At 47.8% G+C, this 144179-nt stretch overlaps 4 protein-coding genes and 1 non-coding gene across 22 annotated transcripts in view; 2 read left to right on the top strand and 3 right to left on the bottom strand.

Moving 5' to 3' along the window:
- LOC135912852 (nuclear receptor coactivator 3-like) overlaps positions 1-17659 on the top strand; it is a 676617-nt gene extending 658958 nt beyond the window's left edge. For all 17 annotated transcript variants that reach the window (XM_070536047.1, XM_070536045.1, XM_070536043.1 and 14 more), the window contains 3 exons: positions 1810-1891; positions 3992-4213; positions 11281-17659. In XM_070536047.1, the coding sequence (XP_070392148.1) occupies positions 1810-1891; positions 3992-4213; positions 11281-11349 (373 nt within the window). In that variant the 3' untranslated portion in view covers positions 11350-17659. The remainder of the gene's footprint in view (positions 1-1809; positions 1892-3991; positions 4214-11280) is intronic.
- Positions 4687-8004, bottom strand: LOC139057915 (uncharacterized). The gene has a single exon (XM_070536716.1). The coding sequence runs from the start codon at positions 7374-7376 to the stop codon at positions 5379-5381; it is 1998 nt and encodes a 665-aa protein (XP_070392817.1). The 5' UTR covers positions 7377-8004; the 3' UTR covers positions 4687-5378.
- Positions 17660-27939: 10280 nt separating the features above from the next.
- LOC139057914 (uncharacterized) lies at positions 27940-48374 on the top strand. 2 transcript variants are annotated; one of them, XM_070536714.1, is made up of 4 exons: positions 27940-28026; positions 30913-31016; positions 40695-40805; positions 47817-48374. In XM_070536714.1, the coding sequence occupies exons 3-4, from the start codon at positions 40771-40773 to the stop codon at positions 48187-48189; spliced, it is 408 nt and encodes a 135-aa protein (XP_070392815.1). In that variant the 5' UTR covers positions 27940-28026; positions 30913-31016; positions 40695-40770; the 3' UTR covers positions 48190-48374. The 2 variants fall into 2 exon arrangements, with proteins under 2 accessions (XP_070392815.1, XP_070392816.1); XM_070536715.1 differs by lacking the exon at positions 27940-28026 and having other exon boundaries at positions 30879-31016.
- A 20388-nt stretch (positions 48375-68762) lies between these two features.
- On the bottom strand, positions 68763-135078 carry LOC135912855 (protein couch potato-like). The gene is made up of 6 exons (XM_065445429.2): positions 134986-135078; positions 98580-98856; positions 80900-81186; positions 77750-78179; positions 74131-74453; positions 68763-70077 (listed from the first exon to the last, which is right to left on the bottom strand). The coding sequence occupies exons 2-6, from the start codon at positions 98847-98849 to the stop codon at positions 70029-70031; spliced, it is 1359 nt and encodes a 452-aa protein (XP_065301501.2). The 5' UTR covers positions 98850-98856; positions 134986-135078; the 3' UTR covers positions 68763-70028.
- Positions 83415-83486, bottom strand: TRNAT-CGU (transfer RNA threonine (anticodon CGU)). The gene has a single exon. It is a non-coding gene; the product is annotated as a tRNA-Thr (tRNA).
- Positions 135079-144179: the final 9101 nt, after the last annotated feature.

Genomic DNA, 144179 nt, shown 5'->3' with positions numbered 1-144179 from the left:
TTCCAAGCCTACTGCCAAGCCCAAATAAGTGCGTGGAAATAAAGGATTTCATTTTTTTTTCTTAATCTGCTTTTTCGGACACCTGTTTATTCGGACATTTTCGCAGTCCCCGTGAGGTCCGAATAAATGGTCGGCGACTGTATAGAAATTTTCGAGTATGAAATGAACTTGAATAATTGGCATTTAATGTTGAATAGAATTTCGAATAATGATATGCACGCGCATCTATTAGCAAGCTGTTTTATTTTAGCATGTTTGAACATTGCAATTGCATTTTCATTTGCAAAAAAAATTGAATAGTAAGGCGTGATACTAAATGATTCAGGATTTGGTTCATGTTAGCATTGGAAAATCAAGTAATTTCCGCTAGTTGTCTGTTCTCTCCAACCTGTGTCTTATTTTACTGCATCAGTTTCCCGATGCATGATGGCACCAGTCTTCACTCATTGCATTTGTTGTCAAGCAAATAAGCTCAAGATTCGAGGTCGAACCTGCAAAAGAGTGCACCCTCACTGTTTGCAAACCTTTGCCTCTTGTTACTGAGATGCTGGCTTTCCTGCAAAGCTTAGACGGCCAGTGGCTAAGCACATTTTACGGGCAAAATTTCACCAGCAGCATGAAATTATTGGAAAATTCAGCACAAAATCGGGCTCGCTTTCTTAAAATGGATAGAAATAAATGCTAGGAAACATGTTTGCTCCAACACAGCCAGCAATATATTCGATTTGTTTCGAGTATTCGTATCCAATCGAATATTTGAATACCTAGTTTCCGAACTGAATACGAATATTAAAAATATAATATTCGATAATATTCGAAATTTTTTGAATATTCGCACACCCATAGTTTATTTGAACACTGATTTGCATGTGTAATGTTGATTAGAGTTGAGCAAATTATGTGAAACTTTTGAATAATGAATTGAATCTTGTTCCATTCAAGTTGTCTTCGAATCTAATAGCCACTACCACGTTCACTCGCATAATGAAACCACCTTTCTTTCGAATAAGTTGACGGTAAATTTGGAGGCAGGATTTATTATGCAGGTGGAAGAAACTTTTGACATGCATTTTTTTTTTAAAGAGCCCAAATTTCATATCAGTGTGGAGATAATGAAAAAAATTGCAACCACAGCCTTACTACTTTTATAGTAAATGGATGTATCCGTGACAATCTTTCTTTGTAGCTCTAAATTCGTTGTTTCCTCCAGCAGTACCGTGAATTCATACACTGGGTTCATGGTGAAATGCCGTCCAGCGGTGTGGTACAGATGCCGTGCAGCATGCCCAAGAGCACGGGAACCATGCTGTAGGCCATGCTGTACAACTCAGTAGAGAATGCATTTTGTGCAAAAATCGTTCACGGCATCGTTCGTTTTTTTTTTTTTGTGGCAGTTTTTTGGTTTGTGGGAACTCCTTTTGCCACCTTGCCACCTAGTACTTGCCGCCTAGGGCAGCACATATCTTCTGCAGAAATCTGGCCCATTGAACAGGAAGTGAGGCGCTCGTGCCCTCGTTTACAAGCACATCTCATTGGCAGTTCACTGTCTTTGAGAGAAAAAAAACAAACAAACTGTACTTTACTTGCGGTTTTTCTGAGCACATTTGTGCCTGTAATCGGGCTCCCTTCAGCTGTGGCACAGTCCTGCACCATGGTGTTGCTTGCACCTTCGGCACACCTCGTGTAGGCCGAATGCCCCATCACTTTCCTTTCGCAGACCAGTTTCCTTGCCCAACTTGCTCGTGCTTAGCAGATACAGTGATCTCGGTCGCTGTGCTGTCCTGTGATAACATTTGCTGCCTTCTGCAGGAGCCGAATCGGGGGCAGCATGCCGTCCGAGTATGTACGCCAGGAACTCAGGGCTATAGTCGGAGCCCGCACACAGGGACAGGTGAGTGCTGTGGTGCCTGAGCCTGCTTGATTGCCTGAGCAAGAAAAATGAAAGGGGAACTGAAGGGCTCGATGCCTTCTCTTGTAGGGATGGGGGTTGCCGAGGTGCTGCATACGCTCATTCAGTGTGTTGTGTTTGTTTGAAATTACCATTTGAATATCCAAACAACATTCGTGCTCATCTCTGCCTCACAACACTATTTACATATACATAGTAGTTGTCAAGATAATAATTACTTTCCATTGTTTATTGAAACAAATAAAATTTACCTGTTAAAGGGAAAGTTGGAAACTGCACACAGTAATACCTTGCCAACTCAAACTCGCATATCTAGAAAAATCTGCTGTCAAAATTTTTCATAGCATCGAACCATTTGCCATATGTGCCATGTATTTATTGCCCTTTATCTCAAAGTATTTTTGGGCCAAACTTGAGGTATCTCAAAATCTTGAGAGTGGAAAAATAACTCGGACATTTAAGAAGCCTCATGCTAGGCTGCCGCGCCGGCCACAAAGCAAATGCTCTCCCCGAATGTGATGTCCGGACCTCACGGTATAACAACTTTGTCAAGCAACCATGTGGTACTACGTCATGTGAGGGGAGAGGCGTGCACAGTATCCCTACCGATAAGCGGATGGTTAAAAAAAACATACGACCCTCCCTCCCCTCCCTCTCATTTTTCATTTACTGTTCAATTATATGATTATTGTTGTTGCTATTCATTGTTAGTTTTATGTAGTCTATCTTTTACGAATGCAAAAGTTCTCACATTTTATTCCTGTTTTGTTACATGGCGAGAGATCGTAAATACGACGAAGACTTGAGAAAGTGCTGCAAGCGATCGCAAAACCAATAAAAAAAATAGAGAGGAGCACGTAATAAAAGGCAACTGCGAAGCAAGCAAACCGCCGCGGCCAGCAGCACTTAGGGCGGCCGTCGGAGAAGACCACCATGTTCTTGTGCTCTACAACCAATAGAAGCCATGCATTCCCTCACTTGCTCGTGGAGCGTGTGCTTTATCCAATCGCAGCTTCTTATTTCACATGCAGGAAACGTGAGCTCTTGAGCTCCCCAATCGTAAGGAAATCAAGTGTGAACCATGCCTGCAGCACCAGAATTCACAAACAAAACAAACCTTAGATGGCGTCGGTCGGTTAGACTGCTCAGGAACGGAGCTCATACAAGGTTCAGGTTGTTCGAGCACCTGCTTGCCGATGCTGCCGCTAGTTACATATTTCATTTGAGTTAGTTTCATGATGAATTGGGTACTCATAATTACGGGAAAGGTATTGGGTGGCAGTACGGCTCAAATATCCAGTTTTCTAAAAATAGTTCTTCGCAATTTCTTCACTTTCAAAGGTTGCACCCCCTCTTAAATTACATAAAGTCCCGTCACAGTATGCTTGCGAGTCCGCCACCATCTTTGTTTACACAAACAGCAATGTACTGGAACCGCATCATGGCTTTCATCTTGATTTTTGATCGCTCGTTCCAAGTGGCATGGCCGGATCTCCATCAACCTCTACTGACAAGGGACGACGGTTTTTGCGTACCATGTGCAGTGCATAATCTGCAGCTCGGTAGGGAAATAAAGTGGAACGAAAGTAAAGAAATCCACATCCCACCGATGTAGATGTGTTTATGGTGCCTGAGATAGTGCCTGCAGCACGGGATGCCACACCTTCAGGTGTGATTGAAAACAGGTGTTCATCGCGATTCCAAAAGGGACTGTCTGCCAATATGCTTCCTCTGCTTCACACTCACTTCTATGCGAAGGAAGCATGATCCCTCTGATGGGTCTTCAAAGGGGTCTGTGGTAGATATTGAGTGGTGGCTTTCCGCGCCAGTCTGGAGCTGGAGAACATATATATATATTGCGTATGTGTGTTTTGAACCTTCGCTAAGTACACAGCTGTGTGATCACTGTGATCACACAGGATTGTCGCCTTTGCTTGATTGGCTGCGGGTGACCAAGCGAACCAGTGTCCGATATGTGCACTCCCATCCTGAATGTGTGCTGTTCTGCTACATGTTTCTCGGTGTTGATTGGCAGTGATGTGGTGCTTGACGTTTTCTTTTGCTTTCGTTTTGTGGTTGCAGCAGCAGCAACAGCAGCAGCAGCAACAACAGCCTCAGCAGCAGCAGGCTCTGCAGCAACAGGGGGGCGGTGTGCGGGGCAGCGGCGGGGGCTCCCTCTCTCACGCAGACCTCGAAGCCCTGGGCCTTCAGCTGGAGCTGGGGGGCGGACCTTCGGAGCCTGGCTCCCCCCTCTTCCCTATGCTGGCACCCTCAGACACTCCACCAGCGCAGCCTACACCTAGGGTGAGTGAGGACGCCGCAGCTTTGCAGTGAAAAAAAAAAAAGCTTGGCTTTGCCAAAACCCCCACAGTTTAACCCTTTCAGGGTCGATTTTCTTCACCGTATGCGACTGCCCAGGGTCAACTTTTTTTTTTATTGCAGATTCCAATTCGTCTTAGGGACCTATTTCGAAAAAAATTTACCGTAATTTTTCTAGGGTGACCATAAAGTGAGAAAAGAATATTTCGCGTTGGTGTATATGTACGCTTCATTCATGAATAACAACAATAAAAAAGGAAATAAACTTACACAAATTAAAAATTTTATGTTTGTTATACACATAGTTCAAGGCTTTGAAAATGCACACACGAGAATATTATTGCAAGTCCCAAATGTTCCTGCACTTACACTAATATTTACATACATAGTGTAATCGAACTGCGCAGTGTGCTCGCTCAAGAAAACTGTGTGGTTGTGTGTCCGTCAAAAAAGCAAAACGTTGAACAAACTTCCGTTACTCTTCATCTTATCGCCAACCAGAGGCACTTAGTTTTCGCCATACTCCAAATAAAAAAAGAAAAGAAACAGAAACGCATGCACGGCGGCACTCTTCTTTTGCGCACCTCTGTGAGTATTAAGGGAGGAGGCTACCTTCGAACACCAACATTTTTGTTTCTTGAGATAACTGAATGAAATTTTCAGGGTACACTCATGGCATAGACATATGAATAACTACAAAGTTTCATGGAGCTACGTACACTGGTACTCAAGTTACAGGAGTATATCAGAATGGTTCACATAGGTTCCTTATGACATGCCTGGAGAACTTGCAAAATGTGTTAGCACTGTCAAATTCAATATGAAGATTCCTGAATAGGTACCACAGGGCAAGACAGAGCCCTTTTTTTTAATTTCCTTGCTGAAAAGTTTTAGCACAACATTGAATTTAGTGTTACTAATTAGACTTGCATTAGCCTAATTTTGATTGCTTATAATAAATTCCAGACTCAATAACTTGAAAAAGTGGGCCTGTCTTGCCCTCATAAATTTATTCAGGCACACAATAAAAAAAACCTGGTGGGAATCTGATTAGCGGTTCCAGAGATACTGCTTGCATAAGCAGCCACACCAGGAAAAAAATTCATTTCGAGAAAACGGCCCTTGAAGTTTTGACACAACATTTCTGGGTCTAAAATGACCCCGCAGAATAGTTTGCGGTGTCTTTGCAGGCTTTCTTTCTCTGCCGCCTCTCAGTCTTCGCTTGACCTCGCTTCTCAGCCTTTCCCATGCGCAGGGCATCTTTTTCCACGGCTCGATGGATGGCTAGGTGGCCAGGTGTGAGCCCCGCAGACAGAGAAATTTCTTTGGTGGCCCTTTGGTTTCCAGCATTATACCGCATCACTGCATCATTCAGTGCTGACTCCACTGCAATCAGGGATGCATGCTGCTCCTTGGGCATCAGTGACCACAGAACAGAATGAAATGATTCCGATGCATTTTGAGTCTTCGCTCCAAGGCACTGCTGAAGAAGGGAAGGCTCGGAGAGGCGCTGATAAACAGGCAGCATAGCCTCAGCGACATAGCCTGGCAGATTGTACCTGTGCCTTGGTTGTGGTAAGCCATTTGCCTCAGCAGCCTTGTGGCGGCACCATGAGCCAGCGCCCTCTGGGCATAGGTCATGGTGAGGCTCCGCATCGGTGGATGTGATGTGATGGTAGGACGCCATCACTGCACGCTGCATTGCTGCCGCGTCATTCGAGTTGTTTCTCAAAGCCCAGCCATAGTAATCCGTCAGCTTGTCGATCAGAGCCTTTGTCAGCCTTCCTTTCCCTCCCAATGCCTTATCACTCTTTTGCACTAGGTTGCGCAGTGCAGCCCCCATCCTTTTCTGCACGTGATTGAGGCATTCTTCTTTGACAACTGGGACTAGCCCATAAACATTCTCCTTCACAAGGGCAGAGTAGGTGGCACTGTCTCCATCGGACACAATCGTTGTGTAACGGAGGTTGTGCTTTGTCAGTGAACGGGCGAAAAGGATCAAGGCTGCCTCGACCTCCATCCTTCCAGACTTCGCATCAGTGTTTCTTTGGCAGATGTGCTGCTCACGCCAGCTTGAGTACTCAGAGTCTTCTGGTTTGGGTCCTGTTTGACACCCGAGGCACTGGTTTGAGAGGACAACTGCATCCAAGATGAGGCCAGTGTGATACTCTATCACTGCCCCAACTCCAATGTGGGATGTGTGTCCACGCTTGTGCCAGGTGCCATCATAGACCACAGTAATGTCTCTGGTAAATCCTGGGTCCATTCCCTGGTAAACCTTTTTCACAGCAGCTGCTGATTCTGAATAGAAACTCTCCATGCGTTGAGTCTCTGGGCCCCTGAATGTCTTCTTCAGATGTTCCTGGTACGTCTTGTGATGAAGTCCTCTGTGAGATACATTCATAGCAGCCCAAAAGTCATTTACAGCTGTCTGCCCCTTACCAATTTGCTTCATAGCCATAATGGCTCGGATGTTCACCTCAAAAGCATTTCCTGTGTTCTGGCGTGGTGAACTCCAAGAATTAGCAATAATCCCACAATGTGGGCATACCAACTCAAGCTTTGTAGCCAGTCCGAACTGGGTACCTTGTTGAATTGTCAGTCCAGTTGAAAGGCAGCGCTGGCACAAGGTTTTGGAGAGCAGGTGGCCGAACACAAACATTTGCACAAGGCAAAATACCTCATCTACGGTAGTAGCAGTGGCAGGTGCGGGATCGGGCGACATCGCTTGAAATTTTCGTAGCGTCGCGGGCGTGGCACCAAGTTTGTTTTTCACAGCATTACGTTGTGCCTCCGCCGCCTCTATCTCCTCCGGCGTCAGAAAGTGCGTTTTCACGCGCACGGTCGACGATGCGTCTTTGCTCACGGCGACAGACGCGAGAGAGGGTGCCGCGATCGCCGAGGTTGATGCGGTCAGGACAGCAGGCACACTTGAAACGCCGTCTCCTTGCATTGCTGACTCGGAAGGTACGGCGCTGGAAGTGGCAACGCAGACTTCTTCTAGCGGTGTAGCAGAGGCAGCACTGCAGGAAGCGTCTCCGCAATCGCCGGCAACGCGCTTTGCCAACTTCGCCATGCGGACGGCATTCATAGAACGACGCCGCGCACCGAACGCATGTTGCGTTTTGAATTTCCGCTTAGGGGCCATCGTGAACGGACGCGCGACGATCCGTAGGGTGCACAAAACCGTTCAAAACACGCCACAAGAATCCCGACGGTAGCGAAGACAGCGATCTCGAAAATGGTGAAGAGTAAAGCGAGCGCACAGAGAACGCCGTCAACGGAGCGAGCAGCGGCAGACGACGCGCCGGGGGAGAGACCACGTGTCAGCGTGCCCAGCAGCCAATAGCAGCCACGCTCTCCCCCGCGTTCTCCAGGAGCGCGCGCTTCGTCCAATCACAGCTCGAATTCGAGACGCGGGAACCTCAAACACTGCTTCGAGGCCTCCAATCTCGTGCAAGCCATGCTTCTACCATGCCGCGGCTGCCGCCGGCGAAGGCAACACGGGAAAGGGCAAGCATTCACAAGCAAAACAAGACCAAGATGGCGGCGCTCGGTTCAGCGGCATGGAAATGGCGCGCGCGCGATGTTTGGTTATTTTCGCCGTTCGCTCGCGGCTCGGGGGCTGCCGTGGCCTGTTGTATATCGAATTAGAAGCATTTCCACGGTGAATTAGGCGTTAATAATTACAGGAAAGGTAGTTTACAACACGTATAGCCGAAATATATACTTTTTGAAAAATCGTTTTTTTCGCGATTTTTCGACTTTTGAAACCCGCGTCCCCCCTTAAACGAATGAGAAACAAGTGGTCGCCCTTTGAGCGATTAGTAACTGCTTACTTAAACAAAACTACTTAATAAAACTGCTTACTTTAATGTTCCCATGCCGCATTATATGTTAGAACAATTAAATCTGCCTCCTGAGTGTCTGTGCCAAAACAAAAAGGACTGCAAAATCCAGAAAAAGAAGAAAAAATACCAGTTGCATCGCCACACCTGCATTTGGGCTACGCACCCCTTTGTGGCCCCTCTCACAATCGCCTTTCACCCGTGGACATCGGCGAGAAGGTGGAAGGGAGATTGGAGAGGAGTGTGTAAGGCTGGTGATGCGAAGCATCAAAGTTATGCCGAGCCAGGTCCGTAGCAAAGCGGCTCGTGGTTCTCTTTCTTCTTTTTCTTTCGTTTCATTTGTTCTTTTCCCCAAACAATGCTGCAAAGGCAGGCTTTGCTGGGTGCATGGCACAAGGGTGTGTGTAACATGTTTGAATCGCATCTCGTATGCACACTGTAGCAAAATAGGGCATTCTTGCAGTTAACGACTTCAATGCATGGGCACCATGGGGAGCTTTTCCTCTAGAGTTCGTTATATGGGTAAACACCGATGTAATGAAGTCGGTGAAATCGGCAGTTTGCTTCGTTGTATTGAAGTTCAACTTTTTGTGCAGATAAGTACAGTCGCCGACCTACCGTAAAAACCGGAATATAGGTCGAACTTTTTTTCAACATACCAGTGCGAAAAGTCGACCCTCGTCTTATATACCGGACATTGGCGGAAAAGCTACGGAAGTCTTGCAACAATGGGCGGACAAAGTAAACAGCCGCCATCAGCAGCAGCGCGGCGTGGCGACATTGTGGCACCGCTATTTTGTGTTTCCATTGTTACAAAGTTATGTTAGTTAAAGGCTGCTTTCCCACATTTTGTTTCAAAATGAGCGGAAGCCGACGGCAATTCACCGTCACCTTCAAGAAAAAGGCGATCGAGTACGCGGAAGCCCACGGCAACCTGGTGGAACACCGCGAATTTAGAGTATCCGAAAAGAGCATTCGGTACTGGCGGAGGCAGAAGCAGCGTATTGCAACTTGCAGTAACCAAAAGAAAACGTCATTTCGTGGGCGTATTGCGGCGGACCGCAGATCTGGAAGACAAGGTTTCAGAGTTCGTCCGGGAGCTGCGTGTGAGATCGCTGCCTGTGACTGCCGAATGCATCCATGTGAAAGCGGTAGAGATCGCGCGCGCCTCTGGACTGTGCAGCGAGAAGCACTCATAATCCGACTCTGTTTGGACGACTCTGATCAGAGGCGTTGCTCTGATTCGAAGAAGCGCTTGCGCACTTCGTGCCCTTCTGTGTACTGAACACCCGGCCAATTTTTAACAGTACTGCACGACCATCCACCCACGTGTTTGTCAGCACCTTATCATCACGGCACGAAGTGGTGAAATAGCGAAAGTAAGCGCATGTGTACACGTGTGCGTAGCTCGTTTGTTTCGCCGCTCAGCGCCGTTAATAAGGTGCTGACAAGCATGCGGGTCAATGATCGCGCGATACTGTTAAAAACTTGGCCAGGTGCACTTGCAAGCAGCATTTAAATAAATACTTTCACCATTGCGCAACCGACTGAGTCGCATTTGTTTTAAGGTAAGGGTGTCTTTCGGTACTTTTGCCATTGAAAAAGATTTTTTCATTCTTAGAATTCGTTAGTTGGGGGATCAACCTATATTGCGGTCCGACCTATAGTCCGGTTTTTACGGTATGCTTACTACACGGAAAAGGGCCGCAGAATTTTCGGAATTGTCGGACAATCGGAAAAGGCAAATTTGAATTAGAAAGCAATTCATTTTGATAAGTTTAGGAGTCCGCGATGAATAATATGGCTTCATGCCATGTATTTAGACGATATCTTCACAGTGGCAGTATGAATTAAGAGAAGCCAGCCACGCCTTCACGTGCACTCCTCCTCTGCGGCTGATAGCTTCGCCCGCACTGGGACGACACTATCTGGAAAACCACCAGCAGCAGTGAGCGAATGCTTCATCTGGCCTCTAGCTCCAGCGGTTAATCGAAGCCCAAGATTACACAATCTTCAATACTTAAACGCTCGGGAAGACGGCTTATAAAGTACCATGCCCTCTCAGCATGCCCACTCTTGGCAAACAGGCCAGATAACCTCTTAAGCAGGGTGTGCGGCTGTGTATGCGCTCAGCCGTGCTTGCAGCCATGATCAGCCACGTCCAAGATGCCCCAAAAATCGAGACGCATGCCAACTTACCCTCCCACTTCCTCGGACGGGCTTGATAGCGCTACCACGAGCTTGCTCCCTTCCCCCTCTTTTCCTTTGCTTGCGTGAGAAGGTGGCACCCATGAAGCTACCATCTTTCCTGTCTCACGGTCGCACACTTTCACGCACTGTCGCACGGTCGCTCTGCCGGCGATTTGAAAGGCGCATTTGCAAGCAGCTGTATGTAATTCAATCATTTGGCCATCTGCATCTTCGGCAGAAGTTTCCATTTATTGTCTCTGCATTCCTTTGCGGCAGCAGTGAAATTTCGTTATACTGAAACCGCATACAAACACACTTCATTATATTGAGGCTCTACATAAATGGTGTTCTATTGACAAGAAGTTATGAAAAGTTAAATACTTCGTTTTATCCAGGTTCAACTATATTAACTCCTTGGGCCACAACTGGCAAGCACAACAAACTACATGTTAGCGCTGCGCATCTACTTGCGCTCAAGTGGCTTGACGTGTGCACAAGTTCTGTACACAGTGTCTGCATGGGAGGCTGATGCTCCCTGCGGTAGCATCAGCAAAACTTCATCAACGCCACAATCTTGTGCTGCAGAGGAGAAGGCACAACTTGAGCCAATGATGGCCGCCGAATAACAGAAGTGCAAAACTAAATTTTTAATAATTCAGTGGCATTTCATAAAATGAAGAAAGTATCGTGAACATTCTTACTCTTGCAAGTGCTTTTGTGACTGTTCATAAAGTTATTAATAATCATGACGTTTTCATGCCTTCAGCCAACAGTTTGTATGAGGGTGCCATTGCGTCATCTTGCGCAGTTTCAATGGTGGGGTTTTGACCAAGTCACAGGAAAGCATGACTGTCCTTTTACAGTGACATTATATGTTCCCGCTAGAAGTGAGTGATATTTGGCCCAAGTGTTCACGTAACCGTTGTCTCGCGTCTGGTATGATTTAGATTTATCTAACTCAAACAGTGCTGCCGGGGCCCTTTCAATATGTGTCCCCTGCCTGCCCCTGCCTAGGTTGACGACAAGCCCAGTAGTGACCAGCGCAAGAGTTTGCTGCAGCAACTGCTCTCGGAGCCCACCTAGGGTCAGCTGCCCGGAGAAGACCCCGTACACCGCCGGCTGCCGACAACTGCTCGGCATGGCCCAGCCGGCGGATGAGGGCGTCTCTCCCTCTTGTGTGTGCGCGTGTGTCGTGTGGATGTGTGCTGTACTGCGAGCACCGGCAAGCTCTCACTCTGCAGTGACGGTGGTGTAGTGGCCAGTGGTGGTGTGGGGAGGAGAATGTGTCAGCAGGACAGCGACTTTTGTTTGTTGTGGTTGCCGCTGCGAACTGCTCTTCGTCCCCCACTGCAACAACGGCGCCTGCCAGTGGGACACCAGTGTGTGCCGTGGAGCAGTGCCGGAACGCCCCTGGGTGGGAGTGCGGTGTCGTTCTTGTTCTTGTTGTTCCTCCTCCTCCTGTTCCGCCGCCAGTGTGTGTATGCGTGCGTGTGTGTGTGTATGTGATAAAGAAACTGACCATGACGGCGGTGGTGTTATGCGACGTGACTCTCTCTTTCGGAGACCGGAACTGCTGTGGCGAGGAGGATTGTTCTCGAGCCCACCGCTCCTCCTATATTTTTTTTTCTGTACATAGGTGTAAAGCAACGCCGTGCGTGTGCCCATCCTCAGCAGTGTGATGACACAAGACTGCTTTTCTTTATTTTTGCTGCTGCTGCAAGTGTAGTTTAGGGAACAGTGTTTTTTTATTGTTTTCCTCTGTTGCTCTCACCACTACACACAGTGACTGTTATGGACGACGGTGACTATGTGGTTTACTCTTTTTTTTTCCTTTCCCCTCCTCTTCATAACTGCACTCAGCCTCACCTTTCTTGCTCCTGCAGTGGCGCTTGTTTACTACTAAGAGTTGTTTTTGTTTGCTCAGCCCTGCTTTTTCAGAGCCGATTTATTTGTTTTCTTTAACATTCTGTTGCCCCTCCCCGCTAAACGTGTACAGTCTTCTTTGTGTGGGGTTGTTCTCTCACCTTTTTCTTCCCCTCCCCTTTAATAAGAAAACGTCCCTGTTTTTTGTTATTGTTGAATCGCACATCCTGTGTGCGTTTGGCTGCTCTCTCTCTCTCTCTCAGTGGATTCCTCTGCACTTGTGATTTTCCCGTGCATGGTGCTTTCCTTAACTCTTGGCAGGTCATCGGGACATGTGGCAGAGCTCATCTGCTTTCTCGGCTGTCCTGCCTTCAACCAGATTGTGGTGGCAGCAGTCGTGACATAAAAACAAGCCTTTCTTCCTGCTAATCTTCGTTGTGTGAGCAAAACAAGCGCAGTCCATCATATTTTCTTAATGGGCTTGTCATTTCTACAGCACTTTCCCCATTTCACAGCAACCTTCGTTGTTTCTTTAAACTTTTTTTAAAGGTGGGGTGAAGAGAAGAAAAAAGGACTTGGTGAACGGATGGATGTTGTTTTTGGCTGGCAGTGAGTTGACATTGAGTAGTAGTGCTGTTGGCAAAGGATTCTGTGATGGCAAAGGAAAAAAAATGCACCTGAGGGAGGAGGTTCTGTGAAGCGCAGCGTTTCGTTTGGCGGAGGCAGGTGTTTCAAGCGAGTCTTTTTTTGTTTCCTTTATGAATGAAAGGGTGGGCTGGGATTTGTTGCATGGTAGTCGTTCTGTTGTTGTTGCATTGTTCTTGCATTGTTCTCACCCGTTTCTCCTTTCCCCGCCTTTTTTTCCCCCCTTCCGTCGCAGCGTCTGCTTTCTTAGTTTAGGACGTGTTTTGCATTGCCACTTGCTAATACAATCTGGCCCATACACACAGTGTTACTATCACCGCCCACAGTCTAAACGTAATTGCACCCCCTGAGGAAGTGGGGCCGTCTACCTCACTGGCTGCACGTTGAGTGTGGCCTCATCTCGTGCAGACTTTTTCTTCCCCTGATCCTCATAATCCTATTTGTTGTGCCCCACTTCCTCTGGCCTCACATTTCTTTTCTTTCCTCCTCTATCATGCCTCGTGTACAAATTGCCACAAGAAGGGGGGGCACACCTCATCTGTTGTCCTCCACTTTCGGCAGAAGAGATTGATAGCCGTTTAATGACTGCAGCGGGTGGTGCAGGGTGCGCGGATGGGATTCTTGACGTTTGTAGTTGGTCATGAGGGTTTGTTTTTTGGTGTATCCCTTGCCATTTGCACTGGCTTTGTAGTTCTTAAAAAAAAAAGTGTGTGTTGACGGAAGCTGCATGATGTCTTGCGTAGCTTCCCGTTGTGTAAATGGTTTTACTGTGCGGGTTCCCAGCTCGGGGGGGAAGAGTGCTTGCTCATCCAATGGAGGCGGAGAAAAAGCTGTTCCTTCTGCGGTGCCGAGTGCAAATTTGAGTGCCAGGACGGTCGCAGTTTTGACAACCCCACATGTGCACGGAGAATTGCTGCTGTGTTTCAGATTACGGTGCGAGGTTTTAGTTTGCAGTGTTTGACAGATGAAAGGAAGCTTGGCTTCCTGCGCAGCACATGATGTTGAATGCGACTATAGGCGCACCGCTCGACTTGGAGGTACCTACGGGCATTTTCACTTAAGGGTGCGCATTGCCGGGAACGGTCGCGGGATGACAGAGGGCGCTGGCAGAATTGTTTCGCCTTTTTCTTCTCCTCTGCCTGTCTCTAAGTGATGCTCACTCGCGAGAGGCCCTGCGCTGATACTCGGCTGCAAACGGGAAGTAGATATGCATGTGGCTACCCCGGCACCCTGCGTACCTTTATTGCGAACTGGGCGCTTGGATGTTTTTCAGGCTGCTTGGCATAACGCTGTGATGGTTTTCTCAGGCAGGAGTCGCAACTTAAGGGAAAAAAAAAAAAATACCGGGCAGATAGCTAGAGTGTAAAAAAAAAATGAAAAAAGGAAATGGCGTTGGATAATTTTGTCGTGTGCCTTTTTCTCTTAACCAGAAGCACTATGGTCTGGGTGGGGGAGCCAAGTGAGCCCACCCTCTGTGTTGAAAAAGAGAGATATATATATATATACATAAAGAGAGAGAAAAAAGGGGGGGCCAGCAAATGAGTGCTGTGCACGAGGGGTAGTGTTCTGCCGTGCTGTTGTCAGTGGTTGTTTTTCTTTTTCCACTTGCTCTCTCTCTTCCTTCCCTTTCTTTTTCTAGTAAATATTATATGAATCAATATACATAAAAAGTATATATATATATATATTAGATACATAGTCATTTATATATGTTTACGAAGGGGCAGAGGAGAGGCACTTTTTTGAGGGAAAGGCTTATATGAGCGAAACGACGAGAGAAGAGAAAAAAAAAAGAAAGACTTACCAAGCTTATATAATAGTCATGCTGTGACAAGAGTACAAGTGGTGTCTTTCCTTCACAAGGTTCAGCCCTGACCAAGGTGCTTGTTTTTGTTTTTTTCCGGGTGGCTTTTATTGTAAATCTCTTCCAGTTGGGCTGTCATTTAGACGCAGTTGGTTACTTGGGCTTAGTAGCGTTTTTTGTTACCCTGGGGATGTGGTAGCGTCTTTGTTGCGGCATTCTTTCAGAGTGCACAGACAGGAGAGAGAGAGAAAAAAAATTATGGGAAAGAGAGAACGAGAAAACTGTCCACATGCCTGCCTAAACATTTTTGAGAAGCAGCTCAAAACAAAGATGTCCGCTGCTGCTGGAGCTATTTCCTTTTTCTCTACATCTAGGGCCTTAAAAACGACTGTTACTATTCTGCTACTGCGTTAAAGATACTATATAGATATATATATATATATACAAGCACAAGACAGAGGACAAGACAGAGGAAATATATATCTATATACATATATGTGTGGCCATTTTGTGTTGCCCACTTGGGACCGAGGGGGAAAAAAGATGCTATTTCTCTGCTGGTGTTCTTTGAGACTAAACAGATTTAAGAGAAAAAAAATAACTTAGCGTGCAGAGTGTTTTATTGATATTTTTGTAATTTGTGATGGGCCTGCATGACGAGTCTCTCTCTCTCTCCCCTTGGAATGTCCCTCCTTTTAAAAAGAGTTCTTAGGCTTTGCATGGCAAGCACTATTTCTTTTTTTCTACTCCCTTCATGCTGCAGCTAGGGTTCGTCTCGGCTTCCATTTTAGCGGCCTTGTTTTGGTATCTTACGACGTCTTGGTCTCAATTGGCCTGCTTTTTTGGCTTTAGAGTGTATAACTGGTACGTGGGCAGGATTGGCCCATATGGCCAGCCCGCCACTGGTGAGCTTTAAGGGCGTTCAGTAAAATAAAACTTGGAAAAAAAACTGTATGCGAGAGCGATAGTGGTCTTGCAGTTCCCGGTTATGTTTTAGGTGTGTTGTCTCGTTCACCTGTACTGCCCACTCTTAAAACTGCCACCGTTTGCCGTGACAGCTGTGCCGACCCCTTTTTTAATGTGCGAATAGTGTGCAGACACTGAAAACGATGCGCTTGCCAGACTACTTAGTCTCTGAAGCCAGTGTTGTGCTTAAGAAATTTTTTTTTTTAAGCTGTGTTTAAGGGAGTTGGCGCTGCGCATTGTGGCAGCCGTACGGTGTGGCACACTGCGAAATTGTCCGCAATGTGAGCGTGCCGAGAAAGCTGCGCGCGCTCGGCTGGTGGTTGTGGATTTTGGTTAAAACAATCTCAGGACCTTGTTTGAATGTCAACAAAATGAAAAGGATCACTCCCCCGCCCCCCCACTTTTCTTTTGTACAGCGCTGTCTGAAGATTGCCTGCGTAGGTCTCCGCTGTTACCACTGATCTCGATTGTCATTGTCTTTGTTTGCCGAGCGTTCCTTGGCTTGAAGCTGCTGTGATGTCGCTGATTATTGCGAACAGAGTTTCGGAGAAAGTGCAGTCGTTGGGGCCGTATGTTTATGCCAGGCTTGATGCAGCTGTCACCGCTGCGTTTGGCTCTGCAGTTGTTGCAATGAATTGCAGCTTTGTTGATGTGGCAGTTCATAGTTTCTCTTCTGTCATCGTTGTCCGTTAACCTCAATTCAATTTGTGTCCACCTTCTTCAAATGCATTACGTTATGCAGTGATGGTTCAACCATCATTATTGTAATGGTTGGCTTGGACTATGAGTTGGAGTGCTAGAAGCATGTTCAAGGTTAGGTTGAGCCACATCAGGTTTGAATATAAAGTGACATGTCTGCTGAGATTGTTTTCAAATCTCCCACCAAGTCTGAAGTAGTCATGGCTGCAGCGTGGCATAAACAATTCTGCCCTCGTGCATGGACTGGTGTAGTACTGGCAGAAGGCAGCGGCAACACGTCTCCCGGGCAGGGCTCTCGATCTCGTGCATCGATGTGTTCGGGCTTACGTGTGCACACAAACGAGTGATGACAGCTGACACATGCACAGTGGCATTAACTGTTCCACGTCTCTGTTGTGGTTTTGCACCTAATGCAACAGGTGGGCCTTACTTGTCTGTTGCAGATAAACCAGCTCGTTGGTCGATTAACGTTTTAAGAGCGAGGCGGTTTGTTCAGAACTTGACATGTCGCATTGCGGCAACCTTGGGTGCAAACGGTGCTGCTCTACTTAAGGTATGCACTTTTCGTCTGGCTGTTCCTTGGCACTGTGCCCTGGCTGTGTTCTCCTGCAATGCTTTGCGTAGTTTTCATTTGCGCACATTTCTCTGGGCACGTAGTAGGAAGGTTTAGCTCAATCACTGTTATCCGTCATTCATGAGAATTGCACTGGTTAGTCAATGCGCGGATTCACGCAGGCCGTGTTTCCAGGGGCTAGTGGATGGAGGCAAGTGGAGCAGACGTTGCATGTGGTCGTGGTGCCCGAGAGGTGCGGTGGAATTGTCAGATGAGTGTGGCCGCTGTCTACTGCCGTTACGTGAAGGACGTGTTGAACGCATCTACTTTAATTTCATTTTGCCAGGATGCTATATACATAGTGGTCATGCCTGCTTTTGTTGCTGCGATTGTTTGCAAGGCCATTGTGTCCATTTTTAAATAACTCCCGCCGCGTGCACACGTGTTTTAGCGCTGTACGAGAAGGTTGTTCTGTTTTTCCTCCATGCGTGCATGTATTTTTCTGCCCCTCGTGTACAGTGATGATGGCGATGTTCGCCGCCTTCCCCTTTCCCCGCTCCCCACCTGCCAAGGCTGTGTTTATCTCCTCCCCGTGTGTGCATGTGCGCGTTGAACTTTTTGGCCAGCACGATGTGAGGGGCGTCTATTAGTCTCTTAACCTTAAAAGAAATAATGTTGTATTATACTTGTCTTTATCGTTGAAGAGGCAAAAAAAAAGCAGAAGCATTGTGTAGTATACGGAAAGAAAAAAAAAGATAGTGTTCTTGATTTGTGGCAATGCACTGTGAGTTTTTTGTTGTATACAAAATAATATACTATTAAACAGCATGTAACAAATTACATGTGAAAGCAAGAAAGTGATCCTCTAGTCTTGTTCTTTCAGTCGGATGGACACCCCTTCAATTTTTTCTAAGTACGGTGAGTGATGTTCAATGCGATGCAAGCAAAGCTTGCCATTATACACTCAGCTGCCTGGTGTTTCCCACCGAGTCGACGACCGTGGACTGGATGGATCGACAATGTGAACCATGCTTCGTTGTAATCGCTGATCGGTGTTGTTTTACATAGCAGAACTTGCAAGAAGTTGCATGACCAATATCTACGTGCACGGAATTAGCGGTGTGCTAAGGTGTCTGGCAGTTACATAGCAGGCTTTCATCACTAATCATGCCAAAGATGGTACAAGATGTTCTGTGACTGAACAGCAACTACTAGCGAATGCCAGTGAGGTTATGCAATTGTAGCATTCTGTTGCACCTGCAATTTGGAAGAGGTTTGTAGAACAGGCTATAAGGGGAAGCAGAAGCATTGTAGTTTCATGGTTCTTTCTGGTAGATGCCAAGGTTTTATTCATGTCCCTTTGTGTAGCGGGTTTCTGCAGAATAGATTTGGTTGATAATAGGACGGAGCAAAGGCTTAGGAAATTTCACTTTTCAAATGATTTAGCAGTTGCAGTGATTTGTTTCGAGAGCCTGTTGTTATTAACATTTCTGTTGTTTTGAGTCGCAAATGTATTTGACAGAGAAATTGGTGCGTAAGGTCGAATTTAGTCAAGGGAAAGGCCGTGTACGAGTTTTTGAACCACCGCGCATAGGCTCTCCCTTTAAAGAAACATTGGTTGGCAACACTGATGCAGTCGGAGATCACGAACAGTGTGATAATTTATTGCAGGAAATGCATTGCTCGTAAACAACGAAGCCACGAAAATGGTTCTGGCGCCTAGCGGTGCGTGCAGGGGACTTTTTTGCGCTGCGAGTAATGTGCTATAGTGCTGCGTGAGCCAGCAAGCAAGAGCAGCCACCGACGCTGTGATGTCCTTCCTCCTCGTGCAGCACCTGGCGCGCTACAGTGGCAGCAGGAGTTTCCTTTCGCCCGCTCTGCTCCGTCAAGGCGTGTTCGTGCCATGGCGTCGCAGCCAATGCGAATTTCGGTGCCGTTTCGCTGCTACAGATGCCGGTATTTACAGCGAAGCTGTATACTTTTACTCCCAATGCATCTGTCGTGAACGTGGGTAAAAATGTGGGCCGATCCGCAGCGGAGGTGACGCAGGCTTCAAGCACTCCGCCCCAAATCGTAATCATAAATAACAATAAATGAAATAAATCAAGGCTTCCATGTATTTTTTGTGTTTACGCGTCAATAATAAAAAGTGCGTGGGCCAATCTTGGAGATGGTGAAATACCATGCCGACCTGCGGCGGAGGCTTCAAGCGTTCCGCCCCAAATACCAAAAATAAAAAATAAATAAAGATGCATTGTTTCAAGCCGATGGGTATACTGGAATGTTTGCAAACAGCATATGGATTCGAGCAGCAGGCATTACCTATACGCAAAGGACAAAATTTATGTACAACAATACACACTTGATTCTCAAGAGGACAATGTCACCGACTGTGGGGATGTATATGCTATACAAATGAAAGATGAAATTATGATATCCACTGTGTCTATATTTCCAGGCACACACAAATGGGATATTGAGAAGGTCATGACCACGCACTTTGCATGGGTTAGCCCTGACGACACTACCCCTGTGATCATTGTTGGAGACTTCAATGTGGACTTTTCTAAATCGGGCAAAAAATGGTTTACTCAGTTCATGCTGGAGGAGTTTGAATTGCCACACCAATCCAAGTCGCTCAACTGCTTGATAATGGTTGTGTATAGACTTAAGGTTGTAACCGAACCAATCTGTATATTCACAGTAATTGCAAAGCTGTCATCACTACCATCATCAAATGATAAAAATGAATACATGTAGCCTTTTTTAACCCTGTCTGATGCTACAGCTTCGCTGGTTATCCACCTTCACTTGAGTGGCATGGCTCAATTTTTTTCGCTCAATGGCTGAAACCTAGGCGGGGTCCAGGCCCACCCCACCAAATCGCAGGGCACTGAATAAAGTTATTTGAATGAATGAATGAGCCATTTGACTCTTTCGCAGCAGAATTGCTCGGATATTGACGTATTGTAGGAATCGGTGTTGTGCGAAGCATTTTGTAGGCAGCTGGCTATTCAACATTGTTTGGGGGTCTGCAAAAAAGTTACGAGGTGGACCCAACATTCTGTCTGACTATACGGGCAGTGGTGCAGCCAGAAATTTCGTTTTGGTTGGGGGGGGGATGCTCACGATGTACTCGTATGTACCAGAAATTGCGCCCGAAATTAATGCTTCCATGTTTTTTTGTCTAATGAGTAAAGAAACTATCACATGAACTTATGAAATATATCGGTTCGAAATCAGCAAAGCAGTGCATGCTGCTGATGTAGAAAATGTAAAGGCCATGAAGTGAAGTTGAGCACAAATATTTTAATGAAACTTTGTCCTATAAGAACTTCGTTTAGAATTTTGTACATACGCAGTGGCCAGGGCAAAATCTCAATGACGCTGTCCTTTGTTCCAATGTACAACGCAGGAGCAGCTGTCACCGGTCGTGTATTGTAATTGCACCGAAATTATAGTCGAAACAGAGCACATATAAAAAGCAGTCCTGCAAAATATACGAGGGTGAGTCAAATGAAAGTGAGCCAATGCGAATATATGACAAATGGGGCACTTCATTTAAAAGTAGTCTTAAAGCATTGATACATTTGTCGCACTTACTAACGAGTCGCGCGATTCCCGTCTTGTATAACTCCTTGGGTTACTGCTTCAAAAAGACACTCCTTCACGTCATTGCCCGACACGACCTTGGTTGCCTTGAATGCGACAGGTCTGGGCTTATGGCGGATGTTGCAGCGTTTCCCACTTGAACTTTGCCAGTTTTGTGTTAACCACATCAACGACGTGGGGACGGCATGGTCGTGGAGCAAGATGACTCCATTCGTAAATTTTCCACATCTTGATTGCGGCACGCAGCCGATCCGGCGTTTCACAATATGGAAAAGTATTGATGGTGTTGGATAAGGACCCTTTTCCTGGCATCACTCAAGTTCCCCGACCACATCCAATCGCCGTCGCATTCCAATTATGGTGTGCCGGGGCGCGTCAGACAGGTTGGCGACCCCCACCTCATGTGCCGCACGTGGAGCTGTTGTCTCCCCCCTGCTTGACTCTTCCCGAAAGTGCAACGGGAGGCTGGCACGGTTCCAGGTAGCTGATCTTGGTCCCGAGCAAAGCTGTTTTGCGGCTCTGGAAGGTCGTTCGAGAACAACCTGTCTCCTCCAGCTGAGCGCTTCCAGGCGAGGAGGCGACGCTGGAGGCAAGTCAACCCTCCGATAATGGAGCCCTTGAAGCGTCCCCATTGGCCGAATATGACGACACTTGCATGGGCGCCTACCATTGGAGGAAAATGACACCTGAGCTGGCTCGACAATTGGATGAAAATAACGTGACCCAGAGAGACCGAAGGGGTTAAAAGCGAGAGATAGGGAGAAGTGGGTTTTTTTTCGTTCTTGCCGTGGGTCGCAGCGTCTGATTTGCTGCCGGCCGTCGATGACTTTATGACTGTTCATTACTTTGTGTTATTACTCTAAATAATGTAAATAAACCTTAAGTTCTCCAAATCCTTCTCAACGTCGGCCAACCCCCGCACTCAACGGCAAGATCTAATAATAGTCTCTCCAGGTTTAGCAAATTCGGTCATAATGGCCTCTGACGATAGAAAAAAAAGTTAACACCTTTCCGGCGAAAATGACGGCCTTTGCTTTCTTTGCGGAATGTTTCCACTGTAAGCATTGCCGTCATGTTTCGGGCTCGTAATAGTGGCACCATGATTCGTCGGCGGTAACAATTGCAGATAAGCCGTCACCCTCATTGTGATACCGGTTCATACGAGTCAAGGCAGCGCCGAACCTCTCGTCTTCTGGCGGTGGTTCAAACTTCTTGGGCATTCATTGCGCACACGAGCCGTTAACCGAGATGTTCATGAATTATGATGTGAACCGTGACTAATGCTCACACGCTCTGCCAGTTCATCGCGATGCCGCGTGGTGGTCGGGGCAACACGAGAAAGACGCATGCGTTTTGGCTGGCTCTGGTAGCCCACGGGTAGCGAGAACAAGAAAATCGAGGAGGCTCAAGGTGTCCTCGCGAATAAAAGTAAAAGCAGAAAAATAAGTAAGAACGTAGTTACCTTTGCTGGCCTTACTGTCTTGACATGGATGCTCTGGCGCAGGTGAAAAAATGTTGATATTTTCTGTGGCATGACGGCAGAAACAAACCTCTACAACGCTTCGTCTCATCGGACCTCGCTGCATGCTTTGTCAACTTGTCTGATAGTGTGTTGATTTGGCTTGTCTCGTATGGTCCGATGTAAGACTTTAGAAAAGTTAATGCACCTTTGGCGTCAAATGTTTATAACAACATTAAACCCACAAAGTTCCGGAATCGAAAATCTAAAGCCCGAGTTTGGAAATGCCACTGCACCTTTCACATCAAAAGTTGATGAACTTTATACCCATAAAGTTTCGGAATTGAAGTTCATGCGCTCCGTAGATTACGCGGCCTCCGCGAGATGCCGCGACGAGCCCGCTCGTCATCAAAACGCCCTTGAACCTTTGTGCGTGGATGGGGTTACTTGCGTTATGCCACTATGTGCATGGGCGTTGCCCCGATATCCAGCCCGAGTTTGCAATGTTCGCATTGAAGTGACTTTTCAAGCGTGAAAAAGACATTCTAGACAAAATCCAGAATGATTTCGGGCGCCGGGGGTTTTCTCGACGGTGCATGACAGCGCGCAAAAATTTAGGGCGAATGGCTGAAGCCCCATTCAGGAGCTGAGTATATATCACAGTAACCATTTGGTCAGTGGGCCTATTCGACTTGTTCGGGGCAGTACAGGATTGCCCGACATGCTTCATATGGAACACTCGTTGGCTGAAATAAACGTTTGGGACAGTCCGGGACTGTAATGGACGGATAATTCAACAGGCCAAAGCAGCTGTCTTTGAGTAACAGGAATTAACCAATCTTAAAGAAACTTGCGTCCTTCGTACGACGGAAGCAATAGATGGTGTCCTAACATCACCCCCAGTGACGATTAATTACCTCTATAGAGACTCTCGAAGACCATGGTTCTTGGTGCCAGAAACGACTGCAACAACCGAGAACGTGTCATGGAAGCCATGACATTACATTTGTAAATGTCTATGTGACTATGTGACTCTAAAAACAGTTGCACCCTTTGGGGGTGTATATTTGCCACAGAACAATAATCGTCATCTCTCTTACCCGCATTTCCTATCCTTAACGCTGCGAGCCCGGTACTTCCAAGTTAGGAACGGCATGCGCGTTATCAGCATGACAGAGCATTCCCGACAGAAAAGTAACGAGCGCAGCGTTTTCAAGAAAGGAAATGCAAGCAAGACAAATGACGATTATTGTTCCGTGGCAAGTATACACCCCAAAGGGTGCAAATGTTTTTAGAGTGTACACTTGTGGGATTCTCATCCGTGTCCTTGGGACAAAGGAACGACAACACAGTAGTGCGAACAATCACAAGGGCATTTATTGCACCTTTCATACACTCTAAAAACTGTTTGCGCCCTTTCGGGTGTATACTTGTCCCACAACGATAATCGTCATCTGCGTTGCTTGCGTTTCCTTTCTTGAAAACTCGGCGCTCGCTACTTTCCTGTCGAGAATGCTGCGTCACACTGATAACGCGCATGCCGTTCGTGACTGGGAAGTACCGGGCTCGCAGCGTTAAAGAAAGGAAACGTGGGCAAGACAGATGACGATTATTGTTGTGGGACAAAAAGACACCCCAAAGGGTGCAACTGTTTTTAGAGTGTACACTCTTAGAAAAATTTACACCCTTTGGGGCGTATGTTGTCCCACAACAATAATCGTCATCTGTCTTGCCCGCGTTTCCTTTCTTTAACGCTGCGAGCCCGGTACTTCCCAGTCACGAACGGCACGCGCGTTATCAGTGTGACGCAGCATGCTCGACAGGAAAGTAGCCGGAGCCGAGTTTTCAAGAAAGGAAACGCCAGCAAGGCAGATGACGATTATTGTTGTGGGACAAATACACACCCCAAAGGGTGCAACCGTTTTAAGAGTGTAGATCAATGCCTGCTAGCCGAGTTGCTATCACCAAAACATGCCGATGGGCGCGCGACAAATCTAGGAGGTCCGACTCACTGCGACCGGAAGCGAGCGAATATCATCGCCCCCATGCTGGATCCCAAGTCCAAAGGGTGTACCTTTGTCTTACACTCTTAAAACGGTTGCACCCTTTGGGGTGTATATTTGTCCCACAGCAATAATCGTCATCTGTCTTGCCCGCGTTTCCTTTCTTTAACGCTGCGAGCCCGGCACTTCCCAGTCACGAACGGCATGCTCGTTATCAGTGTGACGCAGCATTCTCGACAGGAAAGTAGCGAGCGCCGAGTTTTCAAAAAAAGAAACGCAAGCAAGGCCGATGACGATTATTGTTGTGGGACAAATATACACCCCGAAGGGTGCAAACTGTTTTTAGAGTGTACACTCTTAGAAAAATTTACACCCTTTGGGGCTTATCTTGTCCCACAACAATAATCGTCATCCGTCTTGCCCGCGTTTCCTTTCTCTAACGCGGCTAGCCCGGTACTTCCCAGTCACGAACGGCATGCGCGTTATCAGTGCGACGCAGCATTCTCGACAGGAAAGTAGCGAGCGCCGAGTTTTCAGGAAAGGAAACGCAAGCAAGGCAGATGACGATTATTGTTGTGGGACAAATTTACACCCCAAAGGGTGCAACAGTTTTAAGAGTGTACCAGGGAGGCAAGAATTGTGTGACGTCATACTGTTCGCACCGGAACGTTTGAAGTCATAATGGTGCAAGGATGGCATGCAGCGTGTTTATTGTACTGAAACTGGCGACACCGCTTTCCGAAAAAATGTCAGCTGGTTATTACGGTAAATTATGACAGAATAATATGTGATAACATTTGTTTTGTTCTGCTATTTTTGTTTGCCATCAGTGAATCAGGAAACAACAGTTCTTTATTGCTTTTTTCTTCACTATTTTCGCGTCAGAAATGGGCAACGTAAAATGTTGTTGGTTTGTCGCAACGCTTCTACTTTTCTAGCTACCAATTATGGTTTTTGCCGCAGTTGGCGACATTTCTGGCTACTATTTGGAATTTTTCGGCTACTTTTTCTGCCGGAGACCTGGAAATTCTGTTGTCCATGATGATCAACGTTTATAGATATATATCTATAAACGTTGATCATCATGGACCACAGGTTATATCAGGTTATCAACGTTTATAGATATATATCTATAAACGTTGATGATGATGGTGGCGATTGTAGTAGCGATTAAGCGCTGAGCAGACGATACGGCCTAGGTGGACATGTGTAGAGGCGCGTTAGACTATACTTTTGGCTGAGGTGGCTGCAAGGAACAGCTGAGGAGGAGTATAGATGAGGCGAAGCCCCATAGTCAGGTTATTGTAAACGCGACCTAAGATTACAACGCCAAAACATTTTTTCCATCAACGCACCAGTGGAGTATGTATCTACAGGATGGCGAGCAGGCACTCAGCAGACGACGCAGCCTGGATGGACACATCTTGAGGGGCTTTCGCCCTTCCTGATGGCCAACGGGTCCTGCAGCTTCACAGTGCTTCCAAGAGCTGCTGAGATGGACGGCTTCGGCACGAGAGCGGTATGAGTGCTATCGTGGCCTGATGCATGGTCAAAGCATTAAGCTGCTGTGCTCGATGGCACAGGTTGGATTTCACTGTCGGTCATGTATATCACTGAGGTCCGAAAATGAGGCGACACAGGAAATTGTCTGCCTGCCCCAAAGTGCCTGGAATAAGGCAAACAATAGATCCCATTAAAGAATGACTTCACTGCTCACTTGTCCGTCAGGATTTCAGCGCATACAATCGCGTTTCGAATGAACGAAGTCTGCATTCCAATCAGAAAAGAACGAAAGCTTCTTTCACATCAACGTGTGTCAATGAGTATGTGCTGCTCATCAAAAAAATTGCCCTGTGGAACGCGATAATATTAAAAAAATCCCTGAGTGCTTCTCACGCTTCCCGGCAGCTGCAGCTTATGTAACTGTAATGTTTACCGGGAAACGCTGGCGCTTAACGCTATGCACGAAGGCGAGCTTTCTTGTAGAAACGCAGCCTCTTGTGTGGGCTGCGATGCGCGGAGGCGAGCGGTATCTGGAGGTGTTGCAAGGAACCGGGCATGCTGCTCAATGAATGGTAGAAACGCGGGAAAAGGGGTTTGTATTTGAGTTTCCGCATAACAGAATTACGTTTCCTCGTTTATTCAAATTACAATCCGATGCCATCATATCTGTATGTGTTGCGTAAGTCGTACTTCACAATTTTTCTGACGAATTTCATTTTGAGAAATTCGATTAGTTCAGTAAATTCTCTGCGCTACACGGAGGGCCTGCTTGGTTGGGTGTGCGTAATTCGTAATGATTTTTTTGCGAAAGGATGGTCGGCGCTGGACGGGCTCCGAACAAAAGTCCGTTGCTCACACCATTGTAGATTACCGACGTCCCTGCGTGTTTCACGTCAGGGACGATCGCCTCTAATGACATGGCGCCTACAGCGTCGTGGACTCCGTCGAAGGCCCAAGTCTTCGATGGTGTCCCTACGTGGAATGGTCCCGAGACCGTCGTCTACGCGACGGCCTGAATAGTTGGCCTCTCTGAGGTCTACTGCTTTCAGCACATGGGAGGCCTCAACTTCCAAGTCACCGTCAAGTGCACGGCTTTTACGACTCTAATCATCGATGCTGGCTGCCTTGTCATCGGTGGCGAGCGTTGTCCTTTCGTTCCCGTCGGCCCGCAGGTCACCAACATAACCCACCTCTTCTTGCCGTCCTTCGTCCCGAACGAAGTCCTCGTCCAGGCACTATTACGATACGGCAAGATTGCGTCTGCCAACGCCGACCTAATGAGCGGACGACGTGGCGTGCTCATTGTTGTGTCGGCAGTGGCAGGCAAACGGGGGGCCCCGACCAGCGAACGCGCGGCTACGCCGGCGCAGTGAAGGAGACTGATGCGAACTGCTCCCGATGAAAACCGGAACGAAGACTCGGCCACCCTCGGCCGTTTATTGCTAATAAAGGCTTCACACGCCAGATGACACTTCCCGATTGGTCCAGTGCTCATCACATGGCAGAAAGGGGGTGCGCCATCTAGCTAAACAACTACAAAACATACATGTGCGATGACACATAGATCTGACAGGGGGCGACACTATACTACACTCATGGGCGCCCGCTTCGTTCAGATGGAAATGAGCACCAGAACCCCTGCCTCCAATTACCTGCGAGTCTCTAGAGGGTCGTCGTGTGACGTATGACTACCGCGGCTTGCAACGCGTTGTTGCAAGCCATGGCCACGAAAGCGACGGACTTCACCGTCCTTGGCGGCGATGCGGGGATGGTCGCCCTACAGTCGCGTGCCTTGCGTGGCGTTCATACTCAGACGCTGCTGCTGGAGCCTTTCCCTCCTTACCGCCCGCGTCAGCTTCGGTCGCGACTGCGATTGACGCCGTAACCACAGAAATTTCCTTGGCACCGCATCAACCAGCGTCGGCAAATGACAAAGAAGAAGCATGCAGCTCGGGCAACCACAACACCGTGGGTCATTTGATTTTATTGTTATTTTTTCTTGAGCTCTTCAGTATAATTTTATTTTTATTTATTTAGTTGATGTTGATGTACTCTCAAAATCGGTGTTATCAGTTAACTGCCAAATGATTCGTTCTAAATGTTCAGCTTTAACCCTTTGCGTATGTCGTTGGGTGTTCGTTTTAGTCTATCCAGTGTGACCAATCCCCCTCGTGGGTACGAGCCATGTTTTGAAACAACAACAACAACAACGACGACGACGACGACGACGACGATGACGATGACAACAACAAAGCAGATCTTGGCCAATCCCCGCGAGTGGGTAAGCGCCAAACTCATCCAGGACATCATCATCATCATCATCATCATCTAGTAGACCACAAGGATCTACATCTATATTTACGTAATACATCCACAACCCGCCATGTTCGCCAGCCTCCTCGATCGAAAAGGAATACTGTGCTATTGATGACTTGGCCGAGCGCAACACGCTATGTTCGCTGGCCTCCCAAGGAGGGGGAGGAATAAACATATTGTTTAAACAGCGGACTTGCGGGTGGAGCCCCTATTCCAGGGGCCCACTGACTCTAGCGGCTCGTTCGGCCTGGTCCAAGGTTGCCTGCTGGCTTCCCAGGTCCTGCCGGGCCGAGTCGCGCCTCCTGCGACCTTTCAAATTCGTTGCCTGTGACGAGGGGTGAGTTAATCTCTGCTGGTCTTTGTTTCCAATGCCAAGTGACAGGGTTGGTGTGCCGCCGCTCCAAGGACAACATGCAGTCATCGTATTGGGACGGGTGTATTTTGCTCAGTGTGCGTATGTTGGAATTTGTGTTTGTTTGTAGCTGTCTCTAGTTCCTGGATTGCTAGCCTGTGAGTTTAGGATGGGGCGGCGCCACGGTCTGTCTGGCGCGTCTTTGGCTTTCGAGGATATCTCGTGGTTACGCCGTCTTTTCTTTTCTTTTTTTTTTCTTTTCCGTCTTCAAAAGAGCGATGCTGTTCGTGCTTTTGGCCTTGATTACACCTATGATGGCATATCAAACTCTGTGGCTCTCAATTCTTGAAGATCTAAGGCCAAATGTTCAGAATGTTCAAAGGTATGATTTACCCCTATTTGAAAGAAGGTACTTAGCACAGTCTGTATTTTGCGGCGGAGTGTTGTGGTACGTTTGTCACGTTGTACAGCCACCATTACGGGTTACTAGGTCCTTGCAGTCCCTTCTTGGTTCCTTCTTCTGGTCGGGCAGTGCAGAACTGGTCTGTCGCGCTGCGCTTGGTCAACTACGCTCTCGGGGTGGGTTCGCGTTCCCATCCGTGTCTATCCGCTGCCGGCTGCTTGTGCTCTGCGGTTCCTGCTCCGCCTGTTAAAGCTTGATCAGTGCCTTGCGCGTGAACTCGCCTGCTGTTTCCTTGGCACAAAAACTGGTTACATGCTACCGGGCGTACACTTAAATCCTGGACCACAAGTGTTAAGCGCAACTGCGTTTTACTCTTCGGCCGTGGTATTTTATAGCCACGTACAACAGGCACATCCTCATGTAGATGTTCTCGAAAGCCGTGTTGTAGATACAATGTCAGCCTTACTGCTTCCTCCAGTTTCCCCAGCGTGCCGCGCACTTTCCAATAATGTGTCGTGAGGTGCGATAACGGCGCCATTTCTGCCTGGCCACGTACGCGTCTTCATGTGGCGTCTAGGGTGGCAAGTGCTCCCAATGCGTGACAGGCTAGAGCAGTGGGGCATAGTCCCATCTTCGCTGTGCCCCAAGTGCCCCTTCAAGGATCCAATATGTGCAGTTGGAATGCGTCGTTGCTAGGATATTTTGGAGGGCCGTGCATGCTGGTTTCCGTGGCCTTGGGGTTAACCGCTTCATCACAACTGGTCGCTGTTCACGTGGCCGCTTTCCGCGATATATAATTGCTGCAGGGCCTTTTGTCTATGCCGTAACCGGTGCGAGGCAGTTGCCGCGGGACATCGTCGCCACGCTCTGTTTCCACTTCTGGAGTGGCTCTACTCTGAGCTGCTGTCGTTTCTGTCAGGGGAGTTGTTCTTCCTTTGGGAAGAACAGTTCCTTCGACAGTGGTCATGCCATTTCCTGTCGGTGGCTGATGGACGCGTATGGCTTAATTTTTGACCAGCATGGTTCTTGTAGCCGGGTCATCTAAAGTATTCATTGGATGGGCATAGAATGTGCCTGTGATTTATGTGTGTGCGTGCTTTCGTATACATGATCATTTTGGTATATACACATCTCATAGCATCACTACAAAATTAGGTAAAGTGTATCTGTCACATCATCATGGTACATAACCATTGTGTACACTCATCAACCGATCATCAATCCACTGGAATGGCCTGCCCCGCCACATGGCCGAAATCACCTCTTCATCGACATTTGCTGATAAGCTTAATACTAATGTTGTTCATTGAACTCATGTGGCCCCTAATTAGAATAAACAACATTTGTAAACCCCCTTATGCAATAGCCCCAGTGAGGGGTCCTTAAGGAAATAAAAGTGAAGTGAAAATCGCCCGACGGTGGGACTCAAACCGAGAGCCTTCGTAGCTCATAATCCCCATATTTATTCTATCACGCCCCGAACGCATGCGTCGGCAAGCGACGTAGAATATCCTTACGAATTTCCCACGGACACTTCAGCGCGTTGAAAGACACTTGTCGCATTTTGATTTGGTCACCTCGACAGCCGGAACCGCTGCAATTAGTCGCGACCATGCGTATTCACGGAGTCTTATTCCCTTCTGAATTTAGAAAAGTATCGATTGCTTCAAAATTTAGGCGAGTAATGACAGCCAAAACGTGGTAATTAACCAATTCTACAAGAACGTCTGAAGCCACAAGCACAAAGAGCAAACAAATGCTTGCGCTAACTATAATTCTTATGGTTGCTTTTAAGGTCTCTAGATAAAAAAAAAATCTTCCAAAAAGAATTTTTTAAAAATCTAGTGGCTGAATGGCTAATGGCTGAACGAACCTGAGTTCCCTCTAGTAATTATTGTGGAGCACTGCATGCATCCAATGTCGAGGCGTAAACGCTGACGTCGCTCACGATTCGCTAAACGCTAGGAAAGATGTCCCAACAAAGCCGAAACTCAAAGCTTGCGTAAAATTAACGCCAGTTCTCTTCGGTGCCTCAATGCGTGAACTCGGAGAGAAGCGGACCGAGGGAGACGATAGACTATTGTGAATCCGAGAACCGTGCCGCTGTTTCTGCATCATTGCCCGGCCGATAACACCCCGTTCTCTGGGCCCGTTCAACCTCCTTTGTTCGAAATTTCGGCCCAGTGCGTTTTCGAGGGCGCCGCTTCAGGCGCACGTGCTCGCAGCGGCGACCGTTTAATGTCGCCAAAGGGGCTCTCGAATGAGGAAAAGTCGTTCTCCCGTTGGACGGCCGCCGTTGCTGCTGTTGTTCGAGTTTGTTGCATCGTGCGATAGCCGCACTGCGAGTGGAGGGGATGGGTTGGGTAGGGGGAGGGGTGTTAGGTGTGGAGAAAAATGCGCCAAAAGTGGGTTAGGGCCGAGAGATGAAAGGCACTGGTGCGTTGGCCGCGCATTGCGAACGGCGACAGCGAGAGTTGCTGGCTGCACCGGGACGATCCGCCGGCGGAGGGGATCTGGAACCTCCTGCGGGACCCCTTCGTGGACCATCCGCGACACCCATCGTCGTATAGAGGTAAGTGGCGATGTCAACCCAGAAGACGCAAGCCTGTAGTGCGCAGGCGTAATGCTGGAGACAAATGTCGCGCGCGCGCGTGTAAAGGTAAGCGACTTATGACTGATCCTATTTGGCCAGAACTGTGTATATATGCTCGCGAAAGAATGTTCACAAACTTTGGTGCCTATCGCTTCTCCCCGAACAATAATCGTCGTCTGTCTTGCGTGCATTTACTTTAGCTCTCTCCATTCGCTACTGTCGCTCTCAGGAATGATATGTAACCCTGATACGCGCGTAACGTTCGTTATATGATACTGCCGAATGCACGGCGTTGAAGGCAAAAACATATGCACGCAAGAAAGACGACAATTATTATTTGGTGACAGCGCCAGCCTCCAAGGTTGGAAAATGTTTAGAGTGTAGAGGTATTATTATCGTCGATCAGTCATCGGTGCACACAAATTTCAGTAAGCAACGTGTCGCGGCTAGGAATTAAAAATTTCCGGAAATTTTCAAAAGTTTCAGAAAAGTTGAATCTCCAGTAAAAGGCTTATATTTTTAATTCCAGGAATAAGGAGTAGTCATCCTTGCATGCGATAATTACGCAGACAGCGCGAAGACGATCGAATGAACAACTTCTTCTCTTTTACGAAAGATTGCTAATCTGAACTCAGAAAAAGGTCACTCAGTGTCCAAGTCTTGCTGGTTGATCTCCCTGCCATTCCTTTCTTTGTTTCCTTTCTCTCTCTCTCCTTCGACGATGAAAGGCTTGTCCACACTGCGCTAAGCTGGGGACGAAGCTAAGTTGCGCTAAAATTTGACAAAAAAAAAAAACCCTTCTCGTGGAGAAGTATATTTTGTACCCACGACACGTCGCGTTGTTGATGCACAAAAAACCCCATTCGGAATCGGAGAAAATTTTATTGTGGGGAAATTAATGCCGGGAAGTCGATGGGAGAACCTCTGGCTTTAGTGTGCAACTGCTCAGTCCTCGGCAGGAAGGAGGAGGAAAAGAAGGAAAAGGAACGAGAGAGAGAAAATGGTCGATGACGACGATAGATTAGCGTGTACTACATATATACACAAACGCGGTGTGAGCATCTTGTCCAGCACCTAACGTCCTTGTTCCAATTCATCCTTCCCAGCGGCACGAAATTTTCACTTACCCCGGGGCGTATGCTCTCCAACGAGATTGTCTGTCGCCGTAAAAGGCACGTCTAGATATTAATGCCGAAACATTACTATAGCACCCCCATTGTTTTTTTAAGATACCGACTCCTACATTAGCGAAGTACCAGACCGAAGTACCTCTGTACACAGATACAAACTGGCATGTTTCTAGCTTCACCTGGAGTCGAGCCCAGCATATATTTCGTACCCGGGAGAGAGAGAGAGAGAGAAAAAAAGAAACTTTTATTTCGCACTGCGTCCGTTGTGCTGCATTCTCGCTTGAGGTGGTTCACCGCTTAAATTTGTTACGTGCCACTTCGGTTGATGCGCAGTCTGTAGTCAGCCAAGGCTGTGGGATTTCAACCTTCCCAGCCTAAGGAATACCCGCTGTCACGAACACTTTGTAATTTGCAACTCGCTTCCTTGTGACTTCGAAAAAAAAAGAATAAAAATGATAATGCGCCGTCACCTGGACGTGCATCTGATATCTGGTTGGCGATAAAGCTAATAAATATGGAGGTGACAATGGGAATGTGAAGACCAAAATTGATTCTTGGGTAGATCGCGGATTTAAAAGTAAGAAGTAGCGATGTGAATATAAAGAGCGCAGCTATTTCTTTTTCGGGGGGGGGGGGGGGGGTGACGTAAGCCTTTGTTAAGTGCTAGTTCACAAAACCACCCGGGGCAAATAACTTGATTCAATATGTTCAGCTGACAGGCCATGTTCAGCCGTACTGGGAGGCGTGATTTTCGCTGGTGCCAACTAGACATGTAGTATTGCAAGACAACAACAACAGCAACAACAACAACAACAACAACAACAACAACAACAACAACAACAAAGACAACAGCAACGACAACAACACATAAGGGGAAAGTAACAAGGAAACGAAGAGAGTCATTATCGTTCCCGCACCCCATCCTGCAAGATAAAGAATAAAGGGTGAGTCTCTTTGATAATGGAGAATCGATTACTTCTCCACCATCGATGATGTCAGTTTTATTCCATATTTCGAGAGGAATATTTTGGCCGCCATCCATAAAACGTTCGTGCTTTTAAGAACTTAACTGCTACTATCAGAAGTGCGAATCCGAACGAATAGTAGGCGCACAAAACAAGGAGCGCTGTTGCCTGTAGACAGCCGCTACTTTTGGAGAATTCTGCCGCATAAGATTTCCGAGAACCAAATCCAGGCGAAGATGTACCAGACTGGTGCTTGATGCGTGGAAGGCACTCCACGCGTGGCTGATCTATCCCGGTCCCTTTCTGTGAGTACGCCAAGTTCAGGTATGTCTGGGAGTATGCCGCACACAGAATCGCGTGCATGAGACCGCACGCGATCGCGGACAGTAAACGTGCGAGTGCCGTCTGACCGTGTCCGCATCGGGAGCCCAAGGCACCACCACCACCGCACGATGGCCAAAAGTGGGGCGCGTCTATTCGCAAGCGTCCATCTTATTGGGCAACCCGGGCACTCACCACAGCGTGTTCTGCGCGTATAAGTAGATGCAGAAGCCACACTCGCCTTCACGCTACCAGCATGATATATCGTCGCTCCGCTTGGATTCGGTGGCACACGCAGAATCAACGATGCGCGATGAAGTTTGCATCACAGAGCCGGATTGACGCAGACGTGGAAGAAGTGCGCTCCCTCGGCACTCCTAAGTGAGGGCAGGAACCGCATCGCCGATCTGCTTTCTCGCAATAAATTCCCTGCGAAGGTGCCACAAGGCGCGATGCGTCCCTCGCCACTTGAAGCAGAACTACACGTGTATGCACCTTTCAGGGCTGGGCTCTCACCTCGCGGAAGTGACCTGCCTCTGGGGTCTTCCGCCTGCGAAGCCATTCCAGGTTGTGACGCATACTAAATCAAGTCGCCGAAGAAAGTGTTGCGTAAGAAGCTCTCAAAAACTTGAACATGGAGAAAAAAGAAAGACATAGGAGAACGACGATGCTTCGAGCTCAGTTTCGCTTCTCTGTACGGATGAACACGACGAAGTTGCCAAGATCCTGCCGCAGTGGTTGCGCGCCGGACAGAGGCGAGTGGCATTGTTACACGTGTTTCTCTAGGCTTTATTAGGCAACACTCGTTGTGGTGGATTAGTGGCTGTGGAGTTGCGCTGATAAGCACGAGCTTGAGGGATCGTATCCCGGCCCCGGCGGCTGCATTTTTATGAGGGCAAAATGCAAAAAAAAAAAAAAATCGCCCGTGTACGGTGCATAGGGTGCACGGCAAGGAATCCCAGATGGGTCCTAATTATTTTGGAGACCGCCATTACGGCGTAACTCATAATCAAATCGTGGTTTTGACACGTGAAACCACAGAATAGGCAAAAGGTGAGCTAGACCCGAGAACATCAAATTCTTGCAGAAATATTTTGCTGAACATGTTCGGATATATAAAATCATTGGACGTTCCTCCATTTATTTAATGTCCGCAAGTTGCCGGCACCACATTTTCTAGGGATAAGACGATTGACAATATTCTAAGATTAAATGGTGGCGGCGCTGATGGATTGTAGTTATAGGCGGGCTTAGCTTGACGATTGAGGCCTGCAATTGCTCCGCCTGAGCGTCTCTTGCAGTGTCTTTGGGGTGTGTCACCTGACGTCCAACAGACAAGCGTATCTAAGGAATGCAAGAAGAAGGTATGCCATTCATGACTGTAAACAGTACGAGCGAAGCGACCTGCTTAGTCAGTCGTTGTTGTTGTTGTTCAGTGGTTGTGGCGCATGCCTACAGTTGGTGATTAGCCATGAACCGGGTGGCTAACTTAATTGGCTAAATACAAGAGAATTAAAAAATTAAATGTTGGAACTTAATTTTTCAAGCAATACTTTTGTGAGAGGAAGAAAGCAATCGGAAAAAAACCGCGAATAAAAAGAAAACAAACAAACAAACATCACACACACACATTAAAAAAAATAAATAAGATAAAATAAAATAAAAAGTATGATGGAGAGGGGGAGGACGATCAATCTAACTTGGTAGTCGATTAGGTTTAATTTTGGATAGCCAAGCAAACATTTTTGTCGTTGAACCCAATAATAAGGCTCAAAGAGATAGGGTCATAGGCACAGATAAATCTAGGCCAATAATGCGAAGCGGGGTTTTGAGTAATTTTTTTTTATTATTGCAGAAAAACGCTTACAATACAACAAGAAATGGTCTATTGTCTCCACTTCGCCGCAGAACTAGCGCAATGGTGAGGGGTCCATACAAGACCTGTGTAGGTAGAAGTTCGACGTAGGTACACGGCAGCGGGCAGCCTCCTGATGGGCCCTACAATTTTGCGTGTTGGGCAAACATCTCTGTGCCAGGGGTCTGTAATGCACAGTGTTAGTCATTGCGGAGCGGGATACTGCCTGCATAATGACACTCCCACGAAACCTAGCAGCAGTGACATGAGCAGCCAAAGGAAATACAAAAGACTCGCACCGCTTTTCGATGCCCTTGCTACGGAATGTGTAATTTCATTTATACATAGTCTTTTATGGCCAGGCACCCAAATTTAACGCACACTTCTTAAGTATCCAGGTGCCAATGAAGGAAACGTGCCCATTACATGAGAGCCACGAGAATCAGTAAAGGATGAGTGCAACGATAACGAATCACTTGCTATCACGGCTGATTTGTTTGATAGACTTAATTTACTTAGAGCCAGCGCCACTGCCATGATTTCGGCCAGAAAAATGGGTATGAAATCCCGCAGCCGAAGAGAAAACGTCCAATCAAGAATTGGGGAAAATATACATACATCTGCCTTTTCTTCACATTGCGGAGCATCTGTCGCACTTACAATGTTCGTTTGAATACTCTGCAGACGATGTTATAATAGGGCGTCTAGGATACGATGTGGTAGTAAATTTGCTATATTGAAGCATCACTGCGAGCCGGCTTAGCTGGACTCGATTCATCGTGAAGCTTCGTGCTACACAAACGGGGACAAAGAAAGTTGCACAAGGACGAGCACTTATTGCATTATTATGCATCACGTTGAATTGTTATCATGTTGCATTACTGGGAAAAGATGCATCGAATTGAATATCAGTGGTAACAGATCTATCGGGAAAATGTATACATCACAGATGCATACAAACAAAGGGTCAAGTAATTGTTGCACGAATGTAATTTGCGGAGTATGTAGTTGTGGCCAGTTGACACCAAAAAACCACGCCGGTGGGGAAATAAATATTGTTTAAGAACGTCGGGGGGGGGGGGCAGCGCTGATTCATAAAAAGTCAAGAGACGGAACCTGCTCGAAAGAGGAGGTACTCGGGATTCTAGACAACGAACAGAATTTGCAGCAAAGTTAAGATGCCGTAATGATTGAGCACCTTAAGAGGAGAGAGTGTAAGAGTGGGGCTGAAGATCAATATGCAGAAGACAAAGATAATGATGAATAACCGGGCAAGTGAACAAGAATTCAGGATCGCCAGTCAACCTCTAGAGCCTGTGAAGGAGTACGTTTACCTAGGTCAGCTAATCACAGGGAACCCTGACCATGAGAAGGAATTTCACAGAAGAATAAAAATGGGCCGGATCGCATACGGCAGACATCGTGAGCTCCTGACTGGAAGCTTACCGTTATCATTGAAAATGAAGATAGACAATCAGTGCATTTTACCGGTGCTGACATGCGGTGCAGAGACTTGTAGACTGACAAAGAAGCTTGAGAACAAGTTAAGAACTGCGCAAAGAGCGATGGAACGAAGAATGTTAGGCATAACTTTTAAGAGTCAGAAAGAGAGCGGTTTGGATCAGAGAGCAAACGGGTATAGACGACATTCTAATTGACGTAAAGAGAAAAAAATGGCGCTGGGCAGGTTATGTAATGCGTAGAGTAGATAACCGTTGGGACATTAGGGTGACAGAATGGGTACCAATAGAAGGGAAGCGCAGTAGAGGACGACAGAAGCTGCACGATGTCATAATGAGGCATGCCGTAGTGGGGGGCTCCGGATCAACTTTGACCACGTTGGGTTCTTTAACGTGCACCTAAATCTAAGTACACGGGTGCTTCGTTCTTGTTATCTTTTTACAATTTGACTAATAAAAATCGGGCCCTCGGTTAACCCCTTTCTTGTCCTTTATTACATAACTGGGCTCTCGAATCCAGCAGCATTGATGCTTTCAGGTAGCATGTGTGGGTTTATTGACCAGTTGCCTTCACTCAAAAGTTCACATATCATGTGACGGCTACGGTAGATAATATGTTCATGCACTGACACAGCTGTGAGTGGTAGCGCTGGCTAAACATTCCTAGGGTTATTTCTAGTAGTAAAACATAAACACCCCAGAAAGTGGACGGGAAGACGGCGCTGCGGTCGCTCAATTGGTAAGAGCATCGCATGCGTAATGCGAAGACGTGCGTTCGTATCCCACATGAAACCACTTGTTTTTCATCCACTTTCTTAATATTCATTTATGTATAGTTTGTTTAATTCCAATAATAAGAGCTACAAACAATTTCCCCTATGCTTTCCTTCGTGTGATCTTTGGTTTCTTATAATTTGACTAGTAAAAATTGAGCCCCTCGGTTTCCTTTTTTCTCGTTGTTAGGATTGGGGGCTCAATCCTATCGCTCGTAAACCGTTGTCAAGATTGGAGTCCGGCATGAATTAGAAGGTAGCTGGCCCATGCTGTCGTCCAACTTATCCACGCTGAGGACGTTGATGAAGGGAAGGACTGATTCTCATCGAGAACGAGGAATGTGGGTTTATTTACAGTATCTACATCAATCTAGCATGTCTGCGAGAGAAAGTACCTCAGTCTAACATGACTGCTTGAGAAAGTGCATGACTGCTTAAGAAAAAGTGCACTGAGCAGCCGCACAACAGTGGTTTATAAGCACTCTGTCCCCCCTCGATCCCAAGGTGACGGAAACGTTCGTCCAGTCATCGTAAACAAGCCGCCTCTCCACGAGACCGCTTGCACAGATTCACGGTCCGGAGCCGACGTCAGACGGACTTCGTAGAACTCGGGGCTTCTGTCAGGAAAGGTGCCTTTTATTCCCCGAGCTGACCCCCGCAGCGCGGCCGGGTGCCCATTGTCTTGCGTCTTGGACGGCGCGTGGGAAGGAGCCTCGAACTACGTTTCCGCGAGCACTCCCCCGCTCGTGGCAGACCAGGGTGGCGGTGGCGGGCTCAGAGTTGGGTCCGCTGATCGCATTCAGTCACAACGGCGACGAGGCTAGAGCGTAACGGGGGCGTTCCAAGAAAGTTGACGCCGCTGTCGCAAATGGCTGGCAAAACTTGCACCTCAGCTGGGCCGTTCTTAACAGCGCCTCCACGTTCTTAACATCGTTTATTAGATAGCGAGAGTCTGGAATCCGGTAGCTCTGATGCTTTCAGGTAGCATGTATGGGTTTATTGACCACTTGCCTTTACCCAAAACGCTCACATACCACGTGATGCCTACGACAGATAAAATGTTCTACATCCACTGACATGGCCGTATGTGGTGGAGCTGGCTAAACACTCCCAGGGCTAGTTCTAGTAGTAAAGCATAAATACCCCAGAGTGGATGGCAAACGGCGCCGCGGTCGCTCAGTTGGTAAGAGCATCGCACGCTTAATACAAAGACGTGGGTGCGTATCCCACCTGCAGCAAGTTTTTTCAAGCTAACCTTGAATTGGATCACAAATTTCAGCGGCGTTATGTTTTCGCAAAGAAACCCAGTTGCTTCGAGAGCAGAGCAGCTGCGTGAAAGGGTGGTCTGAAGAGTTGACAGCTGCACCGGCGCCAAAGCGTGAGCCATTAGCAAGGGTTCCAGCAGCATAGGCGCGCGCTCACGCCACGCGCGCAACCAATCAGAGCCGTCTCGCTTACACCAGCGAGGGAAAGGGCAGGAAATGGTTTCGCGCGCGCTGCGCCGGCTTCCTTTCCGCCCAGTTCATTCTGGGGAAACGGACGGGACGGCCACGCGTCGTGCGTTCCCCCGAGGAACTGGGAGCCTTCGACGAGTGGCGGCAAGAACTCGCCCGTACAAGAACTCATCGTCGGCACACCGATCCAGCCGTCAGAGCCACGTCAGCCCAGGCAGTCCGACAGCAACGAGAAGATCTCGAGCTGAGGTAGCGGGAGGCCGAAGCAATCTGGCACGGCTACCTGTTGGTTACTTAGCCGTGACGAAAGTCAGATGCACGCAGTAAAGCTTCGCTTACGCCATTTCCCGGTAGGGGAAAGTTTGGTCATTTCTCACCCACCTTGTTCATTTCAATTTACTTAAAGCTTTTTTAATTAGACTAATACTACAAATAATTTGCCCTGTGCTATCATTCGTGTAATTTTTGGCTTCCTATAAGTTAAGTAATAAAAATCGAGCACCTCGATTTCGTTTCTTCTCGTTCACACGCACAGAAACACACACACACACACACACACACACACACACACACACACACACACACACACACACACACACACACACACACACACACACACACACACACACAAACACACGCACACATACACACACACGCACACATACACACACACGCACACACACACACACACACAAAGACACACACACACACACACACACACACACACACACACACACATACACACATACACACACACACGCGCGCGCGCGCGCTCTCCCAGCTCTCCCAGCTCTGCCATCCCCCCTTTACCACGTCACCGGCTTCCCACACTTCACATACACTTTTTCCCACTACTCCTATATAGCGCATTAACAATCGAGCCCTCGGATGCACTTATTATTGCGGTAGCAATTTCATGGACACCCCAGGCGCACTACTGCCGTCGCTGTCACCGTGCAATAGGTCGCAAGAACGATAAACCTCTTTAGCCACTTGAAATTGTTGTTCGCGGTTGATTAATTGATGACCACTACCACCACCGTCAAGCAACAACAGGGTTTCACTTCGCATTATAAACCGTCGATAGTAGCAGTAAATTTTTTAAGCAAATAAGCAAGTGAGAATTCTCGCCCTACGCAGGCGGCTTCCTCAGTCCGGCTTTCTCTGGCGGTTAGCTGCGCCCTGTACTCACGAGCACGAGCCGGTCCTCAGGGTTGGGGATAAATGCACCTTAAAAACATTTATCAGGTCTTTCTATACCAAAACAGGCCAAATACGTCACAATAGCATAGCATCTGCGACATTATGCTGACGTCATTGGGGTCTCTGTTATGCTGAAAATTATAGAGAAAAAAAGAATGCACAGAGAGCTTGGCTCTCACTTTCTCCGCCGGCAATCAAACCTTGCTTACCTAAAGAATGTAAATGCGTTTTATAAGAAATAATTTACCGTTACAAACTCATTTCGAGTTTCTATTGAATGTCTATTTAAAGAAGACATGACGAGGTATTGCAGAATGCTTTTTTTTAATAGTTACGTTGGGTTTTATGGCTCAAAACCAGCTAAGGTCATGATGAGCCATGCACAGTTCCCTTGTACAGTACAATTTTTCATCCTATCTCACTACTGTAAGTTCAATGAAATGTGTCTGTGCCGGCAAGTGTATAATGTGGTGCCCTGTCTTTCTCTCTCTCTTAGAAACCACTTGCTCCCAACTGGGCCGCACATAAAACGCCCCGGACACGCCGGAACACTCTACCACTCGTGAGGAAGTATGACGCGCCTCTTCTTACACGGATACGGTCTCGTGTACGTGCATTGTCCCCAATGAAGTTACTTGTTAACCTACCAGGGTGTGGCTCTCACTTGCAATGACTCACTGTCGTGCAAACTCACTCGGATGTGTCCACGAAACATTACGAAGGACTGTGGCGCTGGCGAGGGCAAAACGGCGTTTGGCTCTTTCACATGAGTCATTAACGAGTGTCTTTGCATTTTTTTAGTATTTCAATTTACGGCGTATCTTGTAGTCTTTCTTCTTTTTTCTTGTATTTATTTTTATTGCACCTTTCACCCTAATTATTTGGAGTAGCATGTGGGACATTTTGCTAGGCTAAGCTCCAGCCATCACTGAAGTCATTTTCGCCCTCTCTCTTTCCCCCTGTACTGTTTGTGGTTTCTAGTGTTTCGTTCCTGAGAAATCTTTAATTGACTGGGCACTTTCAAACATTTGCTTCATGCAATAGCATTATGCGACGTAAACTGAAAGTAGATTTGAGCACGGCTCGTGCGGTCGCAATGCGCATGTACACACACAATACATAATACAAGTCAAATTCCACTTTGCTCATGTACATTGCGCAATATGTACCAAGGTAAATATACCTGGTAGCGAAGCTTCCATAGGAGCCCATATGTTCAAAACATGGCAGTCCATCGCCGGTTCATGGGGCTTAGCGCCATCTGTATGTGGTGGGAACACTTCCGGCGGAAAAAAAAAATGTGACGCCATGGCCGTTAAAAGCAGAAGTGACGTCATTCTCTTTTCGAAGGCGCGAAATTTGTTTTGTTGTTCTTCCTTTGGAGCTATATATTCAAATGCCCCGCCATTCGACTTGATCGGCGTTTCGAGCTTTCAGCGTGGAAAGCGATGCAGGAAAAGGCCAGCCGTACGGTTGTCGAAATCGCATCCCTGCACAGAACATACTTTCTTTGGAGGCCGACGAAAGCTTTAGGTGTAGAGTGCTGATCCTGTTGTCGGATGCCAAGCCCGTCGGCCAGCGCAGCCGCACGAAAACAACTACACAATTATCTGGCGGTCGTAACTCACTGCTTTTGACTGAACAGATTAAAAAGCAATGAAGCTACCCGCGTCAACCAAATTCAGACAAACTTCGACAAGCAAGAAAGCGTAAAATGTGAGGGGGGCGTATTTCAACAGGTGATACGAGTGCGCCTTTCTGCCCATTTCAAGACGTGCATTGCATTGCGAGTAATAGTGGCGTCAACGCCCCCTGTAGCGATGGGCGCTGGAAAGAAATGCATTTATTAATAATAATGAAATTAAACTTGTATTTTCTTAACTCGTCACGAGTATATAAATTTGACTAGGAATTTTATTTTCGTTGAATTAATCTAACTGTGTCTCGTTCGAATTAAAAAAACGCGTTTTTCTTTCCCAATGTTTGTTCCCTCCAAACATAGTCGCGCTTCAATCGCTGCTCCCATAACCTCCATGCTGATGTCGGTGACAATCTGTGCTGAACCGCTTTTCGCCCGAAGCTTCGCGACCTATTTGAATCGACCTTGTATGTACCTTTGTAGGGATTTAAATGCAGTTTTTAGAAAGGGCCGATCCCAGAGTCATTGTAGTTATGTATGCATGGGCGAATCGATTCCGATAATGCTATCGCACTACATTCATTCAGGTGTATATATAGCATGACGATTTGTGTTCTTTTGCTAGATCGTGGTAGATAAAAACTATATCGTTGGCCGTTACTTCTGTGTGGAAGACTATGCCCACAAACGATCATGCACTGGGCATGATCATGCGATCATGCGACGTCCATGGGCAGACAGCAGGGAGCACCGTTCCTCGACTCAAGCTATACAACACGTTTCACAAACAAAAGTTTTCTGTGATTTCTCCGATGAGGATCTACTAATTAAAATTCGGCAGATACACTTAAGACTACGTACGGGTGGGAATGCGAAAACATTATACCATTTGTAGACCTCGGAACGCCATGAAGGCGCTCATGTTATATACTCATGACGTTGGGCCACCTCCTCCTCATTCACGTCACGTGCCCAATGACGCATGCACTAGGCCACACCTTTCATCAGCCAGATGGCTGCGACGTGACGTCTGCAATGGCGCACGCACTATACTTGCGGACAACTTTCTGTGGCAGTGAAGGGAAAGCTACAGAGGCAAAGGGTGCACAATTAAGGGAGAGCGCTTCTGAAAAGAGTCACATCTTTTCATCCACGTCAGTTTAAGCTGGGGAAGAGAAAACATAGACACCTTATTAGCAACAGTTAAATAAGATAAAACGCACAATGGAACGTGAAAGTTTACTTATTTTGCGGCTCCTCCCTTCCGCGTCTGGGCAAACGCGGAAACGTCGCACGTGAAGCTGCGTCGAGTGAGCCTCTGCTCCCAGCAACCAAAAGCACTGTCAAGCGCTGGTGGACTACTTGGCGCCGTAGCACATGGGCAGAAGCTGCGCCCACGTAGCTTTCCCTTCATTGCCACAGAAAGTGGTACGCGAGTGTAATCACACCTTTAGGCAGCCAGAACAATGGAGCCGCTGTAGCGTCGGGGAAGGATGCTCGTTCCGCAGCTTGCAAGCGCAGGGACGATTCCCACCCAGAGTGAAATTTACAAAATTTTCTTCTCAAAGCAATTATTTATTTTGTTTACAGGAATCTCCCTGACAAATTTGACGTCAATCTGGGCATATTTCGACATGTTTTTATTCTTTGCACTGTTGGCCATTTTTGGTGCCATCTTTCGGTCACGCCGACGGATTTTCGGGTAATGACATATAGTGATATTGCGTTAATAAAGTTTCGTTTACTACAGTGCCTTCGAGCAGTCACAACAAGCGTTTGTCAGCCGCGTTGGATTAATCCGCAGCATTAACAGCAATCATCGCATGTTAAAAAATTCACCTCCTCTGTGCTTCTCACAATAACATAAACCCACGAAGCAATAGCTTTAAAAGCGAAGAATATAGCAAATAATGATATAAAAATGCATATGCTGGCAGTGTTTGCCAGAATCGAGCAACGAGGTGGAAAGATGTGCATTCCGATGTTCGCAAAATGTAAATATCCGTGTTCTTCTATTTCAGCGCATGTTGAAGGGCCCCTAGTAGTCAAAATTAACAACAGTTCCTACTCTGAAGCGCCTTTCACAGTTCACTTGTAACATTGGGTGCCACATTTCGTCTATCAATATGTTAAGACCCTCGAATAAATGGGTGACTGTTGCTTTCTTCATTTAAGGATGCGGCTAAAGTCAAGAGTGGTCGGAAAAGCAAACGCGTGGAGTGGAGTTTAGAGTCGCGGGCGCGTTCGCGAACAACGGGCGCTCAACACATCAAGCCCCGCGGAGGCAAAAGTTGCCAGAAATAGCGAAAAAAATTGGCAGTGGCTTAGCTCCGCTATGCTAGGATATACGTAGCGAAAGCTAAGGCATAGCATGGTTAACCTTGGTTAATCTTGATTGCAAGTTCAGGTTAGTCTGGTTGTCTAGCTATGTTGCGGCGTTTAGCCAGTCGTTCGGCGCGCTGTTCGTCTGTTTCCTGGGCGATTCGTTTCCTCTTCATCTCGTTCCGATGTCTATTCCAGGCCTCCTCCTGCTTACCAGAATTGTCGCCGTACATACTGCCGCCTCAACTGTGGTTGCGACGCACGCGAGCTCTCCTTTTGAATGCTCCGACATGTTATCAGGCATGCTACGCAGCTGGCGAAGCGAGCGAAGGCGAGCGCAACGGCGAGGAACGTGTGTGACGTCATACCAAACGACGGAGGCGGTAAGGCGCGGCGCTGGGCAGCGGCGGAACACCTGTGGCTCGGTGCTACTAGTGGCGCATGCGCAGTAGTGACTAGAGAGCGACAGAGGTAGAGAAATATCCGCGGCGAGGCGCGCGTTGTGACGTAATGTGCCTCCTCGGAGCAGCGCCATGGCGAAATCGCAAGTTCGCGGCAAGTAAAGGTTTCGCTTTAATAGTATGACTTTAATAGCACTACAGGCGCTTGCTGAAACGAAGCCCTCGCTTCTGCAGCGCCCAGGGCGTTCGCGAATCGAGAGGCGAAATCTGAGAGAGAAAGAAACTGCGACATCGACGAAAATCATAGCGGGGTGCGTTGAAGCTCGTTTCCAATCGCGCTTACGAAAAGACCGAGTTTCAGAGCCTACGTTTCTCTCCACGGCCCGCAGCACGGACTTATCGTCTCCGCGCCGAAAGCGGGTCGTTACGCCTAGGGAGATGGCAACAAACACAACAAGAAAGAGAGAGGGCAAATTGGAGAAGCGGCTGCTAGGCGTGCCACGCGTAATGCAGCGCGTCTTTGCAAGGAGTAGAGGAGCGCGAACACGTCTCACCGTTGCGCTTGGTCGTCCGTCGGGTATACCTGCTCTCGTGTATTCCCTGTATCGCCTCGTGTCGGCCGATTCGCCGATAGTTTTCTCGGTCATGCGTGTAGCACGACGACGTCTGAACAAAACGACAGTGAAGGGAAAAGGGGGGGGGGGGGGGAGGGGGCGTGCTGCTCACCTAGTCTACCTCCCCCCTGTTCTCTAAGCGGGAGAACCGGGCGCATCATTTCCTCCTCTTTCTCGAGCATTGCTGTGTATGACGTGAGGGCGCTGCCTGACATTCTCCGCTGTGATGCATTAGGGGAGCATCAGGATACCCGGTACAGAATTTACGAAGATTTTCGTACGTAAGAGCTATACTTTATTGGCCGGCCGCCTACGCTAATAGAATGTTCGCTATAACTATTGGCTGGTACTTATTATTACGAACTGATACAGAGTAAGTACTGCTTCGTTAATGCATTATGTCAAACGCCCTGTTTTCGAAATATAGTAAAACGTACAGAGCTGTGTCACCGTCTATGGTTTTCTGCTGCTGAGCGCGACGTCGCAGGATTGAGTCTGGCTTGGTTGGACATGTGTATACATGTACGCGCTGTCGTCCGAGTGTACCATGGTTTCTGTGTGCACTAGTAGTTTCAGGTAGCTTCATAGGCAGTTTCAGCAAAATTTTAAACTGCGCGAGGAAGACAGGACATGAACAGAAACAGACGCACACACAAAGCTCTTCGTGCGCGTCTATGTTTCTGGTCATTCCCTGTCTTCCTTGCGAAGTTTAAAATTTTGCTGAATATATGAATCGGCTGGCCCAACAATATGCCTTACTTCCTATAGGTAGTCAATATAAATCCGGTACCATTGCACTTGGCGTTCCTATTTCGTACGTACGTAGATAAATTATTCCCCAGTAGTTTTGTTCGAATCCCTCCAGAGCCGAAACGTCAATTATTCACGTCTGGAGTTCCCTTGCCACCGACGCACGCACGCAAGCACGTACGCACAAAAAAGGAAAAGGTGGCATCTCCGACGGAGGTTACCAGTCACGACAGCCTCTGCGTTTAACAAAAGCTTAGATTGCAGACAAAGCTTATTTAGAAATACCCCAATGAAACTAAATATATCCCGCCAAAAAGTTGTTTTAAAATGGAACCCAGTTGTGTTAAAGGTGTTCTTTGGGCATCGTATTTATTTATATGATTTGTGATATGGTGAATTTGCTACATATACCTTATAGAAAGAAAAATAAAGGGTGGGGGGAAGGATCAGGAAGCGGTTCGTATCGAATGCAACATTAGTCTAATAATAGCACTGATGGTATTTGATTGTTTATATGAAACCGATGTTTTGTGTATCGAAATCAAGCGGGTAGTAGCGGTTATATGAGATCTTGAACATGCGAAAGGATACATGAATGCGAAAATTTCGTTACCTTGCCACTTTATCAAAAAACAAAAAGAATACCCGATATCCCGCCCCCCTCCCTTCTCTCCACACAGACAAATAAAGAGGCAAGAAAAGGCAAAGCAAAGACAGAGCACGAATAATGAATAAGGATGTGTGCGACTCGGCAGAAATCAATCCACTTACCATAAGCGTTAATGGTCATCCCTGCGAGCTGGTGCTCCATAGACCTGTTTCCCGGTTAGCGAGTGAGAATTTTGGTTATGTCACTGAATGTAATGGCAAAGTGGAACACACGCGCTGGGCGTAAAATACACGCGACTCATTGTTCGAACGGTGGCAGCTGCGAGTACTTTCTTTTTTCGTCTGGTTTGCAAGACGGCACAATGTGGAAATGAAATTCTACAAAAGTACGGAGGCCCGTTTCATGCAGATACTGCAGGAGCTACTTGTGAAATGTATTGTCCATGAGCCGTCAGGTTGATCAGTCTTTGTCTCATGGGCATGTCCAAAGTAAGCAGAAGCGGAGCACTTCAGATATTTGACATTGTTTTTCGATGGTAAACCCAATTTCCAAGTTTAGGCAGACGTAAGGGCCGCACCGCTTCGAAGTCTTCGTAGTGAGTCTTCCTCCACCCGATAAATATTCCGAGGAAGGAAGCACACACACGAGGGAGATTAGTGCAGACGTTTCTCGCCGAGGAAGATATATTTTCGGGAAATGAGGAACGAGCGGGAGACAGAGTGTATACGATGATAGCTTTTGTCGAGCAAAGTCGCGTGGACTTCAGTGAGGACGTGGACGTTGCGTCACACTCTCCAGTTTTAGGCAAGAGACCAGGTATACCTGGTACATTGCAGCAGTATACATGGCAGCAGTACGCCACATCGTATACGATGTGGCGTACTGCTGTCATTCGGCACAAGACTGGCTTTTATTACCGGCGCCCTTATCCAACTAGCTTCCAACGGGCTCCGTCAGGTTCGAACAGACTCCAACAGCCGGAAAAACATCCGTTGTGGTGCATGGTAGGTCAAACCACACCACATGGCGCTTGCATAAGATTCTAACGAAAGAAACTATGAGTTTTATTATAAAGCGATAGACACACGTTAAGACTCCGCTTGCGATTGAATGTATAAAACTGCCGTACCGACAACCGCGTCCAACAAGACAGTTACCATCAGATCTTGACATGGTTTCCAGAGTCGGAGCATGCAGCCATCGTTTCCGACCCACACTGCCTCGTACCACGTGTATCTTGCGTCGCGCGTCGAAATGTCACCCCTTTTTCTTGTCTTTTCAGGAACATGTCCTCTCTGCCACGCCCCTTCGGCCTGGTCGCGCCGGTCCTGCTGCTGCCGGTCGTGCTGGTGCTGGTGCTGGCCATGTTGCCTGCGCCGAGGAGCGGGGCATGCGCCCACGTATGGCAGTCTACGCCTTGGCCGCCGTACGGCATGCCGCACCGCCCCCTGCGATGGGGTTACCTGGCCTACGGATCGTCTCTGCTGCCCTGCGACAACTGGCTTGCCCGCTACTACCAGCGGCGAGACAAGCTCAGGGACTACCCGTACTGCGAGCACGGCTCCAGGGGACTGTACAACGTGCGGCCCAAGCCTTCGTTACACGACATCATATACGGGCCCCACAAGGGACCAGCGACGGACACGGACGATTAAGCCGCTTAACGAAGTTGGTGTCAGCAACAAATGGGCGCTACGTCACTGTTTGGGAAGCGTGCTCCGCAGTTTGAGCACGCAAGAGGAAAAAAAAAGGGGGACTCACTCCGAGTGCGCGGGCTGCCAAGTTGGAGTAGAGTTCCTCAGAAATGTCAGCGTGAAGGCGTTGAATGTTCCTGCGCAGATTTCGGGAGAACCTGTACTATAAGTTTAAGTATGTAAATATTTTTTTTCTAGTTAGTGTTTGTTTGGTCATCGCATCATGCCCGAAAGTAATCCAGCGTGATTAGCCTACAATAAAAGCGCAGTGTCTGTGCTGAATGTTATACTTTTGCTGGAGCCAGTGCGCCACAGCTGGATTGAAACAGTCACTTGTATTAACAAAAATACCTTTGTCCTTTCCTCTTGTTACCGTGCATTTAGACAGGACCGTCCGCGCAAGAGGGAGACGAAGGGGAGGTGGTAGACTGTCTACTGGAGATGTGACCTTTGAACCAGCCTGCGGGTTTACCACCAACTCTTCCCTATGTAAATAGTTATACATACGTTTGTCCGTCAGGCTTCCTCTTCGTAGCATTTGATGGAGGTGCTGGGTAACGACTCAGAACGGAGCTTCTTCACCGATGTCGCAGGAGAGACTCTCGTACTCACGTAACCGCGTGATTCGGGAACCTTCTGTGGCACCGATGGCGCCGACATCGACGACTGGCTCGAGATGTATGAGCGGGTGAGCAGTCAAAACAAATGGGATCCCACAGTGATGCTGGCGAACATAATGTTTTACTTTGGAAACAGAGCGAGTATGGTTTCAAAATTACGAAACAGAACTCCATGACTGGGAGACCTGCAAGCAGAAGCTGCGAGATCTCTTCGGAAAACCGTTGGGTAGGAAGGTAATTGCCAAGAAAGAATTGGAATCACGATTTCAAACGTCCACCGAGGGTTACGTTGCCTATATACAAGACGTACTGGCACTCTGCCGCAAGGCCGACCTGAAATGCCCGAGTCTGAAAACGTCGGGCAATGTCTTAAAAGGCATCGCCGATGACGCCTTCAATCTAATAATTTTTAAGAAGTGTACTTCGATTATCACGATTACCATGGATTATCACGACGTTATCACGGAGTGCAAGTGTTTCGAGCAGGTGAAAAGACATCGTATCTATCAGTCATTTGCACGGCTTCCCAATACGGCTGCAACATTGCCTTGTGAAGACCGACAGGATTCTCTTGCGTGACAGCAGCAGCAGCCTTAAGAGCAGCTGACGAATATTGCGCGCCGCGAGCTGGAAGCCATGTGTCCTGCGGCTCTGTACCCGACTGCATACCCAAAATCTTGCGCATACCCAAAATCAGCGGGTCCCTCGAGGTACTCGCAACATGGCAGAGTGGCGAACACCGGATATGACCAACCTATTTGCTTCAGTTGCCACCATGTTCGTCATGCCGCCCGATAATGTCGCAATCACTGGTCCTCGATGCCGTTCTCGAACAACCCTCGTCCAGATGGTGGTTTTCGCCATTTCCAGCCGCAAGCCGATCCGAACCTTCACGCCACAGACGGTACGGCCACATGGCACCGTCGTTCACCGTCGCCGAGCAGTCACCAGTCCCGTTCGCCGCAAAGTCGTCGCCCATCGTCCAGGTCACCCCAGTACCGTTGCCTGTCGCGTCTTTCCGACCTGGACGCGTACCTCCGGAAAACTAAAGGATGCAGCTCCCGGAGGTGACGCTGCATTGTCGACGTCTACACCCAAGCCTCCCACCCTGCCGATCAGTCAGACGCAATGTAGTCAATGTGGAAGCTGACGGTGCACATGTTCCATCCCTTGTTGATACTGAAGCCAATATCTCGGTAATAAGCAACCATCTTCGTTGCCGCCTGAAGAATGTCCTTACACCTGCCGCATCTCGTGTTATCAGCGTCGCGGATGGAGCAGCGCCCATTATCCTTGGAATGTGTACTGCCCGAATAAATGTTGCTGGTTTCAAAACTTCTGTTTGATTTGCTGTTCTTGAGCGGTGTTCCCATGACTTGATCTTCCCACTCGACTTCTTATTGGACCATTCAGCACTGATTGACTGTAGTGCAGGCCGCCTCCAACTCGAGCTGCCTAATCGCTACTGTCCTCCAAAAGCCGTGTTTATGTTCTGCAGAATTTCTATGGTGGCCGCCTCAAGCCGCCATGTATACATCTTTGACGTACTTCCCATCTCTTCCTGACGGTGACTATGTGCTGTCTCTTAATGTCAATGTTTTCCTGCCCCCAACTGTTGCCGTGCCTCATACCACTGTGAATATTGCCGACAACCGCGTATTCCTTCCTATTTTAAACTTTGGTTTCTGTACGCAAATTATACCGGAAGGCATCATCATCATCATCATCATCATCATCATCATCATCATCATCATCATCCTGTTTACGCCTACTGCAGGGCAAAGGCCTCTCCCATACTTCTACAACTACCCCGGTCATGTACTAATTGTGGCCATGTCGTCCCTGCAAACTTCTTAATGTCACCGCCCACCTAACTTTTTGCCGGCCCCTGCTACGGTCGGCTCCCGCTTTCGTCAATATTTTCGGTATGCTTTTTGTGTCACCTACCACTAAACTGCACGCCATTCGACATGGTTTCTTCTGAGGACTTCCTTCGGTGAGTGGCCCTCACGCGGAAATTGTGGAATTTTTTGTGCCGACCACGCCGTGGCGACGCTAGGCGCGGGTAGGCTTAGGCCTAACCCGCCGAAGAGGGGCATTATACCCAAAGTAGAAATGGTGGTAGGACAGGAAATCTCCTCCGAAGAAGCCAACAGCCCAGACTGGACGACAGCGTTGGGCAAGAACAAGAAAGCTCGGCAAGAAACACCAGCTTCAACGAGCAAGAAAACCCACGTGGGCTCGATGGTGGCTGCCGCATGCTGCCCATCAAGGCGTGCTGCAACGCCTCGCAGCCTCGTCGAGGCTCCCCACATTACCTAGGGAGCACATATGAATTATTGTCCGCCCAAGGGGCGGGCTGGACGTCAAGAGAGAGAGAGAGCAAATGATAAATGAAAGGTAGGGAGGTTAACCAGGACTGAGCTTGGTTGGCTACCCTACACTGGGGAAAGGGAAACGGGGACGGAAAGATTAAAGAAAGAAGAGAAAGTCCACCGGGGATATCGTTCAGTCACTCAGTCCGGATTACAGACGCTGACTCAATCCTGTATCTTTCAAATATCGCAGCAGTGCTTTTGTGGCCTTTTGTAGCTGCGATATACGAGGCCATGGTCCCAAGATCTTGTTCAAGGTGAACGGTTTGCTATTTAACTGGTTGAGAGCTGTGCAGAGATCTTGTCTTTCATTTTCAAATGAAGGGCAGTAGCACAGTAGATGGTCTATAGTTTCTTCGACACCACAGGCATTGCACTCGGCGCTATCAGCCATTCCAATCAGAAACGTATATGCATTCGTGAATGCGACGCCCAAGCGTAAGCAGCACAGCATTGTTTCCTCATTACGCGGAAGCCCTGGTAACAGCCGCAGTTGCATAGATGGATCGAGGGAATGCAAGAAGATAAGCCACATCATGCTGGCTCAAGCCTTGGCCATTTCGGCTGCACTAGCCCCCACAGAAATTGAGGGCGACGTAATCTGCCCTAATTTCACTCAGAACGTTCTCGTCGTCTCCACCCCGGAGAAGAAGAACGCCACCGCTTATGCAGGGATCCAGCAAATCCGCATAAGCGAAGGACTATACAAAGTGGCCGCATACATCGCCGCCCGAGACAACACCTGCAAAGTGGTCATAGGAGGTGTCGACGCCGACATCAGCGAGGCCTAACACCAGCGCATGATCGTCAACCATCGTAACCCGAAGGCTTTGGAAGTCAAACGAATTAAGAACACCACCACTGCGGTCATCCTCATCGACGGCTTGAAAGTGCCTATGCCATGTGCGGCGTCAGCCTTCTGCGCTGCGCGCTCTACAAGCGCCAAACTGAGGTGTGCTACTCATGTGGCGGCTTGGGACATCGTGCGGACGTCTGTCCCAACCCCACCAATGAGAATTGCCGGGGTTGCGGCAATTCCTCCCCGCCCGATGACCACCAGTGTTCGCCGAAGTGCGCCCTTTGCGGAGGCCCGCATCTTACGTCGGACAAAACGTGTAAGCAGCGCTTTCAAGTCCCATACGTCGTGCGCAGACGCCGACGACGCCGTAAGCGCGCCAAGAACAAGCACCAGCAGCAACAGCTGGCCAAGGAGAACCGACCACGTGGCTCCAGCGCGGCGAGACAAAGCCACCTAAAGGGCTTTGGGCGAGAGCCCCCAGGAGGGAGCGCTCCGTCACGCCCTCTGGCCGACAACGCAGCCTCTCCAGAGGGCGGGGTTTAGCAACCTTGGTCACGCAGAAGTGCTCCTTTCAAGTACACAAATTACCAATTGACAAAACTATGGCGGAAATCATTATGGTGGAAATTATCCCTAACAATTGGCTCAAGAGCAGTGTCTTCCTTTTGAACATATTGGCACGAGCTAGTTACGCGAGCTGTCGAGGAAGAAGAAGTGTGCGTGGTAGCTGCTGCAAAAACAAACTGTAAACGGCCGTTCGCTTAGAACTGTCTGACTGGCTTTTCCTCTCGTGACAAACTGGTGGACGTGCTGGGTACGCATCCATCGTATGCCTACGGGTCCTCAACCAGAAGCTACCGACGCCAGTACCTCGGGGACGGCAGAAATCTATCGAAGCAGCCGTCGCCTCCAAGGTCTTCCACCGCAATACAGCCCCCTGGCAAGCTCCGTGAGGAAGATGTCAACAACTACCGCAAGCCAAACCGAGGGGATGCCAAATGCTGCCGTACCATGCATTCTCAACGCGCCTCGCACGCCTAACCCGTTCCATGGCGACGCCTTTGAGGACGTTGAAGACTGGTTGGACCATTTCAACCGGGTCGCCGCCTTTAACGACTGGGACGATCGCCGTAAGTTGAAGAACGTCTACTTTTCCCTTTTAGACGCGGCGAGAGTATGGTACGAGAACCACGAAGCCTCATTTACCAGCTGGCAGGAGTTTTACCGACTGCTTTGCGAAGCCTTCAGCACTCCCGAAAGGAAAGAAAGAGCCGAACAGGCACTGTCTTCGAGGTTCCAAATGCCAAACGAAACCGTCGCCATGTTCGTCGAAGACATGACGCGATTGTTCCGTCGGGCCGATCCACTAATGCCAGAAGACAAGAAGGTGCGTCTGTTAATGCGAGGCGTAAAAGAACAGCTTTTCGCGGGCCTCGTGCGCAATCCTCCTACAACAGTCTCTCAGTTCATTCGTGAGGCAACAGTCATGGAACGTATGCTTCGGCAGCGGCTCTCGCAGTATGAACGCCAGACCACCATGACTGCTGCATGCTCTCTCGTACCTGCAAATGATGACAGGGAGTCCCTTACCGAGCTAATACGACAAATCGTTCGAGAAGAACTGCAGAAGTCCTATGCATCAGCTCCGGCACCTCCCAGTGCCGCGGTTCTTACGGATGTCATTCGGGAAGAAATCGGCAAAGTGGTTCATCCCTCGCCGCCAACACGACCCGAACCTCCCACGTTCTCGTACGCGGATGCTCTTCGGGCTTCCGCGCCGTCGACGGGCCGTTTTTCGCAGCCGCCTGCTGGGATTTCTCGACGCTCCCCAAGTCCGATCCACCGCACGAACCCGCAAGCACCTTTTCATCCTGGTCCGCGCAAATCTACAGTATGGCGCGCCCCCGACAACAGTCCGTTGTGCTATCACTGCGGGGAGGCTGGTCACATGTATCGCGACTGCCAGTACCGACGGATTGGTCTGCGGGGATACCATCCGGACGCCCGTTGCCCGCGCTATGGCGAACGCCCGCACGACATCGAGCAATACCTAGAAAGTAACCGGCTTCCTCCTGCCCAACAGCGAAGACAGTCACGGTCGCCTTCACCTCGTCGGTACGCGTCACCAAACCGTGCTCGACCCGCCTTTGATTCCGCTGGAGTCAACGGTGGAAGCCCGCGCCGGGGAAACTGAAAACGGCGACCTCCGGGGGTGAGGCCGCTGTCATGCGAACCGTCAAATATCCTCCGCCGACGCCATCCCCTCGCGACGTACCGCTGACGCCTTCATTCGAAACTGCAAAAAGAACTTCTGCTGTTATTACTGTTTCAATCGACGGTTATCCGGTAACTGCACTTGTCGATACGGGAGCTGACTACTCGGTTATGAGTGCCTCACTGGCCACTCGGCTACGCAAGGTGCTGACAGCGTGGGACGGCCCACATCTGATTACGGCCGGAGGACACCTCGTGTCACCCATTGGACGATGCACTGCCCGACTTGCAATTTCTACTTCGACTTTCGTAGCGTCTTTCCTTGTGCTGCCCAAGTGTTCTCGACTAGTTATACTGGGCATGGATTTTCTCCAGGAGTATGGGGCGATCATTAACCTTCGTGACTTGTTCGTGACTTTTTCTAACTACGTTTCTTCGGATTCGAGTGTGGAGGATGAACATCACCGCGCGGCTTTACGCGTGGTCGATGACTGCGTGACGTTACCGCCTCGAAGTAGCATCTTCGTACTCGTTGAATGCCCCCAAGAACAACTAGGAATAGGCATTGCCGAAGGTAACCTCGCCATATTGCTGGATCGCGAAGTCGGCGTCGCACGAGGTCTCGTAGAGCTCCAACATAGGCAAACCACGATTCTAGTTACCAACTTCAGTGGCGAATACAAGCACTTTGCGAGGCATACCACCATGGCCTACTTTGAAACGGTGGCCGATTCCAACGCCTGTGCTTCGGTAACGACAATCTCGATTCCGGAACCCAGCGATGTGGACTTGACCAGTCACATCAACGTCAACCCACAGCTAGACCAAAATGAGAAGCAGAGGCTCCTCACTCTGCTATCGTCATTTAGCGACTGTTTCGCCACCACGTCGAAGGTCAAACAGACTCCTTTAATCAAACACAGAATCATCACTGAACCGACCGTCCAACCTGTTCGCCAACACGCTTATCGCGTGTCGCAAAGAGAACAGGATGCTATTCGTCATCAAGTTAAACAAATGCTCGACGATGATGTCATTCAACCATCGACAAGTCCTTGGTCTTCACCTGTTGTATTAGTTAAAAAGAAAGATGGTTCACTACGCTTCTGTGTCGATTACCGCAAACTGAACAAGGTCACGAAAAAAGACGTTTACCCACTTCCTCGAATTGACGACTCCTTGGATCGCCTGCGACATGCCCGTTACTTTTCTTCAATGGATCTGCGTAGTGGGTACTGGCAAATTGAAGTTGACGAACGGGACCAGGAAAAAACGGTGTTTATAACACCCGACGGTCTCTATCAATTTAAGGTCCTCCCTTTTGGATTGTGTTCCGCTCCGGCCACATTTCAACGCATGATGGACACAGTTTTATCTGACCTCAAGTGGAACTCGTGTTTAGTCTACTTAGACGATGTAGTTGTTTTTTCCACCACGTTTGAACAACACATCCAGCGGCTTGAGGCGGTTCTTCAAGCTATCCGCACCGCCGGCCTCTCCCTGAAGCCCGAAAAATGTCACTTTGGCTACGAGGAGCTCAAATTTCTAGGTCATATTGTCAGCAGCACCGGTGTGCGCCCTGACCCTGACAAAGCCATGGCAGTCGCTCTGTTCCCGATACCGAAGACAAAACACGATGTCCGCCGATTTTTAGGGCTTTGCGCGTATTACCGGCGTTTTGTACCCAATTTTTGTGAAATTGCCGAACCTTTGCAACGACTCATCAAGAACGACGTCACATTTGTTTGGGGCCCGGCACAATCCGACGCCTTCCACGACCTTCAGCAACGTCTCCAGACACCACCGATCCTTGGCCACTTTGACACCGAGGCTGACACAGAAGTGCATACTGATGCTAGTAACGTTGGTCTCGGAGCGACACTCGTACAGTTTCAAGCTGGTGTTGAGCGCGTTATTGCGTATGCCAGCCGAACCTTGTCTGCTGCTGAAAAAAACTACTCAGCAACTGAAAAAGAATGTCTGCCAGTCATATGGTCTCTCCAGAAGTTCCGCCCATACCTGTACGGACGCCCCTTCCGTGTCGTCAGCGACCACCACTCTCTCTGCTGGCTGGCGAATCTCAAAGATCCTTCAGGCCGTCTCGCAAGATGGAGCCTTCGGTTGCAGGAATTTGATGTGACCATCGTCTATAAGTCTGGCCAGAAACACACTGACGCCGACTGTCTCTCTCGCGCCCCCGTCGAACCCGCACCACTAGATACTGACGACGATTCGGGTTTTCTTTGTACTCTTCCGTCTTTAAACCTTGCTCAACAGCAACGCCAAGATTCCGAGCTCCAGCCCTTGATTGAATACCTTGAAGGAAGCCGCCCACAACCCCCACGGCAGTTCGCGCGTCACTTGTCATCTTTCTGCCTACGTGGCGACATCCTATACAAGCAGAACTTTCACCCTACGGCAACCGCTTTCCTGCTCGTTGTTCCCGCTACTCTCCGCGACGATGTTATACGTGCATGCCACGACGAACCAACGTCTGGGCATCTTGGTTTCACGCGTACTCTCGCGAGGATCAAGCAGAAGTACTATTGGCAAAAACTCACAAAAACCGTGAAGCAGTACGTCAGAAGTTGTCGAGATTGCCAGCGTCGCAAAGTTCCACCTCTGAAACCAGCCGGTCTGCTTCAGCCTGTCCGACCTCCTTGCTCACCTTTTGAACAAGTTGGGATGGATTTACTCGGCCCATTTCCCAAGTCTTCGGCTGATAACCGCTGGATCGTCGTCGCCACCGATTACCTCACTCGATACTGCGAAACACAAGCCGTTCAGCGAGCTACTGCTTCAGATGTTGCTAACTTCTTCATCAAAAGTATCGTCCTTCGACATGGTGCTCCCGCTGTCGTCATCACAGACCGTGGTACGGCCTTCACTGCCCAGTTGGTCCGAAATATCCTGCAGCTGAGCGGGACAACGCACCGTACGGCAACTGCGTATCACCCGCAGACTAACGGTTTAACTGAGCGTCTCAACAAAACGATCGCGGATATGCTTTCCATGTATGTTGCCACGGACCATAAAAATTGGGACGAACTGCTCCCGTATGTGACATTCGCGTACAACACTGCCCTACAAGAAACCACCGGGTTTCCTCCTTTTCGTCTGGTCTACTTGACGCGACGTCACCACTATGCTCGACGTGATGCTCCTACCAACTTCGTCGCAACATACCGCACCAGATACAGACGCCTTTGTTCAGCGTGCCGAAGCAGCGCGGCACCTTGCGCGGGAACGAATTCTATCCCGACAACGTCAAGATGCTCGTCGATACAACCTATGTCATCGAGACGTCACATACAACCCGGGAGATCTTGTATGGGTTTGGACCCCTATACGTCAAAGAGGCCGGTCAGAAAAATTATTGCGCCGATACTTTGGACCCTACATTGTTTTGCGTCGTCTAAGTCCTGTCAACTACGAAGTTATTTCAGCCGACAGTTCGCACCACTCCCGTAGACCACGTTCCTCTGACATTGTTCACGTTACCAGGATGAAGCCCTACCATTCGCGCTGACTCTCATCCACAAACTTTGTGATTCGGCCCCTGTCGTCTCGTCCGCTGTCTTTCTCATTTCTTTTATTTTTTCCTTGTGGCATTTCACATCTCCCCAACTTTATTTATTTATTTATTTGTTTGTTTTTTTCCTTTTTTTTGGAGGGAGGGGTAATGGCACGAGCTAGTTACGCGAGCTGTCGAGGAAGAAGAAGTGTGCGTGGTAGCTGCTGCAAAAACAAACTGTAAACGGCCGTTCGCTTAGAACTGTCTGACTGGCTTTTCCTCTCGTGACAATATACAGCTCGCCGTCGGATCAACGGCAGGCATTCGCCACAATCATGACAAAGGTGGTGGTCCTGAGCAAGGGGGCCCCCATAGTGATAGCGGGTGACTTCAATGCACCCCGCAATGCCTGGGGATACCCCCGCCAATCCACCAAGGGCAATCTCCTTGTCCAGGCAGTTGCTAACTGCTCAGTGGAATTGATTACGGATCCTCAATACCCTACGCGAACCGGCATGTCGGTAGTCCGAGACACCACTCCGAACCTGGCGTTCGTCAACAACGCCCCCGGAGGAGGATGGCAAAATTTGCAAGATAACCTGGGTAGCGACCACTTCATTGTGGAGATTACCGTAACAATTAGCACAGCCCCTACCAGGGAATTTAAAGTGACGGACTGGGATGCCTTCCGGAAAATGCGGAAGGTGGACCAGACCGACTACGATAATCTCGATAGTCTGTTCACAAGACTACAGAAGGACTTACAAGCTGCGACCAAGTGGTTAAGGCCGACCTAAAAGTAGATCGGATGGACGCGCACCTTGCGCACCTCCCAGAAGCCAAAAACTCCATCCTGCGCCACTGGAGAACGCACAGACTTTACCGGCGACTTCGCAAGAAAATTGCGGAGCTCAATCGTACAATAAAAACTCATTCCATCGAACTGTCCAAACAACAATGGAATGAAGTGTGCTCCTCGGTTGATGGGCAGATGAGAACGGGGGGCAAATGGAACCTGCTCAAACACTCGACGATTCAACGATTTGCAAAGCAAGAACAATCGCAGACAAGCCATCGATCACATACTTCATAATCAAAAGGCGGCGGGTGTATTTGAGCACGTCCTCCTTCAAGACTTGGCCGAAAAGTATCTCCCGCTGGGCCCCTCCGATGACGGGGATTATCCTCGTCATCGGAGGGGCCCGATGACGAGGAGGGGGTGCTCGCCGCCGCCTTCACGGAATCCGAAATCTGGGAGGTGCTCCAAACGCTCAACGGTGGCTCTGCACCGGGCCCCAATGGCATCTCCAATAAGCTCCGCCGCAACTTGGACGAACAATCAGTTGCGCTGCTCACCGGGGAGTTCAATAAAATTTGGGAAACAAGCCTCGTCCCCGACTCCTGGAAGACAGCCTATGTGGTGCTCATCCCGAAACCAGGCAAACCTCTTGCGCCGGAGAACATGCGACCCATCTCGCTTACATCCTGCGTGGGTAAGGTGGCCGAACATGCCATTCACAACCGTATATCTAGGCACATAGAAACTATTCCCTCACAACATGGTCGGCTTTCGGCCGGCACTCTCCACACAGGACGTCATGTTACTTATAAAGAGACAAATCATTGATGACGACATTAGAGACACTCGGGAATCCTTGCTGTAGACTTGTCCAAGGCTTTTGACAACATCTCGCACCGGTTCGTGCTAGACGCCATCTCGGACCTGTGCCTGGGGCCACGATTCCATGCGTATGTTAGCTCCTTTCTGAGGGATCGAAAGGCCCCTGTCAAAATAGGGCAAATCAAATCCAAGGAATTTGCATTGGGAGCGGGAGGCACCCCGCAAGGGGCGGACATCTCTTCCCTACTGTTTAACATCGCCATGAAGGGCCTCTCGGACAGACTGGCCACAGTAAGAGGAACGGGTCACGCCCTCTACGCACAGGATATTACCGTGTGGTGCATGGGAGGGTCTGACGCTGCAGTTGAGAGTGCACTCCAAGAGGCGCTCGACATCATATAACACTTCCTACTTGACACGGGCCTGAGTCTGTCCCCAACCAAGTCAGAACTTGTATTGTATAGGCCCACCCAATGGCCTATACAATTGGGTGGGCCTATTGGAACTTGATCTAAGGTGCTCCACACCCTTAGATCAAGTTCCCATAGCCGTCTATACGAGAGACGGACAACAAATCCACAGAGTGGATACCATCAGGGTCCTCGGACTCTTGCTGGAATCTCGCGGGGGCAACTCACATACTATATAGCCCGCATTACCTCCAAAACGGAGAATATGCTTCGGCTTATCCTCAGGATATCGAACCGCAGAGGGGGTTTAAGCGAGAGCAATCTCCTCAGACTCTACCACGCGTTTCTGATGAGCCACGTTAACTATGTATCCTCCGCGTTGCGCTGGTCTAAACGGGAAGAGGCCAAAATCGACACCCTCATGCGCAAAAGCATCAAGCGCATGCTGGGTTTACCACTCTATACCAGCACCGCGCGTCTCATGCAACTAGGCATGCAAAACACCATATCAGAGGTGATCGAGGCCCTACGAGTGGCCCAAATAATACGACTATCATCATCGTGAGCGGGGAGACGCATCTTCGAATCCGTTGGATGCGGACACCAGGAAAGCACGGGGCGCAACGTAACTCTATCACCCATGGTCCGAGATTCGTTCAAGGTAGATCCCATCCCACGTAACGTCCACCCTCAATACAATGTAGGGCGCCGGTTAGCCAGGGCTCGTTCCCTGTTAAAAGCGGCTGCGGCCACTCCGAATCTGGCATGTTTTGTTGACGCCGCCCAGTACGATCGCTCTGATCACTAAGCCGTAGTTTCAGTTGACTCCAATGGCACTCTCATTAACTCAGCATCCGTGCAGAAGGTTTCTGCAACAGTAGTCGAGCAGGTTGCTATAGCTATAGAACTGAAGGACCCTCTATGTCCCAATATCTTTACAGACTCCAGGTCTGCAGAGCGGGCTTACGCCTATGGCTCGATCTCAAAGGAGGCGGCGGCCATCCTCGGCAGTGAGGGGGCTGCTGGTTTTCATAGCATCAAATGGTTCCCGGCCCATATGGGAATTGGTGTGCACTTTGAGGTTGTTAACGCCAATGAGTTGGCCCATGACTGTGCACGAGGTCTTACACACCGCGGCGGTTCAGGTGGACTCACGGGCGGCGACTTAGGACTGTACAGGGATTCACTTCTCACCTTCCATGAAATCTTGGCACATTATCAACTAGCTCGACGGGCCTTCCGCTACCACACCCCCTAAACTTAATAGACCACAATCGTCGGCCTTTCGCATGCTACAAACATTCCCCTCCAGGGGCCGATTCAGTCACTTCGCGCCTAATGTAGAACCATACTGTCCCGACTGTGGGGAGGCGTACCTTATCCCATATGCTCTGGCAATGCCCTGCGTTACGCAGCTCATCGCTAACCACTCTAACCGACTGGGAGGCAGCCCTTAAAAGCGGCGACCTCTCAGAGCAACTACGGGCTATCCAGAGGGCTTGCGATAGGGCGGAGGACCACGAGCTTTCTACCCCGACGTGGGTGCGGCCCGCGACGGCTACGGGAACTCCCTGAAAAGGGAGGTACCCTAACGTTCCTCAGGACCATTAGTAAAGTTCTTTGTCTGTCTGTCCCTTCCCTTGGAATCCAGTCCGTAACCCTTAATGACCATCGGTTATCTTCCCTCCTTATTACATGTCCTGCCCATGCCCATTTCTTTTTCTTGATTTCAACTAAGCTGTCATTAACTCGCGTTTGTTCCCTCACCCAATCTGCTCTTTTCTTATCCCTTAACGTTACCCCCATCATTCTTCTTTCTATAGCTCGTTGCGTCGTCCTCAATTTAAGTAGAACCCTTTTCGTAAGCCTCCAGGTTTCTGCCCAGTACGTGAGTACTGGTAAGGCACAGCCGGAAGGCATGTCACTCGGCAACTCGTCTGCGATCGACGATACCACCATCTCCGTATTGGATGTTCCGTCCTCGTCTGCAGCCACCTGCTGTGCAATCAGCCTCGCAGCGTCCAATCCGGGCATATATTCAAAGACGATCGCTCATGACCTGCTTCCCGAACAGGCTGTGGATCTCTGTCGCGTTCTCTTGTCTTATTGTGACTTCTTTGACTTTGAGGATCGACCGCTGAGACAGACTTCCCTTGTAACCCATAATATCAACACCGGTGATGCTAGTCCCACCTGCCGACGTCCTTATCGCGTGTCTCACGCAGAACGCCGGGTTATACAAGCTGAAGCAGACAAGATGATAACCAAAAGTACAATTGAGCCCTCTTCGAGACCTTGCGCATCGCCGGTTGTCTTGGTCAAGAAGAAGAATGTCAGCTGGCGATTTTGTGCCGCCTACCGTCAATTGAACAAGATCACGAAAAAGGATGTGTACCCTCTCCCACGGATTGATGACGCTCTCGACTGCTTTCACGGATCCAAATGCTTCTCTTCAATCAACCTCCGATTCGGTTTTTCGCAGATTGTGGTTGATGGACTCCACGTTAGAAGACCGCGTTCGTTACACCGGACGGCCCTTACCATTTTAAGGTTATGCCTTTCGGACTTTGTAATGCCCCAGCAACTTTCGAAAGAATGATGGACTCTCTCCTTCGGGGCTATAAGTGCTCCACCTGCCTATGTTATCTGGACGATGTCATCGTGTTTTCACCTGTGTTCGACAGCCACGTCAGTGGCTTGGTCGCTATTCTTGAAGTCTCTAGGAAGGCTGACCTTCAACTTACCTCTTCTAAGTGCCATTTTGTACACCGCGAAGTCAAGGTGTCCAAAGTCTCCTTGTCTCCTTGTCAGTGCTACCGGTATACACTTTGATCCTGATAAGATTCACGCAGTCAATAACGTTTCTGTATCCTGCTCAGCAAAAGATGTGCGCAGCTTCGCGGGCTTATCTTCCTATTTTTGTCGCTCTGTTCAAAGTTTTGCGGATATCGCCCGGCCACTGACCGACCTTCTCAAGAAGGACACGGCGTTCTTTTGGGGCCGCGAACAAGCCGACGCCTTCGACACCCTCATCCGCTTGTTAACAACGTCTCTGATACTAAGGATGTTCCACATCCACCGCCAAGGTTTGTGAGTGGTGACGCTGTCTAACACTATCTGGGTTAATTCTAGCAGAAACGCATAAATACCCCAGAAAGTGGATGGGAAGACGGCACCGCGGTAGCTCAATTGGTAGAGCATCGCATGCGTAATGCGAAGACGTGGGATAGTTCCCCACCTGCGGCAAGAAGTTTGTCATCCACTTTCTGTTCCATTAATTTATAATTTCTTTATTTCAATTAGTAAGTACATGTAATTTCCCTTGTGTTTTCGTTGATGTCATTGTTTGTTGGCTTCTTATGATATGAAAAATAAAAATCGGACCCCTCGGTTAACTTCCTTACTTCTCGTTCATTATATAACGAGGGTCCCGAATCCTGCAACATTGATACCTTCAGGTAGCACGTGTGGGTTTATTGACCAGTTGCCTTCACCCTGAAAGATCACGTGCTCGTGACGCCTGCGGCCAAAATGATGTTCCACATCCACCGCCAAGGTTTGCGAGTGGTGGCACTGGCTAACACTCGAAGGATTAGTTCTAGTAGTAACACATAAATACCCCAGAAGGTAGATGGGAAGACATGGGATCGTTCCCCACCTGTGGCAAGTTGTTTTTTCATCAAATTTCAGTTCCATTAATTCATAACTTGTTTACTTCAATTAGTAAGTTCAAGTAATTTACCCTGTGTTATCGTTGGTGTCCTTGTTTGTTGGCCTCTTATGATATGATTAATAAAAATCGGGCCTCTCGGTTAACACCCTTTCTTCTCGTTCATTACATAACGAGGACCTCGAATCCGGCAACGTTGATGCCTTAAGGTAGCATCTTCAAGGGGTGTACGGTAGCACGTGTGGGTTTATTGACCAGTTGCCTTCACCCTAAGAGATCACGTGCGCGTTACGCCTGCGCAGAAAGGATGTTCCACATCCACCGCCACGGTTAGAGAGTGGTGGCACTGGCTAACACTCGAAGGGTTAGTTCTTGTAGTAATACATAAATACCCCAGGAGGTAGATGGGAAGACACGGGATCGTTCCCCACCTGTGGAAGTTGTTTTTTCATAAAATTTTATTTCCATTAATTTATAATTTCTTTAATAATTAAATTATGGGGTTTTACGTGCCAAAACCACTTTCTGATTATGAGGCACGCCGTAGTGGAGGACTCCAGAAATTTCGACCACCTGGGGTTCTTTAACGTGCAACGTAATCTAAGCACACGGGTGTTTTTGCATTTCGCCCCCATCGGCATGCGGCCGCCGTGGCCGGGATTTGATCTCGCGACCTCGTGCTCAGCAGCCCAACACCATAGCCACTGAGCAACCACGGCGGGTATAATTTCTTTGCTTCAATTAGTAAGTTCAATTAAATCCCCCTGTGTTATTGTTGGTGTGCTTGTTTGTTGGCTTCTTATGATATGATTATTAAAGATCGGGCCACTCTGTTAACCCCCTTTCTTCTTGTCCATGACTGTTGGTACCTCTACTGAATGAAACGCCTTGTTGTTCAATTTACCAGATGTGGTAAGCATGCACTCGACCTTTCCATTCGTCTGCTGTGTCGTCGATTTCCACGCCGCTTAGCGCCTTGGCTAGACAGGTTAGAAGACTGAACCAACAGCTAAACGGGCGCGACGTGTCGAGCGACTTGAAATGATTGTTTTCCACTAACGTGCTTACAGCCAGCTTCTCGCGATATCATGGTTGATAACTTTGTTTAATGAAGAATTTTCTATGCCATCAGGTTACACTCTCTAATCCAGTGGGTCTTTTTATACTAATGGATTTGACAGTAGCGTCAGCAAAGGTACAACAAGGTTTTGTCTTAGTTGCCTCCTAAATGGTTTCTTACACCACGACTTAGTAAACGGTCCCACCGAAACCACGCGCCGATTTTTCATCAGCGATACCACGGACCCGGAAAAAAAAGCGTGCGCGAGAGAGGGACTTTGTTTTGCAAATCGTTGTTCGTCCAAGCCGTCGGCGTTGTTAACACGTTGTCAGGGGCTGCTTCGGGGTCGGAAAAGTCCATATAGATGTGCTGAATGTGCTATGCGAGGAGCTGCTAAAGCATCTGGCTCAGGTGTTGGGTTGGAGTGGGGGTCCAGCCAACTCGAGAGTCTGTAATTATTGACGGCAGAAGGGGGGAAAGGGGATGGCGAAAATAGGGCGAGCACTGAGTGTGATTTAGCATGACGACATGTCCAAAAGGCACGGGGGACGTTTCGCGTGGCCTCCGCCACACCTGGCAGGAAAAAAGAGACACTCCTTCTTTGAGCAATTATTTTATTGAGGTTAGCGTCACGTGGGGCTGCTCACTGCCCCGCAGTGGCAACCCGGCATTGGAGTTTGGCGTGGCGCAGCCATGGCCGTGCATCACACAAAGCAGAGAAAAATAAAAATAAAACACGAACGTAAAGAAAAAGAAATATACATATAAAGAGGACAATGCGTTCTTTCCCTTTCTGCTCCAGCATGGAGCTCGCCTTTCATTCCGCACAGACACACCCATGCGGCATCCTCGTCAAAGGCCCTCGAGTTGAAGGGGCCCAGAGTCGACAACCACATGTGATTCGCCAACATCAAATAGGTTCGGGAATATTACTGCACAGGCAAAGCTCGACTCAGTCTTCCATGCTGGGCTGGGAAACGGTTTCATTCTGCACCAACGTGGAAAGACGTTTAATGTAGAGATTCGATTCCCTGCCTTTCGCCAATAGTCTAGTACGACCCATCACACAACTTTTTTTTTGAACGTTACATTTACCATTAAGCTTAACTATGAGTTTTGCTTGACAAAGTTGGTGAAACAGGCTGTGCTGGCCGTTATCGCCCCTTTGCGCTATCCTCCCGTCATGTTGTGTGTAAAGGACAGCCTCGAATTACGACTAACATTACCACAAGTCTCGTTTTTGATGGTAAATGGACCATAATAGTTCACATTATGAGCATTACCATTCCAGCACCACACGTATTGTGAATGAAATTATTACAATTGCGGTCAACGCGCAAACAAACACACACATACACACACACAAACGATTAGAGCCAGCTAAAACTGACAGATGACAGGAAATCGAAAGTAGAGTCATCATTGCATTTTTCTCAAAAGTAAGCTACGGCTGACGATTTGGGCAGCTTAAGAGCGAAATTACGGTGCGGTGAGTTTGCAGCATTGTCTCTTTGCAACAAATCTCAGGATAACACAAGCACAAATGACTTTACCAATTCATCAGGTAGCGCTCGCTCGAGCTACGCTTCATTTAATTGAGTTGAACTACATGGATTCTGAGCACCAGGAACGGTATGTCTGCAGGCGCCTGCAAGACGGACATAATTTCTGTCCATACTGCCAGATGAACAGAGCACATATATGTGCAGATCTCCGGGCCATGCAATAAATGAGGTGGCTGCAAAGAATTTGTCGCCAGTAACGGCTGCATCAAACGCTATACCACTGCCGCACAACACTGTTCCTTTTCGTCTTCCCGAGGCTTCCTAGAATATTAAACTGCTGGGATGCCTACTTTTGCAGGGCAACGGATCTTCATTCGCACCTTCTTTTACCGTGAGCCAGTGGCAGGTACACAGACAAATCACACACGCCATACATACACAGAGATACACACGCTTGCTCGAACAAGGTACACCCATATTGTTTGAGAGCATGAAGCACTTGTTAATGCCGAAGGAACAATACAAAATGGACCAAAAAACAATAACAACACAAAGTGAGCACTTCTTTCGTAGCCTCGCGGAGACGATGGATGGCTGCCGACTACGAGTAAGTGAAATGGCCAGCGTTCTTTGAACCCTAGCCTTTTAGGAGTCTTTCAGAATCTCAGAAGAACTGCGCTTAGTCGCCATTACAGAAGTCTCGTCCTTTCTTTGATAGTAATATCGCGTGGGCCTGTCATCTCTCTACATTTCTCGCTTCTGAAGGTTGCGAAAGAGCATATAGAATGCACGTAAGAAAGTTCACCGCATGAACATATTCTACTACATTTCTATGCGTATCAAACTCATCAGAGGAAGAAAAGAAGCAGTGAATTAGACATGAGCAACTTGGAGGGGTTGAGCGCAGATTAAATGGCGACTTGTGGTCGCAGGTTCATTCTTCAGCACTCCACAGATGCATGAACACGGCGTAGACAGTTCATGCTCTGACAGATTACACATGTACATTCAAGGGAATGAACACTAGTGCTCTGATGGCAGCGGCACTAGACATGCAGATGTTCATGACCTGGAAAGCGAGCAAGTTAGCACGTAACCTAGAACATGTACAAGTAGCAGTGCCCTGACGCGGTAGATGGTAGGGAGTTTAATTTTAGCTGTAGTTACAGTAGTCGACAACCATGACCTTGGTTTGCCGGTGCAGCCCACCAAAGAGGAGTGGAGGGGGCGAGGGGGGGGGGTCTGCACATCCGCGAAGGCTTTGACAACGAGAAGTGCCCAGGAACTGTGGAAGAACAAGGTGGCGCTCGACGCTCGACCAGTTCTTCCGACACAAGTTGGTGGGGTCATGAGAAACACGGGCTCCAGGCCTCGGAGAGGTAATAAATAACAACCTCGATATTTCACTAATTGCTATCTGTTGGAGTATACACTCGATTTTATATTGAACTGCCCGTCACCCAGAGGGACAGCGACGTTATGGCATGTCACCGTGGCGAAGCGAACAACTCTCACCCTTCGCCACCGACTGGACGAAGTTGACGCGAAGGTTTCTTCAAAACGAACGCGGTACTTGTCCTGTTCGCTGGTGCAACTTATTAAAGCCGTGTCACGGGATTCCTGTAATCGTCAGCTGTTGACTCACTTCTATTGTGGACTAACTACTGAGAGGCTGGCAGTGGCTCCTGTTTATAATGAAATGTCGTGTTCTTCGGAGATGTTCCTTAATTTAAGAAGCCTAACAGCTTTACATAAAGGCACCTTTAGTACCTCATCGTTACGCATTAGGAATTTGTGCAACGTTGCGTCGTTCAGCCATTGCCGCCATGCCATAGTACGCAGCATCACCAATTCGCCGTTTTTTTAGTGATAATGGCTACCGATGTATTGCATAGTGTGAATTTATATCTCTGACCTCAATATTAGTTTTTTTCCCTTGAGGTATGGGGGGACAATATTTGAGACCGGATGATGCCCACTTAATTAGCAAAATCGTTCAACAGCTTAAGAGTTGTCTGTTACGACCCTAAAGACTGAGAAACGCCTCAACTCGTTCGCAAGGAACTAAAGGAGCAGCATGGTCAAATTTAGGCTTGGTTAAGAGGGACGATTCGAGAGCGTATGGCATGGGAGGCTTTGCTATGTTAGGACAGCATTTAAAGCTAACGGCAGTTAGGTTCTGCAGGTCAAAACGGGCGCATGGGCATTGTATCATTGCGCCGGCTACAGTGCTTCACTTAAAACAAGTTAAAACAACGAAATTTACTCGACCGGCGATCAAAGTAAAGAAGCATCACTGCTGAATACCTGCTGCCCACTTTCAGCTGGCAACAGGCAATGTGAGAACAAATTCAGTCGTCACCCGCAAACAGAACAGCACTTTTGTTATCCGAGTTACCCTTTAACTAGTCAGGCTGGGACAGGAATTGTGCAAGGTCAGAAATTGTGCAAGCCCATATGCGCTTGCTATTCATCTCGCTTGCCGCGGCATCGGGGTGGCTGCAAATGTTTGGCACAAACGCACGCAAGCCCCTGAGCTGCACGTAGTCCGTTGAAACTTTGCCATGTCCAGCCGTCCACATCGTGCACTAAACTTAACACTCTTAAGCAGAACGCGATATCGGCTGGCATCATTTAGTCATGCGTCCATGTTTCACTCAAACGATTCTCGCGTCTCCCCAAAAGCAGGGTGTCAATACTGAGTACACTGGCTCAAGTATAGGGATGAGCTTATGCACAAAGCACATTGCATGAGTACGAGAAGAGCTGTTTAATGCTAGAGTACCGAAGTACTCTGGTGCGAGGCAGCAACATAACGGCTGTACTTATTGCGCACTCGAAGGTGAGGAACTGTAAGCAAAGAAGATAAGTTATTCTCTTGTTTCCAAATTTCTAAGGCCTTTCGGACTGACTTAGCTATCTTCTGCCCATAAAAGAGCTCAGAAAAAATTAGATCATTTGAGTGATTGCCCCTTTAAAATGCGTTGAGTTATATAGCGATCATGATTCTAATTTACTTGAGTACAACATTATTATTTTTTCACTTTTCATTTAAACTCTCAAACAGGTGTTCTAAAGGGCAAGCAGAGAACTTCATAGGAGCATTTCCAAAGCTGTCGGGGAACTTAGATGTCGACGTGAAGCAAATTCGCGCTAGTAGGTGGGTACCAGACCTCACAAAAATGATATTACAAAAATGCCACGCCAACGCAGCGGGAGCTCACTCTCACTCGGACACTGATAGGAAGATGAAGTTTTCACATCCAAAGTGCCTATGAACTGTGTAAAAAACTACTGTGTGATAAGTGAATAATGGGAGATTAAGAGCACCCAGTAACTAACTGCTTGAAGTGAAAAAAGACTGACAGAAAATCCGACAAGACTGACTGACTGCAAGCAGTCCTAGAAAGTGTTGTAAAAGCGAAGAAAATACAGTCAAATTTTTCGCTACGGCAGCAAACTAGAATGCAAAACAACTCATTACTCAAATAACTATGCGTCTATTTTAAAAAGTAATTAATAAGCGGCACTGTTAGCTGAAGCCAAGACATTAAAACAGAAAACAAGAAGTGGAATTAACCTAGCAATGTTATACTTTTGGATGACAGGAAGTGCTTCCGTACAGACTGCAACTGATTCGACCTAATTGAAGCAAGGTTTCAACGTCAAATATTCATGTGATAAAGACCCCGTCCGCGCACATTGTTACACTAGCTCGGTGCAAATACACTTGCAGAGAAGCCTACTTTGTGACGCAAGCAGTAGGACAGAAGGATGAGAAGAGACAGCAGAGTTATCCGTCCCAGCGGATTGAATACGCCGGTAGATTTAGAGGCGCAGACAGTTTTTAGCAGAGGGATCACACTTGTACCGGCAGCGTGTTGAAGTAATGAGTATGCCGTCCTCCGCTCGCAGAGGACGCGTTGGTCGTCGAAGTGCTCGCGTCGCTTGTAGCAAGGTCCGGTGGTTCTGGAAGTGCGGCGATGTGGTGACAGTCCGATGGAGGGCCCTCTCAGTGCTTGCCGGATAGGTCGATGTCTACTTGCGCGACAACTTGGTACCTGCGTAGTTCAGAAGCAGAGTGCCGGTTTCCACGCTGAGCCACTGAGCGCTATGGCTAAACGAACACAATCCGCACCACTCCATCCATCTTTATTTATGTATACATGCGGCCTAAAAATGCCGGTAACAGATGGCACATACGTGCCTATTGCACACCCGATTCAGTACCATGGGAACTATTAAAGAAATGATATTCTGGAGTCCTTACGAGCCACAACTATATACGATATGATTATGGGGCAGCTGTAGTGGGGAGCTCCTGATTAATTTTGACCACCTGGGGTCCCTTAACATGTGCCCTATGCGCGGTATGCAATGGCGTTTTTGCGCTTTGCTCCCATCGAAATGCGGCCGCTGCGGCCGGAAGTTGATTTCGCACCCTCGGGCTTAGCAGTGCAACGCCAAAGCCACTGCGGCACTACGGCGGGCAGTCGCGCCAAAAGTGGGGTGTCACATCTTCACATGCACATGACTCTGGCTGGTATAATGCAATGATTCACCTTTCGCACGAGTCTATTTCTTTCATATCATCCACCGTTCACAACTGGCCGGTAACGTGGTAAGTGATAACGCAAGCGGAGACCACTGACGTTGCGTGAAAAGGAATAGCATTGGAACAGAAGGGAATACGCGGGCCCCGTATCCGTTGGTTAGCGCCGCAGTGGCCCCAACCAACGACTGTTGCAGGGGTGCGAAAAAATTCTACCCAGAATGAGCGCCGTGACCTCCAGGAGTCAAGAAACTACGTGTCATACAAGCATGCTTGAGTCGCTCTCGAAGAATTTTCTTGAGTGTTGTCACCAATTATGTAAGCGAAAAAGTGTTGTCTATTCAAATTGCCTGTGTGACGCGAATAGTGCTTCATCTTTTCGAATGTACACGGACCGCAGTGATCACTAGGAAACGTACAGCCCAGTCCACTGTTAAAGAACACACGAGCGTAGAACAACACGTGCAAATTTCCTGGCAAGTGTACGATTCCCTGACTCTGCAGCACACGCCTCGTGGCTGGTGACGCTGGCATCTTTCTGTGCACCTGTGCATTGCATTGATGTAGCTTTATCCGGTAGCGCCTGCAATGTGCGAGAGGCCTATAAGTGCGTTTATCTTTTGACAGTAAACTTCACTGCACAGCAATCGATAGATGTGTAAATAGCAGACGGATTTGTTCGGCGAGCAGAGAATGGACGAGTGACGACTGTGCTCGCCGCTAACGTTATGAACTATAAGTGCTGCCTGCCTTTTTGGGCACAAGTTTGCTCAACACTGCGGCGTGGCCAATATATTAGTCTAAATTAAACTGGTAGATTGAACGCTTTAAGCTGCAACTATGTGCGTGCTTACTTGATTGATTGACTTATTATGGATTGGAAACGATGGTAACAAGCACAATATCTTGTACACAATGTTAAATGGAAAAAGAAAGGTGAATAAAGTATGATGATTGTTGAAGTGACACATTTCAGCTATTTAGCAGTTTCTAGACAAATGCCAGGTTATCAATTGCAGTTAAAATGATAATAAAGAAAAAGTGAAGCTTGCAGTCAGTGCGAAATCTAGCACTAGCTAGGCACACCAAAAGGATGCAAAAAGAAAACAAGACACGATGGAGTGGAAGCGATGCCATCTTGAATTTCCAAAACTGGCACGTGATCCCACAACGCGTAGAGAGAGAGAGAGAGAGAGAGATAGCAAGAGAGAAAGGAAAAATCAGAAAGGGATCCGGTGGGCTACCCTACATGGTGTGAACTCAAAAAGAAAGAATCGCTAAAAAGAAAAGAAGCGAGAAAAGTGTTGAGAGGAACATAAATCCCAAGGCGGAGTGCATCCCTGTTGCCGCCCATCTCGCAGGCTCGTATGGGGCATGAACTGAACCACTAGCTATAGATGTCCGTCCTGTCCACTTCTCCGATGCCCTTTGTTCTAGCAGTGGCGTAGGACCCATTCTAATAAACAGACACGAAAGACGAAAATAATTATGGCTGTATTAGAAAATTGCCCCTTTAAAATGCCACAAATGCCGCTCTTACCGCGAGAACAGGATTGACAAGACACAAAAGACGAAAAAAAAAAATGAATACGAGTGGCGACGCCGCCTTGAAGTTCCCGCAACATCTCGCCATGACGTCATGTATTATGACAGTGTCAGCTCGAACCTAGTCAAATTCTTGTCGGCAAAGGTGAAAAGATGAAAGGGCGAAGTAGCGAACTGCAAGTTTCAAGAACTTTCTTTATATATATATATATATATATATATATATATATATATATATATATATATATATATATATATATATATGAGGTAATCGCTGAAGTCACAATGACGCACCGGGGCTGGGGTTTCAGCGCGGAATAATAATGAAGAAATGGAAATTTGACCTTAATTTTCTCGTCTAATAATGAACTAATTACCACTAAATTAACGTAAATAGTGTTTTAAAAGGAACACTTCATTAGTCGGCACTACATTAACAACCTAATCCACTTTAGATTGTCCCTTTACGCATGGTACTCGGCCCTGGCCACTCGTAGTTTTTGGAATCGCTTGCCAGATACGAAAATCTTATTTACCCACAATGAAAGGATTACAACTGCAAAGAAAATAAACATACTTAACCTGACAATTTTTGACAACTCTTCTTGCGAAATTGAGACCCCATATACACGACAACACAGTGAAGTCAGTCATGCCAAAATGACGTCACTAGTGTTGTGGATCGATCGCAAAATTAAAAAAAGAAAAGAAAAGTGGGAGTTTCTCTTTCATTTTATCAGCTAATCTTTTTCGCCCAAGAAAGTGCTGATAGAGCTGTCTAAAACAGGGCTTCTCACTTGTGTGTCTAAATGGTGAGATGTTAGGGATGGTGGAATGTGAGATGTTCCGACCCACGAAGCTATGGAAGACCCAGAATGGCCACTACAGATTCTGAATGAACGCGTCTTTATCTACACGGTGTGTCGCTACACTACTTGAGTGCTAGTCGCATCACCGTCAAAAGTCCTCGTGCGAAGGTTGTTCGCAGAACTTTTTTTGCTGTCCACGTTCAAATTTGTGCTGGTGCTAAGTTTTACTGTTTACAATGCCGAAGTTTGCTTTCGTCAGCTTTCAAAAGTGGAATGTCCAAGTGAATCATTATGTGCCAAAAATTAAAATTTTAAAGAAGAGTGCGATTTTTCAACGTCCTTCTTGCCTTAAAGATGAAACTACGTCTTGATTTGTAATGTGTGTGGTAGAATGCATTTTAAATTATACGAACATACGTGACTAGTGATTTGGAATAGCCGCTAATGTCAGGAGGAGTGCAGAAAACCATCCGAGCCTCGCGACAGTGCTACGCGAATCGATAAAAGCGAGCCAATGACACTGTCTCGATCAGGTGTCGACTTGATATCGAAAGTATATAGTGCTAAGCCTAGCCACCGAGATCGGTGCGCAATCTGCTACTGCTGAGAATAAATCCGAATGATCCGCTGCTGTATGGCAATGCCTGTACCCTCAAGTGCATCGTGTTGATGAATTTCGGTGCTCCACCTAGTTCTCATCCGTAAGTGCCGTCAGCTGGGCCTCTAGCTCTCTTTGGCAATTCAATTTTAACCATTTGTTCGACCTCTGCTCGACCTTTGAGCCTCGAGGTTATAAATATATAGGGCGTATAGCTGCTGATATTTGGACGCCATCTCTTTTCGTATGCCTTGAGTCGTAGAGGAAAACTTTGAACGGAAAGTGTCGCAGAAATATTACTTGAATTACTTTAATTTTTGAACTGATTTAATATCATAGCAATCTTTGATTATATTTACCCGAAAAATTTGTCTTAAAGGCTTAAAGAGCACATGCCGGGTCTGTCATGAAAAAAACAAGGATTATTGTTTCTGAAAGCGAAATTACCCGCCTATTTTCTTAGTTTTGACGGGGCTCTCCGTACCTATCGGTACCTAATTAAGGCAACTATCCATTTCCCGATGCGCAATCATGGTTCAGGAAAGTGAAGTGGCCGGACGTTGTAGCGTCGATACCGCGAGGCCGTCGCAGTAATCAGAGGCCGCCTTACCCGGATGATCCTTTCGAAGAGCCGGACGAACCGCTGGAGGAACCGCTGGAGGAACCGCTGGAGGAACCACGCACCGACGACGGCCTGTTGTAGCTGCCGCTCGCCTTGTAGCCAGAGCTGGACGACGATGACGACGACGAAGGCGAGTACCTGCTCTTGGTGCGACCCGAACTGTAGTGGCCGCTGCTGCTGGCGCTCGCGTAGTTGCCGTAGTGGTGAGACTTGTGGCCCGAGGAACCGTGGCTGCTTCCGGACGAGTACTTGATCACTGCCGGCACGGCTACGGCATGCTGGTGGTGCACGGCGGAGACCGGTGCCGCATACTGCGCAACGAAACCAAGCCCAAGCGCTCACTGTAAGAATTCTAGGAGCAGCCCAGGGTTGGCTTGAGAGTTCAGGTGCCAGAACACGAACACCGCCACCTCCACCGCCAACCCCCGCCAACCTCCGTCTCCCTTATTGTTTCGATCAGCAAGGTAACGCAATGAAAAAACAGTAACAAAAAGTTTCGGAGTGGCTAAATGTCATTCCCAGACCTAGCTATGATACCGGGCAGAGTTGGGGCAAAGTCAGGATTTTCACCCCATTCCGGAGTGGGAATCCCGAAATTCCGCTCCGCGAGTTGGATCATTCCCACCCCTGAAGTAGCTGAGCTGGTTCATTCCAATCCTTCGATTCCAGTTATTGAAACGCTTTCTCTGTAATTGTTTACAGTATACACTTGCGTGCCTAGCAAGAAAAACTGCATATTTTTGAAGGCTTTTCAAATAATGTTACGTACTTTTTTTCCCACATGAACAAACACCACTTTGTGGCCTCTTATCTCTTCAGCACACTGTTGCCTTTTGATCACTCGAGTGTAGCAAAGTACACAATAACCTATCCCCAGTGAGCGAGCGCAATTGCGCTCGCTCACTGGGGGATAGGTTATTGTGTACTTAATCTTAATCCTGTTTGTCTGCTTTTTCCTCGAACAATTAATTGTTCGAGGAAAAAGCAGACAAACAGGATTAAGATGGTCGTCTTCAAATAAAATGCTGCTGTTGCAGTAAATGAGTTCCTAGCCGGTGGAATCGCTTAAGTTTGCTGCATTCCCTTGTTTCACATTTACCGGCATGATAGCAGGCAAGTAAGAATAGTTAAGCACAAGCGAAAAGCACGCTGGAATGAAAATGCAGACGACAGCAGGATAAAGAAATTGAGCGCGTTTGCCAGAAAATGAAAATTTGCAAGTTCTATGTTAGAGAACACACATGAATGTCAAAAGGTCAAGAATCGCGGCCTTTTGATAATTTTAGTTAAGAAAGCTGGCCTCAGGAAACACGTCTCCGTACGCAAACTAATGCTACCCGCGCACGGAGATGCACGAAAGTCAATTGGCTCGCGGCTGCTGACGCGATTCCTAACTCCAGAATTTTCACAGCGAATTTCCGCGCTCATCGAGCGAGATGTATTCATGTTTACCTGTGCGCGCGTGACACCGAGCTGGTTAAATGGTTAAAACACGTTGACGGGCTAGTTGATTTGAATCCATGATAGGTCTCCATGATTGGTCTCTGTGTGTCTGTTTCTTTCTACGTCCTCATTGCGTCACGTTTACACATTCTATCATTGTTAATTTAGTAAGTAAGCGAGTGTTTACAAGTCTATACGGCCGATAAAACTATTATCCTTACGTCGTACAGCTATCTGCTAATTTGCTATCGCAATCGTTGCTTCGCCTTTCGGGTGGAACTGCGAATTCTTTGTCTGGATCAAAACACTGCTATAACGCAGCAGGAGTGCTGCGAATTCGAGTACCGTAAATACGCATGTTATCAAAAAAACTTTCAGTAAGCAACTTCGAGAGGGTACGCCTCTTGAAGTTGCTGACAGCAGAAGCTTGATGTGGGCGAGTTGGTTTAACATACTTGAAGAAAAGAGCGCTACGAAGACGCGGACTAAAAGAACGACGGACTAGTGCCTGTCCGTCGTACATGTTCTTATTTTAGTCCGCGTCATTGCAGCGCTCTTCAAGTTCGCTAACAGAAAACGTTGAAATTCGGGTGGACTTTTGAAATGTCATCTTTAAAATGCTGCACACTGAGTTGCGCTGGTGCATTGCGGTTAAGTTCGACAGATAGCTCCAGGGGCAATGTTCAAAATTTCTGGGTGTACCAAAACATTGCTCACACAATGCCCACGAAAAAAAAAAAAAATGTGCTGAACGACATTAGTGGGGAGATGGCCTTTAATACGAAACATATTTTACACTTGTCTTAATGCGGACACTAAAGGGCAATCGAGGGCAAGTCGAGGGCAAGTCGAGGGCAGCTCGAGGTAAACAGCTTGATTAGCGTTAAAGAGCAAGGAAGTGCCCATCTGAAGAGGTAATTCTACCGATAGCAGATATTCGTATTCGAGAGATTGACATTAAACTAAAACAGAATTAGCACCACACTGCGACAATATCGTACCAGCTCCTACACTGTAACATATCCCGTTAGTGACTGGTAATTCGCTGCCAACCAGCTACAGCACCCCCTCCCCCCACCCCCCACCCCCCCAAAAAAAAGATATTTACCTTGCACTGAAGCGTCAACTCAAATGCAGTACGACTAAGTTTTATAGAAATGTGTTACAGAAATCTTACGGGGTACTACTTCACCATTTTTACGAAGTTATTGACCCTTTAAAAAGTCACAAGCTTGCGTTCGTGCAGTTCACACTGCGTCCCCACACCCCCAAAAAATAAAGAAATAACATGAATAACTGCGGCTCACGCATCGTTAAAATGCTGATTATTGGCTGGCTACATCGCTGCTGTTGATTCTGTGCATTTTGCCCATTTTATTTAGCCCATCAAAGGAATATCAATTCACGAGTTGCACATTAATGACCAGTTCAACAATCTCTCAGCCGCCATACATTAAATAAATTTGTATTGCGAGAAAGCCAGCTTGCCGGTTTTCAAAATGGTCTATGGCTGTTAATGTGCGGCCTTTCGGTTCAATGCAGGCCGACCATGACCTCCAGAGTCACTGGCCTCACAACATAAAAGTGGAGTCGTTCGTGGCGGGTGGTTCCTGTAGCGGAATAACTAAGTCATCTCTCAGCATAAAAAAAAGAAGAAAAACATGCTGCGATGTTGCTAGACTGGTGATCTAACGAACCATACTGAATAATTTTTTTTCTTGAATGTGCTTTTAAAGAACCTCGAACGTATTTCCAAAAACTGCGAACCTTATGGCCCTGTCACTTTGGAACCTTGAAATCTATCTATCTATCTATCTATCTATCTATCTATCTATCTATCTATCTATCTATCTATCTATCTATCTATCTATCTATCTATCTATCTATCTATCTATCTATCTATCTATCTATCTATCTATCTATCTATCTATCTATCTATCTATCTATCTATCTATCTATCTATCTATCTATCTATCTATCTATCTATCTATCTATCTATCTATCTATCTATCTATCTATCTATCTATCTATCTATCTATCTATCTATCTATCTATCTATCTATCTATCTATCTATCTATCTATCTATCTATCTATCTATCTATCTATCTATGAACAGGTTTCACTTTCAGCATCCTTCTGATAACGGTATGTGAGCATGCAGACCTGTTCGGGCAGGTGACTGAGCGCCGACGCGGCAGACGACGCTCCGTGGGTCACGTGGTGGACGGCTTCGAGAGGGGAGCCTCCCGCGTGCTGAAGCGCCGCCGAGGCGGAGGAAACGTGCCGGACCGCGTCCAGCGCGGACTGCCTGGAAGCGTGCTGCAGTGCGGCGGCCAGGCCGCTCGCGCCCAGGCCTCCTCCTCTACCTCGTCCTCCTCCTCCGGAGTGCGTCACGTGGTGCACGGCCGCGATGATGGGCGCCGCTTCGGAGGCCGAGCCGTGTTGGTAGTGGTGGAACCTGAGGCCTCCGTGGCCACGCTGGGAGGAATGCACGGCCGCGGCCAGCTGGCTTGCCAGCTGTCCCTCGTGGGCGCTCGACGAGTGCCAACCGCCCTTCCAGCCGCCCTTCCAGCCATGGCTCTCCTCGTGCACGCTGCGCAGTGGGGGAGAAAAGTTGTGCAGAAACCATGGAAGATGAGTGCCATGCACTGCTTCGAGGACGAGGACGAGTTAGTCGAAGCCTTGTGCCTGCATTACACGAGCTGTGTGATCTCTCGCAGCGGAGCTGTACTATCTGAGGGCTTGATTAGACCATAACGCTTCTAGACAGTAAACGTAAGCAAATATGCCGAACGAACAGGCTAAGAGAGAAGTGGTTCGCTGAAGAAGGGAAGATTGGCCCTATACTATACAGCCCTTGCGGGAGCACGGCTCAGCGCCAGACTAACGAAAGAGCTAGTGACAGTCACCCCTCCCTCGCGCACCGTTTCCCTCGGCATCTTCCCTAGCCTTCCCGGAGTTCCTTCGCGGCAGCAGCGAAGAGCTACCGCGTCCCATTCTTACTCTCCTTGGCGTGTCGGCGTCAGCGTCGTCTGCGTTCGACAGAACGTTCGCCTGCGTCTGCGGTGTATACTTCGTGGGCGAGAATCCGCTATGCATATTGGCTGTAAAAAAAAAAAAAAAAAAACGCGCCGTTTCCCTCAGCGCGTTTCCTTGCCCTCCCTCTCTCAAGTCTGACCACCGTCGTACCACCTAACTAACACGAAAACAGCCGAAAGCATGAAAGAAACATGTTTGCTTTAATTCATTAAAGTTATTCTAGGGTGTTACGTGCCAAAACCACAATTATTATGAGGCACGTGGTAGTGAGGGACTCCGGATTAATTTTAACCACCCGGAGTTCATTAACGGTCTTTTGCACTTTATAAACACCTTTCGCCGAGCAGTTGGTACTAGATGAATGAGAAGGCGCTTTCAGCGGCGCGCCGCACGTTGCCTCAGAGAAAGCTCACGAATACGAAACCATCACCGCTTCTGCTCTGCTACTGTGCGCCGAGCGGCCGGAAATGCAACTGCATGTTCCGTAACGCCCTATGCTTCATTCATGCTGCAAAACGTGGAACGGTAGAGGGAGGGCGTCTGCATTAGTTGGCTGTAAAAATAGCGACTGTCATGTTAAAAAAATTAATGAACTTGTGTTACCAATTCCACGCACCGCTGCTACACAAGGACTGTCTGTGTTGCTTGCCGGTCACCCTTCGAAAGTCAAGGCTTTCCTTGAGGATAAAAAAATTCCCCCTTGCGCCAGCGTTGTGTCGTTAACCTCTAAAGGAGGGACTCCAACCACGAAAAGTTGGTAAGAGTGAGTACCGCTCATTACACAGTGACAAAGTAAGTAGCAGCGCTTCCTGGCACAGTACCGGTTCTCGCTCTTTATCTGCCGATATCCATACCAACTCATACACAAACTTTCGCCCACGTGTGAAGAATAAGTGAATGTGTTCTCTTAAATCAATGCGCCGAAGCATGTGTGATGGCGACTATACCGACTACACACGAATGCCCGAAGCTGAACGTTTCGTTACAGTCCACAGAGTAAATAAGTGGCTAGCGATAATATGTCCTTGCTACAAGCTAAGCACAGATCATCTACCTTTCAAGCCTTGTGCGCAGCAAGAACAAACCTATCGCAACTGAGCATATCCGCGAGCAGTTAAGCGGGAAATAAACAAGCAGACGGTGACAGCGGCAAAGAATTTTACTGAGGTAGAAAGATGACAAGCCGCTGCTTCAAAGTTCTTGCCAAATAAATAACGAAGAGCAAAACACACGGATCCTGATTTAATTCGTAAGTGGGAAGTTTCAACACCTTGGAATACATATAGTCCCACTTTTAGTACAAGCACCATATACGCTGCTCACGCCGTTGGGACAAGGCGCAATAAGCTCCAAAAGTGCTTATATATGTTCTGAAGCTGCAGCGGAAGCTTCGTGTCGTCTACCCAGTCACCGCCTACGATGTACGCCGAAACAGTGTGTTTGCCGAGCCACACCGGGCATCACGCACATCCACCGTAAACACGAAGGCAGCTGAGGCAAGCAATGGACGCACCACCACATGATCAAACACAGCGGCACCCACGAGATCGCCGACAAAGGGGTCAATACTATTTGCCTTCATACTTCGCACGCTTTACGTGAATGTGTTTCCAGCGTTACCAAGGTCATTGATAGTGTAAAATTCGCAAGATAGTGTATTGTATATGCAGCAGTTGTACATAACAGTATGGATGACACATACTATATAGTGCAAGAGTGCTATAGTACCCGAATACTTGGCGTAATAATTCTGCACAGACCCACAAGGTGGAGAGAAGTAATTAATAAAGGTAAAACGAGACATCCATCCAATCATAGAAATTGCTACAAAGGAAACTTGCACGGATTCCTCGAAAGAAAAGCCTCGCAGTGGAGGAGAAATTCGTCCTGGTCCGGGAATTGAATCCGGGACCACCAACTGTCCGGAGCAGCCGCTCTAACACCTGAGCTAATCAAACGGCTAGCAGATGGCAGGACGAAGTCGAACCCATCAACAACTCTCGCCTTTGCTTCGACTTGGTTCGAGTTCCTTTGTTTCGCTTTTCTTAATCTTAAGGACGTACCACGAAATCTGTACTGCTTTGTCGGACAGCATGTGAGCGACTTTCGCGGCATTTGACACCTCGAGCTAGCAGATGCCAACCTCCAAGACAAAGGCGGATAACAAAGGTGCACGATTAGCTGCAAAGAAATTAATTCCTGCCACATCCAAGAAGGCCAGTCCGTGTCGAGGCAGACATACCGCGTAACATGACAAGTCACAGACACACTCACTATATGGGATACGGCCTCTTGATGTAGACAGGAATCTCCTTGATGACTTTAATGAGTTTGTGAATCGGCTTTGGCACCGGCACAGGTACGGACTTGAAGATGGGCACCAGGAAAGGCTTGGGAACAGGCACGTGCACGGGTACCGGGTACGGCTTCTTGACCGGCACGGGCTTCGGTACTGGGACGATCACTGGCTTGGGCACATGGATCGGTATTGGCAGTGCCACTGGTTTTGGTATGGGAATGGACGTGCGGTGGGGCACGAACTTCAGTACAGGAATTGGAATCTGTGCCAGAAAACACGTGAAAAATGTTCACAGTCACGTTAGCATCAGCTAAAGAGGATGAAGGCTAAAGTCTGCACGCTCAAGAGACACACACATTAAAGTATTTGACATTCTAATTCGAATGCGTTGCTACTTCCTATTACTTGTTTTCTTCCACCAAAAGTCATTGGTCGGAGTGTAAGGAGGGCTTTAATAAAGTCCATCTTAATTGACGGTGACTTCATGTTTTTAAGGCGAAAGCCTTAATGTCTCATCGGTATGACCACTTTGAGCGAAAACGCATGGACGACACAAAATGTACAAAGATTACTAAGGATGTTAACGCGAAAGCCTAGTTGGGCGTTCTGTTGAGCTGCTTCTGAACTTTGTGCTGTACTTTCTGCTGATCTGCTGTTGAACTTCGTGTTGAACTGTCTGCTAATCTGCTGATGAACTTTGTGATGAACACTTTGCTGATGTACTGTTCATGTCGACAGTGTCTCGCCTATGTTAGGAGCGATGTAGGCACAGAGAATCTTAAAGCCTGAAGGTCGTTGCCCTTTTCCTCAGCGCCCTCCGGCGCCGCCGCTGACATTTCCCTCACCTATCCTACCGCACTCCGTCGCCCTTTCTCAGAAACCTCCTCCGGTGCTAACGTTTTCCTTTCCCGGTGCGTTTCGTTTTTCAGTACCTCCCACGCGACTTTGAAACAGAGATCTAAAGCTTTCGCCTTAAAAATGCTACGAACCCTCGACCTTTGGTGGGAGTAGAACCACGACCATTTGTGGCTGTCGTATCCGTGACTTTTGGTATTAATGAATGCCGAGTAATTAGGATAGAGTTAATGCATTCGAACACACAATCTTTGTTGGGTGTCGAACCCCCCACCTTTGGTGGGAGTCACACCCACGACCTTTGGTGGGAAACAAAACCACGAACTTTGTTGTTAATGAAGGCAAGTTAATCAAAGCACAGTTAATTAAAATAGAGTCAAGGCACTCTAACCCACGACCTCGGGTGGGAGCCGTACCCTCGACCTTTGGAATTAAAAGGAATGACCAAGCGAAGCACACGAAGCAAATTAAGGGGAATGATTAAGTGAATTAAGGGGATGAGTAAGCGAATAAAGTGTGATGCCTAAGCGAAGTAGACTAAGCAAATAAAGGGGATGTGCGGGTCACGTGTTCGTCTTTAATGCATCGGCACTTGGGCTTTCGCTTTCGAGTCGTCGTAGCGATAACATAAGAGAACCTATGAATGTTTAACATCAAAGGTCGTGGGTACGAGTCCCACCTATGGTCGTGCGTTCGACCATCAGTGGTAGCACGATCAATTTTGGTGCCATTGAATTTTTGTCTCATCAAAGCTTGAGGGTTTGATTCCTACCTGAGGTCATTGGTTCGAGCTCCTTAATTACCTTTGCCTTATTTACACCAAATCTCGAGCTGCCACCAAAGGTCCTGTGTTCGAGTGTCTTAATTAACTATATTAATTAATGGTGCCTTAACTAGCTCAGCCTTAATTAACATCAATTGTCTTGGGTTCGACTGCCACCAAAGGGCATGGGTTTGAATATTTTAATCAACTCTTTCTTAATTACCAGTGTTTTAATTAAACATACTTAATTAACAGCAAAGGTCGTCGGTTCGAGTCCCAGCAACGGTCCAGGATGGCACCATCAATTTTGGTACCATTAAATTTTGGTGCCATCACGCCATACGGTCAAATTTTCAATAACGCCGGACAACGGATTTTCCGACCCATGAAGCACTTAAGGATTTTGCCTTAATAAAAATGCCGTAGCTTTTGCTTTCCTCCTGGGTGGACGCCCGGCATGTTAGCAAATGCATGAATTGGATGTACAGGCGCCCAAATCTTTAACTGGCGTGCGCGAGCGGCGACTTTTCGGTGTGTCAGCGCTGTGTGACGGGGCGAAGCTGGAAACAGTCTGAAGCTAAGCGCATGCGGACAAAGCCCGCTCAGCTGGGCCAATCGTCTGCTAGGCTGTTTCCAGCCTCGCCCCGTCATACGGCGCTGACGCCCGGAAAAGTCCCCGCTCGCGCACGCCAGTTAAAGATTTGGGCGCCTGTACTACTTCATTCTAGCTTGTAAAACGCATATTTTAACACGTATCATAAGAAGCCAACAAACAAAGATACGAAGAACATCACAGGGGAAATTACATGTACTTCTAACTGAATTAAAGAAATGATAAATTAATGAAAAGGAAAGTAAATCGAAAAGCAACTTGCCGCAGGTGGGGAACGATCCCACGTCTTCGCATTACGCGTGCGATGCTCTACCAATTGAGCTACCGCGACGCCATTTTCTCATCTACTTTTTGGAGTATTAATGTGTTACTGCTGGTAATAACTCTGGGAGTGTTAGCCAGCGCCACCACTCACAAACCTTGGCGGCGGATGTGGAACACCCTTTCTGCCGCCCGCGTCACTAGTACGGGATCTTTTTCGGTGAAGGCAACTGGTCAACAAAGGCACACATGCTACCTGAAGGCATCAATGTTGCCGCATGCGACACCCTCTTATGTAATGAACGAGAAAAAACTCGTTAAAAGAGGGGCCCAACCGGGTTCCTCAGTTAACCCCTTTCTTCTCGCTCATATTTTAACACGAGTGTTTTATGCCGGGGTCCATGATTAACTCCCTGTTGCGGATGTGGCGTGGGCGCCAACGAGTAAAATATGCTTTCTGGTTGGATGGATGGATCGATGGATGGATGGATGGATGGATGTTATGAGCGTCCACTTTCGAACGGAGTTGTGGATTGGGCCACCAAGCTCTTGTTATTTTGTTGCCTAATGTCCTACCTATGTTAAAGAAGAAAAAAGAAAAAAGAAAGGGGGAAACACCCACGATGAATTCCCATAACCAACGTTTCTGAATATTCTGAACTTTGTTTTTGTACGTCTCCGTTTTTTTTTTGTCGTTTCCCTAGTCTTGCTCCAATCTTCCAATCACCTCTCACTAATCTCTACTGCGGACATGTTCACCTTCCCCCCGCTCAAGCCGAATCCGAGGGCCACAAGGAAGCCAATGGTGCCTAAATTGACCATTGGGCAGATATTTTCACATTCTAAGAAAACATGCTCCATTGTTTCCCTAGCTTTACCACAGCAAGCACATGCTTCTTCTCCCTTTTTATATCTCACTTTATAGGTGCTTGTTCTAAGGCATCCTGATCTCGCTTCGAAAAGTAATGAGCTTCCCTTTGAGTTATAATAAATTGTTTCTTTCCTGATTTCGTTTTTTCCTCTTAAGTAGTTACTCATGACAGGTTTCTTTTCCATTGCCGCCACCCATGAGATTATTTCAGCCTCTCTGACTTTCCGCTTGACGTTCTTTGTTGCTGTGTTGCTCACCCTAAGGGCCACATACTTGCTGGTAAGCTTCCAAGTTCTTTTCCTCCACTGTTAATGAATGTTTTCTTTTCTGTAGAAATACTTCACACTCTACGAGCCAATTTACTTTCTTCCATATTCCCCAGTCCTTCTTCATATTCAATTTTACTGTTAGCATCCCTCACTTCAAACTTGTCCAGCTCATATCACCCTGTACAGCTCCATTATGTCTTCCCGTGAGCACCCAATGCGAGGTGTCCCTCTGACCTTTGGTTGCCATCGAGTCCTGATTGTACCCCCGATTTCAAGCAAACAACCGCAATTCCTAATGAAAGTCCTGGAACCATTACACATTTCCGCATACCCCGGAGCACCTCGTACCTATTGTATGCGCGTAGCGCTGTGTGTTTCATTATGGCTGCATTACTTTTTCCCTTTGATATTGACACGTGTACATGTTTATCTTTCACGGGTGACCACGTTTCACCACTTAACAAATGTTATCACGCAGCGCAGGACGCGCCTGCATGTATAGGAAGTTTCTGGAATGTTATCGATGGTTCCATCCGCTGTCTGTCACCGAATCTTGTGTAATCTGATTGCATGTATGCGTGACGCGAATAGTGTAGAGCTTTGTGAAGGACAGGCGGGTCCCAGCGATTAGTCTGGAACATTCGACATCATCATCATCATCATCATCATCATCATCATCATCATCATCATCAGCCTGGTTACGCCCACTGCAGGGCATAGGCCTCTCCCATACTTCTCCAACAACCCCGGTCATGTACCTCCTATATGAACACAACAACCAAAAACATTCGACGAATGATGTATAAAAGCCGACGCGCTTGTCCTGTTGATCAGATTTTCGACGATCGCCGACTGTATTCGCCGCTATCGTTGCGCTTAAGTGTAGCCTGTTTTTGTGGGCACAGGTTCGACCAGTAAAAGTTCGTTTTGTCTTTCACTGTATTGCTACTGTGTTCTTCACCATCACCACCACGTGACAATATTATTGTTTCTTCCTGTGTTTCCATACATCTATTGCCTTCGTTTATCCATATACCAAGGTATTTATATTCTTTTACCCGAGGTATTTCCTGGCCCTGTATTGCCACTGTCTGTTCACTGCTTTCATTCAATACCATACCACAAGATTTTTAACGCTAAATATCAAACGTAAATTCTCGCCTTCCTGCCCACAGATATTAGCCAGACGTTGCAAATCACTTTGTTAGCTAGCAACACAATGTCGTCCGCATAAAATAAACCTGGAGTACTGCGGCTCTAATGATGGGTGTAACGTTAAGGGATAAGAAGAGAGCAGATTGGGTGAGAGAACAAACGCCAGGTAATGACATCTTAGTTGAAATCAAGAGAAAGAAATGGGCATGGCCAGGGCATGTAATGAGGAGGGAAGATAACCGGTGGTCATTAAGGGTTACGGACTGGATTCCAAGAGAATGAAAGCGTAGCAGGGGGCGGCAGAAAGTTAGGTGGGCGGATGAGATCAATTAAGAAGTTTGCAGGGACAACATGGCCACAATTAGCACATGACCGGAGCAGTTGGAGAACTATGGGAGAGGCCTTTGCCCTGCAGTGGGCGTAGCTCGGCTGCTGCTGATGATAACTACTGCTCTACTACTGTACCCGCCTGTTTGTATGAGAGATTAAACCCGACCTTACTTCCTTCTAGTGCCCTCTCCAGCCTAACCATGTAGATCATAAATAGCAGTGGGGATAAAGGGCAACCCGGCCTCAGAACCTTGTCGATATCAACTTTCTCCTCGCTCCTCATCCCTTCCCATTCAACGCAAACGGCATTTTCCAATCTCCGATGGTACCGCCATCTAGGAGCGGTGAAGCGAAGTACTATATCGTAACGCTAACGAACGCCGACAGCGCCGGAGCGTTTCGGTAGTCAGCGCTAAAACCCCTTAATCGTTTAAATGTAGCGCCATTCTTAGATCTTTCGGCTACGTTTCAGGGGCTTTACTTTCCGGCAACTTGCTCTTCCCGTCGTTTCCTCCTCGCCGCCTCCTGTCGCCCCAGCCTCCTCAGCTTCCGCATTGGCCAATCCGTGTCGCGTGAAAGCAAGCGTTGGGTTTTTGTATACATATTTCTTTCTTTCCGGCGCTCTTCGACCGACATTGCCTATCCAGTGCGACCAAAATACTCGCAAACGGATTGATCGAATGCGTTGGCGCACCAAAATCAAGCCTGTTAGGGACGAGAACTTCATTGTGATGCATTGCTAATGCGCCTTCGGTTGCCGCAACCGACGAGTGCCAAAGGCTTTTCTGTTGCCCCTCCGACGAACGGAACGCACAAAGAAAAGTGTTGATGCGTAGCGTCGGGCGGGCTGACTTCAAGGAGGCGGAAAAAAAAAAAAAACGCGTGGTCTTGTGAAGTGCTAAAGTTCTTCATTTCATCTTCTTTTGAACCTAGTTTACGCTTGCCTCTTTAAAAAAGTGCTTGCGTATGTGTCCCTGCTGTGGGCGGTTTTTAGCTCGTTTAAGTTGTCTTTTTTTTTCGATTGTGCTCTCTTTGTTTTGCCACGAATGTGCTCGCATCTGCAGCAGGTGTGTGACGTAAAAGTCCATTTCTTCATGCATTTTCTTTTTTCAGCTCCATCAGAAGTTAGCACATTCTCGACGCTTTTGCAAAGCTCACTAAGGCTTATGAATGCAGTCGTTTAGCTTCAATGTATGCCCGCATGTATTGTTCTGGTTAATAGTGTTTAACGTTTTTAACGTACCGAAGCGACTAAGGCTATGTGGGAGGTCATAGTGGATGGCTGGGGATGTTTAACGTGCACTTTGATCGTACAGTGCATGGGCTTTTCTTCGTTGGCGTTTCGTAACTCCTCTCGCACGGGCGCGGTAGGGCTACGTCAGAAGTTGGTGCCAGGGCGTGATTGCATTTTTAAATAGATTTTATTCGCTATAGTTGTAACAGCGTGTCATCATTTCGTACTTTCGACGGCGCTTCCACGACACCAAAGCGGCAACGGGAACTCAAAAGCTAGAACCAGGGCTGGTCCTTGGATAGGGGCTCGCCGAGGCCTGTGCGTGCCAGGGAGCTATAAGATCGGCTGTCCGCGATTGCGGACAGCCAATTTTGCATGCGAACACTCCCTGTGCCGCCTGCTTTATTATAACCTCAGGTGCTCTCCTGAGGCCTCCGTTAGCGGTTACATGTGCCCTCCTGGAGTAGTACTCGTAAAAAAAAAAGAAAAAAAAATAACAATCTATCGTCGCCGCGACGAAAGCACTCCAGAACAAAAAGGCGCCCCGCGACTTCTGCGACATACCGCGCCCCTACGAAGAGATATGCGGAGCTAACGAGGAATCTGCCCACGGGCCGGGTTTCGCCTCTACCCGGCTGCTGCTGGATACGTCCTCATTGGAGGGATGACAAGCGGCTACTCGCACGTTTTGCGTGCAGGATTATCATAGCAGAAAAAGGCCGCAAAGGACCACAGGCCCTCTGGTAAGGATTAAGACTCTTTTATGCGTCCGATTAAGTACATGGATATGACATGCGTCATATACACTGTACGTTGCCTTCCATCTCTTGGGACAAATAATTTTGCGGTTTTTTTTATTATGGAGTGCGGACGGAGTTGCCGTGGAAGCTACGCGTAAAGCAATTATGTAAGTTTGCGCCTCCGTACCACGACAAGAAGTAGTGCACCTGTTGCAATTCGCTTTAATAATTAATCATTCGTTTTCCTTCTACTTTCATTGCCTGCGCGAGCCTGAGAGATCAGTGGTGTGTATTTGTGCTGTATACTTTCCTTGTCTGCAAGACTGTAATAGGCACCTTTATTAAACCCATTTGGAGACTGTTTGGTCCTACAACCATATTGTTCTCTCTGTTTCTATACCCGCTGCTGCGGTGGCTTAGTGGCTAAGGTGGCGCTGCTAGCTGATCTTAAGGCATCGTGTGGACTCGGTAAGGTGGTGGACTTCTTCAAAAGAATAGCATTACAAATTACACGAAGTACCGCCGCCCACATTCTCCTGTGGCTGGACAATGATTTCAATAATGAATTCAGTGCCTACATGCCGAAAATTCTCATCTTATCGACTCGCTGGTCAGCTTTGAACACAAAGACATTTTTCCAAGGCCGGACGATCAACACTACTCCCGCACGTTCATCTGCTTTAAGAACGCTGCATCCAAATGCCGGTTCGGCGCTCTTTTCTGGCCAATGACACACACTCATGCGTTGCTCCCCATGAGCACTGAAGAAGCGCGCTGCAAGCTGTAGCAGGAGGTATTTAATGACACGCACGGCCATCTAAAGACATGCACTTATGACACTCTCGAAGCATTTCCAGCCGCACACGGCGTGGATCAGGCTCGACACCTGGGTGTCATCTGGGCTGTCATCAAGTGACCTATGCTCTCCTTGAGAAGGCGCGTCGATCAGATTTGGGTCAACCTTGTTACCTTTTACATTGGTCCCAACCTGTGCTCCAACATTGACTTACATACTAGATACTCGTGCGCAACTATGCAAGGCAAGCCGCGGCGTAAGCGACCTTTAACGTAAACTCATTCAGCTGTGTGAACAGTTTCCTGACGCTGACTTAATTGACCATTTGAAGAAGCTCGGGATGGACGTTCTCAATAGTGTGGAGATGAGCATCGAGGAAGTGGCTTCATATTTTAGACTTTCTATGTCTAAGTCGAGTCGCGATATCGCCTTCATTCCTACCTTCTGGTACGATCAACGACAGCTTGTCAAGAAGACGCGCCTGCAGCTGCACAACCTCGATACTGAAGAAACCAACGTTTGGAAAGAGACTTGAATCGGAAAGTATGAACGCAGGCGGCGTCACCTAGATGGTGTGACATTAGCACAATTATCCGCCCACTGCTACAACAAGGGGGACGACAGGTATGCTAAGAAAACTGTACCTCGTATCATAAGATACATCGGTTACGATCCTGCGAAACAAGACTATCAAAGGGAGATGGTACTGCCGAACTACGTTCCGAAACAAGGAAACCGCTATCCTCGATTGTGATAAGTTTGTCACCATCTATAAGGACAACAACGTTTTCCTCCTTGAACGAATGCAGGAATTTCGCTCCAAACTAGGCATACAAAAGACTATCCAAATCTGCGAGGCGTTGCACGCCACAAAGCCTCGCGAGGCAGGTGGAGCGTCTGCACTGAGCGCTGTCGGTATGTGTGCGAAACGCAAAAACTGCTGAGGCCGAGTTAGCACAGCATGAACTTCGCACAAAAATGCTGCGGCCTAATAACGATGACATTTGTGCGGCGGCGAAGACGAAACTCTATGCAGTCGTAAATAAGCGCGACAACATAATGCCAGCTGCCGAGTTCCGCTGTAAATTTCGGATAGTTAATGGCGGCCAATATAAGCTACTTTTCCATTGTATGCACTGCCTCATTTCCTACGCAGAGGGTCATTCACAACTTCCACTGCATATCTTCCTTATGGCATGGGCAGGCAGTCGCAAGACCTTTGTCATGCGCCTCACGATGGACATTGTCAACAGGCTCCGCTCGACCGCTGACAACACTATTGCCTGTGCATTAACCGGCAAGGCCGCAAAAGTCATCGGTGGCACCACCATAAGATCTGCCTTCAGGATTGCGCAATCCAGGCGTCAAGGGCCTGGGATGAACGTCGATACGATCAGCATGTACAGGAGCAGAACGCGGATATGTGGTTGCTGTGTTTGTGGACGAGATGAGCATGATCGGCGCTGATGTGCTCGCTGAAGCAAATCGGTGTCTTCAGCAAATATGCTTTCACTTCGACGTCCCGTTCGGGGCCTTCACATGATTCCCTGTGGTGACCTGCGCCAAGTGCCACCCGTCCTTCCCAGGCCCATCTACAACAGGGAAAAGACGAGCTTGGCTAGCGCCGACATAATATGACAAATACTTCGTTTCCACCCCTTTGGCACAAGTCATGCGTCAGAGCGATGTCGCCTTCCTAGCAGTGCTGAACAAGATTAGTGGTGGTGACTGTCTCATGCAAGACGAAAGGCTCATCGAAAGCCGCTTCATCACCAAGTCGCAGGTAGAACAAACCTATCCAGGTGCCATTCGCTTCTTCCTGAAGAACTACGATGTTACGGCATACAACATGGTCGTTAGTGGACTCATCGACGTGCTCAGCGGTGTCCACAGATATTATGATTGGCTACGACAGTGCCGATCAGGAGGCATCTATGCGATCAAAAATTCATAAAATGACTTGCAGAAACGCTTGGCCTGGCCTTTAAGGTGTCCCTTGTGTCCAATAAGTACATGATAACTTCCAACATTGACGTTGTCGATGGTCTCGCCAATGACTCCATGTGCACTCCAAAACACACTGAGTTTCAAGAGGACGGCCTTCTCCTCGAGGTTTCGGTTCAAGGATATCCCGGTAAGATGGGCATCGCTGCACGACGAAAGGAGTTAGCGTATGCTACTTCAGCTGACATTAACACCAACAGGATTCCCATTCTCTTCCGAACGGCAGCCATTCAGCTTAGCAACCCCGTTTTGCAATGTCGACGAACCCAGCTTCCACTGGTTGAAGGAGCAGCTGTCACGATACATAAGTCGCAAGGCGGCAGATACGCTAACGTCGTATATAATTATGCTAAGTCACATGACCAACAGCTAGTGTATGCCGCTTTGTTGAGAGCTCTACAGGGACTATTCATCACCAACGACACCGATGATTTCAAGTTTCATCATGCCAGAGGTCAACTCAACCCAGATCTCAAAAACGAATTTCGACGACTCGAGACCACGAACTGAAGGCAGTCACGGATGACATGCTGGCATTCCTTCATGAGCTCTCCAGAAACAGAACATTTTCGCTCCTCAGCACCAATGTGGGCAATTTGAAAGCACACTTGCAAGATGTTATCATCAATCATGTTACTGCATCATTTGACTTTAGCCTTCTCACCGAAACTCGGACAGACGCTGCAGACATTCCACTTGTCGGCCGTTACCAGTGGGTGTCAGTGGACAAAAGACCCAGCCGTCAAGCAGCAGGTGTGACACTGATCAAGCGTAATGAGGATCACGTTGATTGCTGCACAAACAGTGTCCCTGCGGACAACACTGCAACGGTCGTCACCACTGTCGCCGACATGTATTCAGGCGAGAATAACGTAAACGGCACGCATGTGCTCACCTTCGATGTTTACATATTTCCTAACATGACGCAAAATCACATCGACACCTACTTGGACGCGAAGCTCCTACGTTACGTTCCGCCCCTACCGCAAGTGTCGTCCAGCCTAATATTGCTACCACGTTGCTCCAATGATAGTAGCAGGCGACTTTAATGGCGACATATCGAAGCCAAGTGGCCATTGGCTGATTGGACGCATGGCCAACGTATTGAACCTGCAGCTCGTCCCAACGCGACACGTTCAAGGACATGCATTGATGCCATCTTTGCGCGGCATTTTCCCATCCGCTCTGTCGAGGTGTTATGGCAGTTACTTCAGCTACCACAAGGGCTTGCTCATAGTCGTCAACGTCATTCGTCGAGATGGAGGAGATGTGCCACTAGACGTCAGCGTGGATGCAACCACATTGAACTGTGTCATACCGGCCCAATTCCAGTAGACATTGTGCACATTTCTGCTCTTACAATTCTTCATTCTTCACCTTACAATAAACATGCACCAGCTCTTGTGAATACAGGTTTCACTTTCATGTTTTACCGATTTCTATGAAAAAGGGCTCACGCATATGGTTGCGGAACGATGAAAGAAGGGAGAGGAAGAAGAAGAAGATCGGACACGCTGGCTACTGCGTGTTGTGGATGGTCAGCCATCTTAACTACTCTGACCCATCCTGTATATATATTGTTAATATAGTCTTTTTATACTCGCAAATTTTATACCCGTATGCAAAAATACTGAAAGATACCTATAGCGGCTCCACAGCCACAGTAGTCCTCCATAAATAAAGCAACAAAATCCCAAAAAAGAAAGGCGTCAGGCAGAGAGATACGATCTCTCCAATGCTATTCACAGCGTGTTTACAGGAGGTATTCAGAGACCTGGATTGGGAAGAATTGAGGATAAGAGTTAATGGAGAATACCTTAGTAACTTGCGATTCGCTGATGACATTGCCTTGCTTAGTAACTCAGGGGACCAAATGCAATGCATGCTCACTGACCTGGAGAGGCAAAGCAGAAGAGTGGGTCTAAAAATTAATCTGCAGAAAACTAAAGTAATGTTTAACAGTGTCGGAAGAGAACAGCAGTTTAAGATAGGTAGCGAGGCAAAGGAAGTGATAAGGGAATACATCTACTTAGGGCAGGTAGTGACCGCGGATCCGGATCATGAGACGGAAATAATGAGAAGAATAAGAATGGGCTGGGGTGTGGCAGGCGTTCTCAGATCATGAACAGCAAGTAGCCATTATCCCTGAGGAGAAAAGTGAATAATAGCTGTGTCTTACCAGTACTCACCTACGGGGCAGAAACCTGGAGGCTTACGAAAAGGGTTCTAGTTAAATTGAGGACGACGCAACAAGCTATCGAAAGAAGAATGATGGGTGCAAAGTTAGGGGATAAGAAAAGAGCAGATTGGGTGAGGGAACAAACGCGAGTTAATGACATCTTAGTTGAAATCAAGAAAAAGAAATGGGCATGGGAAGGACATGTAACGAGAAGGGAATATAACCGATGGTCATTAAGGGTTACGGACTGGATTCCAAGGGAAGGGAAGAGTAGCAGGGGGCGGGAGAAAGTTAGATGGGCAGATGAGATTAAGAAGTTTGGAGGGACGAGATGGCCACAATTAGTACATCATCAGGGTAGTTGGAGAAGTATGAGAGAGGCCTTTGCCCTGCAGTGGGCGTCTATAGCAGTCAATACTGCGCAATTTAACGTTGGTGTAACCAGCTTGTCATATCATCTAATAATAATATGTCGAGTACATTCTAAAAACAAAGCCTGAATTTCTTTAAGATTAGACTTTGCTTATAGTCTTTTAATAAAAAGTGAACATAACGAAAAACCGCGCCCACTACACAAGGCTTCTTCAGCGAAAAAAAAAAAACACTTAATTCAGTGTTTGAAACACGAATTCTTATTCAGCATTGCCTTATTGTGCATAAATGCTGATCCTACCAAGTCATGCTATCCTACTCAGTCATGTAACTACAGTTGAATGGTTAGGTGGGATAGCATGTTCCCTGATAACGTATAATGTTTTGAAGAAGACAGCGACATATTTGTTTCCGACATTTCCGGCATCACATTCGACAAATTAAAGCAAATCAGGATCCTCTTTTAATATTGTCTTATCAACATTTTCCATTATCGCAGTAAATCAAATCAAAACAAGATCTTTCGTTGATAAGTTGTTTTTTGCACTCGTCCTATTTGTCACCAGAGAAATCTCGTAAGAGCAAAACTGGGAAATTGTTATTTCCTTAATTCGCCGAGCTGCCGCATTATTACAGAAATCTTGACCAGGGTGATATTTTCCATTTTAATATATTATTAAAGAATATTTCGCTCGCCGTTATTTAAATTAGTTGAAATATGGCGCATGTTAACGCTCCCTAATACAAAAAAAAAAGACTTTTCTCAGACTCAGACTGATCCCTCAGGACCTAAATAAATTTCTTCATACCATACAGAATTGTAGCGCTGCCACATTTAAGTTGGTTCTTCATTGTCACGTTGTCGAACTAGAAAGAAAAAAATCTGGCTGACTGATGAACGATGACTGCGCTTTTGTATACCTCGCCTTTATGACAGAACAACAGTCAACCGAAATCCAGTACTGTTCAATAGAACACAGGCAACCTGATTTTTCTTGTAGAAAAACGCACTTGGTCCACGTTACGCCTGCGTAATTTCTAGGGTTCAACGCTCGTGAAAGGCGAACTAAATTCTGCAGCACGCTTGGTCATTGTCACGAAGCTGTGTGGATTCGAGTTCAGGTTACTTAAATGCATAAAAAAAAACACGCTGATAAAGGTTATCGGAAAGGACGAAGCCGCTTGTCAAGGTCCACAACAAGGAAACCATATTTAAGGCACAGGAGGCAAGCAAACGGAAAATACACCCAAGAAAGAGAGTTGAAGTTCGTGCAAGTGTTCAATGTACACGAAGAGCGTTCACCAGTGAAGTGGACACGATGCACCATAAAGGTGATGAGTGCGCGAAGGGAAGATTGGAGCACGTCTTCGAGGTTAAGCTCAGTGCAGCATCAATCCTTGTGTATGTCGGCAGCGGCCGGGTTGCCTGTCGGTGTTCGCTGGTCGAAGCTTGGCTGAGGTAATGGGGACGCCGGACAGGCCTGGGCTGGACCCCCTTATGGCGTCCGCCAGCCACAGGCATCGGGAGGGGCTAGATGAGGCGCCTGCATTCAGGTGGGAGCCTGTTGTGACCACTGACTGAGAGCTCTATCTCTATTCAGGCCTTGAATGCCATCTTCCATCTTCCACAGCGACTTCCACGATCGCAGCCTTCTCACCGAATCATCTTCGCCTCTTTTTCTTCAACACCGCGTAGAGGCTGGTGATTGGTTCCACTTCTTGTGTAGCCTCGTGCTGTAGCTTCACACCAACTTCGTCGTAGTGTCGACACCGCACTGCACCTGCGCACTTATGACATGTGTCACGGCTTCAAGAAGTTTCTTTAGAAAAAAAAAGAAGAAACTGCCCCCATGCGCGCGGCATGGTTATACACGACTAAATATACATAAAGGACATACAATTACACACGTCATTCCAGTTAAAGCAGCGAGATAAGCCACTGGTCAATTGAAAACCACCTAATGTGATTGCATCCCATATTAGTCTAAGGTGTGACCACTTTGGCGTGATACTAATGGGTGATATTTTAGGGACTCGGGGTACATGAGACTGTACAGTCTTGGTATAGTTTTCTAGAACGAACTGGTTTATAACAGCACTAGAAAGGTTCTTTGCAGCTGAAATATTTTTATATTGATCAGCAATGTCTTCTTTCAGCAGGCGGGACACCTTACAGCGACGGATCCTTTTGGCACTATTGCGGCTCACTGCGCTTAATTAGACGTCGACCCTTTTAGTTCTGCCTTTATGTACGCTGACGGGATTCTGTCACTGATAGTTACTTCAAGAAGAGAAGACGTGTTTCTAACATAGTCAGAAGTTACACAAGTTGCACTAGCATCTTCTGAAAAGATGCACTAAGCTTAAAATATGCTCGAGTGGTCTTTGCCTGAGAATAGGGTACTTTGTCACAAAGGAAAGAATCACCCTTCGGCCATCTTAACCGACAAAATCTTATCATTGAATTTCCGGCAGTCAACATCCACTGACTTATTTTCCACATCGATATCAAGAAGCTCTGAGTTAACTCTCAACCCTTGGTTGACCAGCATATTTACTTTCTCTCTCACGGGAGATAATACGTCATTCCTGTTGACCTGCACGTGCTCTCCAGATAAAGGTATACCGGGGAGAGAGAGTGCTTCTCCATCCCTGTGGGGAAGGTTATAACAAGCCTAAGGTTTCATTGACATACCCTCACATTTGTGTGCCATTTACTGCTCAGTAGTCAATGTTAGGCACAATTTTTCATCCTTAAATGAACATATTCTTTCTTCTAATTTACGTTTCCGCTTCGGACGATTTGCTCATTCTCAGTAACAAAATCTGTTTTAGGTATCACACGAATCTTAGAAAGATTCTGTTCTAAGCCCACGCCTAAATGATCCATCACATCCAGAGTTCTCTCAGCGTACTGCGCTTCAAGGGCTACCATCTGCGCTTTGAGGATGCGACGCTCTTTGGACCAACGAGTTTGCTAAGCTCGAAGCTGCTCTCTTTCAGCTGGAAACTGCTCTTTCTGACGAACGTGTTCGGCTTCCATTACAGCAGCACGCTCCAGGCACTCCATATCCCATTGTTGCTTCGCCCAAGCACTCAATTCTGCCTTCTGGAGGCCCATGCTTTCATCCTTCTCGACAAGCTCTCGGAGGCACATCAAGTTTTTTGTCCCTGTCATGCGCTTACAACCGGCATAGTCATGTCGCGGATTTCTATACCTCACGGTCTAGATAGATTCACCGCTGCAAGTTATGGAACTTGTAGGTAAGAACCAACTTCGCACAAAACAAGAAGCGTATGCTCTCTGTCAGACTTTTTAAGTCTTCCAGGACACTGAAAATTAGCAAAATACCAACTAGAAACACACTAAACATAAAGCAGTAATTTGGTCCCCAAGCTACGTAAATGAAATATCAAAGTTCTCATGTCAGCCTGGTTAGAGCGGGAGTGTCGGAGCACATCAGATGCTGGAATGATGCAGCTCGCGAGTATCCGTTGCGACTAGAGGACCAGATGACAGGGAACCAGAAGACGGGGCAGGAGTGGGTATGAGCGCAGGCCAGGAACGTATAGGCAATGAGTATGGAGGCTGTGATTGATGCACCACTGGACACCCGCAGACCTACATCAGCTACAGCTCAGGAGCACCAGGTATAAGCTGGAGCCTGGACCTATCGTCCGACAGGCTGCTTCTTCTGCCACTGCTGCCTTCGTCCCGTTTCTTCTCTCACAATGACGCCTCTTCCACGTTCCTCGCTCGCGCTGCGAAGCTCTCCGGAGATTCTTCTTTCTATTCTTCAAGTTTTTCCGGCGCCATTTCACGATCATACTCGTGCATTCGTCATAACCGTTGTCGTCTTCGTCTTTGCTTTGCAACACAGCGCGTGCAGCTGATGACAGTCATGTTATCAAGACGGTAATCACAGTTACACGACTTTCATGCAGGTCCTGTATTACGTTGCCGCACCTTGATCCATCTGAGAGCTCCAAGCGGTTAAGATTTGTTCTATTCACGTGAACGAGCCTAGACGCTCCGATATGTGTGGATTTCTACAAGTGACCTGTCTTATTCATAGGATGCCTTCTAAATTTCTCCAGAAAAGTTATTTCAATAAGTTTTGGGACTTAATATACTCCTATACGCGTGCGAATCTCCCGGCATTGAAGCATTTAGTGAAACAGGAGAAACCGCAGCATTAAAACAAATTATGTTGGGTTGTATAAAAATATAATAAAATATACATATCGTGAGGATAACGCGAAACCTGCTTTCCACAGCGCAGTTAACTGTGCAGCGTATGGCCTCCGAGAGCGGAGATCTCCATTGCTTCATCATGGTCACATAGCCTAAGCGTCGTACTGCCAATTTCGATAGCCTACTTGTACCTCTGAATAAAAAAGTGCCTTTTTAGAAAAAGAAAAAGATATTTCCGAATTAACTTTTATAAATCCGACGATGTTAAAATGTCGCCGATTGTTCTGTCATATCGCCAAAAAGAGTCGCCAGTCGCCTAATTGTAAAATTTATCGCAAAACTAAAAGAAAAACGCTAAATCTAGCGAGAAATTCGCTCACACGGCAACAGTGCAGTCACTGAACCCTTGTGCTGTTCTGACAGAGAAACCCCAGGCTGTGCAGGTTCACTATTCATGGTATCCATGACAAGGATTAACTGTAGTGCAGCTTCCACATTTCTTGTTGGTTTAAGAAAACGTCGGCGCCTATACGTGGCTTCGTCTACTGCTCTTTTCTAGCAGGTTAATTACGCCCTGCAAATCGTTTCGTCTATTTCGTCGTGCTTTCTACTATGCAACTAAAGGACGCCACACAACAGCAGGCGTTGTGCTTTGTCGTTCACGTCAGCAGAAGGAAGCTGAAGAGAGAAATAAGAACACGTAGGAAGTAAGAGGCAGCCAGTTTGCTAACAATGTGGGGAGCTCGAAATTACGCTGGCGCGGCAGGTGACTGCCGCGCCAACGGCCTACCGTGCCCCGCGCGGCCATCGTGCCGCATGAACCGCGGGGCCATCGTGCCCCCTGAACCGCGCGGCCATCGTGCCCCATGAACCGCGCGGCCATCGTGCCCCATGAACCGCGGGGCCGTCGTGCCCCATGAACCGCGGGGCCGTCGTGCCCCATGAACCGCGGGGCCATCGCGCCCCATGAACAGCGGGGCCATCGTACTCCGCGGTTCCCGCGAACGCGTATACCTACTTGTATGTTGTGGTACTGATGGACCACGTATTTTTGCGGCACGGGCTTCGCCACGGCGAAGGGCTTGAAGATGGGGAACATCTTGTACACCGGGTACGGCTGGGGCACCGGCACGGGCTTGGGCACCGGGATGGGCTTGTGCACGTGCTTCACGAGCAGCTTGATGGGCACGTGCTGGTGCCAGCCGCCACCGCCACCGCCGCCTCCTCCGTGCCAGCCGCCGGCCGATGCGATCCCCACTAAGAGCGCCACGATCAGTACGCGCATCATGGCGGCCCTGCGCAGAGGGGAGAGAGCGATGTCATCAGGCTGTCCTTTGTAAGTGAATGAAAATCAAAGACAAATAAAGTAAGAACAAGACAAATATTTGATCTGAGAGAGCACTACACTACTAAACAAGCCACAAGCATTTAAGCAGAGCGTCATCTATAAACACGGGTACTTGAATCGGAAACACCATATGAGCCCCTCGCCAGGTCCCACAGTAAATTTTGGTTATACGCTGGAAGTTGTTACATGTCCTCTAGGGAACGTTCTGCCGCAAACATTTTTCAAATCGGCTCATTAATAGCCGAGACAGAAATATTTCAGTGCCGCAAACCCATGTTTTTAGCAGGTGGGCTCCACTGCAAAGCGAGACTCAGGCTTTTCGTTTTTTTTTTTTACTTGCCGTGGTTGCTCAGTGGCTATGGTGTTAGGCTGCTGAGCACGAGGTCGCGGGATCGAATCCTGGCCACGGCGGCCGCATTTCGATGGGGGCGAAATGCGAAAACACCCGTGTGCTTAGATTTAGGTGCACGTTAAAGAACCCCAGGTGGTCAAAATTTCCTCAGTCCTCCACTACGGCGTGCCTCATAATCAGAAAGTGGTTTTGGCACGTAAAACCCCATAATTAAATTTTAATTAATTCTTTTTTTCTCGGCGCTGAACATTTTAGCTGACGGCATGGCGTGCGAGCTGTTGTGATTGCCTCGTCCCGCGCAGGCACGATTTTGCGCGCAGTGCAGAAGGACACGTGACTAGCGGTATAATTCAGTGCTACACGAACACTGAGGCAGACACAAGCGGATCGCACATCATGATCGCGCGCTGGAACACGGTAGAAAATAGCATAGTTTCGGTACCTGCGCACTTGACTGCACGACCGTGAGAGCAAGCAGACGAAGCGGAAGTACATGTCTCTTGCTTCGGTGCGAAGTAAAAAAAAAAAAAAGACATGCAGACATTTCCCGTTCATGTGTCCTATTATTTCTCGAAACTTCAATTCAATTCAAGCAACAGATGACACGAATAAGAGATGTTGCCTTGAATAATTTTCGGAGTCACGTGTCACCACGAGCGACATCACACTGCAGACGCGAGTAATAGGCACAGGTATACGAGTACGTCACCGTCCGTCTTGGAGGGCGGTCGCCGCGAGGGAAAGGGAAAACGGCGTTCGGATTGGAATTTCAGACCTTTCCGTGGCGCTTAGCGATGTAATTTTTTGGAAACACAATCGTTAGCGTGCATTGCATGTTCTGCGCTGTCAGCTCAAAATGACCAGATCTCGTGAGGGGCACACAAAAAAAAAGAAAAAAAAAGCAGCCACCGCACGAATACAATAGGAACAGCCAGAAGAATGGAATTTTTGAAGTTGTCGCTCTTGTTATTCATAATCACACAGTCTTTTGCGCAGTTTGCTCTCAAAAACTCGTCTTTCGTAACAACCAACTCATTCCTTTGAATTTACAAGCGTAAATCGGAAGGCAATCACGAACAAGGAGTTACGGAAATTTTTTTTATTGGCTCGCTCTAACATGATTCCCCATGACAAGCCATGGAGTTCACTAGGGCGCTGTGTGAAAGGCGCTGTTCAAGTGAATTGCTAAGCGTAAGGACAACTGCAAATGCGTGGAGTTCGAAGCGCCCGGCAGTTAAGAGACGGCACATGGCAACGAAAAGGGACACTTAGATGTGAGCAGGTACTTTATTCAAGGAGAGCCCAAGAAAGCCCACCTACCGGACATATATTTATGAGAGGAAATTGTCCAGGGACGTTACAGCTCGGGGATTTCTAACTTAGTCTCGCATCTTGCCTGATTTGCGCTGCGACGCCCGAGGCCTCAAGAAACAAATCCCGGCGGTGGTGGCGGTGGCCGCATTTCGATCGGGGAGAAATGAAAAAAGCACCCGTTGCCGTGAATTGAGTGCACGCTAAAGAACCTCAGCTGGTCAGAATCAATCCGGAGTCTCCCACTACGGCGTGCGCATTATGAAGTCGTGGTTTTCCCACGTGAAACCCCAGAACTACATTTCCTTTTTTTTTCCTTTTGACTGCTGCCTAAGTACTGCAATGTGTACCGGAGCTCACTACTACTAGTACTTTAAAATCAGGGCAGCATAACGTGCCTAAAGGTAGCACTTCCTTTATAAGGTCGGTTCACTCTGCGGCGCAGAATTGAAAGAAGGCGGCGTGTCGTGGGATGAAAGTCAAGACTCGACTCCTAAAGATAAGTACCAAGAGGGAGTAGGTAAAGGTCGATATTCTATAGACTACGTACAACTAAGACGGTGATTTGCTGAGCAAGCTAAACGATGGGGACCAAATTGCCGCTAAATCGTATACCAGCGGCGAGAGGAGAGAAACATTCTCTAGCGAATGCTGGGCAGATTCGCCAGGCCATCTACCTAGCATGCTACTCGAAATTAGGGGGGTGACATATAAGGTGACGCATTCATACACTGCGCACACATATGCACTGTACACGAACACATGCAGTAACATGTAATTATACGTGTCCGGTCGAGGCCAGTGTCTCCGAAGAAGGCTGAATGCGACTTAGTTGCGCGCATTGCAGCACTAGTGCTGCTCCAAGGTTCAAGCATTTGGGGATTCCTTAAGCAGCTGCCAAGGAGATAAAATGTAATGCAGATTTTCGAGCAGCCTTTGAGGCCGCATAGCGCGTGCAGATGCATAAAACAAGAGTTAATTCATCACACACATTGCAGGCATGGCAACTGTGGCAAACGTGAGCGGAAGAGATTAATTTCGCTTTATGTTAGGAACTTGTTCTTTCAAGGGTTTCGCACACGGGGCCTGAGATACTCGAGATGCTTTTGGCACACTTAAATGAATTTCAAACGCAATATACAGAAAATGCTTAAAACAAACATCTGAATCATGCGACAGCTTTAGTACTGCGTACGTTGCGTACGTAACGGGATTGCGTACGCAAGATCGCTACGTCCAGCAAAGTGCGCATGTGCAGAACGCAACACGAACGGTGCGTGATGCGTGCGCAGCCGCTGCGTGCGCACGCATCCGATTCTTGCGTGCGTACGCAGGGAGCCTTGCGTGCTGCTCTCGTGGTTCTCGTTTGCTCGGGAGAGCACGGGACAAAAGAGTTTCGCAAAATGGCGGCGTCGACCGGCGGAAGGTCGTACTTTTGAATGGCCCACGATTTGGCTTTGTTGCCTGAGGCGAACGCGCCGAAGCCATTTCCGGATCCTGCACGGTGGGAGTCCATAGTAAAAAAAATATGAACTTTGTTTTTGAGGAAGTGTTCAGTGTGCGCTGTTCGCGCGAAAGGCTCGGCCTACTGTTGGCGCAGTTCGTCGCAAATGACCGTGCCAGCCTCAGAAAGCGAGAACTCGGTTTTTATTTTTCTCGATATGATTCATGCATTGCATCCGTATTAAAAGTAGAGACTCTTAAAGGCATAAATATAGTTAGACATTGCGTGAACTCGCCCACACATTACATCCCGTTGGCGAAATCAACAGCGTCTACAATTCGACCGATGGTTCGACCTACTGGCGGACGCGGCCAACGCATTCCGACGCGCCCGGCGTCTAACAACGCTCGCCCGCTTACGTACGTAGGCATTTCGCAGCACTAAAAACCCTGACGTGACACGCGCTCCTACGTTCCGCAAAGCGCTTGCGTGCTGCGTGCGTATCATCATGGCGCAGTACTAAAGCTGTCTATTTTTACGCGAACTAGTTGTCTCTCTCACTTTCGTCGTTTGTTTCCATGTGTTCAAATGCGTCGTGAGTGTTTCAAAAGATCGATGACTTTTATTGTCTGATAAAAACGATTACAGTCAAGCGCTGTTGTGACACAGAGAAAATTCGGTCCTCGTAAAACGAGCTACGAATTCCGCTGCCGCCTCCATCCGCTAGTCGGATTCTGTGCAACTGCGTCGAAGAAAAATAAACCGCGAAGTCTCGCAGACCCATCCGTCTCGAATACATTGTGGCTACGCGGCCGCGATGAGTCACTGTTAGGCGGGCGCACCTCTGCCACCCTTGGGACGCATTCCGCCGCTTCAATCGCGCTCGTATCCTCTTACGGTGATGATCAATCTTTCCCACGCTTCTTCGGACGCCGACTGCCCGCTTTCCTCCTCGCCCACGTTGCACCGAAAGGACGCCGGCAGAGCGGCAACAACGAGAGCAGATCGCGCGTATCAGCGCGCAGCATTTAATTAAGTCGGCCGTCACAGCAGGCAGGCGCTGGCCCTTCAAAACGAACGAGTCCGAAAGGTCAATGCCCGCGCGCGTTGCGCTCGCCGGCTTGCATCACACACTGGACCGCATATCCCGCGCGTACAAGACGGCTTATTTGTCGGCGGGGCACGATCTGGCTTGCACACGCCGCATCGATGCGCGAACCGTTTTCATTCAACGTGCCGCTGAATAAGCGGGACGACGAAAGTATCTTACGGCTTTGCTTCGCGGGAAAGTGACGTCATATCGGCGAGAGAGGAGACGAAAAACGATAACAGGTTACTGCGGTAGTACTCTAAAGATGACGGAGAAAATAATAACATTTCGTAACTTTAGAGCTGCATCGCTCGGACGACCACGCTTGACGCATCCTGCGTTTTTGGCTGCTGCCAGGGCTTTCGTACGAGTCCGACAAAAGCGGGTAGCAGCTAGGCTTGTCGCGCTCACATTTGTCTGAAACGCGTGTCTGAACGGTACTCGTCGGGCTATAGTGGGTGGCCGGCTGGCCTATCGGGGTGTCGTGCCCCGATAGGACAGCTAAAGCGGACTCTTAGCTGTTTAAACCGACTGTCAAGGTGCAAGCCGAGGTACATTCGGGTTGGGTAAGAGCTTTGAAAACATCATCGACACATCATCATCAGTCTATGCCGTTGGCACAATCTGTTATTTATCAGGCTACTGCTGCAGTCTGTTGAGTTTAAGGTACCCGAGCGGATTGGTATTTACATACCAGTGCCAGCACGTTATGGAATCGAAGACAGTGCTTAATGCATATAATTTTGCTCAGCTCAGTCACATTAACGTTGATTCATTGGCAAAGCGTTTGAGGGCACAGTCAAGGGGTGTTCCAGAAAGGGGTCGGAGCGCGGGAGAGGGGAGGTTGCACAAATGCTAGCACAGATGTATGCGAATAAGCTATAGGCTACAAACCAAGTCAGTCCTACTAAAAAAAATTAATTAAAAGTACGTACATATGCAAAAAACTCCAGGCTAGCTCTAAAGCGGTGACGGTTTGCACACATTTGTTGTGGCAAAAGATCATTCTTTCACACCGTTTGTCATTGCACGACAGGAAGACGCGTGTGCCGAATGTAGCATAAATAACCCGTTGTGTAATTCGAAACACACAGAGCAATGACGTACAACGTCTTTTTTCGAAGGCTTATACAGGTTCAGGCTGGCCTGTAACAAAAGATAGCACTGCATGTCGCCCTAGTCATTGCCTTTGCGTTTAGCAGGAGACTTCGCTTTATTTACTGAAGATTAAGAAGACGCGCAGAGAGGCTTGTTGTACTCGCCATTTCGATACGTTTTGAAGGACTGTGAACCTTTCAAGCTGTCAGCAAACACCTGTTTTTTTTTCATTTTTTTTTCACAGACCCATCTGAAGAAGCAAAAAGCTTGCTTGTTTTTTTTTTTGTATTAGAGAATTGCATGTAATGTTTGCATTGTGTTGTACTGCATGCATTTTTGAGGTATTTTAGTGCAGGGAAGCTAACTACAGATATTAAGGTTTGTCCAGTCCAATCCAATCTAACTACAGAAATTTTCGCAGAGCAGTTGATTTATGTATTTTGTTTTAATTGTGTTGCGTACATTATTTTGTCGCTACTTATACTGCAACTTCATAAGATTGGCAAAGTTGGTCAATCGGTCGATAAGACTGTATGTTTTTCTTTTTTTTTGTTACCCAGTATCTTTGTTTTCTGGTAGCAACAGGAATGAGGCAGCAATTATTTGATTGACTTGAATTATAACATCACTTGGAGAAAGCCATTATCTTAGTTTTACTAGTAATAATTTGCACAGATCTTCCAGCGCACAGTTTTCTTAACGATGTGAGCCTTTCCGGGAATAAGAAAGGGAGCGTTGTGAGCAAACGTTACGTACGCGACACAATCTTCGGCGTAAAAGCATATAGGAGAGATGTCGTTTGGCATGTCATAGCAGCCATGAGGAAGCACAAGCTAAGGAAAGGATTCTTAGTTATTCATATGGAATTCACATGACAGTTACGCACTGTGGAAAAGATTCAGCGATATCTGACAGCTAAGGATTATGCACGCGCGAGAAAGAGAGAGAAAGCCATCATCCTGCTGTAAATGTGCCCAAGGGCAACACGGAGACAAGGGACTGTTTATGCGAAAACCACGAAAGACCAACTATGCTGAAGACAACGGCAGTGATGTCCTCTTCAACTGATGTCCAGACAAACTCATGAAAGACCCATTGAGAGATTCCTTGATCCAGCAAATCACGCCGTGCTTCAGGTGCAGGTAAACTCGTATTGTTAAAGGGACACTAATGAGGAATATAAGTTGAGTTATATCAGTAAGATTCTCCCACACGATAAGAAGCTACTCTTGCCATGAGAGGATGTACGATAAGCCAGAAAAGACACGCTATTGTGTAACATTCTACACTGTAACTATGTCCAAAAGAAAACTAAAACACTTAATTCAGCCAACTAAGAAAGAAAGAATGAAAGACGGGTGGAGACGTCGCCTTGAAGTTCCCGCGACAGCTTGCCATGACGTCATGAATGCTGACAGCGTTTGCTAGGGCCTAGTTAATTTCTCATCGGTAAAGAAGGGCTATCTTGCATAGTAAAGGAGCCAAAGGCTAAACTTACGGAGTTTCTGGCTGCATAACAGAGACTCCAATTCGAGAAAAGACTTTGAAATCAAATACGTCGCACTTAAATACTAGCGCTGGAGGTTTCTGAGCGAAAATAGATCAATAAAAAATGCAAGTTTGGCCTTCATTTTTTGTTCAGTAATCAGCCTCTCACAGTAAAATTAATGAAAGCAGATTTTTGGAAGAATACTTAATCAGCCTAAACTAATTTAGCGTTAACAGTAGCAAACTGGGCGAGTTGGTACTATCTTCTTTTTTCGCCTTCTCCCTCGTTCTGGCGCCTATTTATCGATAAGTTTTAGTTTCTGTTCAGAGTCTCTTTAACAAACGCTCGGGAAATACCCCTGAGGACACTCGAATACGTGTAGGGTCACTCTGATGAAAGAAACACAGGTGAAGAGAAACATAGAACAGGTGTGGAGTAAGGGCAGAAAATAAAGGGAGACCAGCTAGACTTCCTTCTGTCGGCTGCCGAAAAAGGTGGTAGGGGAGTGAAATATATAGAGGGATAGAGACAACATGGAGGAAAGGCGGGAGTTTGAATTAACAGCGTCAGCTAGACAGCTTTAGACAAGGGCTCGGCGTCTCTACAGTCGGGCAATAAAGTCTGCAGCTTTCATGCACCCATAAACGCTCGTGTGGCTTCCTGGGCCTGACGAGGGGCGAAATCAGACTCCCAGGACTTCAGGTTAAGTAACAAATTCCAAAGTCTAGTCTGCTCAAACTAAAGTGGAGAGTCTGGCATTGTTAGCCAAAGCGGGAACGTTGGTAGAGGAAATGCTTAATAGTCTCCTCCTAACTGCACTGACTGCACGTATAAATGAATCAACCACTCGAATGCGGCAGCAACATGAATTAGTGGACTACTGCGACCCACAGTCGACACGACATTGTCACGAAACATATCACGTGAGAATTGGAAGTAATTGAAAGTGTAAATAAATAAAGGTCGGTAACGACATCAAAACCTTGAAGCAGTGCTGGTTAAGAAGTATGAGGCTATGTGAAAGTGAGTGTTGCGTTCACAAACAAAGAAACAAACAAACAAACAAACAAACAAACAAACAAACAAACAAACAAACAAACAAACAAACAAACAAACAAACAAGCAAATAAACAAACAAACAAAGAACTCTCCGATTCGATGATTAGCTTTCGTGTTAACCGAGAAAGAATTCTTTCCTTAGTGTGCTGTATGACTAGGGATGTGTTATCACGTGAAAAAAATGGTATGAAAAAATTAACGCAGCAGTTTCCGCATTTACGATGGATTGCTTATTTTACAGCGAAATTGACTTAATGATTGCCTAATAACTGCAAAAATTGTGACAGGCGAGTCGTGTTCTTGACGGAGCGTTCTTGCCTATGATTTCTCTCTGACGGACTGAATTTGGCGGCTGGGTAGCGTTAGCGAACTTGGGATCTTTGTTTGCTAGTAACTAGATTCAGACGAATTATTTTCTGGAACCTTCTAGGAGGAGATTTGGCGCTGCCAGAGCCATCAAGATACTAGTTGATTATTGTTTTTGGGGGTGGGGAGGGAGGTATCGAGTGACCTTGTAGCTATTTTTACGTGTACTTGAGTTTTATTTATTTATTTATCTATTTATTTATTTATTTATTTATTTATTTATTTATTTATTTATTTATTATTTTTTCGTTTGTTTATTTTTCGCTCATACCAGCCCCATCATCCACATAATGTAGACAGCAAAAGCTAGTCCTGTAAGCTCGCAGTGCCGACGACAGTATGTTTTATTTATTAAGGTCTCCCCGCGTTTCAAGCATTTAATCTTGGTGAAAATGAGGTCTATCTGGCAATATGGGCAGCAAAAAGGAATCGCGTAAACTACCCAACTTCTTGTAATGGGCACCTCTCCTCCTTTATGTAAGCTTCGCCGCGTTGTGTAATTGTCAGTAGAGCCATTCAATATACCGAAAAGGACCACTGCAGACTTTAAATGGGCGGGACGTGCCACGAAGCAAACCTGATGTAACCAATATGATTGATTGATTGATTGATTGATTGATTGATTGATTGATTGATTGATTGATTGATTCATTGATTGATTCTTGGTCTTTAACACCCAAAGAAACTCGAACATGCCATTCGTGGAGGGCCCCGGAATAATTTTCGCCCTGTAAGATTTTTTAACGCGCACCTAACTATTTACGCGAGTGTTTTTGTGTTTCGCTCCAACCGATAATGTGCCCGCCGCGGTCGGCAATCGAACTCACGACCTCTTGCTGAGCGGCAGAATGTCATAGCCACCGAGCCGGCACGGCGGATTAATCAAAGACCGTTGGTATTCGCAGCTTATTAACGTTAGCAGCGACCAGTTATCCAAATGCTCCGTCTTTCTAACAGGTCAACGACCGCGGTCAACAGTTGTGCACATTTTAGGGGCACGTTTTGAAGTGTCGAGAGCGCAAAGGCGATGTGGATGTTAGAGAATAAAAAAAAATTCTGCGGAGAAAATGCACTGACCGTGCGAACACCGTGAAGCGCTTTGTCCATAGAAAATGCTTTGTCTCTGTCTGGAACATCTCGATCATGCGGAAAACAATTCACGAACCCCGCTTGCAACCTCATTCTAGTGCTACTGTCCGAATCGCTCCGCAACTCAGTTGTCGCCGTTCGCACGCGAGGGTGACTTTCAAATGCGGGCTCGCGCATAGTCCAGCTGGGAACCGAACCGCCCGGACCTTTTCGAGCACGTGGAGCCGCTCGTCGCCGTAGGCCTCCTCCACAAACCGTAGCGCGGAAAGCGCGGAGCGAGAAAGAACGCGTTCGGATGCGTTTGCTCGAAGAAGACGGAGAGAGGGGGGACCACATCGCCGCCGGAGGGCGGGTAGAGCCATTAGCGCCGGAGGCCCCTCGAGTCGGGGGTGTCCAAGACAATGGGCGCGCATCGGAGGAGGCGCGGGGCCAGTGGGCCGCCCAAAGGAGAGAACAGGGTCAGCAGTTTCCGGGACGAGCGCGGGGCGCTTCTTCTTTTCTGGGACGCCGGACCGACGCTGTTGCCGCGGCCGGCGCTGCCGCGGGCCGCCTGCCGTGCCTGCCGGCCGACCGGCGGTTCCTCACCTCTGGCCCCTCGGTTGGGGCCGCCTCGCCCCTCGGGGTAATTGGGTTGCTTGACGGGACTTCTGGCGGATGGCCTCTGACACCGAATTGACACGGCTTCTCTTCTTCCCAGATGGGCGTCTTCTTCTCCTATACACGAGAGAGAGAGAGCTATAGGAGAGCTTCGGCTGCCCATCCTTTTTTAGCTCGTATGAGGGGTCAATTGGGTGGAAGCGGCGTGGGATTGCGTGCGCGTACGCAATCCGGACCGCACCTGAAGGAGCGGGCATACCCCGCGCACGGGCGTCTGGCGCGGTGCGCGAAGTTCTTCGTCCCTTCAACCGGGGCTGTACCTTGACAGAAACTGCGGATAACGGAGGACGGGCGTGCAACCTGTCGCGTTGCGCCTGTGGCTAGGGCACCGCTGTACTCGTTCACAAGAGAAGCGACGTGACTTTCGGTGAGATTGTTATCCGCGACGTTGTAGACGGCGAGCCCGGTCTCTCACACCGGGCTCGCCGTGGCGCCCACGGCTTTAACTAAAACCAGAAAGGCTGCGTTCCAAATCAAACCTGTAGGGACGGTTTACGTACTGCGCGCCTCTTACTGGAGCGGCTTCTCCGTTATTCGGATAAAAAAACGAGAAAAAATATAATAATTCATCACTTGATTAGTCAATGAATCAACCAGTCAACCAGTCAGTCAGTCAGTCAGTCAGTCAGTCAGTCAGTCAGTCAGTCAGTCAGTCAGTCAGTCAGTCAATCAATCAATCAATCAATCAATCAATCAATCAATCAATCAATCAATCAATCAATCAATCAATCAATCAATCAATCAATCAATCAATCAATCAATCAATCAATCAATCAATCGTTTATTTACCGTGGCCAGGAACAACCATGAGATCCGAGTGCTGGCACACACACATATATATAAAAAAAACAACAGGGCAATATAACTAAAAAGTATTGAATAAAATAATCTTGAGAAGAGTGGGCATACAACAAAGCGCAAGGTGAATACAGAGGCAAAAGTAGGAGAAAAGCAGTTGAACAAAATGAGAAACTATAACACAACAACGCAAAGCAAAAAAAAAAAGGACAACGATGACAGTGAGTTATAAAACATATCGAGATCATGAAAATAAGCACTGTAAGAACTGCTATCTGCGGACGGCTTTAGGTTGGTAATGGTAGGCAGGAACATGGAGATGTCTATGTTCTCTGGTGATCTTTCGTGGAATACGAAACTTCATAACTGAGGACTTCGGAAGAGGAGAGGACACCGCGAATGAGCTTGAAAAGAAACAGACGATCAGCGCGATTACGTCAGCAGCGAAGTAAAGACAATGACAATAATCGAACAGTGCTAGAACAAGGTCCAGTGTCCGTTCGAGCAAAGCGGTGATTATACATGCTTAGAAACCTTTTTGGACTCGATCTATAATGTCACTGTTGGACTTAGAAATGCCATTCCGGACGACCGACGCGTAACACAGGTAAGACAGGTTGTTGTGTCCAATTTGAGGAATGGTATAGGAGAATTGAATTCCCTCGACAGCCTGCAAACAGAGCGAAAAGAGCCCCCCTCCTTCCCCCCCCCCCCCCTCCGAATTGCAGCGCCTTTAGTGTGAACTGAAAAGTCCGAGGCTGTATCAAAAAGTACACCGATATCATTTACCTAACAGACATTACACAATGGTACAGAATATACAGAATAAGAAAAAGAAGTGCTTGCTGTTTTGCGTGTGAAAGTCATAGGGTTGGTAATATCGATGCATGATTCATCGATTAATCGATTAAATGCATCACGCAAAACGACTCATCTTCGTGGATGGTCACCTTTCATTTAATCGAATTAATCGGTTGGACCTGTTCGCTTAATCGTTTTCGAGAATTTGACAGGAGTGGCAGGAAAATTTTGACATAAGGCTGGAATGGCGGCGTACGAGCAGCAACTGCGGCGGCTGTGGTAGAGCGACTGTCGATTGTTTATTTTTCCAGAGTCACGAGTGATGCCGAGTCTAGCGCTGCCCCTCTCTACCCCCCCCCCCCCCCCCCCCCCACCGCACACGCCGCCCTAAGCGGGAGGCTCGAAAGGCCCTCGCAGCTCAAGGCATACTACAGCAGCCCAGTCCTAGAGCGTCGTGCCACTCCCAGTCCGCTAATGACGTGGCACAGTAGGCGCGCCGGTTCGGAGCAGGCATTTGCCACAGCGATCGAGTCCATGTCGATTCCAGCAAATCTACAACGTCCGAGCATCTATTCCCCCATGCTGCTTGTGTGGTCGTTCAAGGAAGGTGTAAGCTTCACCCAAACTTCCCAGCGAATTGCCATTCCTTCGCTCTGTAAAAAAAAGCATGTGATCAAAAATCCTAAACGAGTAATTTTCTTTAGCCGTGCAAGTACATATTGCAATTTCTTCCATATTTCAGTTGGACCTCACCTTTCAGAACATTTTCTTGGGCGAGTTGGTTCATAATTAGAAAGAAAAACAGAAGCGCACAAAGAAAAGAGAAAACAAGGACGAGACGAGTGCACAGGACTGGCACTTGTCCTGTGCGTTTGACCTTTCACTTTTGACATTTGTTATTCCTTGTTCAACTGTGTACTGTATGGGGTTTCACTAGTGCCAAGCGTCTTATTTAATTATGCACAAAGTATAACATATATTGTTAATCCTTTCAAAAGCCACTAGTGTCAACTATATTTAGTCATTAACAAATTAAAGATGATCCTTTATAAAGCATCTATAAAGCCTTTCTACACTTGCGTTTCAAACATGCTTCCACCTCTCTAACATTAAGATTGGTTTCTACAAAAACTAGATAACCGTTTTTTAACATTTTTAAGTGCTCCCGGATAAAATGTCGATTAATCAATTAATCGATGAAAAGAAACCAGCATCTAAAGTGATTGATCGATTAAAGGCTAAAATGGTCAACGATTACTTGTTAACTGGATAAAAAAAATTAATCGATCATCCTTAGAAAGTCATGACTTTGTTATCTTTGCACCATTTAGAAAAGGGAAAGCGGGCCCAACTGCAGAGTGTGACAGTCATCAACAGTGCGAAATTTCTTTTTAAAATTTGATGTCGGCACATAGAAGGAAAGAAGAGTTCGGAATAACGGAATGAACGCCATTAATGAAAAAAAATAAAGGAAAAAGAGTGATAATTGATAAGCATTCTTAAAACGACTGTAAGTGACACTTGGGCCAGGCATTGAGATCACTTTAAGTGCAATTCATCCGTAGCTCATTATCACAGCATTGCGCATTCGAGCCCCATACGGTGTAAGCCATTTTCTAGCCGACTTAAAGAGCAATGAGCACAAGGAGGAGGGGTGCTGCTAGATGAAGGTTCACCAAGCATTGCAAAACCTGCAGGCGATTGCTTCGCCCGAACAATGAAAATGTTAACATGCACCTAGCAACGCACTTACTAATTGTCAGGAGAGGTGCGCTCACTAATGACCAACTTGTCAACGAGACAACCCGTTTGCACCCTGAGGCTAGTAGGATAGACCCCAGCGTTGTGCTGCAGTGGCATTCCTCTCACTGTGACAAAGTGAGCATTGTATGGGTTGACATGCGCTGCTGGATCAACACACATCATCCCTTAAGGGCCAATATACCGATACTTTCCCCCTTATATACGATATAGGAGCGGCTAATCAGCTTCGGTGTCACTTTTATAACTATCTTTGTTATGCACGGCGCTCACAAGCGTGTTATCTGTGCTGATTCGGAGCAGCAGAAACGATGTTTTTGCACTTACGATTACACGTGCGAGTTCCGCATGCCATGTGGCCTCGAAAAATGCAATCACGCATGTCTGCATTGTATTGGTCTGAACGTAGCTTACTAAAAACGCTTTGTGTTTAAATTGGGTGGACAGGATCGCCTCCCGTGCCCTACTCTAGCAGCATTCTGCACAACTACAGCATTTCAAGGGAACGCCATATTCTCGGCATTGAATCCGCTTGTAGAGCATTACGCCTTGCGCTACAGCTGTACTCGGACCATGGAACAATGCCTCCAGAGCGTTCGTCGGTAGTAAGTCGCGTTTAACCTACATGTGAGGCACTAGCCAGAATGAGATAGCTTATGTACGTAGTGTGTATGTGGTTTGCCCTGTGCGCATCAGGAGAGTGCTGAACTGGGATGGTTGGTGCAAGTTTTGAAGGAAACCGATCAGCGCGCAAGTGTCTGTCGTCTACACTACACCCCCGTCTTTTGCGCTGTTCGATTTCCTTCGAACACGCGCGCATAATTTCATTAATTCTCCTCTTTATCTGCAGTTGCGTGTTAGCGTGCCGTCAGGCACACCTCAAAAATTTCCATTAAGGAGCCGCACACACATATAAACACACTGCATCTCTCACTTCATATACCTCACTTCGTTAGCTTCAACAGCCACTTGATAATCTCTCATCACTTGTTTTCACTACGCCTTTCACGTATTCTCGCGATATGCTATGCCCGCTGAATCAGTGGAAAGTTATGGGGCTGCGACTAAGCGTGGTTTGGGATTCACTGGGATATGCCAAATTTTTCAGGGATATTCAATAAACTACCCTGACCTCAAGTCAAAACTTCCTGCTCTGCGAGAAAGCACATCTTGAAGTATCGTTATAAAACTGGTGTGCTATATTGTAACTTTTTGACTTGTGAACAACCCCTTGTCTGGTGGTCAAAGATACCCATAAAGTTATTTCACTAAGACAAATAATGTACACTATGTCGGCTGCTGCAGTGAGAAACATTGTTGCAGGTGACATTGTTGGGGTCTATGCGTAATTTCGGTGTCTTCATTTTTAGCCGAAGACCTGAATTCCTTGCCCAACAAAAAAATTATTAATTTTATAGTTTTAAATTTTGGTTGCGTTAGAGAGCAGTAAACCTGGTAAGGCTGACATTGCTAAAGGTCACACGTACATCGCAAAAATACCGGTGTTGTACAGAAAAATTGCGGCTACAAATTTGCAATAGGATTGAAATAACTCGTGCGCGTTGGGAAATATAGTTGTCTGTTGTAAAAGAATTGTCGTGAGAGAGAAAGAGGAGAAGAATAAATGAAAGGCAGGGATGATAACCATGACTGAGCCCTGTTGGCTATTATCGAGAGAGGTTGTAGAAATGTTGCAGGCTACTTGCTGACCTACTAATGCGCGTTTCTTCTTTCTTCATTCCTAGAGAGAGAGAGAGAGAGAAGATGTATAGAAAGGCAGGAAGGTTATAACGAGAGGTAGTTCCGGTTGGCTACACTGCAGGGTGGGAAGGAGGGAATAAGGATAAAAAGAGAAAGAGAGAGGAAGGGGACAGAGAGAGAGGATAGATAGATAGATAGATAGATAGATAGATAGATAGATAGATAGATAGATAGATAGATAGATAGATAGATAGATAGATAGATAGATAGATAGATAGACAGATAGATAGATAGATAGATAGATAGATAGATAGATAGATAGATAGATAGATAGATAGATAGATAGATAGATAGATAGATAGATAGATAGATAGATAGATAGATAAAGAAAAAGAGATGAGTATAAACAAACCACGTATACTATAGAGCGGTAGGGGGCGGCGTCCTTAAAGTATATTGCGAAGGCCCGTAATCTTAGTAAGGCGAATAAGCGTGCCTTCAGCACGTATGTTCCTTGGGAGCACTGGCATAAAGGTTTTTGTTCTGATAGTGGACGATTGTCCAATTGGTCCAGCACTCTGCACATCACTTACCTGTCGGCACTAAAGCACGGGCAGGCACAGATAGCTTGTGCGAGCGTCTCATCGCTGCTGCACGTGTCGCACGTGGGGCTGTTGGCCATTCCAATGAGGAAGGCATATGAGTTCGCAAATGCAACGCTTAGCCACAGGCGGTACAGCATATTTTGTTCACCTCGTGGCAAACCAGGCGGTATAGATGCATCTGTATATCCGATCACAAAGAACGCCAAGGACACATGGTAAAAGCGTTCGAGTCCCACAGGGGCAAAGTACATTGGCGGGACATCAATCACCGCCAAACTGCAGCGTCCGTTCGCCAAAGCAGAATGAAGACACGTTGACCACTTTCATGCGCAGATAGGGCGGCTTCGTCAGCGTGTTCATTCCCGTTGCTGCTGCAATGTCCTGAAAGACATTGAAAGGTTATGTTGTGTCCCTTTTCATTGCTGCGATGATATATATCTGTCGAATTTCTTAGGCCAGTTGTTCATTGGGCCCGTGGCGCATTGGGCTTTGTACGCACTGCAGGGTTGTCTTGGAATCACTAAATACTGTCCATTGTTGCAGTAGTTCCTCATTAATGAAATCAAGTGCAGCACGCAGTGCTGCAGGTTCTGTACCCGTCGGGTGGTAACACATGAAGTGCTTAACTTGATTTCTGCAGATTTCGCCGGAATGATGACTGCAGCAGCAGAGCTGCTGAGTTTTGCCGAACCATCTGCGCAGACATGTTGGCGGAATCTATCAAAGTTGTAAATGTGTTCCAAAGTTGCTTCGGCTTCAGAGTTTGCAATTCATTCTTAGCATATATATAGACAATATCAGCTTAACAGTGCAAGCGTGTTATTATACCTGCGGGGTCAAAAGTTTACAGAATGCGACCTTCCACACAAAAGTGGAATGTCAGTCTAGTTCTAGCTTGCAGTCAATAGAAAAGTGCATGCAACTCCATGTTGTTCGCGCAAGCTTGCACACGTATATGACATTGAAAGTGCAGGCTGCGTGCCCAGGCTCGGGTAATATTCCGCTTTTTCTTAGATTGTGCGTCCCGTAAACTTCTAACCCTATCTGTATATGGATTACACACAGGTAATCAGTGACGCATAGCAGCCCAAAGAGAAATTGTCCGTGACAAGTCGAAGACGCTATAGATTAATGCTTATGTTCCTCAGATAGACCGGCGAAGTATAACAGATTGACATCCCGTTGCGAACTGCGTTAATGTCGGCTAAAGCAGAAGAACACTTCTCACGAGGCGGAGGCCGCACACAAGAAGGGTCAACGAAACCGAGCCACCGAGCTGTCAGCGGCCTCAGCTTCCTGCTTCTTTTTCTTCTGCGCTTATCTCAATCGGACCTCGAGATCGCGCGTGCGCGGCACACACGCAACCACCTCGCTCACTCCTTTCCTCGCGTGGGATGCCGCCGCTTCTGCTGCCCTGCAGCGACCCTCACAAGTCAATCGAGCGCTCGAGAGTCGTCCCCCTCTCCCAATAACGCGCTTGACGGGAGCGAGGACGTGCGGCACCGAAAGTGTGCGGCGCGTCACTCGGCGTGGCCCCGCTCCGACGACGGCGGCGGCAGGGGCGGCGAGACGGCGGCATTGACCTCCGCGCGGCTCGCGGGGTAGGGCGCCCCACTTGACCGCGAAGCCCGCTTCGCCGATGTCCGACGGCGTGCACGGTTAACAGGGAGAGGGTTAAAAGCAAGCTTGCACGGAGAAAGGCCGGCTTCGCTGCAAGCACGCGCCGCACGCGGCGCTGGCCACGTAGTGTACGACCTGCGCGACCAGTGAACGTCAAGGCCGGAGGCGGCGCACGTATGCTGCGCGAGGGCGTACGTGAGCGCTTTGCGTAACGCGTGCGACGCGCTAAGTCTGGCGGCTTTCTCTATCTGCCAGCTGCTGCACCTGCTTTCGTCTCCTCATCTCTTCATCGCTTCATCTTTTTTTTTTTTTGTAGGTGTCTGGGATTTTCAACTTTTCAGCGCTTTCACTCCAGGGAGCTTTCACTCCAGGGGCTTTCACTCCAGGGAGCGCCATAGCAGACCACTGCCGCCTACTTGCGGGGTCAAATGCCGGGGTGCAGGTTTTCAGCGGCATCATGGCGTGGACCGCAATCTCCTGGTTTTCGAGGAATATTGGAAACCATGTAATTTTGTAGAGACCGTTTTCCTGTGCTGCTTTCAGTTTTCCTATTATCTACTCTTTCATGTCATGCTTTTACTTTATCGACAGGCACTTCACTATAGGCACCAGCAGGCATACAAACTGGTGGTTTTGGCAAGTGGGACCCGAAGGAGCTCCGGTGTCGTTCTCAGAACGTCGAACGTGATGCCCAGTAGAGTGAACTCCCTGGAAATCGAAAATTGCCGGAGATCTCTAACAGATGCAGGGTTCCGAGTAAACGATCTTAATTGGATCACACAGATAACGCTAGAACGTTATCTAGTGAGGCGAGTCTAGCAGTGCTATTGGAGGAATTAGAGGGCAGTAAATGGGATATAATAGGGCTCAGTGAAGTTAGGAGTCCAAAAGAAGCATATACAGTGCTAAAAAGCGGGCACGTCCTGTGCTACCGGGGCTTAGCAGAGAGAAGGGAACTAGGAGTCGGATTCCTGATTAATAAGAATATAGCTGGTAACATACAGTAATTCTATAGCATTAACGAGAGGGTGGCAGGTCTTGTTGTGAAACTTAATAAGAGGTACAAAATGAAGGTTGTACAGGTCTAAGCCCCTACATCCAGTCATGATGACCAGGAAGTCGCGAGCTTCTATGAAGACGTGGAAACGGCGATAGGTAGAGTGAAAACTAAATACACCATTCTAATGGGCCACTTCAATGCCAAGGTAGGCAAGAAGCAGGCTGGAGACAAGGCAGTGGGGAAATATGGCATAGGCACTAGGAATAGCAGGGGAGAGTTATTAGTAGAGTTTGCGGAACAGAATAATATGCGGATAATTAATACTTTCTTCCGCAAGCGGGACAGCCGAAAGTGGACGTGGAGGAGCCCGAACGGCGAGACTAGAAATGAAATAGACTTCATACTCTGCGCTAACCCTGGTATCAAACAAGATGTGGACGTGCTCGGTAAAGTGCGCTGCTGTGACCACAGAATGGTAAGTACTCGAATTAGCCTAGACCTGAGGAGGGAACGGAAGAAACTGGTACATAAGAAGCCGATCAATGAGCTAACGGTAAGAGCGAAAATAGAGGAATTCCAGATCAAGCTACAGAACAGGTATTCCGCATTAACTCAGGAAGAGGGCCTTAGTGTTGAAGCAATGAACGACAATCTTGTGGGCATCATTAAGGAGCGTGCAATGGAAGTCGGTGGTAACTCCGTTAGGCAGGATACCAGTAAACTATCGCAGGAGACGAAAGATCTGATCAAGAAACGCGAATGTATGAAAGCCTCTAAACCTACAGCTAGAATAGAACTGGCAGAACTTTCGAAGTTGATCAACAAGCGTGAGACAGCTGACATAAGGAAGTATAATATGGATAGAATTGAACATGCTCTCAGGAATGGAGGAATACTAAAAACAGTGAAGAAGAAACTAGGAATTGGCAAGAACCAGATGTATGCGTTAAGAGACAAAGCCGGCAATATCATTACTAATATGGATGAGATAGTTCAAGTGGCTGAGGAGTTCTATAGAGATTTATACAGTACCAGTGGCACCCACGACGATAATGGAAGAGAAAATAGTCTAGAGGAATTCGAAATCCCACAGGTAACGCCGGAAGAAGTAAAGAAAGCCCTGTGAGATATGCAAAGGGGGAAGGCAGCTGGGGAGGATCAGATAACAGCAGATTTGTTGAAGGATGGTGAGCAGATTGTTCTAGAGAAACTGGCCACCCTGTATACGCAATGCCTCATGACCTCGACTGTACCGGAATCTTGGAAGAACGCTAACATAATCCTAATCCATAAGAAAGGGGACGCCAAAGACTTGAAAAATTATAGACCGATCAGCTTACTGTCCATTGCCTACAAACTATTTACTAAGGTAATCGCAAATAGAATCTGTAACACCTTAGACTTCTGTCAAGCAAAGGACCAGGCAGGATTCCGCAAAGGCTACTCAACCATAGACCATATTCACACTGTCAATCAGGTGATAGAGAAGTGTGCGGAATATAACCAACCCTTATATATAGCTTTCATTGATTACGAGAAAGCGTTTGATTCTGTCGAAATCTCAGCAGTCATGGAGGCATTGCGGAATCAGGGTGTAGACGAGCCGTATGTAAAAATACTGAAATATATCTATAGCGGCTCCACAGCCACCGCAGTCCTCCATAAAGAAAGCAACAAAATCCCAATAAAGAAAGGCGTCAGGCAGGGAGATACGATCTCTCCAATGCTATTCACAGCCTGTTTACAGGAGGTATTCAGAGCCCTGGATTGGGAAGAATTCGGGATAAAAGTTAATGGATAATACCTCAGTAACTTGCGATTCGCTGATGATATTGCCTTGCTTAGTAACTCAGGAGACCAATTGCAATGCATGCTTACTGACCTGCAGAGGCAAAGCGGAAGAGTGGGTCTAAAAATTAATCTACAGAAAACTAAAGTAATGTTTAACAGTCTCGGAAGAGAACAGCAATTTACAATAGGTAGCGAAGCACTGGAAGTGGTAAGGGAATACATCTACTTAGGGCAGGTAGTGACGGCGGATCCGGATCATGAGACGGAAATAATCAGAAGGATAATAATGGGCTGGGTTGCGTTTGGCAGGCATTCTCAGATCATGAGCAGCAGGTTGCCATTATCCCTCAAGAGAAAAGTCTATAATAGCTGTGTCTTACCAGTACTCACCTACGGGGCAGAAACCTGGAGGCTTACGAAAAGGGTTCTACTCAAATTGAGGACAACGCAACGAGCTATGGAAAGAAGGATGATAGGTGTTACGTTAAGGGATAAGAACAGAGCAGATTGGGTGAGGGAACAAACGCGAGTTAATGAAATCTTAGTTGAAATTAAGAAAAAAATGGGCATAGGCAGGACATGTAATGAGGAGGGAAGATAACCGATGGTCATTAAGGGTTACGGACTGGATTCCAAGGGAAGGGAAGCGTAGCAGGGGGCGGCAGAAAGTTAGGTGGGCGGATGAGATGAAGAAGTTTGCAGGGACGGCATGGCCACAATTAGTGCATGACCGGGGTTGTTGGAGAAGTATGGGAGAGGCCTTTGCCCTGCAGTGGGCGTAACCAGGCTGATGATGATGATTTCTGTCACATGCAAATGAATGCTTTAAATCTTGTGCGAGCTCGTGTCCACTCAAACCAGCGCACCTAATTAACAGCATCAGCAACATCGCCGCGAAAGAAGGAACAGGCCAAACTTGAGTGCAGTACTTGCCGGGACCAGATAGCCGTATAGTTCGATACCGAGAGTTCCCGACAACCTTTATCACGCGGAACGCTGTTTCTTCGTTTTTATTATCGTTGCTAATTTGGGCGCAATTTCCTGTTTGCGTCAAGGAGAAGGTTATTGCCCCTATATCAATACAGCTGAATGCAGTCAATAATTATTTAACCTTACCGTACGCCGTGGTAACCCAGTGGCTATACCGCTGTGCGGCTGAGCTGAAGGTCGCGGGTGTGAGCCGACCCACAGCGGCCCCGCTTCAGTGGTGACGAAATGCAAAAAAGCTCGCGTATTTAAATCGAGGTGCACGTTAAAGAACCCTAGGTGGCCAAAATTAATCCGAAGTGCCCCGCTACGGCGCGCCTCATACTTATATGGGGCTTTTCGCACGTAATACCTCACAATTTAATCAATTACTTACCCTTACAAGTTACCCTTACACTCATCCTTACAAATGATTACCGAATTCGTTTCCTTGTCAAGCTTTCTGAAATAAGAACGCTGACGATAATTAGGCCCTGAAGAGGGCGATTTAATGCACTCGCCTACACAACTGACCTGACTTTACAAAGGTGCTGTAGATCGACTTCTAGCCAAATGGACGACCTTCCAGGTTAAGAGTGCACGCCTAGCAGTGCCAGTGCATGTCGAGACATGACGAAGTGTAGAGCTCAAGTACCGGGAGGTCACTTCGGCCGAAATGGAAGCGTGACACATGGGCACAACGTATAAAAAACAGCTACGGGCTCCCCTACTGCCAATAAACACTTGCTTTCGGAGTACAAGCTTGGAGAAAGATACCATTCGAAAAGCAGGACAAGCATAATCATTGAAAGAGAGAGAAAGAGAGAGAGAAAGAGACATAGTATGGATAGGAGAAACAAGCTCAGAGAGGTCAGTGATAACGAATAAATAAAGTAGCCAGAGAAAAACAGTGATAGGAAAGATGACCAGAACGAAGTTCGAGGAAATGCGGCATCTAAAAGGGTACGCAACTTGTAAGCTTTCCTAACACAAAGTGACGGTCTTGGAACGCCGTGCCAGGTGTAGAAGACAAGCAAAAACTAAATAAAAAAAGGCTGCCTGAATGAAGAACCACACAGAAAAAGAAAAAAAGACAAGCTCCACTATAGCTGCTCGCGGCAAAACTAGCCCGGTGATAATTCCATTAGAATGGGAAGAAACGGACGAGAGATTCACAGAATGTTTATACGTGATAGGAGAGAAGGTGACCGACAAGAGTCAACTCTAAGAACGTACACCGATAATGAAGTAGAAATTCAGAAAGCTTAAAATAAAGTAAGGCGAAGATCTAGTAAAAGAAATATCTCTGTGCTCCGCTAACGTCAGAAAAACTTATAAAACGGGGACGCTATGTAATACTTAAGACGATAAGATGCCCTCTCGAAAGTCTCCTGAGGGCACGCACTTACCGCACTTACAAGAATGAAGAAAATGCAAAGTGGTTGTTGCGTGAGTTTTGCCCCTGCCCCCTTTTTTTGTATTTGTGTGCGTGTTTGGAGGAAGATGGGGAGGGGGGGGTGAGGTGGATTAGAGGGGAGTGAGGAAGCTCTCAGGAAACGGAAGATAGACGCAAACGCAGCGATTATGTCAGGGCTCGTCTGTGAGCGCCTCATCGCGGCCCTCGTGCATCAGTGTCTGTGGATGCGTCTGTGGAGGAACGTTTCCGCACTCTAAAATGGACGTCGAGCCGGAACATTCCTGCCCTTAATCCTGACACTTACGTTTCCGTTCCTTGCAGCACCGTGGGGTCCTGTGTTGAAACCATCGAAAACGAGGGAGTGCATTAAAAACCCCCTACCTGGAACTAAACGCCCCGGCAGTGTCGGCGGGCGGTTTCATTCCCTTCAGATAGGTCGTATATTTATCAGCAGGTCACGCTGACCTCTTTAAATTATGGAAGTGGCCACCGCCATGTGGATTAAGGCGGCTTAGTGCCCGTCTGCGTGATGGAGAGATGCCTCTAGGAGGAATGCGAAAAGTCACCCTACGTAAGGAATTAACGTGGAGTACTATACGATCGCGACCGCAAGCAAGTGTGGTAAACCGCTATGCTATGCGAGTGCAATGATGCGGGACGTTGAGAATATCGAGAGCCAGGCGAGGAGGAAGAGGAGAACGGCGCTAGCCAGGGGCGTATCTAGCCTTTTTAAGGCGTGCCGGCAATAGGCGTGCCCGAGCGTCTCGTTTAAATGTGTGGAGATATAAGCGTGCACGCTACCGCGTTAAACGCAGCGTTTATAGACAACACTTCAAATACAGATCAATGATATTATACGGATAAGAAACAGAATTCCACTCCGCAAGCCGAATTCCAAGTTTCAATTCCAAGGACGAACTACATCAAGTTCGTCCTGACTCATCTCTCGCAAATACATGCGCGTACTCCGTGGGAAAATACAACTTCATAGAGGCGCACCACATCGCAGTCAAATTTCCTCAGGGTGTTTTGGAATGAAGCATGAGATCAGGACAATACATTGTGTTACAGCAGGATATTTTATGTATAAAATTCTTTGCAGGCTTAACAAAATATGGGAACAAAGGCAGACGTCTTACATGCTAAATATAAAACGCCTTGCAGCGCAATGATTTGCAAATCAAGGTTACGAGACTGCCTCGTTTCACCCATCTAAGCGGAACCACTAGCCCCAAAAGCTGGTGAACTGAACTCGCAACGGTTTCAAGAGTCGAACGATTTGGTTATCTTGAGTATTCGTATTTAGTACATTTGAGCGTACTTGTTTCTTATCGATGTAACGTTGCATGCCACTCTACTTGAACATAGGAATTGTTACGCAATAACATTTGATTAAATAAAGGTATTTTGCGAGTGGCATTCCTTTTTCGGTTTCTGCCTTTCCTTTCGTGCAGGGATTTGGTTAAAGCGGTCTGCCTACCTTAGACCCCAAGCGAGGGCGGGGGGGGGGGGGGGGGGTAAAATTTATTGTAGAACCAGCACTTTATGATGGCACGATTAAAACAATTTCAGTAAGGGCACGGGCATACAAAATAAGAAAAAGATATAGTCACACCAGTAGCTCTTCCTTAATTATGATGTTGATAAGTTGTTCAACGATTACATGAGCTCCGTTATGGGGCCAAATTAAAAGACATACATTGACTTAAGGTGCGTATCGGGGCCATCTGGACATGCGCAGATCTGTATGCACATCAACGAGTAGTCTTAAAAAAAAAAAGAAAAAGCGGAACGAAGCGCAGGAGACGTGTGCGCGCCTAAGCGGCTTCGTTATAGAAAGGACAATATTACAGTGTAGGGACAAATATACAAACGCATCCAGAAAAGAGAAGGAAAGTAATCAACGCCCAAGATCCGCGTTCTTCTCGTCTCCCGCGGCTCCGGGCTCAATAATGGAAGAATTAGAGACCTTGCGTGCGAGAGACAGATAAGCAAAGAGGGCTTTGGTTGGTGCGAAGTATGCGGCCCTCTATAGGTCGGCGACGAATCCAGGGTCAGGAGATTGCATCTTCTCGTGACTCGTCTACTTCGATACGCGCAGTTTGTGGTGTAAGAAAGAAAAAAAGAAAGGAGAGAGGGGGAACCGAAAGGAAGAGCCGTGGGAATGCGATAAAGCTGGTATTATCTCGGTTGAAGTACGCGGCAGCGTTTGTTGCAGGTGCAGACAGAGGGAGGGCAGAAGGGTCGCTGAGACGCAAAGCCGCTGCCGTGCAGACAAAACGAAGAGAAAACAACAACAACGAAGAAGACCGATGGGAGGCGGCGGGGCCACAGGAGGAGGTTGGGGAAGGCCATTACGGCCTACCAGACCGGGCAGCCGAACGAAACAGTCTATGACGCGGACCCTGTGCGACTGCTGTGCATACACACATGTCTACGCTAACGCAGGCACATTCAGATGAGTAGGCGGGCTATGCCCGAAAGCGTCCAGTTTCGGAGCAAAAAGAAGGAGAGAGAAATGTCGCAGTAGGGAGGGCCGAGAAGGTCAAGACAGTTGCCGGCGCGCCATCTCCGAGAAAATAGATAAAGAAGTGAGGGAGAAACAGTCGGTGTCGCCGCCTTGCCCAGCAGCGCCGGCGGGCAGCCAGGTGGGCATGCTGTCTGGGGCAACCCAAATTGGCCAGTCGCCCCCGGCGGCGGCCAGGAGAAGTGCGTCTTCACCGGGGCGCCGCTTTCCTCGGCGGCGGCGAGCAGTTACCGCATGCCGTCGAACGTAGCGTCCGCACGCACGTTCCCGCTCTCTTTTCCCGTTCCTCTCTCCTCTCCTCTTCGGCCGCAGTGAGCGCCTCTCTCTCACTGGACTTGACCTGGATTCCTCGCTCCGCTGTTCGGCCGAGAGTGCGCGCGTAACTTCTTCCCAAATCGAACGACGACGATGACGCCACGACGACCGGGAGAGGGGGATTGGAAGGAGAGGAGGGCCGCAAGTGCAACGCGCGCTCTAGAGACGGCGATGCGTCTGGCCGTACAGTTACGCGCCTGCTTCGCGCTCTCCGCGCGGGCCGTCTTTTCGCTCCGACTCGATTCGGTGCGCGCGGAAGCCGAACAGCCGTCCAGACCGGTCGGCTGCGCCGTCCTTTTTCCCTGCGCTTCTCCTGCTTCGCGTTTAACGCAGCGAGTTTCGGCTTCCGTAGGAATGCGCGGCCACGTTTCACTGAGCAGTTAGCGCCGCGTTAGTAGCAGTAACACGCGACCAGGGATGTCTAATGCGCGCGAGACGTATGCCAGGTTTGGGACTGAAACACCAAGAGTGACAGAGCTTGTGCATTGACAAGTACTAATATATATATATATATATATATATGTATGTATGTATGTATGTATCGTTTATAATCAACAAGTGAGCAATAAAGCTTCGGCTGGCGCTAGTTGGTATGGCATCGTTCTGCTTGCTGCGCTGTACTGTTTATACGAAAGACAAAAGGACAGGCACACATGCGTGCCTGTATCTTTTCTGTCCTTTGTATAAACACTATACCGCAGCAAGCAGAACGATGTGCAGCAAATTGCAACGACCGTTTATCAATGTATTCGATTTTCCTGAAATTATGGACAAATGGTCGATGAGTACCTTATGCTCTATGAGAACATGCTACTCAGTCTGATTACTGAGAGAATCTGCTGTATGCAAGGTTGGTTTTGGTCAGATTTCACTCATCGTATTTTTTATTTAGTTTTCGTGGTGGTCGCTGAATATTTACTGTACCTAGAACTTTAGCGGTAAAGCCGTATACCTTAGCACTTAGAATGAGTCATTAGAAGTTTCTGTAAGCGAATACGACATACCCGTGGAGTTATCGGGGGGTAAATAATGACTACAAATTAGGAGCTTTCGAATAGCAAATTTCCGTATCGAATACAAATATTAGAGAACAATGAGCTGCGAATATCGAACCGAACATCGAACACTTTTTCTTTCATTTACCCCAAAAATGAAATATGTAGTTCGCGCGTAGCTCGTTTGGTAAAAAAATAGGCTTATATACGTAAATCTGACGTGTACCTTGTGCAGGTCGCAAAATGCGAGTCCGGACAACCGAGGAGCTTGTAAATGAGTAGCAGCGGTTCGCAGTAATCTGGAGAACCACAAAAATGGTAGCGATGAAACAACGGAATCGCATCACCAGACGCAGTGTAGTGCTGCGTTCGCCGAAGCTCGAGAGGACTGTGATACTACACCACACGATTGTATTAAAGAGATGGAAACTTAGTGAGACTTGCCAAAGAATAAATTGAAACAACAGATTCGCATGTAGGCTGCACAGAAACGAGGCATTCCTATTGAATTATTGAGCAGACGTCATCTGTCCCGTGTGTTCGGTGGGAAACTGCTGTGGCGGCGCTGCAACCACGGCTCTCCTGCCCTGCGGAATAATTTGGAACGGTCCTAACTTCCAATCGTTCTTTCTCCCTAGCGGCTCTAATATTCGAAAAAAAAAGAATATTCGACAATATCGAAAACAATACGAATCGAATAGCAATGGCTACTCGCTCCTTATTCGAAATTTCGAATTTTTGCACACCACTACCACATATGCCATATTGTCACATAGAAAGTTCGTGTAAACCAAGCACACACAGTGGGTCAAAGCGAATGAATAAGAAATCATGATTTCTTGATTGCTAAAATGTGACCGCTGTGACGCCTTTGCGATGAGGCACCGCTGGCCAATAAAATCACTTGCAAAGTTGCAAATTTACCAAGCAGATGCCTCTCCTCCGTCATCGCATGCGCGTGCTTTGGTGCATTGCACACTAGTATTGCGGTGAAGAATGCACAGAAGAAAAAAAATGACTTGTACAAGTTCGGATATTTAGATATATCATCTGTGGCATTGAGTGGAAGAGCTTAAGCTGAAGTAGAGAGCACAATTACAATTTCAGCGAATGAGTAAGAAATCATTCGTATCGTTCACACAAGGGACAGCGTGATTGTTTAGGCAGGCGACAGGACAAGCGCTAGGTTGCCCAGTTATGATGTTTAGTTGGATACATAGGTCTGAATCCCTGCAATAGGAGGGAAATGCTTATACAGTTAGCATCAGCGCCGTTCTAAAGCCGGCCAGTCCAGCTGCGTTCTCCATTATATTCTGCTGCTGAGTAAAAATGGGCACAGAAGGGACACGCGGGCGCAATATACAGTGCGCATTACTTTGAGCACCGTGTTGTTGCTAGATGTTATGCGCTGGATGACTGATGGCGGGTCCTCACATTTGTTTGTCTTGCTCTGTTTTATCTGGCTTAAGTTTACAGAACAGTATGTTATTTTGCCGCACTGGCTGCCATTTCGTGCTCTCAAAGGATTCTTTGAGAATATTCAGTGGGCTCGAACACGTTATGCGCAATTTATTACGTGCGATGACTTAAAACAAATATTTCTTTTCAATATAACGTGACAGATATTGCATATTTAACTGGACGTTTGCATTTTAGAATCCCATCTGTTTTCCTTCTATGTGCTTGTACGTAACTTGTGCTGATTTTTAATTTGCCTCATTCGGTGACCGACATGGATGTTTTAAAGGTGCTAGGAAATACGATGGTATGCAGGGCACCTTTGGACAGTGAGAGTGCCACGCAAACGCGACTCCGTTTAGGCCATTCCAATCCTAAACATCGGGAGGTGTTCAGCCCCGGGCACCAACATCAATAACCGTTGGACAAATAAAGTTTATTCCTATACTATCCTTCAGCGCCGCATGTAAACGGGAGCGAGTTCCTGCTCTTAGCCAAGGGAGAAGGGCCGTACCTGCGGAGAACATCGCCTAACCTTAATAGCTGCGTCAGCAAGGCCTACTATGCCGAACGGTGGAGCGGAAGGCACTCTGCTTCATTACTAACCTTCTTGTTTGATGCCGCCTGAGCAACTCCCGTCGCCAAGCAAAGTCCCTTTCTGTGGACTGTTTCCAAGCGCTCGAATAGACTCGGTGATGGTGATACCAACGGCAGCTGGTAGAAAATGCGACTTTTTATCAGTGTAGCGTTCAGTTTAAACATGAACATAGGATTGTTTTCCCTACGTACACCTGCCATGCGACGAAGCGCGTTGACTCTTTACACTGATGCAGCTACAACACTTTTAACCGCGCGTCGTCAAAGTAGCTTGCAGTGGATGGTGACACCCACGAATCGAACACTACTTGTACGAAAAATTGGGTAGCCTCTAACATTCAGCGTCAGGTGTGTTGGCTTCTGCCTCACTTCCGGGAAAAGCAGGAAGGCAGGTTTTGCCGCTGATAAAGAATGGCCAAGCGTCGATAAGTGGCGTTCGACGATAGAGATTGCGCCTAGGGCTATTCGAGCAAAACGTTTCTGTTGATACCCCTAGATCCAAATGCAGATATCATCTGCGTACATGTACATTTTAACTGCCGTCCAACCTACCTTCAGTGCGTCTGGAAGTCTGGCCATGGCAACGTTAAAAATCAAGGGACACAGGACACTTCCTTGTGGGACGCCGAGAGAAATGCATGGCTTTTCACTCATTCTATTTCCGAGCTTAACCTGGACACGCCGATCTCTAAGAAATTCATGAACGAATCGAAAAACATGTCCCCAGACACCCATGGCTTGGAGTCCGTAGATGATGCATGTATGAAGCACATAGTAGTATGCTTTGGCAACGTTTATAAATATGGCAAGTGTCGAAAGGCCATCGGCGCGATGGTGCTCGATATAGCTGAGTAGGTCCAAGACACTGTATGAATCCAACCGTGGACGAAATCTGGTCATACACGACGGCAGTCTACTTTCTTGCTCAAGGTACCAAGTTAACCTCGTACATACCAGTCTTTCCATCAATTTTGATACGCATGATGTTAGCGATACTTGCCAATATGAGGCAAGGTCGCAGGGTCCTTTCCAGATTTGAGCACTGGCACCACCCATGCTGTCTTCCACGCTTCTGGGATCTCTACTGTGCTATAAACGCGATAAAATATGCCCAGAAGGGCTCGTCTTCACTTGTATCGCAGATTTGTCAGCATCTGCTGATTGCTGATCAAATCGGGACCCACAGCACAGCGTCTTCTTAATTTTCTTAGCGCCAAATGCAACCCACGAAAGGCGAATTGCGTATCCATCGTATGGAATGATTGAGATGACAGAGGGTTCACCACTCCTGCTGACCTGCATCTGCAAAATCTTCTGCAAGGGTTTGCAAATCTTCTCCTCGCTTTAAAGCAAGTGCTTCGAATGGCCTATGTGGGCCAATGTTTACGGATAGGCTATTGGTTACTCCCCTTATCCTTGTCACGGGAGTAAACGCCGATGAGCTCTCACAAAAAGCAGCCCATTGAAGTCGTCTTAACTTGTCTGTGTTATGACGGATGACGGCGTTTATCCTATTATATTCAATTTTTGCAGAGGGATTTTCTTTTTTGTCATTAGTTTCCGCTCTGCTCTCCTACGCGCTGCGCAGAGGTTCTTTAGCTTCAAGTCAGAAGTATACAGAAATGAACTGGCAGTTTAAACACTATAGTAGCCACTCTCTTTCTCTGCAACATATCTGCGAACAGATCAACAGGAGATTCATTCAACGCTTCTCTGTATGTGTCCCCATGGTGTCACAGTACAGTATTGTCGGACAGCAATCTGAAATCCGGTGATGTTGGTGAAGATAGGTAAATGGTAGCTGCCCATCCAGTCTGGAGCCATTGTCGATGATACTAAAATGTATATAGAGTGTAGCACGAGTTATATGGCACTCCATAAATATGTAAATTTATGTATATGTAAACGAATATAAACGTCCTTTAGAAACGCCTCTTTGGAGACCTTCCTTCGTGGACTTATATACACCGACACCACACTGAGTTTTCCTCTTTCTAGGCACACTTGCACAGCTTCGACTTTTAAGGATGTAGAACAAAGGTCTTGCACCGGTAAGGCAACGTGAGATATTTCTCGCCTATGTATATCATTGCACCTCTAATTGAAAATGACGGTATACTCGGATTGCCGTGTCCGATGTACCCTGGGATCATCTTTCCATTTGGGAGACCGGCCTCCGAGAGGGCTAGAATTGGTATAGGGATGTCTCGAAGGAAAAGGCTAAGTTCGTACAGACGCTGCAGAATACCGGCGCAGTTCCATTGCATTATTAAGGGCACTTATGAACGGCGGCATGGACCTTGTGGGCGAGGAACTGCCGTTATGCTACTAAGTGTATGTGGAAGTAGAGCGGAGTGTTATTGACTCAAGAGCCAGCACTGCACAGCTCTACACAGATGTCGCTGGCTGGCTCCTGAGCGCCTCGAAGGCCACCATTCCCACTCTTTACACAAGGGTGACGCCGACTGTACAAAGACTGTGTCCGGCGCAGACTATTGACAGGCATACAAAGAACCTCCCTTCAAGGAGACCACAACCGCAGCTTTCTTCGGAAGCAGTGGCAACAGTCAAGACGAAAGTCGCTATTAGTTGGCTGTTACGGGAGCCTACTATTTGCTGCAAAGAGCCAACGCTAACAACTTTCGTGGAACAGCGTCGATCCGGTTTCACGTGGAATTGCCTCTTCATCGCATCGAGGGTGGGTCGAAGGTTGGACACCAGAGGCGGAGTCTGGCAGGGAGGTCCGACACCATGGGTGGGATTTTGCGGACTGTGCGACAACCAAATTGGCCGGTAGAAGGACATAAATTTTACTCGTCGAGCGAAAGAAGGAAATCAACTGTTCAAATAGAGGAGCTTGTGTGTTGTGTGGGTGTGCTCGGACAGGTAAATATTTTGACATGTAGTGCGCTCTAAGAATCATGGAGACCTCCTTGTGAGCCATTATCATGTAAATTTGTACATAAAACTTGTGTTTCTCATCGCTAGGACGTCACCCTGGACCTCTCTTCCTCCCGGCAGCTGGCACGGCACCATCCGTGGAACTTTCGCGGCTGCTCGGACCCAGCTTCACAATAGTAATCTATGAGGCCCGGAGGCATATGTGAATATCTTGGGAAATGTATACTAAGATTGTACAGCTACCTTGCTCCTCCAGAAGATAAGTAGAAAATTACCTATCAAGAAATGAGTCAAGCAGGGAGACACAATCTCTGCAGTGCTATTCACTGCGTGCTTAGAATAAGTATTTCAACTATTAGACTGGGAAGGCGTAGGAGCGAGGATCAACGGCGAATATCTCAACAATGTTCGGGCTGCAGGTGACATTGTCCGGTTCAGCAACACTGGGAATGCAACAAATGATTGAAGACCTTAACATATAAAGTGTAAGAGTAGGGTTGAATGAAAAATTATACAACGTCCGCCCCAAATGGTCACTAATATCCATCAAGTCGAGCAAGCGAGGAAACGAAACACCAAAATAGTGACAGAAGGAAAGAAAGGAAAGATGGGGTGTCAATCATGCTGAACCTGGTTTGCTACTCTATACTAAGAAAGGAAGAAGAAGGAAGAACAGGAAGTATGAAAAGGGTACGAAATAATGCGCGCGCACACATAACAGCGTTGACCGCGAAAACAAATGCGGCCGCAAAGCCCAGTCGGCCTTAATAAGTGCCCTGGTGACTTCTTGGGTGCATGAATATGTAATCTATGGTCTCACTACCTTCATTCAGTAAACGCTCTGCCGTTTGGGTGGCCAAAAGTAGCACACAAAGTTTGTATTTCATCATCAAAAGAAGGGCGGTAGATGAGGAGGTGTAGCATGGTCTCATCGCAATCACAAGAGTTAAGAGAAAACAGTAGAGTACAAGCGACACCAAGACACAAACGAAACAACGCTTTTACGTCGCATTCAAGTATACCGGGTGGTAGTCAAAGTCGCAATGCAATTGCTGAGGGAGTGCAATCGCGAGTTGGCACATTCCGCTGAATTACAATGATCGAATGCCAAACACCTAACGTAATACAAACAATTGCAAGCTAATAGTTTTCGTGGAAAATGACCAGCATATAATACAGTATAGTGAACGATAGGTTAGCAGTCAAAAAACGTTGATAACCTACTTGCAACATGAATCCCACAAGGTAAGCCAAACTATAACTAATTTACATTACACGAGGAGAAAGAAGGTAGAGTCGTTATTTGAAGTTTAACTCGCAATTCTGGAAGAGCTTTATTTCTGTGGTAACGTGTGTTAGAAATCACGGAGCCACAGTGCTCAATTCATCTGTTAATACGGCCATTATAATTCTAAGACTAGGAGAAGTGAAAAATAAAACCATGCTTCTTACTCCAACTCCAACATTTCATTTTTTTTAAAATTTAGTTCTTAACCACGGTGCCACATAAGGGTTCCTTCCGTGACAGTATGCCGTCGCAACGCGAACTTAAATCGTAAGAGACAAAATCATCGCGGCGTTTCTCTTGCGCCAGGCGGGTATAGTTCGCAAGTACCCGTATCTTTTCTTTAGCCCTCTTTCGACCAGTGCAGTAAGACAAAGTCTCAGAAAAAGAGAGGTCTGGAGGCGGTGACGAACGTGCACGTCAATACTGCTGGTGTAACCTCCCCTTGTGCTGTAATCGTCGCTCCATCGGCGACATCCTGCTCACGTTTCGCGAACGCGATACCTCCCTATGCGCGCCGGCGCAACAACGACCGAAAACAGCCCGAGAACTGCCCTTCCTGGGCCCCCGCTTTGTTTGGCCCTCGTCTGCGCATCCTTTCCCTTCCCGCTCGGAGACGACGTTCGACAATGACTTACAGTATACACGCATTGAAGGAGGCATCAGCCGGACAACGGCGTTGCAGAAAACAAAGGGAGCCGAGCCGGAGGCCGATGACATGCAAGGAGAGGGAGAGAGAGAGAGTAGGGAGAGAGACCATCCAACCCACCTTCATCCCGCTCCTCCCGATGGCGTAATGATGGCAGCGGCGCGGCAGCTTCGCTCCAGATACGACCAGACACGCGCCAGCCGGTGCTCCGCGCTTCCATGCTGCCGCGCCTGGTCAGGAAGGAACCAGCCGAGGAAACGCTATAGCTTCTAGGGAGGAAGGCGGGTTTTGCCGCGCGCGCGAAGCGCCAGCGCCGGTCGTATACCGCGAAGCCTCGCCGGGACGCCTCGACGACAACGAAACGGACGGAAGGCGAGCACTTGACGGGTGTCGAGGGCGCTCGCGCGCAAGCGCTGCAGGGGCAGCCGTAAGCGTTGCACGAGAGCTCGGTTGCTCCTTACGTCAACTTAACTTTTTTTTTTTTTTGCCCCTCGGATCCTGGTTCTCGTGCGTCACGCCTGTTATTCGCACCAGCGCCGGCGTCGCCGAGCGCATTAACGTGCAGGCGCTGACCGGTCGCGCGCTGTTAAGGTTTCCCCCTATTTCTACGGGACGCCGTGTACGGGTGCAGTTCGCAGCTTTTCCGGTGTAGTTTTCCTTTTTTTTCTCTCCTCCTGCTGCGCTTGGATCTGTGACCAAAGGGGGCGATGCACGTTGCATGCGTGCTGACACGAAGCGAGTGCCTAGGCGTTCGTGCTGCGCGGTTTAAGCGAGACGCGAATCCCAACGACGCCGACGGAAGCACGTGGCCGTAGCCGCGTGGTGGCCTGGCCAGGAAGCCCGGCCTGCGGGCACAAAGTCATGGCTACGCAATTCATGGCAAGGATTCGGGAGGCTAGACTGCGCTGTTGACAGCACGGTGACAAAAAGTGTTTTTCTTTCTTTTTCTTCTTTTTTTTTAAATTGTTGCAGCCGTGGAGCACTTACTACCACGACTTCGTCGTGGAAATCAGTAGCTGAGCGTGTAGCTCAAGCGATGGTGTATATACCTTCAGTGTCCCGCGACTCTCGCCGACCCCGAAAAAAAAAATGGCTTTACTGGCAAAAGATGTTACCAAGCTCTTTATATCAAGATCAACTACGGGCTATCCAGAGGGTCCACGATGGCGCCATAAGGCTCGGCCTGGCGGTGCCGCCATGGACGCGGCCCGCCTCGGTCTGAAAAGACCGGGCTTCAGGACTCTAATAAAGTTTTGTGAATGAATGAATGAATGAGATCTGTCCAGCATAAGTGCGACTGTGAGCGTGTATATAAACGTTAAGGCCGTAAAAATATTATTGATTATAGAAGAAATTCTCGGCAAATAAACTGCAATAAAGCATAAGCGAAGACAAGCGTGTCATCCACTAGGTTGCAACGATAAGCAGACAATGAAAGCGTTCATTAGCAGGACTCATCTGTGGCGCCGTTGGTACCTGTTCATTCTGAAAGAATTCGCGCGAGAACACGCTTTCATTGAGCTATTATGTTATTATGCAATGTCATTGGGTGAGCTGCTATAACGCTAGCCCAAATCAGAATATTTTCAATGCTGCCTGTTTTATGTCATTTTACACCAACCGAAAGTAGGAAACTTTACACTACTGTCTGTGCTAGTGAGTGAGTGAGTGAGTGAGTGAGTGAGTGAGTGAGTGAGTGAGTGAGTGAGTGAGTGAGTGAGTGAGTGAGTGAGTGAGTGAGTGAGTGAGTGAGTGAGCTAGCGTGTGTGTGTTAGCCGTACAAAGTTGGTGTCTGTAAACGCATAGGCTATTCCTCTTAACTGACAAACATCCCTCGAAGCTTTTGCACCGCTTGGTGTCCTTATGTACAGGCACCGACAAGAGCGGTATACTCTACGCAGCGGGAGCCGGCGCAACGGCAAACTGCATCGGAACGCCATCTACAGGCAGTATCTGGGATCGAGACAGCCAATGGGTGCCCTTTATTATCTGCAAGCATGTCGCTTGACTCGTGTAAATGTTTCGTGCTTCAGCTCGCCAAAATGCCGAGCGACGCCGCTGCAGTAGCAATCTGCGTCGAGTATACCACTTTTGTCGGCGCCTGTATATTATCCTTTCCACCTACTACCAGGAGTGGTATGCCAGGCTGGAGCATCAAAAACGCCATCTCTCCCTTGCGAGCAGATGGAATTTATTAAATGTTTTTATTTATTTATTTATTTATTTATTTATTTATTTATTTATTTATTTACAGATACTGCTGTCTCAATACATGAGACATAGCAGGAGTGGATACACCAGCCACTAGATCAAAACAACTTGCAATGAATTTGAAACATAATTACAAAATGTGGTTAGACAATGCTTTCAAAAACTCCTCATTAGGCTTTTCCCGCAAGGAACTAGCTAGGTTGTTTCAAATTTCAACACTGCTTGGAAAAAACGAATACTTAAAACAATTTACAAAAGACTGGAAAGGAACAATATTAAGTGGGTGGGAACGGCGAGTGGCACGCCCAGTGGGATGACTGAGGGAAATCGGGGCATAAGTGCAACTTTGGCCGTGTACAATCTTATGTAGCAAAGCGATACGTTCAAGTGTCCGTCGATGAGCCAAGGCTTCTATTGATAATGCGCATGCGTGAGATGAGGGAGAAAAGTTGCGGTCATATTGGCGAAAAATGAACCGTATTGCTTTCTTTTGTATGGCTTCAAGCTAACTAATGTCAAGTGCAGTGTATGGTGCCCATACCACTGAGGCGTACTCTGGCAATGGTCTGACGAGGGATTTATAAGCAGTTGAGTTGCAATCCTTAGTAGAGCCGGGTTTTGGCGTTTTATGGGCGAAAACCACGATCGGATCAGGAGGCACAACAAATTTCTTGCCATCAATGAATGTTAGGCTGCAGTAGATTTACAGAAAAGCAAGCTCACGTGATTTTCGTCTCTTCGTTTGGCGGCTGATCAGAAAATGGTGAGAAAAATGGCAGACGAAAGTGGCACCGTGGTTTAGCGCGAGAACGTCGCCAGCCCGATCGAACACAGCTTTTCTCCCCTCTTGTATTTGGTTATGTTGGACTAACGTGACGTCATCACGTTCTTTCCTGTTGCGCCGATACGATCGCATACTGCTCTCCATAACACGTGCTACGAGATCGCATGAGTGAGCCAAAAAGGTTAAAAGAACAGCAGTATGCATCAGGATCACGAAAGCGTATACATACACGCAACAACATTTTGCTAGACATACTGCGACCTACATGTTGCACTGAACAGTCTCTTTTTGTTGAACGCTACACAATGAAGTGGATGACCACACGGAACATGCAGCGAGTGATTTATGTAGCGAGTGATTTACTGTGTGTTGTTCAGTAACTGCTTGCATTTGTACATCGCGAGTGACCTATGTTATGTATCGCTGTATTTTGTACTTAGATTTTTTCAATTTCACTTTGTATGCACCCTGCTAAGGTCCTGGAAACAGGACTGCAGTATAAATAAATAAATAAATAAATAAATAAATAAATAAATAAATAAATAACACATATGTCTCACGTATTTTCGACATTAAGGCTCACGGCGTCGGTGCCATATGTGTAATGCGGCGTGTTGACCGTGGCACTTTATTTCCGGCAGAAATGCGTCCTACGTTGTAAACGTGTGCCCACCACGTAAATGTGCAGAGCACTGGGCGGGTGTCACGCATGATTCCTGTCTTCATTACGCCAGTGTGAGGAAAATGAACACTGAATGTAAATTTAAAAGGAAGAACGATGACCGACCGCCACTTGTCCCGGACGAGAAGCCGTGGACACAGTCCAGTCACTCACGTGTTGTCCGCCAAATTAAGTTGCGCATTTCTATATCGTGTTGAGGTGATAAAAAGAAGGGCACGTCACATAGTCCTGGAACAAGCTAAGTAAGTAGTGAACAGCGCGCCTAAAATAAAGTACCTATAAAAAATTAACGCAGATCCCAAGCACTGTGGGAACCAATGTTATGCGAAACATTTTTGCATGTAGCTACCTATGCAGCATCCCTTCGGATTCAGCAAAGTGTAACCAGATGGACGAACATGTTTGTGTGAGGCGAGAAATTGTCACTGTAACGCGCAAGGCGACACCGATAGTATTGCAGCGATGGCACAGCTATTGATTCATTGTGAATTCAATTATGGGGATTTACGTGCCAAAACTACGATCTGATTATGAGGCGAACCGTAGGGGGGACTCCGGATTAATGTTGATCACCTGGGGTTCTTTAACGTGCACCTAAATCTAAGCACAAGGGTGTTCTTGCATTTCGTCCCCATCGAAATGCGACCGCCGAAGTCGAAATTTGATCCCGCGACCTAGTGCTTAGCAGCGCAACACTATTGATTTATTATACTCTGGTGAAGAAATATTAAGGTGTTGTGCTCAACAGGTCACGATTATTAATGACACGCAACCTATACGTTGAAGGAGCGCACAGTTCACAAGCTGTGAAATACAAACACCAAATCAGCTGGGCACACTGTGTGAGACGTCGAGCAATGTCATGAGGGCAAAGGCCATGAATGATGCTGGTTAAGTGAAGAATGGTGATCATAGGCGTTTGCAAAGAGAAGTATAGCACATATCTGAATACATTTGAGCGTTCTACACTGTGCCCCACTGGCGCATAACCATTCTGTAGGATTAGCCAAGAACTGGCACATAAATCACCGCGAGAAGTTTGGTGGAATGTGGTCACACTGCTTCTTCGTTCGAGTTCCCGCCGCGTGCGCCGAGGGCGTATCGGCTCGTTATTAAGACCTAAGAATAGCGCCGCAGTCTCAGGACCTGACATTACGCTGCGTTATTAGGCTGATGAATCGCTGCAGTCTAACTACGGCCCAGCTCAACGGGAGCTCAGTGGGAAGCCCCTGCAAGTCTTATTTTATATATTATGTGGTTGGACTGCTACTCAGACCAGAAAAAAAGAAATACATGTATAAAAAAGGGTGATCAAGGCCGGATTGCTGCGGGAGGCAGCCAACAGTCGCGGTAATTTCTCGCGCGAGAGGTCATCGCGTGTCGGGACAACCTGGAAGCGGCGCGGTTGATCATCCATTACATCACCGTTACATCACCCCGAAGGAAAGGCAAAGCGCTCCCGAACGCGTGGGGGAAACACACATGCGGGCCAGCCCCAACGCAATTTGTTGTATTTCACCTCGCACGTGCCGTGACTCCGCTCTGTCTCTGCAGGTCAAACTCGCAGAAGTCGGCGCAGTTGCGGCAAGAACAAAAAAGGAGGAGAAAAAGAAGAGAAAAGATAGAAACTGTGGAATATTTTGCGGTTTCACGTGCCTGGACTACGATCCGAATATGGCACGCGCCGCTGTGGAGGTTAATTTTGAGCACCTGATTTTCCTTAACGTGCACATTATTTTTATTTCGACAGCAATTACGTGAACACCCCAAGCGCATTCCTACCGCCGGCGTCGCCGCTGCCGTGAGGTTCCGTGTAAAGTCCTAGGGCGATAAAATCGTCGCCGTGCGCCGTATGCTGTATGTGCAAGTGAAGGCGGGTGAGGGTGAGCCGGCGATCGCCGCTCAAGTACGCACACACAAGGCAGGGAAGCAGGGGCGAAGCGCGCCGTCTTCCGTCGCGCGCTAGGCTCTGGGGGTAGGATAGGGAGAGGGGGTTGCGTTCTTCTGCGGGATGCCCGGGCGGCCGCGCCTGCCCGCCCGGGCGGCTGTATCTTGAAAGCCATATGCGACGGGGAGAGAGGCCGCCGTGCGCTGTGTCGCGTTGATGCGAGACACAGCACGAAGGTCAATTCGCTCGATGCTGCTGCCGCACTTCCTCACTCCAGCGCTTTGACAGCGAGTTTCCGCAGCCATCGGGTGAGATGTTTGCCTGTGCGCGCGTGACACCACGCTTGTTATTTAGTTAGTGTGCCTACGTTTCCAAGCTTATACGATCGATAAAACTACTATCCTTACTTCGTATAGCTCTCCACTAGTTTGCTATCGCAATCGAAGCTTCGCCTTTCGGGCGGAACTGCGAATTTTCAAATTACACGGGCGTTTTCTCTATTTCGTCCTATAGAAATGCGGCTACCGCGGCCTGGATGGAACTCACGTCCTCGATCTCAGCAACGCAACGCCGTAGCCATAACGGCCAGAATACATGGAGCAAACTTTCACGACGAAGTTCGGGCGGCAGAAAATATGCCGCGGCGCGACGCCGTATCTTCATCGGGCTGCGCTACATGGCGCGAAGACACGGCGGCCGCCGCCGGCGAATCGCTGCGTTGTTATCAGTATGGCTAGACCAGGCAAATGCACTGTAGTGAAACACATGACACACAAAAAAAAACTTTAACGACAACTATTATCGCTTTTGCATAGCAGAACACTCTAAAAACGCGTAAAATTTTGTTTAAAATGATTTCTAGTGTTTTTTATGTGCTTGAGACATTCATGTGCCGATGTACTTTAAAGAAAGCGGCGATGCTATGCGTTGTGGCAATACTGGGCGGGAGGCCTAGTCGGAAGTCGGGGCGGATAGTGAGACCTGATTGGCTCGCTTTGGGGCGCCGCTCGTTTGCCGCTTCCGGTATCGTCGACGCCCGACGAACTTTTCTGCGCCAGCTAGATCGGCGGCGAACGACGATTTCTCCGCCGCCGCGCGTCGCGCGTACCCCGCAGGGCGTCGAACGCCGACTATTCGTCGCGTATTCGCTCATGTATTCTGGCCTTAAGGCGACCGCTGTGGGTGGGGATATGTGTGCGCATAAAGACAATCGGGAAAGCAGGCACAGCGCATGTGTCAGCTGTGAAGTTTGTTTTTAAAGCGAAGCTTTCTTTGCCTTTTCCCCAGACTTCACTTCATTGGTGTGTCGTCCCATGCATGTAGATTGTGTCCCAAGTAGCTGTATGAAACGGTCACATGCAATGCACGTCGGCTCATATAAGCATTTCTAAAGCGCACAAAACTCTTAGCGGGATGACTATTCTTCGCATGTTGATACAGGTTTAAATTACCGATGGTGTTTCTTATTGTGTGAATCTTCTTCCATTGAAGTTCCCGTGAGGAACAAGTACAAAAACAATTAGGTGCGTAATTTACTTCTCCCTGGAGAACGGAAAAACATCCATACCATGCGGCGAGAGCTATACTATACTATACTATACTAGAGTTTCACATTTTATTTCCTTTATCCCTTTACCCAGCACAAGGTAACCTGGCGGTACTTACACTGGCTAACCTCCCTGTCTTTTCTCTCCTTTTGTCTCTCTTTCTCTAAGGCATCGCACGTGACAGTTTCTGCCTCAACGCTCGATTAACCTCTAGGATAAAAGATGTATGGGCGCGTCATCGAGGCCTAAAGGCCAAATTACACGTACGCGTGCCGGCGCGCGATAGCTCGCCCCCACGCGCATCACGCATGCGCAGGTCTGAAGCAGGACAGATAGTACGCGTCGAAGCGCGAGCGCGAGCTAGTGATTTCCTGTCGACAAGCCAATTCGTTAGTCTAGCAGGGCAGCATGGAAGTGTTCGTGAGATTGGTCCGTCAACACTGAACTGCGTTATTTAATAATGTAACCCTGATTTTCATTAGCCTCGAATCAAGTTGTTTCAAGGTCTTATTATTTGTGCGCTATCAATCGGCGATGTAACGCAGCACGATAGATAGATAGATAGATAGATAGATAGATAGATAGATAGATAGATAGATAGATAGATAGATAGATAGATAGATAGATAGATAGATAGATAGATAGATAGATAGATAGATAGATAGATAGATAGATAGATAGATAGATAGATAGATAGGCAGGAAGATTAACCAGACGCAGTTCCGGTTGGCTGGCCTGCACGGGGGGAAGGTCTAAGGGGGATAAAATGAGAAAGAGAATGGAAGGGGGAGATAGAGAGACGAACACTAACCTTTTTTTTCTTTATTGCCTTTTCACAAACGCAAACAAAAAGATCAATTACACGACATGTACATATTCTAAAAACACCAGCCACAGCTCGGCCAGTGTAAGGTGTTTAGAAGGGCTTCACAGAAGCCAATTGGTCTAGTACAGGAAGCCATTCCGGGGGTTCACATAGTGCTCTGAACAAGTCGCGTGTGTATATAATGCTCTAAAAAAAATAGTGTCTTGCTGAGTGAGCCTGTATAACGAACACTAACAAACCGCGTACTGTGTTCCTATAAATGTACAGCAGCTGAACAAAACATGAGAGAAAAAGTGCCCTAAGTGCATGGGTTGACCTTCTGAGGACAGCTTAGTCACATTTGGCTTGTATGTTTCATATATAATAAGTTGGTAACGACAGCGGTGCCGCTTGTGGTGGCGGCTGCTGGTAAAGAAAGTTACAGCCTGACTTTCAATTTCTGTTCGTTTTCTTCGTAGACTATCGTTCGCCGCTATCCGTTCCGTTCCAAAAACTTTTATTTCCATCAGAGAAGGAGACCCCCTACTCCCTGTCCCTGGCGCGCAGGCCTAGGGACAGGAGTGGGAGTCTCCGCGACTAGATGCAGGCAAAGAGTTGTTGACTCTTCGCGGCCTCTGCCGCCAGATGGATGGCTCTCCTCTGCATGGCGGGGTCCGCGCTTTGCAGAAGGGTGTCCCAGGCTTCTCTACTATTTATTCCTTCCTTGACACCTGGGGAGTCTACGCATTGCCAGATTATATGGTCGAGGGTCCCCCTCTCCCCGCATCTCTTACATTTATCGTCTATATCGTCGTCTTTCAGTACGTGTGACGCCCATACTGGATTTATGTAGTTTCCTGCTTGCAGTCTGCGCCAGGCTCTCGCCTCTCTATTTCCGAGCTCCTTGTCCTCCTTGACATCGACTGGTGGTCGTGTGCGCGCACCGAAAATGCCATGACAAATAATCCTCGCGCCTTTCCTCTTCCACAATCCAACACGGTTCATCGGAAACGGCCAGAGGAAATACGATTGACAACTGTGCGACGTGAAGCCAGAGTTTTGAGATTGCAGTGTCAACCCATGAACGAAGGCGCGATGTTAGAGAGAGTGTCAACGAAGCTTTTTCTTCAGGTCGCTTCCAGAATTGGCTGGCCTTTCGTCTTTTGAGCGAGCCTCCTTTGCCTTCGCGTCTTACATTGATATGCGTACTGCAGTGACGTCAGCAGCATTGCTATAGCGTTCGCCGCTATAGCAATGCTGCTGACGTCACTGCAGTACGCATATCAATGTAAGACGCGAAGGCAAAGGAGGCTCGCTCAAAAGACGAAAGGTCAGCCAATTCTGGAAGCGACCTGAAGAAAAAGCTTCGTTGACACTCTCTCTAACATCGCGCCTTCGTTCATGGGTTGACACTGCAATCTCAAAACTCTGGCTTCACGTCGCACAGTTGTCAATCGTATTTCCTCTGGCCGTTTCCGATGAACCGTGTTGGATTGTGGAAGAGGAAAGGCGCGAGGATTATTTGTCATGGCATTTTCGGTGCGCGCACACGACCACCAGTCGATGTCACCGCAGGCCACGACCCTGAGAGTCAGCCAATCACCACAGCTGCGATTGAACCGGCTGCCGCTGCCATTGCATAAGCTTGGCGCAGCACACCCGTGCAGGAGAAGCAGCTAGGGATGGGCTCGTTGAGCCGGCAAGCGCGCCTAAGGGCCCAAGCGGTGGCAGCCGTAGGAAGGGGCTCCTTAAAGAAGCAGCGGCGAGTTGTGGGCGCTGGTCATTTATAACACCGAGGAGCGGCGGCGGGATGTTACGCAAGCGCCATGGCTGGCCTCGGGTCATTTCCCGCGCGCCGCGTGGAGCGGGAAGAGGCTCTGCACCCACCGCCGCGGCTAAAGACGCGAGGGGATGCACCAGCGCGACGAACACGCCGCCAACAACGCTGCAGAAGAAGGCAAGCTCTATAGGTGCGCTCTCTTGGCTTCGCTGCTCGACGCGCTCCAATCTGGAACAGAGCGTGTCTGGGAATCTAGGTTAGCCGGCACACACGGAGCCCCGGGCGGCGGCGTCGGCAACGTTTTCACTGGGACGGAATGCGCGCGCTCGGTGCCCCCCCCCCCCCCCCCCGTCCTCTCTTTCACCCTCCCGTTCATTTTTTTTTATTAAAAGAAGCCGACGTGACCAACGTAAGGACCTGGAAAAAATAAACAGCAGGGAAAAGAAGAAGATGAAGAAGAGGCAGAGAGAGGATGGTGAATCTGCCCGGAGGTGACCCTCAGGAAACCGTACAGTGTCGGTGATGTTCTGGGAGGAGGAGGAGGTGGTGGCGAGAAAGGGAAGGGGGCGGTCGTATCCTTGGGCAGCGCCGGCATCTCTCCTTTCCGTATTACGGCCGTGCGTAAAGCGTTCTCTCCCACGGTCCCCGGACAACGAAAGAAGCCATCTTCTTCTCGCGCGTGGCGGTCGTGCCCGCGCATGAATCTGGCGGACGGCGGCCCGTACTGGTTGCCGCTTCCATCAGCCGACCGTTCCTACGTCCGAGCTTGAGCGGGCCGTGCTCGTCGTACACGTTCATTCTTGTTTTGTTGTAGACGTCCCGTTTGCTCGCTTGCTTTATTTCCTTTACTGACTTATTTATTTTTTTGTCGCCGGTTTCTCCCTCCTTCTCGGGGGCTGCCGCAGCACCTTGTCAAACGGGGCGTTGTTCGCGCGGGTGAAAAATGGTCGCGGCCGGCTCAGTTTGGTCTCGATTTCGGGTCGTTGGCGAGCGTGCTGCCGCCGATTAGCGCATCGTGAAATGCCGGTCGTGGGAGGACCGGGCGCACTCGCCGGCAGCCTTCTCGGCTGGAGAGCCACGAGCCTGTTGGAAGGAACGTGCTGCAGCGCCTGATTCTGTTCCCGCCTCTCTTCACTGCCCCCTGGGGGCCCCAGAGTAAACCGAATTCCCGGCCATTTATGCGTCCTCCTCTTATTATTATCTTTTTTTATCTTCCCTGGCTCGTTCATTCGCCACGACGGTCATTCACACAGCAGCTCTCTACCTTTCTCTCTTCTCGCTGGGCCCCCCAATCGAGGAGCCCACAAATCTCTTCTTCGTTGCGGCTCTGCCGAGTGCTTTCGGCTGTTTAGCCGATGGTGCTAACGTGCCTCGGATGCCAAGGAAAGCGAGGCAGGCGGGACCACCGGAGAACTCTGCATAAAACCTGCCAGATGACTCTTGCGGCGGTTTCGCTCAAAGACCGCAGGCTCCGTGCCTCCCGGGCAAAAGCGAAAAGCAATTAGGCGTCTAAGAAAGCGGTAAAAGGGAATGCGCAGACGTATTCATCTACGCAACAAAACAATTTCTTGCATATTGTTCTCGAGACGTTACCAGGTAATTGGCGATTTTAGTGAGTGATGACAAAATGGTCGAGAATGCATCTATTTGTGTTTGATATCTAAGCTGCGGAAAGTAATCATAGGAGCTTAGTATGGCGTGAATTATTCTCAGCGTCACTCTGCTCTAGTGCGATCCTATCGGGACGTTTCATAAAGCCACACTAACACTGTTCCCATAAGCCAGGTGGCCGGTTGCTAGCAAAGCGACATTTACGGGTGCTTTCCGTGCACTGAAAGCGGACGAACTCACTGCGCGAAGTGCGCAACTCGGCGTGCATTGTTGGTTAGACGCACGTGGTGCAGGTATTCTACCGTTAAGGTTTTATGGGCAGCCAAAATTTGCCCCAGCGTATTGCATAACGGGTGCGGAACGTAGCACGGTTGTCCCCGGCACTATAACCAGCCCACGCGATGAATCAAAGTCGATCTACAATAAACGGGACAAGCTCTGGTACCTTGTATTGTAAATAGACCAATCTCATTTGGTGATCTGGGTACCATGATGGAGTCCTGACACTGAATGCCCGCCACACATTAACTTCGCTATGAAACAATATTTTTTTTTTTGTTATCATGATGCAGCAAGCATTGTGGCAACGTGACATTAGTCAATGTGAGGAGAAATACGACACAGGGATTTTAGGACGGATTATGGGCTATCTTGACTATCACGCTCTACTTTTTAAGCTGTTTCTAAATATATTTTCATTTCTTTCTCTCTACCCGTAACAGCATAGTCTCATTTTCTCCGTAGTCTTGCAATTATGGACAGCATTTACTAATGCGAAAGCATTATAGGCCCCATTGAGCGAAAATATGTCGTAGTCTGC

This window comes from Dermacentor albipictus, chromosome 3 (genome assembly GCF_038994185.2).
Source record: "Dermacentor albipictus isolate Rhodes 1998 colony chromosome 3, USDA_Dalb.pri_finalv2, whole genome shotgun sequence".
In the NCBI taxonomy this organism is placed as follows: Eukaryota; Metazoa; Arthropoda; class Arachnida; order Ixodida; family Ixodidae; genus Dermacentor; species Dermacentor albipictus.
Note: the sequence above shows the minus strand (reverse complement) of the source record. Positions and strands in the feature narration are given on the sequence as shown.

Bases quoted from the DNA above. Each gene is read 5' to 3' on its own strand.
- LOC139057915 (XM_070536716.1), bottom strand. From the start codon at position 7,376: ATGGCCCCTAAGCGGAAATTCAAAACGCAACATGCGTTCGGTGCGCGG.
- LOC135912855 (XM_065445429.2), bottom strand. From the start codon at position 98,849: ATGATGCGCGTACTGATCGTGGCGCTCTTAGTGGGGATCGCATCGGCC. The intron at 81,187-98,579 runs GTAGGTATACGC...TTTCTGGCACAG, and splicing joins ATCAGTACCACAACATACAA to ATTCCAATTCCTGTACTGAA. The intron at 74,454-77,749 runs GTCTGCATGCTC...TTCGTTGCGCAG, and splicing joins TCAGTCACCTGCCCGAACAG to TATGCGGCACCGGTCTCCGC.
- LOC139057914 (XM_070536714.1), top strand. From the start codon at position 40,771: ATGACGCGCCTCTTCTTACACGGATACGGTCTCGT. The intron at 40,806-47,816 runs GTACGTGCATTG...TTGTCTTTTCAG, and splicing joins TTACACGGATACGGTCTCGT to GAACATGTCCTCTCTGCCAC.